At 42.5% G+C, this 117,655-nt stretch overlaps 1 protein-coding gene across 15 annotated transcripts; it reads right to left on the reverse strand.

Annotated features, from left to right (window-relative positions):
• Positions 1-3,915: 3,915 nt before the first annotated feature.
• Positions 3,916-100,836, reverse strand: NFYC (nuclear transcription factor Y subunit gamma). Of its 15 annotated transcripts, none has more exons than XM_072609911.1 (12): positions 97,761-97,964; positions 68,825-68,995; positions 66,974-67,034; positions 41,885-41,997; positions 27,762-27,833; positions 25,497-25,610; positions 23,042-23,137; positions 16,803-16,979; positions 11,992-12,150; positions 8,107-8,214; positions 6,006-6,065; positions 3,916-4,775 (listed from the first exon to the last, which is right to left on the reverse strand). In XM_072609911.1, the coding sequence occupies exons 4-12, from the start codon at positions 41,987-41,989 to the stop codon at positions 4,656-4,658; spliced, it is 1,011 nt and encodes a 336-aa protein (XP_072466012.1). In that variant the 5' UTR covers positions 41,990-41,997; positions 66,974-67,034; positions 68,825-68,995; positions 97,761-97,964; the 3' UTR covers positions 3,916-4,655. The 15 variants fall into 15 exon arrangements, with proteins under 15 accessions (XP_072466012.1, XP_072466015.1, XP_072466013.1 ...); XM_072609914.1 differs by lacking the exon at positions 97,761-97,964 and adding an exon at positions 72,291-72,401; XM_072609912.1 differs by lacking the exon at positions 97,761-97,964 and adding an exon at positions 71,240-71,370.
• Positions 100,837-117,655: the final 16,819 nt, after the last annotated feature.

Below are 117,655 nucleotides of genomic sequence, written 5' to 3' on the forward strand. Positions count from 1 at the left end.
ACATGCTAGTGACACAAAAGACCATCACAAGTAGTAAATAAGATTTAGTAAACCCTTTTATGTAGGGGAGAGAGAAATCAGTGATACTCTACAGAGCTGAATATGCCGGAAAATACACAGAGTGAATGAGTTCTTTCCTTGGGAGAGAAACGCCTTGGCTCAACCAAGAGAAAAGCTCCAGTCTCATCCAAGTGTCTAGGAGGGGAGCAGCTAGATGGTGCAGTGGATAGAATACTGACCCTGGAATCAGGACACCTGAGTTCAAATGTGAGCCAGGGCAAGTCACTTAATTCTGATTGGCTTTAAAAAAAAAAGTATCCAGGAGGCAAGCTGGAAATCAGGAACATGTTGAGTGGGCAGCTTTCCCCTACATGTCTACTTTCCAATATGTCCTCCACATGGAAGAATTATTACTTTTCCAACTTGGCCCTAAAAGGCACAATTAGGATCACAGGGGTCATAGATCTTGAGCTAGAAAGGATCTCACCTGTAGTCACATTCCCTTATTTCACAGATGGGGAAACTGAGACAATGGAAGAGGGAGCAAGAGGTACATAGTAAGTACCTAAAGTTAGGATTTGAACTCAGGTCTTGCTTCTTTCTCAATTCCTTATGCTGTGCTGCCTCCCACTGGGTGCAAGTTACAAAATTCGATGAACTGGAGTCGTCCCTAAGCAGAATGCGTTGCTTTGGGGAGGTATAGTGAAATCCCTGCTCACTTGGAGGCCTTTGAATCTCTCCTCTTCGGTTTACTACCTGTGTTACCCTGTGCAAATCATTTCACCTGTCTGCCTCAGTTTCCTCATTGGTAAAATAAGAATCCTAATATACACAGTAGTATACTGACCACCCAGGGTTGTTGCGATATTTGTAAATCACTTAGCACTGTGCTCATAGGTACTGTTCTAGGGGAGAAGAGTGAGTCGTCTGATGTGGCTGGAGGGTACAACATAACTGGATGTAACAGAGAAGCAGATAGGAAAGATAGAGTGGGACCAGCCTTGAGTAACAAGCTAGGGTTTGAAGCTTATCCTGTTTTTCCCGAGCATCTTCCCATCATGCAGCTCTACAGCCTCTAGCCATCACCTTAGACTCAATGCTGGGTCCCCTAGTTCTGATAAGAGTTTTTACCTTATCTTGCCAGGTCCTAGCTAAGCAATTTAGTAAGTACTTAAATTCTTTCTCTTTTTTCCTCCTCTCTTTCTTCTGCCTTCTTTCCTTCCTTCTTCCCTTTCCACCTATTTCTCTCCCTCCATATAAAAAATGAAAGCCATTGAAGATTTCTGAACTAGAGAGTGATATGGTTAGATGTGTGCATGAGGAAGATTACTAGATAATGGAAGATGGATTGATGAGAGATGGGTGATTACAGTTAACAATAGCTATTTCTATAAAGTTCTAAGGTTTAAAAACCATTCTCCTTCCAACAGTCGTAGAGGGAGACTATTGGGTCAATTTTACTTGTCCAGAAGCACATGGCTCATGTCACAGTCTAAATTTGAATTCAGGTCTTCTGGGTCCAGGTTCAGCCTCCTTTCCACTGTATCACATTGGAGCTGAGACTTGTGCCTTGTGCAAACCTCATCATGCCCAGGGCAAGCAGCACAAAGACTTTCAAACTGACTTAATATTTTTATTGACATCGCTTTTTCATCGCTACCCTCCTCCTCAATATAGCAAATCATTCCTTGTTAACAAGGAATAAACAGTTCAGCAAGGCTAACAAACACATCAACTGAATCTGATGATATGTAGTGTTCCACACCCGTAGTCTCCCACCTTTGCCAAGGAGTGGGTTATTTTCTAAACTGGTCTTGGGACTCACTTGGCTCATTATGTGCATATCATTCAGGGCTTTTAAAAAGATTTTCTTTACCTTCCTGTTGTCATTGTGCAAAACTAAGCTGGGCTCCAGACTCTCTCTCACCTTAAGGACCCAAGCTCTTGATAGATAAATTGTAACCACTCCTAGTTCAACCAAGAACTATGGTTCCGCAGCCCCTTCCTGCAGCTTCCCAACATCCTTCCTACCCGTGGCTTCTTCCTCTTGCTCTAGAGACAGTAATCAAAGCAACTGTACCCACTGGGGTAAGGATGACTTGTTGCCCGTCAATTCCTCCAAATCCTCCATCTACCACTTTACGTGTGTCTTCCCCTAAAAGAAGAGAATTTTCTCAAGAGCAGGAATTACAGTCTAGAAGGAACCTTCTGGCTCGGAATTCCGTCATCTTAAGATTCTGTAGCCTTCACCCCTTATATCCAACTTTCATTTAACAGATGAAGAAACTGAGTACCAGGGAGGGGAAATCATTTGCCCAGTAATACAGGTGGTTAACAGCTGGGATTTGAACCAAGGGATAGTTGGAGGCTGGTGATACCATTAACAGACACAAGGAAGCTTGGAGGAATGGCAGATTTGCTAACTTCCATTTTATAAGACTTGATTTTTCAAAATGATTTCCTAGAAAAACCTAGTGTACACCACATACATGCACATGTACACATATGAACATACAAATATACCATATATGAAGGGGGAGTTGGCCAAGCTCACCCAGTCTAACAGTTGGGACTCAGGTTTCATGGGCTCCAAGACCAGTATTGTTACAATAGACCATACTCAGAAACTGCCCAGGTGATGTCTAGTCAGCAGTTTCTCTGAAGCAGGGATGAGAGCTTCTCTCGTTTCCTGCAGCGAGCACAGGATTGGGTGCACAGGAGACGATGGTTAAAACTTACGAATTGGTGGGAAAGCTACCCCTCAGGCTGCGAAGAGATCATAGGCAGAGGGAAGGACAAAATGACTCTTTTCTATAAAAAGCCCTGACAAGTCCAGGACACATATCGGGGTAATCCTTGTTCAAGGAGAGGCCTTCTGTGAGGTTGGCCTCACTGTGGTTGAGGCAGCCCTACCCTTTCCCCAGCCAAAGAGGATCTCTGCTGAATAACGGCTCTCAGCTCCTACTCCCAAGGCTTGCCTTCTCTATGCCTAGCAGAGCCTCCAGTGCCCACTTCCACCTGCTGAGGATGCTTCTCCCACAAAGCTCTTCCTGCTCTCTTGCTCACAGGGAGCTATCTGTCCTCTGGGTGGCCAGCACCCTTCACCAGCCCTCCTCAAATCTGAAGCAGTCTCATTTTGTCTTTCCTTCATTTCACTAAAGTTCCTTAGGAAGGTCTGTTGAAGTCCACGTCCTGGTCCCTGACACAGTGCTTTGTGGTATAGAGGGACTCTAGATTCATGGAGGAGGGAAGAAGTCTCCTGAGCATTTTGATGAGCTGTTTTCAAGAAACCCATGCTTGTGAGAGTAAGGCAAACTGAGGGGAAAGGATTATTTGGATGAACATTTTATTATTACTAAAATTAGAATAAAAATTAAAAGAAAAATCTATTAGAGGGGTGGCTTCTGCTTTGCACAAAGACCACTCAATCTAGAAGAGTCCTCTTCCCATTTTCCACATGAATAAACTGAGGCCCAAAGAGTAGAAAGGACTTCGTTCAAGGTCACATTTTATTAAGTGGAACAATCAGGACTAGAAGCCAGGTATTCCAAATGCACAACCCATGGCGCTAGAATTTCTACTACATTCTACCACCTCACTTCAATGAAAATTCAACAATATGAGTGGGCCTGGGTTTGTCCACAGGAACCCCTCAAGTGATGAAAGGCCCCAGCTCAGCTCTAGCTGTCCAGAGAACAGGATTAGGAGGCCTCAGCAAGGTATCCCTATGACAAGTGGATTCTGATTGTTCTGCCCTGGTTCAAACCAAATCTGCAGCAGGACCATCCCCAAGTGCTTCTTCTCTCACTGGATGAAAGTCCTCAAATCACTTCCCTCCCTCCCCAAGTGCCACCAGCTCTGTGAATGCCTTGTCAGCACCTCCACCCTCCCCATCCCAGAAACCCAGACTCCAAGTTCTCTAAAAAGGAGCTTTATTCATTGCATTTCAATTCATGCAGCTTGAAGTCCATGCAGCGGAGGAGACGAGCACAATTATTAATTTGCTTCTTGAGGAGAAAAAATGGGGGATGGGCAGGTGGAGGGAGGAAGCGAAGGGGGAAGACCCCGTTTCCCTGGGACAGAGGGGTTCCAGAGGAAACGAGACACTGAGCCTGGAGGCAAGTTCATCTTTGAACACCATGATGTTTCTGCAGTTTCCAGAGGCAAATGCTTTGCTCTGGACAGAGGCAGGAGAGAACTGACCACCCAACCACCCAGTGACCTAGGGGAGTGAGTGCATTTGCCACAGGTGGCCAGTAAGGTTAAGGCAGCTGTTGTGAGAACTACTCCCACACCTGGAGAGCTGCTCTTGGGAAGAAGGGCATGAGGAAGGCAGACTTGCAGCCATACCTCAAGAAAATGCTATAAATACGTTATCGTCGAATATTTCCCATTTCAATAGCATTGGACATACAGCTCAACATACTGAAATATTGATTCCTTTAAAAAACAAAAAACAAAGACAAGAAGAAAATGAAAAAATATTGCATCTTTCAGTTGGCGATTTCCTAGCCCTCAGCATGGGCTGTGTGCACCAGTGTCTTTGCCCTTGGGAGGCGCAGGGGTGGTGGGACACTTAAACCAGGCCACAGTGGCAGAAATGGAGTCTGTATGGCCCTGTGCACTGGCTGTGCCGGGCGAGGCCCCAGTGGGGTTCAGTCACCCGTCACTTGAGGGGTCTGCCCATCAGACGCCTGGTTAGCCGACTGAATGAACATGGGTTGTGCAAGGTCCTGGCCTGCTGGCATGGTGACCTGCTGGATCTGGTACAGCTGCTGCAGGGAAGGGAAGGAAAGCAAAGATCCCAGAGGGATGTCAGTATAGGTCAGAAGACCTATCCCCAGAATGCCACCCTCTCCCTTCCCACCTTAGAGCTTGGTGTCCTGCACTCAACAGGTCACACCTGAGCCAAATGCCCCGGGGCAGACTCCTTGTGGATGACTTAGAGCTTGGTCTCCCTCTGTGCCCCTCAAGAGCAGGGTTAAAGCCCAGAAGGCAAAGCACAGGAGCACTGTGCCCTTGGTCCTAATGAAGAGGCAGAGCCATAAGCCAACAGAAGCCCCACTGTACACACTGCTTTGTGCAGACCCTTCTTCCCTTCTCCTCCACCCTTCCAAGTCCAAATGCAGGACCCACCACAGGCCCTTGGAGAAGGCACAGGGGCAGGAAATGTGGACAAGGGAAGATGCTAGTTCCCAGAGTCAAGAGACTCGGCTTCAGATCCTTAACTATGTGACCATGTGCAAGTCACCTCAACTTCCTGAGTCTCGGTTCTCATCCATAAAATGTGAGTAACAATCCCTGTAGCCCCTCCTAGGGCTGGTTGTGACAAAAATGCTTTGGAAACCTCAAAGCACTTAAGAAATGGGACGGACCTGTGAGCACCTCGCTTTGAACAGTTCCTCCAATAATAGAAGCCATCAATGCCCGCTATGCTGTGTAACTCCTGCTCACCTCTGCCTTTGTCTTTGACTCCTTGAGGACAGCTGAAAAAGGCCACTCTAGCTTTGCCCCTTTTGTCTCCCCAGAACGGAGAAGAGGGGTTGGTCCTGCAGCAGAAACCTAGCGGAAACCCAGCCTAAGGACAGCCCAAGCTTGTCTGGGGCAGGCCACATTACATCACTTTGGGGTTCAAAAAGCATGACCTAGGCATTTCAAACACTCCAGGCTCCTCTGAGGCTCAGGAAAGCCTGTGCTTGGAGGGTCTGGACTCTGCTCTAGGACAGAAAGGCAAGGTTCTCCTTTCCCTTTTCAGGGTCTCAATTTCCTCCCCTCAATAATGAGATAATGGGACCAGGTTATCTCTTAAGTCCTGCCAGCTATTATTCTGATGTGTGTCCTGTTCTTAAAGATCATCTGGGAACATTCTCCTTGTTTTAGCAATCTCCATTCCCCAGGCAGCCCTGAAGCAGCCTGTCCAGACTGATGGCTGCCTACCAAGGAACCTCTCTCTTTCATGCCACCCGCCCCCCTACCTCATCCCCTCTCGGAGAACCAAGACTTACCTGTCCATCTGTGAACTGGCTAAACTGCTGCTGTCCTTGCTGGACCTCTGTCTGTGTAATCTGTGGGAAATAAAAAAGGTGTGTGTGTGTGTGCAAGTAAGTTGCAGGCACAGACAGTTATGTGAGCCTTCCAATGGCCCACCCCCAACCTCAGACTCTAGGGGGTTGTCTTATTACACAAGGTCACATTACACAAGTACCACCCTAGGGTGGGCCTTCCCATGGATCATCCCTGCATCCCCCTCCCACAACCCACTATGGCCTGAACAAACTGATGGGATGGTGGAGGACATGACTTTCACAGGGGGTGGGCTCAATGCTGGAGATGGTAGGGGACTAGCTCTTATGGCTGTGGGAAGGACTGCAAAAAAGGAAGCTGGGGAAGGGGACAGTGATGCTTCCTTCATTAGAGGGTGGCTAACACAGACAGAGTCACTTTTCTCTCTCTCTCTTATTCCAGGGTAGGGCTGGCCTTGGCTGGGAGACCAAACAGCAAACTGAGAGTTGCTCTTTTCCCACAAGGGTCGGAAGAAGGCAGGAAGGATGGCATGGAGGTGAGGGCGTACACATATAAGCCACTCCCCTGCCCTCACCTATGGGCTAACATTACTAAATCAGTTTGTGGGTTTAAGAGAAACAATCTGTGAACAGAACTGAAAAGCCAGTTTATTGACCTGAGTAGCCTCCTATGCTTATCTGAGATGCTGTGACAAGGGAAGAGTGGTTCTACTCCATGAGGAGGCATGTGATGTCCCATGACTGGTATGAAGGGGAGAAGGTCCCATACTCATTAGCTGTAGACATGCCATGTCCACTTTCTGAACCTTGGCCTCTCTATTTGTAAATGAAAAAGTGGGACCAGAAGATGCTTAAAGTCCCTTCCACCTCTGGTGTTCTATGACCATAAGAAAATATAATTTGCCTTTAATGTCTGTAAAGCATTGGCACTGCCCAGGATTCTATAGGGGACTTGGATGGGTCAGTGTAGTGTTGAATGGTCCAGCACCTCCTAGCCTTTGCTACAGCCCACATGTACACATGTATGTTCGCTCTCTGCCTACACACACACACACACACACACACACACACACACGAGACTTCCCAGAACACAATGCCAGCTCTCTCAGGGAGGCTAGAGGCTCAAACAGAAGCAGGACCAGGCATCTGAAATGAGTCTGAATTCAGGAAATTGGGAGAATATGATAGAAAGTTAAGCTGGGGCCCTTTAAATAAGGGCAGCTCAGAACCTGGAAGCTTCATTTTTGGCTCCTTCCTTACATTTCCCCAAATGAGATCTTTGGAGACCTGCTCTAGAAACCTAAGCCTGTCACCACTGTCAATAGATGCATCACCAAAGATGCAATTGTACCAGACAGGTCTAGTTCTTAAACGATCGCTGCTTTTTTTGGGTTCAAGGGAAAAGGATCCATTAACAATGTCCCCTTTCTCCCTCAAGCAATGGGCCCACATCCCATGGCAGCCACCTTCCTTCATCGTCACAACCCATGAAAGCCATGTCCTTTCACACCCTTGCTCCTCTCTTGCCCCAAGTGATAAACCGAAAGTCAATAGAAGCCACCACCCTTCATTCCCCTGATTCTCTCCCCAGTCATAACAGGGTTCCTGTGACTCCATGAACATGTGGCTTAGAAATCTCAAAACAAAGTACAAGAGAAAAGGAGAACAGGTTTCCCGGTGGAGGGGTATCTGCCTACCGTAAGGAAAAAAACCAAGTAGGAAGATTCAATGTGAGCAGACTTGCTGATAGAAGATTCTGGGACTGAGCTGCTAGGGCAGCCTGGCACAACTCTGCCAACCTGGGGCATGGACTCACGTCACTGGTTTGTGTCTCTCAAGCATCCCAGCGATCCTCCCTCTTTGCATTTTGTAACCCTTCAAGAATCCTCCAGACACAACGCTTTATATCTCTGACTCTACAGCTCCTGATGTTCCATGAGTTCTAGGATGCCCACGCTAACAACTACCAAAGTGGGGGCTATGAGCAGGCTGGGCTCTCTGGATCCTGAGCCTGAGTCATTCCAGTGGGAAGGAGGGTCTCCCCCCAGGAGCCCCTCTGGCCTCCAGTGGCATCAGTACCAACCTGCTGTGCACTAGCCGCCAGAGTCTGGATCTGTCCCTGAACAACCTGGGTGCCTGATACAGGCTGGGCTAAGCGGATATACTGCAGCTGGCCAGCGTTTAACTGCACCTAGATGGGGCAGACAGACAAACAAACAAACAGAGACCTTGGTTAACCTAAAACATGTTAAGGTGATTATTTCCATAACTAGAGCCAAAGAAAACTCAGCCCAGGAACACAGACAGTCTTTTCCTGGGCAGAGCTGTCAAAAGTAGGTAAAAGAACAGTGACTGGGCAAGGTGGGGAGGGTTTCACTGACTTTGGAAAAAATAAAATGGGCCCAGCACAATTGCTATTCTTAACGAAACTAGAGAATCTCTTAAGTTGCCAGAAACATTGCACTAGCTGGTTACTCTTTCCAGAGCTGAAGACCTACGACCGACCTACCACCACCACCACCACCACTACCACCACCAGCTTGAGTCCAGTAGCTTTTTCTCCTCCTCTCCTTTTCCTTTCTGCGCCAGTTCAAAGAGGCTACTTGTTGTCAGGGAGGAGAAGGCAGGCTGAGGGTGGGGGCTGACTGATCTGATGCTGTGAAGAGCTCCAATGTCTGCCAGGGACCCAATCAAAGATGGCCATCGCCCTGCTCAGTAACCTTAGTGCTAACTAAACCCACATCTCTCCAGGCAGAAAGTGGGTACTGTGGGCCGCCACCACCACCCCAGAGAGACAGGGGTAACAGCAGCTGAAGGAGATGGCTTTTAGGGACCCCAGACCTTCCAGGTTTGCCTAGGTCTATGCTGCAAATGCCAGCATTGTGGGGTGGTCGGGGTAGGGGTGAACATAAAAAAAAGAACTGGCTTTCACAGAACATTCATACTGGTCTGGGTAATCAAAGCTTTGAAAAATACTCAGGACTCACACATGCACATGATTCAGTTTTAGATGATAAAATAATAACTGTGTGTAGCAATGAGACCTTAGCTAAACCTCTTAATGCTACAGTGAACCACGAAAGCATTATTCCCCATGGGCTGCTAAAGAATGGGAGGCCAGAGAGGGGAGAGTGAGGGAACAGACCCGGAGGCCCCACTCCCCAACTCTTACTTGAAGTTAGTCCTATAGCTCTATAAATATTCACCTACAAATACAAATGAGTGCACCCAGTAAAAGAAACACACAAAATAAACCAGGCCATTTTAGAAACACAAACTGCTGGGTTTCTGGTTTATATTAGGTTTGCTTGCACTCCTGGGCTCTCCGCTCACCTGCGCAGGGGAGGTTCCTAAGGATGTTATGTAAGAGCCTTCTACACTGTGGTGCAGCTTTCCTAAATTCCCTACAGGATCAAACTCCCCTGTAGGGAATGTCACTTTTCCAAATGTCTCCACATAACGCTGAGTTTCAGCAAGAAAAGTGCTGATGCGACACTGTGCTCTGTCCTCTGTGGGGTTAAATAAATAAGTAGCTCTCTCCCAACAAAGTTGAGGCTGTGAGACCCAGACAAGGGAGAGAAGGGGAAGAAGCAACAAAGCTGGGAAGGAGGGCAGAGCGAAAGGCTACTTATTGGAGACTTTGGATCTGCACAGCTCTTTTAAATCCTCCATGGACCCACTAGTCTTCATTCATTTGGTCCAAATTGCAGATAGAACTAGACAGTGGCCACAAAGAGTCACTGTGCCCAACGGCAGGAAACCTCAGGGGTAAAGGAGGAGGAGAGGCTTTCTGTGGGGCAGCAGCTTGACTGGGCTAAAATCCTAGTCCAAATCTCAGCATGCTAGTATGACTATGTAATGTTTTCTGCAGTCTTGGGGAAAGTGGGAGGAGGCTTAGCAAACCTCATCTGCTGCAACACAGCTGGTTGGGGTGCTGTCCCAGGCTCTGGATGAATGGTCACACAACAAGGGATGAAAAGCCAATTAGAAAAGATGGATATGGTCTTTGTTTGAAAGTCTTGACACAGAGCTGGGAAGACAGCCAGACAGACCTCCAAAGGGGAGGAGGAGACTTTTGAAGAAATGGGAAGGAGAGAGCAGAAAAATATATGAGCTGACTTAAAGGATCTAAAGACTGCCATGGGGGGGAAGGACTTCTGTGACAGAAATGGGAGTAATGAGTGTGGAGTGTCAGGATTATTGTGATAAGAAGAAGACGTTTTAAGACCATTAAAGCTATCAAAGTGGAATGGGTTTCTGACCTCACTGACGGTCCTCAAGTAGATGGAATGACTCCTTGCTGGGGGATACTTAAGTCAGTCAAGTCAACAGACATTTATTAAGCGCCTACAATGTGCCAAACACTAGGCTAAGTGCTCCTAAAGAAGGAAACTAGATGCCCTGTTTCTTTCAGCTCTGAAATTCTGAGATTCATGATAAATGTGATCTTAGAAACTACTGGTATAATCAAGTTCCAAGTGCCAACTTTGGAGGGAATCTCCAAGTTTCTCCTTGATTTCTCTTTTGAAGGATGGTGTTAGCGAAGCCACTGGTCCAAACCACCTCATCTCCACAAAAAGCAGGTTCCAGTTCTTCAGGATCCCTTGCCTATATCTCCTTCAGGGCAAGGTCTCCTTTAACTTCTCCAAAACTAAGCAATCCTCTTGATTCTACAAGAGGGAGGGCTCTCCTTCCTGCACTTTCCATGCCATTTCTGTGGCAGTGTCTCAGTGACCCCTACAGGCTTACTCAAACAGGCTTTGAAGGACTTCTCTGACACCACAGCCTGAAGGGCCCAAGTCTCCAAGTCTTTGAAGGGCTGTCATAGGAAAGAATGAGACTGGTTCTGCTTCACCCAGAGTAGGATTAGCAGCAATGGAGAGAAAGTGGCAGAGATGCCTATTTCTAGAGTTGTACAACAGAGGGATGGGCTGCCTTGGGAGATGCAAGTCCCCCCCATGAATAAGGGTTTTTTGGTGGAGGATGGTGACCACTCAGATCAATGCCTTCTGAGACCTGTTTCAATCCAGCAGCTCATCCTCCATGAGAGATCTCTCTCTCTCTCTATGGGGGTTATGCCACTTTGGGGCCAGAGTTACTGCAAAGGTTCCAATTGCTAACATCCCCATTTGCATGTGGTTGTCATTGTGTGTGTCCAGGATAGGACTGAAAGTGATGTCATCTGCATGCAGAGAGAAGGCTGCCCATTCACTCAGAATCCAGAGGCTCATCATGGTCCTCTTCTGTTCTCTCCCTTTCCCCACCTTCCCTTAACTGTCATCAATCTCTGTACCCTCAGACGATCACGAGGAACCAGAAAGGTCTGGATAACAGAATGTAAATGGGTTGAAATGAGTTACATTTTCTCCTGGAGGTGCAAGGAATAGAAGGGCCCCTACAGGTCACTTGCTACATATGAGGGATGCCTTTAGTAGTAAAGTGACCAAGTGACCAACTGTTAAGTCACAGGATAACCCAGGAGATGGAGAGGGGTGGGAGGAGAGAAAAAGGGAGAGAGAAGGGAGAGAGTTGGGAAGGAAAAAGTGTGAAAGATGGGCAGAAGAGAGGGGAGACAAAGAAAAGAATAATAATAGAAAGAAAGAGAACAAGGAGAGTAGGGAGAAAGGACAGGGGGAGGACAGGAGGAAAGGAAAAGAGCAGAGAGAGGACAAATCAAAAAGCCAATCCTCCTCAGAAATAAGATACTCATGGCACAAGGGGAAAAAAAAATCAGTCCACACTGAAGGAATGGATCAGTTAAATGAAAGCCAAAAATACACTTTACTGCGGGCTCCACAGGGAACTGACTCATGAATATGCAACCAGTGTATTTCTGGCCTTCCACAGACACCTCTTCCTAACCCATCTAGAGGACTAATGCAAAGGGCTGGCTGTGTGACCTCGGGCCATAGGCTGGATGTCTCCCCAGCTTGGTGGCTGGAAAGCTAGTCCTCTCAAAAGCTCTTACCGGAATTTGCTGGATTTCCCCCGTGTTGGTGATGATCTGTTGCATCACCTGCATGGTCTGTCCTGTGCTGCTCGGTGCCTGCTGCGTCTGGCCCTGGGGCTGGGCCTGGACGATCTGTACCTGCTGGCCTTCTCCAACCTGCATCGTCACTGGGGTGGTCTGGTGGTAAAGGACAGAAAAGTGGCTGAATTGGGGGAGACCAGCTAGACGGCCTAAAGACTATGAACAATAGCAGGAAAGACTCTCGTTGCTCAACTGCATTTCTCCTAGCTGGTGTATTTGCCAGTAAGGGTGAAAAATGAGGAGTCAAAGCCAAAAGAGGATGGTTAACCTGACTTGTGGGTCAATCCCAGGGCTTCTGAACCCCAGAGAAAATCAACTCTCTCCAGCCACCTTGGAGCTATAGCTAGCCTGTGCTGCTCCTCTCCAGGCCAGGCTAAACCTTGTAGGAGCACACAACAGGCAATCTAACATGAAACCAATGGACCAAAAGCCAGAAGATGCCGGATCTAGCCCATGGCTCTGCCCCCTTCAAAGCTGAGCAATCATAGGAAAGGCTCTGGGATTTAGTTGCCCCACCTGTAAAAAGAGATACCTGCTTGAAGGCAGAGAAGATGACCTCCTAGATCTATTCTAGGTCTCAAACACAGGATTCTAAGAAAGTCATTTTAGTCTCTAAATGGATCTTGTCCTCCAAGCATTTACTGCCTTTCCTGCCCCAGCTCGGTACCACCAGGGCAAAATGCAAGGGAAGTCACAGATGCCACTGGACACGTAAGACCTGGGCAAAGTAAAGAAAGGGAGCAAAACTTAAAAAGTGCCTTTAAATTCAAGGCATCAGCCAATATTTACTGAGCAGAGGTGATGATAAAGAGAAATGAACAGCAATCTTTGAGCCATAAAGGTCTACGTAAATGTCTGCTGCTACTATCACTATGTGCAGAGCCCTAGTCGCACAAGGTTTTCCTCTGTTCTTTCATACGCAGGTAGCCAAATCACATCAGGACCCACCTATGCCCGGGGATGAGGGGGAGCTACTGAGGCTGTGTAAACTCTCATCCCTGGTGCAAACACTGGACATGGGAAGAATCTATATAGCATTTGTTGAATGAGCCAACGGCAGGGCAGGGGAAGTCAGCTGATTTAGCTTGCTGAGCTCTGATGTCTTTAAGTTAAGTCCCCTCCTATCTCTGGGTCAAGGCTTTCTTCTCTATAAAACTAGGAGAATGGACTGAACACTCTCTTGGGCCCATTTAGCTCTGACAATTTCAGATTCTATGAATGCATGAACAACTTCATCCAAGAGGGTGAAAAAGTTGCTTTGGCTTGGAAAAAGATTCCAAATCTCACCCTTCACTAAGTGTTTCTAGCTTGGACATGTGGTAGAAGGCAAGAGGACAGCAGATCCCTGACCAGCACCTCCCATTTGGATCTTCATGGGAAAGCTGATGACATAAGACACGAACAGGAATTGAACAGGAAAGAGCTTAAGAAGAACTTTTTCCTCCTCTGCAAAATGAGGGAGAAGAAATAATGACTTCTAAAGCCCCTTTCAGCTCAAAGAATCTTTGCTCTTACTAAACAAGTGTTCAAGAATTTCTGATTTGGATTCACTCAAACAGGGTGCTAACTAACTTGATACAAACAGAAGATGTTGGATTTAAAATTCGCAGGAACCCTAGAAACCACGATCCCCTCCTTTTACAGATAAAGAAACTACAGTGGGCGAAGTTACCTGACTTACTCAAAGTGACCCAGGGCACTGTCCCCTGTACCATGCTGGCTTTCATGAAGTATTAGGAATCCTCAGATGAACAGATGTGCTGTGTTGGATGCCACACCCCACTACTGCCCTTGTTCCGGAGAGAGGGCATAGATTCATAAGGCCATAAGGTGTAAGAAGGATTTTGATATGTGGGTCCATAATATTATTAATGGAAACTTAAGGTGTTATGATGTCAAAACATAATCCAGGGTAACCACATTAAGATGATGATGATCATGATGACGATGACAACAACAACATAGTTTTTTAAAGTATTAACACGTTGGGAGGCAGCACAGTTTAGTGCACAGAGAACAAGCTTAGGAGACAGGATGACTAGGGGGTTCCAGTCCTGGAGACTCTGGGAGAGTGATTCAGTCAACACTAATTGTTCTAATTCTAGTGGCAGAGGGGGGAATCTATCTCCATTGGTAGGGGGACTTTCTTTATCAGGAATTCCCTCCACCAATACCATCACAAACCCAAAAGGTCCTTCACTCCTTCTGTAGGTCATTGCTAACCTTCTCCCTGGAGGGCTGTTAAGTCCTTTAATCAACCACTCAGAAACGGGAGAAGAGAAGGGAAATTCTAGATCTTGCAAAGATGAAATCAAGAGCTCTCCAGGGATAGGGAAAATTCATTGTGATCATTTTCCATTAGATAAAATAGTTTTCAATTTTACTGTAGGAAAACTGGATTTGTTTCATTGAAATTTTAGGGTGGTAGATGCGGTGTGGTGAGAAGGTCATTGTTCTTGGAGAGCCAAGTTCAAACCTGGTCTGTGGTGCCAACTTGTCATATGACCCTGGAAAAGTCATTCAGCTTCCCTGAGACTGTAAGGTGCATGGGATATATGTTAATGGGAGTTAAAAGATTTTAGTAGCCCTTTAACAAGCCCCAAGTGGAGCCTGTTGGGGGAGGAACCTGTTTAAGGGAAAGTTTGCATATGAGGAGGTTTGCTTACTCGAAGGCTTTCCTACCTTTTGTTAATTAGGCACTGAAATAGGAGGGTTGTGATATGAGGTTTTGCTCTGGGGCTCAATCATGACAAGAATGTTCATGTGATATGACCAGATGAGACTCTGGGCAGCCTCTAAGGAGCCCCCACCCCTTTGATAACCCAAATGTTGGTGCTTCTCTCTCTGGTAACGATGTACGTATGGGATGATCAGACAGTTGGATCTGTCTGTTGACGTGTGATGTGTTGCTTATGATCAAACAGTTATAAGCCCTGTGGGCTGGTCTTTATTTCTCTACTTGTATTTTCTCTGTTGGGAGATTGTTAAATCCTCAAAAGCTGCTTTTCTTTTAGAAAAGCAGATCCAAGAACTTATGCCAGAAGGCCATCCTGGATATGCTAGTGTACTTGCCTTTCGAGAGACTCAGTTTCAACCTATATAAAACAGATAAGAAACTCATACAACTTACATCATAAAACTGTTATAGGAAAGTACTTTGGAAACTTTAAAATTCTACATAATATAGGTTAATTATGATTTGCCTTTAATTCTACAATACATTTATTTTGCTCATTAAGAAGACCTACAGTTAAACTTCCACAATTCCAGAGGTGCTCAAGTTTTGGGGGTGGAGTAGAAATAGCACCAAGAGAGGCTGGGGAGGGACATTTGACTGCCCTCTTGGCCTCAGCAGCCAATAAACTAAGCCACTTAGCCAGAGGGGGTAGAGTCCCAGGTGAGCTGTTGACCACTCACTGCCTCGCTGTTATCAGAGATGGTTTCTCCAGAAGCCTTGGGAGATATTTCTAAATCATTGTGGGAAAACAAGGTCTCATGTAAATTCTGCTACTACGAATTAATATGTAGAATGTGCTGCTGCCTGCGTAAACTGGCTACTGAGAAAGCTCCTTGGGATGACTATCCAATCACGATCAACCTTTAGAAGACCCTTAAAAATTATTTTTGGGAAAAGATGGAGGTAAGTGTGACTCCAACCACTGCAGAGTCTCAAGTATTAGAAATGAGGCTTTCTAGGATAAAAAGGATCAGGGATTAAAATGGATAAATCCAGAACCAACATTTAGATCCCATGCCCCAGGAAACCCCTTCCGCCAGCAAGGAGAGTCTACCTTCTGGGAACAGAGGCAGTTTTCTCTACCACCTCTCACCACCCCTTAGGATGCCAGGCACCAGCTGCTTGACACCAGTGGGGTTGGACAATGGAGGGAAGCTGGCAGTGGGGATCATTCCTTTAAAGGGTCTGAGTTTCAGTTCTGGAATGAAAGCTCCCAGAGAGCAAGTCTGGTCCCTATTTAACTTTTTCTACACAGTCAGCACAGCTCTCTGAGTAAACTGATTCCTTCATTTGTCAGATGGAAAAATGGAGGCTCCCCAGGCAGGGAGTGAGTGGCCAAGCTGGGAATGGAACTCATCAGGAGGACTCATCTTCTGCTCTTGTCCGGTCCTCTTTGGAGCACTACGCCCAATTCTGGACACCACAGTAGGAGGGCCACTAGATAAACTGGAGCTAATTCAGAGGGCTCCAGATGGTAAGGCAGCAGGGCAATCCCATAATAATGATCAGCTGAAAGAACTGCAGATTTTAACCTGAAGGAGGAGAGGGGAGCAGGCAGGGGGTGGGAACAAGCCATGGAACATGACTGTTGTTTTCAAGTATTTGAAAGGTTATCTCATGGAAGATGGGTCAGACTGGCTCTGCTTGGCCCCAGAAAGCAGAACCAGAAATAATGGGTGGAAAAGGCCGGGAGGCCCGTTTTGGCTCTGCACAAGAAAACTTCCTATCAGAACTAAAACTGGCTGCCTCAGGAGGCGATGGCTTTGCCAGCTCTGGGTGACCACGGGGATTCTAAGAGGGGATTCCTGTTCAGCAATGAGCTGGACTAAATGCCCTCTGAGGGTCTCTTCGGCACTTGAGATTCAGTGTTTTCTGTGACTGTCTTTTATATCTGGGCAACCAATTTTCCCTCTCTATTTCTGCCCCTCTCCCCCTACAACATAATAACTGATGACTTGTAGGGCCAGGGAAAAGGGTTTCTGGATGGCATAAACTCGACTGGCTCACTGACCTGGCCCTGTTGAGGCTGCGCAATGATGATCTGTCCTGACTGGATGGTGGTGGTGGAGGTGGTGGTCTGCTGGCCAGTCTGCTGGCCCTGGACCTGGACAGCTGCCGTGGGCTGCTGGGCCAGTGTGAAGTAGTACTGGACAGGCTCCGCAGGAGTCACAGACTGGCGAACCTCCTCCTGTGGGGTGGAAGCAGACCCAGGTAAGAGGGAAAAAGGACACAGTCAGCAAACAGCGATTGTAAGAGCCAGAGCAGCAGCCGCCACCTCAGTGAATTTCCACTTTCCCCAACGGCTCCACACATTCCCCTGCCTAATGCTGATCTCTCCATATCTAAAGCCAAGGGAGAGTGGAATTCCAAGAGCCTGGCTATGTTAAATCAAACTAAAAATAACTGATTTCAAAGGCCCCACAAAATATCCAGCCAAATTTCTGAAGTACAGCATAATCACCCATTTCACGATGAGTTGCAAATAATTACTGCAGCTAAACCCCATGCACCAGGAGGACTTGTCAGTAAGCATTCTCCAGGCCTGTTACCTGATCGAGGTGCTAACTGGAAGGTGCTAATGAAGCACTATGACCCTGAGGCCTCACCCTTTTCTCCCACATCACCCCCATCCAAAGCAGTGTTGACTCAATCTGGGACAGCAAAAACGGCAAAGAGTCCCACTCATCTGGTGGAATTCAGCAATCCACTGCTCCAGTGTCATCATCATATGGCCATTTTGGTTTCACAAGTCCAGGGTCAAGCCCGTGGTAGTCTGCTCTCTGGAGCTACTTTTTCCATTCTAGGAAATCACAACCCATATTTCTTTCCAGATTCCAGCAGAGGGGCTTGCAAAAGCAGGCACTTAATAATGTTTACTAAATTGACTGTAGTGAACCATGAAAGCACTGCCCAGGGACCTGCTGAACAGCTTTCCTTCCAGCCAGGGATTGACCCACCCTTGCTGGGGTGCAGCACCTCTGGTCAGGCCCTTCTCCCCCTCCCACAGGGAGAGCTGTCTTCTCACGAAGTTCACCTGGGGTTCTCCATGGCAGAAGGAGTAAACAGCCCTCTCCCAGCCACCTTGAGCTCACAGCTGAGAGTGTAGGATGTTTACACACACTACAGCATGGTTGTCTCCAGAAGAGTCCAGGGCCACCCTTGTCACTGAGAAAACAAAAGGCAGCCCAGAGCCCACCACCACCATTTCTGGGAAGGTGGGACAGTGTGCTGGACCCTATAAGAACAACAATCAAAGCTTCACACAGATATAGAAACCAAAAAGTTATTACCTGAAATCTGTTAAATAAAGATATTAATTCATTAGCTTATTCGAGCCCAGGAATTCTTAACCTGGGGTCTGCGATTTAAGAAAAAATTGTGATAACTATATCTCAAATTAATTGGTTCCCTTTGTAATCCTATGCATTTTATTTTATTCATTTAAAAACATCATTCTGAGAAGGGGTCCGTAGGCTTCACCAGACTGCTACAACGACAAAAAAAGATTAAGAGTCCCTGTTCTAGATTAACGGGCACTGCAATAAAAAAAATCATGTTTCCTGACCTTCTTCAAGGTAGAAGAGAGATTTCTAATCTGCTGCCCAGTCCCCATCTCCCACCCCTCCCTAAGCATTTCACTATGTAATGGAGGGGGTTCACTGGGATCACAACCGTGATACCAATGAGGTGCAAGTTCCAACAACCCAGAAGGTTCAAGGCCTCAGAGACCATCAAGTCCAACCCAACTCCTTCGTTGTCCAGGGTAGAAACGGAGGCCCAGAGAAACAAAGTGATTTGCCCAAGGTCATGCAAGGTGTAAAGGAACAGAGGTGGGTCACCTATGGGCAAACCCTGTGCTGTTTCTGCTGACCCATGCTGCTTCTTAGACCAATCTGGAAAGCTATGGGAAATCCTGCCTCCAAAGAACTGATACAGAGCTGGAGGCCAACATTGTAGGATGAAGCACATGCCTGCAAGCATGTTTTAACTGGTGGTCTTCGTCACATAAGGGGATGCAATGGTGAGGAGCCATGCTGGTAAAGGACAGTACAGTTATAAATGAGAAAAGCTTTGTATATCTCTCAGCAATGGACTAGGTGCCTGCTACCCTCCAACTATCAAAATGAATGTCTGTTTCAAGGTAGGCCACAAACCTTCTGACCCTGACATGATGGCCTGGTTATTAATATGTGATCCCCAAGCTGTCCCCTCTCCTCTCTTTATGGCTGGCTTTCCCAACAAGGGCATACTGGAACATCTGAAGCTGGGGGAAGATGGTAGTGTTTTCTGATGGAAAGGGGAGCTCTGTCATGCTTTGCCTTTCATATGTCTGAGGTGATCTGGCAACAAAGTCTGTTGCAGCTTCAGGAACACTGAAGGGGATAGGCCCCAAATCCCAGAGCAGGTTGTTCCCTCCTGCACTGGGAGGTGCCCCAACAGCTGAAGGATTGCAACAATCTTGATCCCAAAGTGAACCAAAGGAAACCAACTTTCTGCCTTCATAAAGCAGGCTTTCGAGGTTAATGTATCACAGTGCTCCAGGCAGAAACAACTTTAAACCTGAACCTGTTTAAACTGGGACACAGGGAGAGAGGCCTGCAGTCTTTTATTTCCATTCTGTAGCCTCTGTTGCCAAAGCAACATAATAGTGACACCTCTGGCCCCTTCTCCCCAGAATAATAGACATTAACCTGTCAGCCGGGCCTGTGTGGTGGCAGAGATAAAATACCAAGTCTTGCCTTGGCCAAAAGACAGCCATGTGATCTGTATATTTTTGCTGAGCTGCTGAAACAGGCTTCATGTATCTTTTCTACCAAGAAAAACATAGTACACTCTATCACTGATCACTAAAAATGTATTACATGCCTTATTTTGGGGTACTGTGAGGGAGATGGAGCTGTGCCAAAGAGGCTTCTATATCCTTCCACACCCTGTTCTCCCTCTGAATGCTCTCATCACCACTGGGCAAATGCGCCACCAACCAATATGAAAGCAAATATGATCCTTTCAAATGACAAAACCCCAAAAAGCCCATCCAACTCTTTCTATTATCAGCAGCTTATGGGTCTTGCCTCCTCTGATGTGGCAGTGCCCAAAGCAGCAAGCAGAGAAGGAGCTTGTCCAAGCTGCCAGTGCTCACTTTCATGATGCAGGATAACCCAGATGGTATAACAGGATAAGGAGGATGAGACTGCCATCAGTTTAAGACATAGCCCTTACCTGAAATTATTTTAGGACCTGGGCCAAGTTGTTGTGAAGTATCAGAAATGAGAACACATGATTCTTGAGAAGTTCCTTTCTGCTGAAAAGACTTGGAACATGGTGAGGGGGGAAAATGCCAGAGTGAATGAATGTGTCTGGTTTAGAAGACTATAGATAATGGGATGAAGAAACTGCTCCCCAGAAATCACTGCCTGGAAGAACAGGGATTTCAGTAGACATCCTCCAACTCAACTTTAAATATGGGCCAGATAAAAGATCACAGGCCAGGGAACTTGTTTTCCCTAGACTTCCCTTCGTGAATCCCCAAAAGCCAAGAGGCCCCAATGGAGGCCTGTCCGCCAGCAGCCTCGTGCCACAGCCCAAGCAGGAGCAGTCTGTGGCCAGCTCCTGGACTGCTGAGGAGAGCAAACTGCTGCCTCTTTCAGAAAGAGAGATTTGGAGAGTTGGCTGTTTTAAAGAAGCTCAAGAGGTGCCAGCCTATTTGGAACAAGGGAGAGCTTCATGCCCACAGAGGATTAAAAGTGCTATCTTGGAATTTCAGGCCAGCTTTCAGCAATCTCAACCCTTCAAAGGCCAGACAGCAGCTGTCCTGAATGGGAAGTCAATCAACTGCTCCACTAGCTACAAAGCGCTAGAGTTGAGCAGGATAAGCTGTTCCAGCTTCATGCGCTCTAAAAAGAACCTGAGCCAGGGCTTCTCCAAGGCCTTCGATCTTGGGCGGAGGCACTGACTGCAGCTTGGAAGCAGACAAAAATATGAAGACATGACCCCTGAAGAGATCTAAGGAATAGTCTGCTAGCCCCAACAAGAGTAAGGAGGATCATGGGAACAGAAGTCCTTACAACCTCACTGTAAAAGGAAGCGTTTATTATATAAAGGGGTGAAAAAATTCTAACAGCAAAATCTGTTTGTGGTTTCCTTTGCTCAGGATGGGAAAGCTGGACGGACTTCTTCCTACAGGCTGTTCACCTACTGTAGCTATCCCTGGGAGTAGGGCCAGAGAAGTCCGTGCCCGTGCCCCTGCAAGCAGTGCTGCTTCCCACCCTACTTGTGGCCGGGATGCCTGTGGCAGCCTGCCGCTGTAAACATCCGACTGAAAGCTCCTCCAAGCACCTTACAGCTTCCAGTCAAGGATGTTTACAGCGGCACAGACTGCCCAGAGAGAGCTGGGACACAGCAGTGCTGCTCTGGGAGGGTAACAGAGCCCCTTCAGTTCCAATGATGTGGCGCATCAGAGCCAGAAGGGTTCTGCACGCCACCTCTCCCAACTCATACCTTCCCAGGGCCTGCTATTCTCACTAACCGAGACAGACGGGAAGAGTGCACAGATTCAGTGTGACTGTGGCCAGAAATCATTGACCATCATGCCACTCAGTACAAACACTTAACATTTTACATTAAAAATACAGGAAGAACCAAGGCTTAGACCCATAGTCAAGGGGTCTTGGAGTTTGCCTGACTCAAGCCCTCTCCTTTTACAGATGAGAAGAATGAGTCTTCAAGAGGAAGGGGAAGAAAACTGCCCAAGGTCACAGAGCAAGTGAAGTGTTGGCAACAAGCCTAGAACTTGGATCCTCTTTACACCACGTTTCTTTCCACTATCCATCACATTTACAGCCTAAAAGGATCTTAAGAGGTCAACCAGTCCAACCCTCCTCATTTTACTGAGGGAGGAATTGAGGCCAGAGAGAGTGATGATTTACCCAAAATCACAGAGACAGGATTTGAACCCATATCCTAAGACTCTGAATCTACCACTTTCTATCGCACCATGCTGTCTCCTGCTGTCTTTCTGTACATTTCAACCTAAGTCTCTAAAACCAAAGGGAAGAGAGTATCTTTCCAGTTATGCTGAGGAATAATTTGTAAGTGATGCATGATGCTTGTCCTTTGGGTAAAAGTGAGAAGCAGAGGAAGGAGTGGGGAGTGAAAGCAGGCCATTTGTCCTCCGATATTGTTTAGGGAACTAGCTCTTCCAGGGGTGAAAAACCAGATCCCATCTGTTTGCCACAAACATTGGTGCCTGCACTTGGGGAGGGTGGGTCAATAAACAAACCCCTTGGTGTAATCTTTGGAGCATATTCCCTCATCTGAAGGTCACTGTGTGGACAAGCTGTCCCCAGTAGCCAAGATGGAGGTCTGAGAAGGACCGTACTTGGAATCAGAAGGTCCAGGTCTAAGGTTGGGTGCTGCCAATCAGTAGTTCAGGGTTACAAAGGAGAGGTCGCTTCTGCCCTCTGGGCCTCACCTCCTCCATGTGGGTTTGACTAGATCTCTGAGGTTCTTGGAAGTTCTAACAGCTTCTGTATCTATCACTGAGAAGAAGTGGCATGGTCTTGGAAGTGGTGTTGTTTGGAAACCCTTAAGAAGGGTTTGAATCTTAGACTATGACACTTGCTAATTGTGTGACTCTAGGCAAGCCACTTAAATTCTCTGGGTCTTAGCTCCCTTATCTATAAAATGGGGATAATAATACTTTCAAACACTATCTTCTCACAAGGACTGTTGTAAGAAAAACATCTGTAAACCCTAGAGCACTACAGAAATCTGAGTTGTTGCTGTAAAACATGTGACTCTGGGCAAGTCACTTCATCTCTCTCTGTGCCTCAATTTTCTCATCTGTCAAATGGGGACCCTCATATTATTTGTCCTAGTTACCTCCTAGAATTGTTGTAAGAAAAGTGCTTTGCAAATTGTAAAATACAGAGCTAGCTGTTATAATGAGCTAGTGCCAGTAGCATTCTATTTATAAAATCTCCCACTCCCTCCCCAGGTTCTTCTGGTGGATTTCTCTTATTCCTCCCCTCCCCTCCCATTCTGTCCTGCAGTTACAAACCAGGCCCTGTACAAAGTAAGAACAGGCAGAAACTCCCAGGGTGGTTTTAGTTAAGGAAAAGAGAAGCAAAAATACAATTAGCTACATTGATCTTGGAAGGAAATAAACTTTTACTTGGTAAGAACATTCAAAATGCTTTGGACTCCCCTGCTCCCTGCCAGCAACGAGGACATGATTCTACTCCAGCTCACCTGACGCTTGGGAGGTTTTAGTTCATCTCTTGGAACAATATCGATGAGAAAGTCGAACTGGTCAAATTTTGTAATCGCCATGGCAATATCATTTCTCTGCAACAGAGTGGGGAGGGGGAAAAGAAAAAGAATGAAACACAGGCCTAAGAACAAACGGACTGACCTGCCTTATATACCCACAGCCAGTATTCTGGGAAAACAAGTGACTGGTGAGGGTACAATCCCAGGTTAAGATCTCATGCTTTTTCACAGGTGCACTCAGGATTTTTATGTGGTTCTGCTCTCTCTAACCTGTGAAGACTCAAAGTCACATGTGGTGGTGAGGTGGGGATGGAATCATATGGTGCACATGACACATACTTTATGACCAAGCAGTCCCTCAAATGGGTCATAAGCTGGCACGTTTTTTCAGGAACTAAAGAATGGCATATCCTAAAATACAAAAGCATGAAAACCCTTCTGCCAGAGCCACGATCCTATGGGAAACACACAAGAAGGGTCCAGTTCTCTCTGAAGTCTATATAAGTCAAAGCTTCCCAACCTGAGATTTCACAGGCAGAGAACTCCTTCATCAATGCAGAAGCCAACTTATCTAGAGCTCACATTTTCAGAGCACTGCCTGAGACTCAGAGAGATCACAGCAACTTTTTCAGGTTCAATAGCTAATAAATGTTCCAGGCAAAAACTAAGCTGAGATCCTACCTGGCTCGGAATCCAGCACTGTAACCACTAAACACCCTGCCCTTTTGTTTTCTATATACTATTCCTTAAAGAAAGATGACAATTTCATCCAACCTGGACAAAAATTCTTTAAATGTGCAGTGTGTGTTTCTGGTGAGTGCAATACCTAAGCCTGAGGTTGCTATAAGTGTTAGCAGTAGATTCTGAATGTGGGACTCAGGAGGTCATCAAATTGGAAGGTAGATTAAATCTCTGTCTGGCTGGAGACATGTTGTTAAGTGCCCATTTTCTGGGTATACTTATTAAAAAGCAAAACAAAATCCCAAACCTCATCTGACCCTAAGCTCAGCACTATAATGGTGTGGTGACTCTTCTAACAAGATGGGAGGGAATGGAAAATTTCTGGGTTTTTTTTTTCCTTCTCTTGATTGCGATGGCCCCAAGCCACTGAAATGCAAAACTCCAGTCCAGCATTCTTGCCAACAGCAAGTTTGATAAGATAGTAGAGTCTACTAAAATGTGGGCTACAAACTCTCTAAACCCAAAGCAGGACACATCAGACAGTGTTTACCAGGGTTCAAAAAGACAAAGGTGCTATGCTGTGTCACATCCTTGGTGATGCCAACTCCCTAAATATAATGTGGAGGGAAAAGGAAAAAGGGAGGTGCTGCTGAGAAAAGGCACTATCTCTACACATAGAACAAAATGTTATAGATCACTTGGAAAATGAAGGTGTTCTTGAATTAGTCTAACAATGGTTTAAATTGGGATGCCCACATCTAGACTGTAACTTTTTAAAAAGAAGCAGCACTAAGTTCTGGTGTTGATTGTTAGTTCCTGGGGATGAGAGGAAATAAGTCTTTACCCTTCCTAAAAAGGAAAATAGAATTTGCACCACAGGAAATCAGAGCCCCAACCAGAAACAGAGAATTCTACAGCATTTGAACTGGAATCTTTCCTGCCACACCCCTACAAGGGGTAGCCATCAAGCCTTCCTGTGAAGACTTAACTCAGGCAGTCAATTAACTCTTAACTGTTAGGAAGTTTTTCTTTACAACAATCAGGAATCTATCTTGCCACTTCTAGCTATGCCTTCTGAGGCCTATGTAAGCCTTCCTACACTTCGTTCTAGTTCACCCAGTCTTCCTTCCTCTGGACTAAGCATTCCCAGTCCCTCCAAACAGTCTTCCTGTGAGGGAGTCTCCAGTGCCCTCCCCACTCTGGATTTTTTCCAGTCTGACAACACTCTCAAGTGTTGGAGCTCCAGGTGGGGTCTGAGCAGGGTGGAACCCAGCAGGACGGTTATTCCTCTTGCTCTGGATACTATGCCTTTTTAAAATGCCGCCTAAGATCATCAGTTGTTCTGGCTCTGCAAACTTTCAAGTGCTATACAAATGTGAATTAGGTTTGGTAGTGCTGGCTGCCGTGTTGTGCCATCCACCCACATGGACCCTGGACAGTTCACCAGAACGCTGACTCCCCATGACTGGATAAGGATTCCTATTATCCTATGAGTTCTTATTTGGCCTGAAGGGCAAAAAGGGTAAGGTGCTGCAGTCATTACAGGGAGGCAAGCATGAGAAGGGGAAAAATTAACATTATTCCAAGAGAATTGACAGCACTACATTTTTCTCCCTGGGAAGAAGAAGAAGGCAACAGATGGATCTGAAGAAGAGACAAAGCCCTGCCTCTGGCCCAAAACCATAAAATTAAGCAAACCAGAGGAGGGAAGACACCAGATTGCTCCTGCTCTGGAGAAGCTGCTGTCAATTACCTGAAGAGTCCGTCGTTTGTTGTCTTCTGTGTGGATCCAGGCCCGTAATGTCAACTCAGTGATGAATATCTGGGCAGCCTTGGCGAAAAGCACAGGGGCTTCAGCACTTATCATCTGGAAGAGAAATTAGGGTTCTCTGCAGGTCTCACAGCTGTGACTACTAATGCTCCATTTATCTCCTCTCCTACCCCTAGAGAAGAAATTTAGGGCTTGGGGAGGAGAAGTAGAACCAGACAGAGGTGACTGGGAAGCAAACAGTGGAGGGATGAGTGTGAGAAGGTGACATTGTTGTCCTTTCTTTAAGAAATGAGTTAAAGAGGAGGTACCCAGAAAGAAGCATAGGCATGAATCAGAAGAACTGGGTTGGAGTTTTGGGTCAGCTCCTAATCAATCATTCACACTTCATCTTTCTGTGTCCATTTCCCTCTCTGTAAGAGGAGGATGAAGTCTTTGCCCTATATAAGGAAATGAGATAAAATGTGGAAAATGTGATAATAAAAATATTAATAGCAGTATTTTCTGTGATAGCAAAAAAAAAAAAAAAAGTGAGTCTCCTAGAAACCACAACCTAAAAGCAATGTCCTTTTAAAGGTAGGTCAGGAGTGTGATCTTCCTAGACAAATAGTGAGAATTAACATGCTGTCAATACTATAAAGCCTTCTAGAGCTCACAAGGTACGAAGTCCAGAACAAACCATGCCAAAATGGTACAAAAATTTTTATCCTAGCAGTGTGATCTCGAACAAATCAATTTCTCTAGCACTTAAGACTTCATGAAGGGATGAAGGGATTCCAGCCCTGACATTTTATGGATCTATGAAAAAAAATCACATCACATTATATTATATTACATTAAAAAAATGAAATGAAACAAAATAGGTGTTCATTTGGGACTGACTGAGCAAAACTGTAGTATAAGAATGTAATGTATTACCACTGGACTATAAGAAATCATGAATAAAGGAATACAGAGAAATTTGGGAACTTATATGAACTGATGTAGAATGAAAAAGCAGAATCAAGAGATCAGTATCACAGTGTCTATGACACTGCAAATAAAAAACAACTCGAATTAAACACAATGATCAATCTTGGTCCTAGAGGACAGAGGATGAAACACACACACATCCTTCTAGATAGGGTAGTGGAGGGCAACAGGTATGGAATATTACATACCCTGCCAGATGTGGTACCACTGTCAGTCAATTTTGCTCAACTGTTTTCTTTTTCTGTTACAAAGGATAGGGGGATATATTGGGAAATGCCTGTGTTGTAAAAAAACAATAATAACAATGAAAGGCAGCAATGAAACTTTATAAAATATTGTTAAAAAAAATGGGATGAAATAGCTAATAATATTCCTAAGACTTATCCTGAGATCCTATTGCTGCTACTGTGGAAAAAGGTTGCTGTCTAAAACAGGGTCACAAAGTTGTAGTGTGTGAAAGGTAAAAAGGGAACCAGAGATCATTTACTCCAACACTCTCATTTTACAGATGAGGAAACTGATGTCCAGAGACAGGTAAAAATATTTGAGGTTACATGGCTGATAAGGGGGGAAAGCCAGGCCCCTCAAACCTGGTTCTTTCCTCTGATGAAGTGCTCTGCCCACTACCTCCCTCCACCTCTGAAGGACAACTTAAGGTCAGGAAGGAGTCCTGGGAAAGCTATCTTCAGCTGCACCCAACTGCAGTGCATCTATTATTCCAAGTACACAGATCAGAAGATCCCATAAGGAGCTTGTAACGACCAATGATTGGTCATTTCAAGCCCAGATCCTTGGAGACGATAAACAGGTGATGCCAATCACACCCTCTTGGCTTGAAAGGAAATATTCAGACTTCAAATCCTGAGGGTCTCAGTGATCTTAGCAAGCTTCAAATACAAGTAACTCACCATCATCTTTTTAAGTGCACTTGTATGGGCCAGACTAGCCCTAGGCTAAACCATTCCAATCCAGGGACCATAACATTTCCATTTGTGAACTAGCAATGATACTAAGTGCAAGAAGAGGCCTTACAAGTCATCTAGGCCAAACCTTTCACTAAGTGAGGTCCAATGAGGTTAAAGAACCTGAGAGTGGAGTCAAGATAAGCCAGAGCCAAACTCACATTTTCTGACTGCAAACTGTACCAAGAAAAATATATCTGTGGCTGTTATTAATTAGATCTTGTACTCTGGGGAAAGGAACAATTCATCCCCTATGGGAAATGTTCAGGACCATGACTTTTAGCTTCACACTGTAAAATAAGTTACATAAGTTTACCTTCACATCTTCATCCAATTTCATGATCTTCTTTATACGAGCTAGTGGAAGTTCCTGCACACGAAAATCTTTCTGAAAACAAGCAGAAATAGATATATACTCACTATTATCAAAACTATGGGCATAGGAAGGTATCAGAAACATGTTCAAACTATTAGGGGGAGGGGAAGTGGATTATGGAGAAAAGGAATTAGAATAAAAAGAAATAACACATTAGTCTTTGGGATTTCACCCTGACCCCTCACCCTAAACCCTTGGAAATATATACATTTATCATGACAAATTTTTATCAGTCTCCTAATAAAAGTACTTAGTTGCATATGTGTGGAAGTGGTGAATTTTCTTCCCCTGTGCCATCCCAGGGATGTAGTTTTCTGTATTCTTCCCCTCAGACTCCCAGCTTTCAAAGACAGGGTACTTAACCAGATGGAGGTATCCATGGTACCACATTAACCCCTCTTTACAGCCATGAGCTTTGGGACAAGTGGGATGACATGGTTCTCATGTTGTTGCCCTTCAGCAATAGCCTGGTGGCTGTTTGGCCAGGTACAGGAGCTCCTGCTAATTTCTGCCTCAATCATCCCAAAACAAGCATCGAAGCAACCCTAACAGAAGCTCTCACCTCTTCAGCTTCCTGGCTGGGAAGCAGGGTCCACCTGTCAATCAGGAGGCTCTGTCAGTTAAGCTTCAGGTTAAACATGTCACCTGACACACCAAGCTAGTTTGGGCTTCTAGGCCAGGACATAAATGAATCCAAACACATTAAGTATCGGTAGGTGCAGATGCTATATAGCCAGTCTACCTGAAGTGTTCTTTAAGCACTGAAGTGTGAACTCTCCCCGCCCCAAGGCCTGCTTTGACCTCTCATCAACGTGTGCTGGTGAGCCTGGGTTCTTGAAGGCCCTACCAGGAAAGCGACCGCTCTGACAGGGCCTCCACTAAAGTCAGAAAAGTTTCAGGAACGTACCCATCAATGACAATGGGTCTGGGTTTTGAAGACCTACACAGCTAAGTAGAAGGAGCCTTAAGGCAAAGAGGGGACCACTAAGGGATAACGTGGGAAGAACTATAATAACTCATAAAAAAATGCCCCCTAGGGCAAAGAATGGGGGAGCTACTGATGCAGTCAATGACAGAACAACAGAGTAGGAAGGACAATGTACAGAACCATGTGCATAAACCATTGCAAAAGGCATATTGTGCTCTATGAAGAGGGCTCAGAGGGGGTGCTTGTGTGTGTCTGTGTGTATGAGCATGAGTCTGAGTGTGTATATAGGAGCCCACATTCTTGTGAGCAGGTTTTTTCTGACTAGCATCATTCAAATATTTAAAGTTATAAAATTAAAAAAAATTATCAACATATACACACATGCCTGATGACAGATACAATTCTAGAAATAAAAAAATCAATTGTGAATTTTAGAGCCACAAGGGAGAGAGCAGCAAGGCTACAGATTAGGGAATCTCAGCAGAATCCCCACAGAGGGTAGGTGTCAAATGATTGAGTCTATAAGTGGCTAAAAACGTGGCTCATTAAAGCACAACATGCTAGCCTGGGGATTCCTGTCACATGCCCATAATGCCGAAAACTCAGCATAATTAACAAGCACAGGTGTATATTTTCAAGCCTCTAAAAAATAGAATTTGGTTAAAAGAAAGACAGAGACACTCATATCCAATTTCATCAAAGAATGTCTAATAGCACCATACCAGAACCCCTGACGTCTGATTTCTCTGTATTCTATGTGACTCTGGTACCGGCATGATGTCTGATGATGACCCAGCCGGCAAAATGGAAACAGCAATTCACGTCTTTTCTGTTCTGAACTCATGCATTAACATTTTCCATGAAGACTTCCCTAACTAGTCCTCAAAATTTGTCAGACACATTCAAGTCTGGTTTTTGACAATCTGGCAGGGGAGATGGGGGAGAAGGGAACAAGAATTTATCTTGAAAATAAAGTGTAACTGGTCTTTCCACTTTTGCAGCATTCTCTGGTAATGCAGCAAAGTAATTTCACAAAGAAAACTGGAACTACCCATGAATATGGATGGACAGAAGTGCTACTCTAGAAAGGTTATTTCATCTGCCTCATGTGCTGTGGACAAACTTCTTAAACCCTAAAGCTTAGTCCCAGAAAGAGCCCTGGATTTGGAAACAAAGGACCTGAATTTGAATCCTGTCACTTCCTCAGTCACCTCCTCTAGGACTCAATTTATCTGCTGTAAAATGGGGGAGGTAGGGTTAGGGGGCAGGATGGACAGGATTAGACTAAGTGATCTTTAAGTTCATTTCCATCTCTAAAAACTGTAATGTTGTGTAATGCCTTATATCTCATTACTAATAGCAAGCCAAACCTAATTAATAAATAGAAAATATCATTTCATAATAGTGTTATTTTTCCACTAAATTCAATGTACTTCAGAGATAATGAATCAATTTCCTGAATTAAATTAGGGAGTAGGGCAAGGGAGGGGGGAGAGGGCGTATCAATGAAAAAATTACTATTAATCCCATTTTACATCTGGGCAAACTGAAGCGAAAAGGCAGAAGGATTTTACTCTAAGTAAGGGACTCCTCAACTTTTTAAAAAGAAAAAGCTATTTTATCCTTTCCCCAAATCTGGAGATCACTAAATTATTCCAGAATCTTTGCAGTGACTGAGAAGAGGTCATGTTCTTTCCTTGCATCACCAACTGGTCTGGGTACCTCAGAGGCCTTGTGACTAAGAAAGAAACCATAGAAGCCATCTAGTCCTATGTTAGTGGAAAATGGTCCACGAATAGGAAAAGGATTTACCCATAGTCACACAATTAGGTAAGTAGCACAGGGAGGAGTGCTAGGCTTGGAGTTGACAACCCTTAGTTTGAACCCCCACCTGTGGGACCTGCTAGTCATGTGACATGGGTGAGTCCTTTATGTCCCTGAACCTATTTCTTCATTTATAAAATGAGGTAATACAGGACTAGTTATTTCACAAGGCTTCAGTAAAGGCTGTTGAAAATCTCAGAATGTTAAATAAACATTAGTTGTTATTAATGAGAGAATGAGGAATAAAACACAGGTTCCTGAACTTCTGGCCCTTTGCCACACTGGCTAACTCTCTACTTCTGCAAACTTTCCCCTCTTTACACTGCATATGATACCAAATGTTTTCTTCAATGTGTTGAGCGCCTTTGTTGAATTTAAAAAAGTTCTGTTAAAAGGGCTCCATCTCTGGGAGAAGAGTATATGAGAAACCCAGGTGATAGAAAAACAAAATATCAATAAAAATCTATTGTTAAAGAAGGTATAATGATACATAATTATGGTCCTGGAGACTAAATAAAACACACTTCCTAACCCTTGGTAAAAAGACAGAAGACTACAAACATGGACTGCTGCTCACACTGTCAGACTTTGCTGTTGGTACATACCGTCATTCTGTTGGCAGCTTTTGCTCAACTGAAAGGGACCTCAAAGGTTATCTAGTCCAACTTCCTCATTTTACAGATGAGAAAAATGAGTCCCAGAGATGTTAAATGACTTGCCCAAAGTCATCTCAACAGAACCGAAATTTAAACCCAAGTCCTCTGATTCTAAATCCTGCACTCAACAGAAAGAGAAATTCCATTTAAAATAACTGGAGACAATGTAAAATACCTGGAAGTCTGCATGCCAAGCCAAATCCAGGAAGTATATGAACACAATTACAAAACACTTTTCACAAATAAAGTCAGATCTAAACAAGTGAAAATATATCAACTGCTTATCAGTAGGCCGAGACAACAGAATAACAATGACAATTATACCTAAATTAATTTATTTATTCAGGCCATACCAGAATACCAAAAATTATTTATAGAACTAAAAAAAACATTAACAAATTCATCTGGAAGAACAAAAGGTCAAGAATATCAACAGAATCAAAGGAAAAATGTGAAGGAAGGTGGCTTAGCAGTACTAGATCTCAAACTGTATTAAAAAGCACCACAATCATCAAAACAGTCTGCTAAGAAACAGAACGGTGGATCAGTGGAATAGAAAGTAACCTAGCGTTTCAAGCTTCTGGGACAAAAACTGCTAGGAAAACTGGAAAACAGTATGGTAGAAACTAGATATAAACCAACGCCTTACACTGTATACCAAGAGAAGGCCAAAACGGGTACACGATTTACACACAAAGGGTGATACCATAAGCAAATTAGGAAAGCACAGAATAGTCTACCGGTCAGATCTATGGATAATGGAAGAAAATAGGAACAAACAAGATATAGAGGCATTACAAAATGTAAAATGGATCACTTTTTATTATATTAAATTAAAAAGGTTTTACACAAACAAAACCAAAGTAAATAAAATTTAAAGCAGAAAACAGGAAATTTTTACAGTAAGTAACTCTCATAAAGGCCTCATTTCTCAAATATATAGAGAACTGAGTCAAATTTGTAAGAACATAAGCCACATGAACAGGTATTTTTCCAAAGACGAAATCAAAGCAACCTACAGTCATGTGAAAAAATGCTCTAAATCACTATTGATGAGAGAAATGCAAATTAAAACAACTCTAAGGTACCAGCTCACAACTATGAGAATGGCTAATATGACAAAAAGGAAAATGTTAGATGTTGGCAGGGATGTGAAAAAACTGGGGACGCTAATGCACTGCTAGTAGAATTATGAACTGATTGGATCGTTCTGGAGAGCAATTTGGGACTATGCCAAAAGGACTATAAAAATGATGCACACTCTTTGAACCAGCAACATTACTACTAGCTCCCCCACACTAGTATCCCAAAGAGATAAAAAACAAAAAGGAAAAGTATCTATAGGTACAAAAATATTTATAGTGGTTCTTTTCTGGTGGCAAAGAACTGGAACTTGAGGCGATGCTCATCAACTGGGGAATGGCTAAATGAGCTGTATTATGACTGTGATGGGGATAAGCAAGATGGTTTCAGAAAAATCTGGTAAAACTTCCACGAACATCTGATGCAAAGTGAAATGAACAGAGCCAGGAGAATACTGAACACAGCAACAGCAACATTATAAAGATGTGGGTGACTTATTCTCAGCAATATAATGATCCAAAATAATTCTGAAGGACTTAGGATGGAAAATGCTATCCATCCCCATAGAAAGAACTGATGGAGTCTGAATGCAGACTGAAGCAAACTTTTTAAAACTATCTTTATTTTTCTTGTGGTTTGGGGGGGGGGGGGTGTCTATAATTTTTTTTCACAACATAACTGATGTGGAATTTTTTTGCATGACTACACTTGTATAACTATATCAAACTGTTTGCCTTTTCAATGAGCAGAGAGGGAAAGGAGCAGAAGTTGGAAACTCAAAATAAAAAAAAATGGTAAACATTTTTGTTTACAAGTAATTGAGAAAAAATAAAATTAAATGTGAAAAAAATCCTGCACTCTTTTCAGTGTTCAGTGTGTTGGAACTGGGGGTGGAGGGAAGGAGAATACTGGGAAATGATTGTAGCACAAAAAAAACAAAAGACACCAGCAAAACCTTAAAAACAAGAGTTTATGGTTAAATCCTGAAATGCAGGGACTCCTAACTTAGGCCAAAGTATCAATCCATGATGTTTCAAAAGTCTTAGGTAATCAATCTACCCCCCAATCTCTGTGACCATGGTCTATAAAGCCCAAAACTATTACAACACTGTACTACCCTATCTCTGATCCAAGCTCAGAGAAGATCAGGGCTTCTTCTTCTTTATCTATTGATGGCATCTAAAAGCTCTAACATTAGTTTTCAAGAAAGAAAAATTGCCAGCAAAGTGGGAGGGAAGGGGGGGCACAGAGTGAAGAAAGGGTTAATTCTCCCTTATCTGACCAACCCCTCAAAATAGCTGCCATGGCACTCCTGAGATGCAAAACTGCCGAGTCTCACCAAGTGAATACATGACACTACCTCTGGATGAAACCAAATGGGAGCTGTGAGCCAAAGAAAAGTCAATTAGTCCCAGTTGTGCTCAAGTACCTCTGAAGTATCAAACTGTGATGAGACTCAGTAGGCTTCTCTTCAAGAGCTCCCTACTCCAACACTGTTACCCATTCTCTCCAGAGGCTGAGGATTCACAATTCTAAGATGAGGAAGGAAGGGCTTGGACTACAGAGAAGTTTTGGTAACTGGCCCTCCTGCCTGTTATTCCAGCAACAGTATGGCAATCTGGCTGAATATCAGAAGTGTCACTATCATGGAGAAGGTGAGTAACTTAGCATATCGATTAGGGGGGGGGGGGGGGGAGGGAGAGGGAGAGGGAGAGAGGGAGGGAGAGGAGAGAGAGAGAGAGAGAGAGAGAGAGAGAGAGAGAGAGAGAGAGAGAGAGAGAGAGAGAGAGAGAGAGAGAGAGAGACTGACTGACTGCAAGAGAATAAGATCTTGAAATGTTTTCTTTCTGAAACTCAGCTTTTAGCAGCAATCACCAGAGGGCAAAGCTAGCCTTTTTTTCTCTACTATCTCCCAGGAGGTGCAGGAAGCTGAATGTTCAATTCCAAAAAGAGGTCCCTTGACTATTCTTCTCAGTAACCAAGCAGGAACACAGCATCTTACCTCTGGACAATCTTTGTGTGCTGTGGCTTTTAACTAATTTCCACTCAAATGAGAAGCCATCTGGATTTAAAGACAATTGCAAAGCTGTTAGGAGGAAAGTGAAAGTGATGGCCAAGCTGGGACTAAGGCTGAATCTCTTCTGTGGGGCACTCTGCACCTAGTGACCGGAACCAGCATTTCCTGTTGTTCATTTGGAAGAAGAAATGTCATTAACTGCAGTTCTCTGGTTTTAGAAAGAAAGGCCGAGGTCAAAGGCAGATATGCACAGAGATGCAGCAGAAGAGCAACAAACTTGGCAGTAGTAGGCCTGGGTCTGAACCCCAACTCTGCTCCTTATTAGCTATATGATCTTAGGAAAGGTAGTATCTCCCTGGGCCTCAGTTCCTGAATCTATAAAATTGTATAGTTTAGACTAACTGATCTCTACAGTCAGTCAATAAGCATTTATTAAGCACTTATTATGTGTCCAGCATTGTGCTAAGTACTGGGGATGTAAAGAGGAGTAGAAGACAGTCCCTGGTCTCTGAGACCTCACATTCTAATGGAAGAGACAAGCTATCTAGATAGGATGAGGTGGAGAATGCCAGCAGAGGGAAGGTACCAGCATTAATGGGGTTTGGGAAAGGCTTCCTATAGAAAGTGGGACTTTAGCTATGACTTGAAGCTAGGGAAGCCAAGAAGCAGAAGTGAAGAGGGAGAGAATCCCAATCATGGAGGGGCATCCAGAGAAAAAGTCTGGATTCTGGACACATAGGCTCTTTCCTGTTCTAAAGATCGATCTTCCTATGATTCTAATCTACTTTTCCTCTAAGCCTCTTTCCTCATCTATAAAATGAGGATAGTGATCTCTGTGCTCCCTGTTTCACAGGGCTGTGACAAGATAAGCACTTTGTAAGCCTAAAGCACACAAGAAGAGGAATTTTATCATCTCTCAGAAGTCAGAGACTCCAGCAGCCACATAGTTTAACTTGTACCTGATTAAGAATTCCCCATCACTGATCCAAAAAGTGGTCAGCCAGCCTTTACTTGAAAATGCCTAGAGGGGAAAGTGAGTGATCTCTGGGGTAGCCCCTTCCACTTTTACAAAAGTACCTCTTTATAACTTCTACCCACTGCTACTTCTGCCCTCTGGGGCCAAACAGAACACGTCTAGTTCTTCCTCCATGAAACAGCCCTTAAATACTACACAAATCCTCTCTTCTCCATGCTCACCATGCCCATTTCCTTCAATCCCCCCCCTCACTTGGCATAATCTCAAGGGCCCTTCACCGTTCTCAGAGCCCTCTGAATACTCTCTTGATTGCCAACGTTCTCTGCCTATCTCATGTGGCACCTGACCAGAGCGCAGTACAGTATTGCTGCCTCCTTCCAAGGACTAGATAGGAAACCTTTATTTATGCAGCCAAAGATCCTGTCAGCTCTTTTCAATCTTACCACACTGTTAACTTGTGCAAAGTCTGAGGCTCACTATCATTCCGTTATTTTTCAGATGAAATGCTAGTCATCCCCCCCACTTTGTACTTAAAAAACTGATTTCCTGAACCCAGATGTGAAGCTTTAATCCCTTATTCATTAATTAATCCCTACTGAATTTCATCTCATTACATGTGGCCAATGCTTGTCTCTCTAGGTTCTGACTCAGACATTCTACGTTAGCCATCCACCCTAGAAGATCTCATCTCTACTTTTCCCCAAGCCATTAGACTATATCAAACAACAAACAGCCAAGAGCACAGCCCCACACTGGAGATGAAATCACTGTGCTCAAAGTGTGACCCAAGGGTCTCGGAGGGTCAAGAAGACCAAACAATTTTCATAAGAATACTAAGATATCATTTACCTTTCTCACAAGTGTACAGTGGATTTGACTGCACACATGAAGACTGAATTAACAGCTCAGTCTGCAGAATGGTACTTCTGACTTACAAATGGACGAAGCTGGAGGCATGGTGGGACTTGATGTTGTGCTTGTATTCTTCTCAAGTCACCACCAACTAATTATCGTAAAAGATCTTTTATGTGAATGCTTGGCAACAAAAAGAAGCAGTACTAAACCATTCAAAATATTGAATAACTTTTTTGACTCTCCTGAGTTATCCTGGGACAACTACACTGACATTTGCATTGATAGCGTGAGTGGATCTGTTGGTGTCTGAGCACAAATCAAAGCTATGGCACCAAACTGTACTAGTAGTCACTGTATTCTTTACCGCCACCCACCTGAAGCAAAAAAAATGCCAGGTTCACTCAAGAATGTCCTTGATGAAGCAATAAAAATTATCAATTGTATTGAATTCTAACCCTTGAATAGATGTCTTTTAATATCCTATGTGGCAAAATGTAAAGTATGCACTTGTGAGCATACCAAGGTATGAAGGCAGTCTTGAGGACAAAATATGTGAGTGATTTGAGCTATGAGTGGAACTGGCCACTTTTTTCACTGAACACCACTTTTACTTGAGAGAATGGCTGACTAACATCATTATTCATACTTAGGTACTTGGCAGACATTTTCTTGAAAATGAATGAAGTGAGCCTGTCACCTGAAGAAAAACAACTGACAGTTTTTGTTGCAAATAATAAAATTAGAGCTTTCAAGTAAAAATTAGAATTGTGGAAAACTTGTATCAACCATTGCAAGCTTGAAGGCTTCCAAATACTGAAAGACTTTTCGGATGAGAAAGGCAATATTAAATAATGTCAACATTTGGAAGAATCGTAAAACTCGACGAATCAATGTTTTCCAAATGATGTTACAAAATCATGCATGGATTAAAAAATCCATTCAAAGTGTATGACTGACCAATGGATTTTAATGTGACAAACAGAGCAGGAAAAGCTAATTGATGTAGTTTCAGATGGCACAATGCAACTATATTGAAGGTCCTACCACATGTCAAGTTTTGGGGTAATATCAAAGAATAGTCATAATAATTTCAAAAAGCTATTAAAATAATTCTCCCTTTCCCAACTATTCATCTGTGTGAAGCCAGATTTTCTTCATATATTTCAACTAAAATATATATTGTAAGAAACTGCATGAAGAAGCAGGTATGAGAATCCAGCAGTCTTCTATGAAGCCAAACACTCGAAAGATTTACCCAAGTGTGTGAAACACAGTCAGTCACGCTTCTTCACTATATTTTTGTTGGTTTGGAAACTAGCTTTCATAAACTATTATTTATGATAACATGTAATGGGTTTATTATTATTTACATGAAGAAATATTTTAAAATCTATCAGTTTTCATTCTAATGCTATCATTAGACAGCTAAAACCCACGTAACAAAAGCTCTTGGGGTCATTCCTCAAAAGTATAAAGGGTTCCTCAGATCAAAACCACTGAGAACCACTATTGTTTTTGATATAGGCAAAGAGATAGTTCTCATTTGGAGAAACAACTTCAGACATGACCTTTCTGGACTGAAAATGTGGCACAGTGAGGTTTCATGTCAAGGGCTTAGAAATGCAACAGAGACTGGGGTGAAAAATAAGAATGTGTCTTAAGGATAGGGTCTTTTTCAAAGGGAAATTTCAGTCACTTTTCAATAAATTAATGTTCAAATGTTATCTCTTTTTCCTGCTGTCATCCTCCCCAACAAAACAGGATGCCTCAAAGTAGTCTTAACCTCTCTGTAACATACCATTTCAATCCTATGTCAACAATGAAATCTGTTTTGTCAGCAAATAAGTTTGCAAAAGTAAACAAAGTATGACACAATCAAAACTTGACAGAAGGCAGAGAAGAAAGCAAAGGTCTGCGCTTGAACACTCCTCTGGTCACTTTCCTATTCCTGAATGTCAATGTATCTAACATCAGGGTCTGAGCACAACTCTGCACCAAGAATGGAGGGGGCTCTGGCCTGAAAATTTTCACACTTGATAGTCTCCAGCAACAACAAGGAACTTTGAGAGTGACTCACAAACCCAAAGGTATTTTTATAGTTTGTTGGGAGCACAATACCAAAGAAAACTGACTAACCCACTTTTTTCACTTTAGTTTCTTTTCTATTTCAGCTGCAGGTAGTTAGGGAAGATGAGGGGTATATCACAAAACACAGTGGACTTGAAACCTGAAGCCCTGAGGGACTTTAGTTGAGTCTACCTGAACATAGAAGTAAATCTGTTAAAATGGGATCATGTTGAAAGGAAGAAAAATTACAGGAATAAGCTAAAAAATACTCATTTTGGGGAATATATTTTATGTAGATTTTGAGGGAAAATGTGAAATTCAATATTCAACATGGAATATTTTCTTCAATAAAATCTTTTTCACAAGTTTCACAAAAAGTCCACAACATCATAGATAGAGAGTAGGAAGGGACATCATCTAGTCCCACACCTTTGTTTTACAGATTAAATAACTGAGACCCAAAGCTAAGGGAATAAAACTGTTTTCTACTATTTGCTCTATCTTACTGGTTATTTGTGCCTATACACTTCAATACTTCAAGTATCTATAGTTTTCTTGTTATGAGTATTCCCTTTATTGAGACAGATTTGCCAATTAGTGTTATGATCTTCTTAAGTTACTCTGGGTGAAAAAATTCATCCCCCAGAGAGTTGGAACACTAATTCATTGTTGGTGGAGCTGTGAGCTGATCCAACAGTTCCGGAGAGCAGTTTGGAACTACGGTCAAAGGGCTACAAAAATGTGCTTACCCTTTGACCCAGCTATATTGCTTCTGGGACTGTATCCCAAAGAGATAAAAGAAATGGAAAAGGGTCTCACATGTACAAAAATATTTATAGCAGCTCTCTTTGTGGTGGCCAAAAACTGGAAATCAAGAGGATGCCCATCAATTGGGGAATGGCTGAACAAATTATATGAATGTAATGGAATACTATTGTGCTATAAGAAATGATGAACAGGAAGACTTCAGAGAGACCTGGAAGGACTTTTATGAACTGATGCTGAGCGAAAGGAGCAGAACCAGGAGAACTTTGTACACAGCAACAACCACAGTGTGCATGGAATTTTTCTGATAGGCTTAGTACTTCATTGCAGTGCAAGGACTTAAAAAATTCCCAATGAACTCTTGAGGCAAAACACCTTCCACATCCAGAGAAAGAACTATGGAACTGGATCGCAGAGAAGCAGATCATTTTCTTTTGCATTATGTTTTGTTCTGTTTTATGGTTTCTCCCATGCATTTTAATTATTCTATGCAACATGACTAAGGTGAAAATATATTTAATAGGAATGTATGAGTAGAACCTATATTAGATTGTACACCATCTCAGGGAGGGAGTGGGGAGAGAGATGGGAGGGAGAGAGATGGGAAGGAGAGGGAGGGAGGGAAAAAAAATCTAAGATATATGGAAGTGATTTGCAGAACACTGAAAACAAATAAAATAATTTAAAAAAAAAAAAAAACAAGAAAAAAAATTCATCCCCCAGTGGCTGCCATCTTTCTGGTAATGAGCCTTTCTGAACTTTGTTAGGCTGACTCCTAGACAGTAGGATTAGGCATCTCTTACTGGGCTAGAAGCTTTTCTGACTGGAGAGAGCCAGCTAGAGCTCATACCCTGTTGGTACAGCTTCTGAAAACTCAGGGTAACCTGAGGTTCCTTAGGACCTTCAGTACAGGCAAATCCTGTTTCTTACAGAGAAACAGAGTTGCAGGCTCAAAAACCTGAGACAGAGAGAGAGGTCAACTCCTCTTAACCGCCCAATCTTTTTCACCAAGTGAAGAAACACAGCTTGGGGTTAAGAAATAAGCCCTCTAAAAATCTAAGGCACAATTATCATTACAAAAGAAGCCAGAATCCTTTAGTTAAATCTGTGATGGATCTGGCTACGATCACTGTGGAGACCTCCCTCTCACATAACTGGCCTCCTCAGGCTAGAGTGGCCATGAGGATAAGATGATCTAAGCAAGAGGGATAAAGGCAATACCACAAATACCACTATCTTCCACTGCTTATGGAGCTCTCTACAACTTACAGGGGTTTTCCTGCACATGCTCTCAATGGGTCTTCAGTGCGTCCAGGAAAGACTAAACAATATGGCTGAGCAAAGAGTAATCATAGTTGCAGGAGAGAAAGAAGGCCAAAACCAGCACTTATACATGCCTCTGCCCTTGTCTGAGATCCAGGTATTATTACCTTTTTTTTATACAAGAGGAAACTAGTGCTCAGGTGTAAAGATACTTGCCCCAGTTCCCACAACTGGTAAAGTTTAGATGATAAGCACCTAGCATGTATACAGCACCTACTATGTGCCAGCACTGTGCTAAGTGCTTTACCAGTATTACCTCATCTGACCCTCACAATAACCCTGAGGGGTAGATGGCTATTATTTTCCCCATTTCACAGTTGAAGAAACTGAGGTTAAACAGGTCAGATGACTTACCCAAGTTCACACAGTCAGTCAGTGTCTACAGCTAGATTAGAACCAGGTCTTCCTAACCAGGACGTAGGCCCAAAATCTCTGCCCTGCCAAGCCAGTAATCTTCCCACAACATTCACTGTGATGCCTCTTGAGTCATGTGACTCCACAAACTGCTCTTTTCCATCTTTTCCTCTCAGTTCTGTGAAACTTAACTTCCTCATATGTAAAACAGAGATAAAAATATTTGTAGTATCTTACCTGACAGGGGGGTTATTGTGAAGAAGGTTTTGCTACTTTAAATAGCTTATTTAATTTAATTAACTTCTACCTAAAAAGGTTAGAGATGAAGATGGTTTTTTGGTTTGTTTTTTTTCTAATCTTGTGCTGTATTCTGGAAACAAATTTGAAATTAAAAATACAAGATGCCTTTCCAGGCTACTTCTACACACATTTTTAGCACTTTTATCACAGGATCTTAGCTGGAAGAAGCTCAGAAGCTGTGTTTAGGCCTCAGGAATCCCTTCCACAGTGCTCCCTAACTCCCACATGACAGCAGCCAGCGATAGGAAGCCCACTATGTCAAATCAGTTGGTTCTATTTTAGAACCAAACCATGAGTTAAGAAGCTTTTCTTTACGTCAAGCCGAAATCAACCTTCTTGCAACTTCTATGCGTTTTTCCTAGTTCTGCCCAACAGAACATATCTAATCCCTCCCCCATGATGCAGCACTTCAAATTTTAAAAAGCAGAGATCAGGTCTCTTCTCTAAATCTTCTTTCCCTCCAGGCTTAAATATCTCCAGTTCCTCCCGACAATTTTCATACAGCAGGAAGACACCACCACCATCCTGAACAATCTCTTCTAGACCCATTTAGGTTATCAGTCAATTCCTAAAACATAGTGCTCAAACTCAGCAAAATGTTCCAGAGAGGCTCTGCTTAAGACAGAGCAGTATGGCCCTATCACTTGGGCTTTTCTGGATCCTGCATCTATAAAAACACAGTAAAAATTATATCAGCTTTCCGTCATTGCTATGTTATACTGCTGACATATATAAGTCCACTAAGATCTCTCCCAGTCTTTTTTATGTGAATTGCTACCCCATCCTTTACCTATACAATATTGTTGTTACTGTTAAGTCCAAGTAATGGATTTTGTCTTTACTATATTTCATCATACTGGAGTTTGTCTGGCTTTCAAACCTGCAGATGCGAACAAGGTTGTTCATCTTCCTTACCACTGTCAGATTTCGGATTTCTTCCATGACACGAGGCCAAAAGGACTGTAGGCTCTGCTGAGCATCACTGCTGCTGGTACTGCCAAATCCTCCATCAGTGGACATCCTGGTAACTGTGGAATAAACATACATCCAAAATATTACAAGGAGAGAGGTACAGCAAAGATCAAGCCGTTTAGAGATAATTTAAAATCCCAATTCACCTCTTTCTTTGTGAAATTTTAATCTATTAACTCATATGTTCAGTTGAAAACATGTGTGGAGGAAGCAAGGCTTCCAGACCAGATAAACCCTGTAACATGGAGAATAGCAAGGTCTGCTCTTCTCTCCCATCTGTATTACAGTAACTACCAAGGAACTCAACCTGAAATAGCTTCCACTAAAGAACTCTAGGGGACCTCAAACTGAGCAACTGTGGTCTCACAGAATTATTTGTTTCCAGGACATTGGAGTTTCAATCTAGATTCCTCTTAACTTCTCTATGCCTCAATTTCCTCATGCATAAAAAGGATATTAATACTAGTATAATTTACTTTATAGGACTGTGCTGAAGGTCAAATGAAAATCTGTAAAGCATCTTGTAAGTCACAAGGTATCATGTAAATGCCAGATAGAATTACACCCCACCTCCAGAAAAAAAAAACCAAAACAATTTTAATATCAATTTGGGGTCTTTAGTTTCTAGTCTACAAGGAAAAGATCCCATTGAAAATTTACCCCAATGTTATCCACCTTCCTGAGGAAATCTGTGCTTTTCCCATACCAGGCCATAGAATCCAGAGAACCAAAGATAGTTTATTAGACATTCTCTAGTCAAAACCAACTGCAATAAAAATCATACCCAAGAGCCTTAAAAGGAGGGCTCAAATCTCATCAATTGTTTGAAGACCTTATCATGATCTCTGTGTTTAGGAATATTGTTTTTTAAGGCATGGGGTGATTCTCATGGTTTTACCAAAAGGATCTAAGAGCTAACATTAGAAAGTGGGTATGAAGTTACTAACCTATAACCACTTTCCAGTTCCTTCCCAACCTGAATCTTGCTGTGTGGCACTAAGCCAACACCAACAACTGAGGTATCAGAATCCCAAAGCAGCTCAAGGTTTAGATCACCAAGAAACAATAGGGAATTGTGGCAGCAGAAGACCAAAGACACCGTTCTAGGCAACTGCTTTTGTGTAGAAGAGGGAAAAGTGAACAAGAGGCCAAGGATTAGCTACATTCTGTACACGACTATCAAGTTTTGCAATATTAAAGAGATAAGTGAATAGCCCCAGGTGGCTTAAATGCTTACCTGGCAAATGCTTACTTATATGGCAAAAAAATAGCTTAATTAAACATAAAGGAAAGAGAAATTCAAGTTATTAACCTAAGAATTCCTGTATTTGGGAATCATTTGGAAAGGTTTCACACCACTGACAGGCTTCATCAAGGTAAGTAGGAATTGCTTCAATGGGATTGGGGGTGGGGGGGTGTTCTTGTGCTTGTGTGGTGTTGAATATGTATATACAACAGGATGCTACATGACCAAACTTGTTATTCTCTAGGCCCAGAAGTGCTAGTACAGATGCTGAGTGGATTCCTTCTCTTTGGGGAAGGGGAGGGGGAAATGGGGGGAAATTGGGGGAAGCAAAGCAGGGATCAAAGCCAGGACTAAATAAGGACAATTACCAACCATCCATGTAATTGCCCACGGTCATCCTAGGAATGCTATGAAGAGGAGGAGTGATGGGTTTTGATTTTAAATTCCTCAAAGAATTTTTTTTTACTTACCCAAAGTTCAGGACTAGGGAAGGAGAAAGTGTCCAATACTTAAAAGAATTTCATAACAGGCATAATGACATTAGTGTGTGGTGATGTAATGGGAAAAGACAATGAGCCAATTGCTGGTGTTAAAGGTAAAGGAGTAATTAGTTTGTTGAGACTGTTGAGAGAAACCCACCTGGGGGGAAGTAAATGAGGCTGGCCCTAAAGGTACCACCAGAGGGCAGTATTCTAACCTACCTTTAGAAACAGTTGATTTACAAAATCCCAGTTGGCAAAGTCCTCAAAGGTCACAGGCATAAAGACAGGTTGGATCTTAAGAGATCACCTGGTTCAAAACCCCTCATTTTATAAAGGAAGAAGCTGAAACTCAAAAAAGGCAGGTAGGTAGTACAATGGATACAGGGTTGGGCCTGGAGTCAGGAAAACCTAAGTTCAAATATACCCTCAAGCACTCTGTGTAACTCTGGGCAAGTCACTTAACCTCTGTCTTCCTCAATTTCCTCAACTATAAAATGAGGACAGTAAAAGCAGCTATGTCTTGAGTTGTTGTGAGGTTCAAATGAGATATCTGTAAAATGCTTAGCACAGTATTTGGCACATGGTAGGTACTTCATAAGTAGCTATTTTCTTCCTTCCTAAAGAAATGTCTAAAGTATGCCATTAGGCAAGTAGCATGTTTGGGTTCTGAACCCAGGTTCTCTGACAATCTAGAGTTCTTTCATCTAGTCCAACCCTTGCCTGAAACGTGAATTCCTGATATAATATTCCCTGACTACTGATCATCTTCTCTCTCCTTGAACACTATTAATCGCCTAACCCAAAAGGAAGTGGCCGGCCAAGGTCCCAAACGGCATGTTTCATTTATCGTTTACACTGTTTAAATATCACCCCAAACTGGACTGGATTTCAAAGAACTCTTGGTGACTGGCCAATGCTACCCAATTTCTCCTCAGCAACCTCCTAAGAGATGGCAAAACTGACTAGTTGTTGGGGGGGGAGAGTCAACATTCTGCCCAGTAAGAAACAAAATACTCGGGGCGGAGCCAAGATGGCGGAGTAGAAAGACACACATACGCTAGCTCCGAACCCGCAGCCCATAAAATATCTGTAAAAAAGAACTCCAAACAAATTCTGGAGCAGCAGAAGCGACAGAACAACAGAGCGCATGAGATTTCTGTTCCAGACAGCCTGAAAACCTCTTGCAAAAGGTCCTTCCCGCTGCGGACCTGACCAGAGCCCAGTCCCTTGGCTGTAGGGCGCCTAGAGGAGCAGATCCGAGCAGGCTTCAGGGAAGTAATCTCCAGCGGCCACGCAGGTCCCTCCACCCACAGGTGACAAGGGTCAGTGAGAGGGTCTCTTTGGTGGGTCGAGAGGGGAGTGGGGTGTCCCCATAACTCAGGCCCCTTCGGGAGGCAGCAGCAGACCTGGCCTGGACCCATTGTTGAAGGTCTCTGCATAAACCCCCTGAGGGAACTGAGTCTTGTGAGGCGGTCCTGCCCCCACCTGAGCACCTGAACTTAATCTCACACTGAATAGCAGCCCTGCCCCACCCCCCAAAGCCCTGAGGCTGGGAATCAGCATTTGAATCTCAGACCCCAAGCTCTGGCTGGGAGGATCCGGAGGTGAAGTGGGTGTGAAGAGAATATTCAGAAGTCAAGTCACTGGCTGGGAAAATGCCCAGAAAAGGGAAAAAAAATAAGACTACAGAAGGTTACTTTCTTGGTGAACAGGTATTTCCTCCCTTTCTTTCTGATGAGAAAGAACAATGCTTACCATCAGGGAAAAACACAGAAATCAAGGCTTCTGTATCCCAGCCCACTCAATGGGCTCAGGCCATGGAAGAACTCAAAAAGGATTTTGAAAATTAAGTTAGAGAGGTGGAGGAAAAACTGGGAAGACAAATGAGAGACATGCAAGCAAAGCATGAAAAACAAGTAAACACCCTGCTAAAGGAGACCCAAAAAAATGCTGAAGAAAATAACACCTTGAAAAATAGGCTAACTCAATTGGCAAAAGAGGTTCAAAAAGCCAACGAGGAGAAGAATGCTTTCAAAAGCAGAATTAGCCAAATGGAAAAGGAGATTCAAAAGCTCACTGAAGAAAACAGTTCTTCCAAAATTAGAATGGAACAAATGGAGGCTAATGACTTTTTGAGAAACCAAGAAATCACAAAACAAAACCAAAAGAATGAAAAAATGGAAGATAATGTGAAATATCTCATTGGAAAAACAACTGACCTGGAAAATAGATCCAGGAGTGACAATTTAGAAATTATGGGACTACCTGAAAGCCATGATCAAAAAAAGAGCCTAGACATCATCTTTCATGAAATTACCAAGGAAAACTGCCCTGAGATTCTAGAACCAGAGGGCAAAATAAGTATTCAAGGAATCCACAGATCACCTCCTGAAAGAGATCCAAAAAGAGAAATTCCTAGGAACACTGTGGCCAAATTCCAGAGTTCCCAGGTCAAGGAGAAAATATTGCAAGCAGCTAGAAAGAAACAATTCAAGTATTGTGGAAATACAATCAGGATAACACAAGATCTAGCAGCTTCTACATTAAGGGATCGAAGGGCATGGAATAGGATATTCCAGAAGTCAAAGGAACTAGGACTAAAACCAAGAATCACCTACCCAGCAAAACTGAATATAATACTTCAGAGGAAAAATTGGTCTTTCAATGAAATAGAGGACTTTCAAGCATTCTTGATGAAAAGACCAGAGCTGAAAAGAAAATTTGACTTTCAAACACAAGAATCAAGAGAAGCATGAAAAGGTAAAGAGCAAAGAGAAGTCATCAGGGACTTACTAAAGTTGAACTGTTTACATTCCTACATGGAAAGACAATATTTGTAACTCTTGAAACTATTCAGTATCTGGGTACTGGGTGGGATTACACACACACACATGCACACGCACACACACATAGAGACAGAGTGCACAGAGTGAATTGAAGAGGATGGGATCATATCTTAAAAAAATGAAATCAAGCAGTGAGAGAGAAATATATTGGGAGGAGAAAGGGAGAAATGGAATGGGGCAAATTATCTCTCATAAAAGAGGCAAGCAAAAGACTCATTAGTGGAGGGATAAAGAGGGGAGGTGAGAGAAAAATATGAAGCTTACTCTTATCACATTCCACTAAAGGAAGGAATAAAATGCACACTCATTTTGGTATGAAAACCTATCTTACCATACAGGAAAGTGGGGGATAAGGGGATAAGCAGGGTGGGTGGGGGATGATGAAAGGGAGGGCATGCGGAGGAGGGAGCAATTTGAGGTCGACACTCATGGGGAGGGACAGGATCAAAAAAGAGAACAGAAGTAATGGGAGACAGGATAGGATGGAGGGAAATATAGTTAGTCTGATACAACACGACTATTATGGAAGTCATTTGCAAAACTACACAGATTTGGCCTATATTGAATTGCTTGCCTTCCAAAGGGAAGGGGTGAGGAGGGAGGGAGGAAAAGAAGTTGGAACTCAAAGTTTTAGGAACAACTGTCAAGTACTGTTCTTGCCACTAGGAAATAAGAAATACAGGTAAAGGGGTACAGAAAGTTATTTGGCCCTACAGGACAAAAGAGAAGATGGAGACAAGGACAGAGAGGGATGATAGAAGAGAGAGCGGATTGGTGATAGGGGCAATTAGAATGCTTGGTGTTTTGGGGTGGGGGGAGGGGACAAAAGAGGAGAAAATTTGGAACCCAAAATTTTGTGAAAATGAATGTTAAAAGTTAAATTAATTAATTAATTGATTTGGAAGAAAAAAAAAACCCTTAAAAAAAATTTAAAAAAAAAAAGAAAGAAACAAAATCCTCCTCTAGGAGGAAGCAGTGCCAAAGACCTTTCTCGTCGGGGGTGCCTCTCATCCACACAGGTGGAAGATGCACCACTGAAGCGGCATCAACAAAGCTTGCTGATAATGTCTCAGATTAATGACTTGAACCAAACCTGAATTTCAGCTTTGGGCCTCTAACCCAAAGACAGGGAAGATGAAGCACCAATTCATTTTATGAGAAGCCAGTAGTAAAGTCAGGAAGATGGTCCCGCTCTTGTGCTTTCCATCCCACAATTCAACGCATTGACTAAGTGTCTATTGTGTGCAAAGGACAGAAAACAGAAGAAAAGAAACAGACCTGAGAGGAGCTTACAACAACTGAGACACAAGTAAGCACAAGGCAGATGGCAAAAGGAGAGGAGGAGAATCAGCAAAAATGTCCCAGGACAATTTGGGGAGAGATCTCTTTCACCTAAGGGGACTGAGGGAAGGTCTGGGGATACCTGACCTGAGCCTACACCGATTCAGATTTTGGAAAGATAAATCCAACAGCAGTAGCGTCTACCAAAGCCTGCCCAGATCTCTACTTCAGTCCATGGATATAAAACATAGGCCACAACAGTTTCCAACAACCTTCCAACTATGCTATCCTTTAGTAAGATGCTAGTAAGAGAGTTTGGCTGGCCCTCTAGCCAATGTGATCTGACAAAGGCACCAATACATTCAAGTGCTCTGACACACACTGCTGGTACTGTCTGGCCAGCTGCTACACAGGACACTGCTTTAACTCCTTCGGTTTCTGCCATGTTTGCCATGAATGTGTTGGGAGGGGTCTGACAAGCATAAAAACATTTGTGAGGGGGAGTCTCAGGGTCTATGAATGGCTCTAAAATGGCTGGTTCAGAGTCACATACTGCTGCAAAATGGGTCACACAGGAGGCCAAAGGTACCAAATCTTTCTGGAAATAGGAAAGCATGACAGAGCTTTAAAAAAAGACACTTTCACTTGAGTGAGAAATCTGCCTTGGGAAACCACATGTTTCTTGGGGAAGGAAGAAAAAGTCAAAGACATCCTTTAAGTTTTGTGGAGGCAGCCTGGAAGAGTGGAGAGAACACCAACATGTATGTTAGGAGAGCATAGGTCCAAGGCCCAGCTTGGAAGTTCATTAGGAATTAGTTACCGAGAGATCTCGTCACCTTCCAGAGATGCAGTATCCTCACGTATCAAACAGAAATAATGTTCAAGCTGCCTACTTCACAGGGTTATCACTAAAGAAAAAGCCTCATGAACCTCAAAGCTTTTTAGCATCTGTATTTTACTTCTTAGGAGTTTCCACCTACTCTAAATGGCTAAATAAATCATGGTTCATGAATGTAATGAAATATTATTGTGCCATAACAGATGATGAAATGAACAGTTTCAGAGGAAAATGGGGAAGAATTCTATCATCAGATGCCAAGTGAAATGAGCAGAAGTAGGAGAGCACAACGAGAACACAACAAAAAACAATTTTGAAAGATTTTAGAACTCTGATCATTGCAATGACAAACCCCAATTCCAGAGAACTGAAGATGAAACACACCACTTACCTCCTGACACAGAGATGATGGATTAAAAATATAGGGTAAGATATACATTTTTGGAAATGACCAATCTATGGCTTTGTTTTGCCGGACAATGCATACTTGTTATAACAGGGTTTTTTTTTCTTTTCTTTTTTAGAGGAGGAAGGAGGAAGGGAGAGATGATAATAATGGTTAGTATATACAGAGCTTTACAAATATTATCTCATTTGATTCTTATAGCAATTCAGGAAAGGAGAGGCTATTATTATACTCATTTTACACAGGAGAAAACTGAGAAAGGCAGAGGTGTGTGACTTGCCCCAGGTCACACATCTAAATAAGTGTCTGAGGCTGAATTTGAACTCAAGTCTGCTTGCCTCCGGGTCCACCATTTTATCTACTGTGCCACCTAACTACCTAATAAATGCTTGTTAAAAAAAAAAAATTTCATCTACAAAACTCTCAAAATATTTAGCAACTTCAGAAAGAAAAAGGCATAAAAAAAGGAAAGAAAAATATCTTTCTACTAAGTTCAGAAAAGAACTTGGTGTAGTAGAAGGAGAAAACATGGGCTCCCATTTTTTCTCTGATGCATTCTGATTATAGGCCACAGCCGAGTCACTTAACCCATTTTAGTACCCTAGGCACCTCCCTAAGATTAAGGTGCAAAGCAGGTGTCAACATACATTAGTAGAAGGAGTTTGTTATACCAATGAAAGATCCTTAAAAGGAAAAAAAGGTTAGAACACTGTATTTTTGGAGTATTCTTCCCAAAGGCTAACAGGCAGCAGCCCAGCAGTCTCTGGCTTGAGTGCCAGACTTGGGTTCAAGTACTGTTCCTGCCTCACACACTTACTTTCCAAAGCTAGAAAGGTGACAGATCTAACATAGAGATCCCCAAGAGGCAAAAGTGCCAAGGGAGTGAGTGGAATGATCTCGTAGAGACAGGGCCTGAAATATGCCTATTTTTGGTGAAAGAGGAGAGGAAAAAATACTCAGAGCTGTCCCTGGGCCTTTACTCAGGAACAATGACTCCGGGTAGAGCAAACTTCCTTCCACCAGTGCTGGATTCCCTCCTGAAGCAGCAACACCACTAGCACTCACTACTAAGCCCATAAGTATGATGAAGACCCAGATTTTTATTCCTGTAAGGCAGGTTAGCAGAGTGGAATGGGCACTGGATTTGGATTTAAGGATATGGTTCAAATTCCAAGTCTATTAGCACCTGGGTCACTGTGAAAGTCCCATCCACTCTCTGACCTCCACTACATTCTCTATAATTGTAATAACTACTACTACTACTACTTCTCATACTTAGAGAGAGCTTCATGGATTAACAAGTACTTTTCTCACTCTAACCCTTTGACATTGTAGTACAAATGTCACAATTGCCATTTTACATGAATTAACTTGATGGTCAAAGACGTTATTGAGGGACTTGCCCAGAGTCATACAGTCACTACGTGTCTGAGCCAGATCTTCTGACTCTACTACCCTCCATGGTCTCTGCAGAATGAGGAAGGGCACTAGGTGATCTTTATGATCTCGTTCACATATAAATCCTCTGATCATACTTGACAATCCCTTTACAGGAAGATGTGAAGAACAAAAATGACAGAGAAACAGAGCTCTTGACATGGGATGATTTAAACAGTTCAAAAAAAAAAAAGACAAAAACCCCACAAAGGGAAGGAGATCTGGCTGTCAATAATTCAGCCAGTTAACACTTGTTCAAATTAGAGGAGACAGTGAACTGTGTCATTTCTAAAACACATCAGCAGCAAAATCTTCCATTTTTTAAAGATTCCCCTGGAAACCTCTGAAGCTCTTGCTCTTGACAGGTACCAGGCTCATCAAATCTTCCTTAACACTGACATGCCCAGATACTGAAAAGATGTAACAGACATCATCAAGCATTAGGAATACAAAAGAATATAGGATGTGATTACATATTACCTTGTTTCTATACACTAAACCTTCAGGCCCTAGCCGTAATCCTTTGTGCCAAGGTCTTTTATAGCAAGTACAGGCCCAAAATGAGTTTTATAAAAACAAACAAACAAACAAAAAAAAAAAAAAACAAGGGGAAGGTTGTGATGAGAAAATGACTTTTTTTGGACAGGAAGGCCATCAGCCTGGCCCACCTCCCCAAAGGGCTGAGACAGAAGAGTTAGAAGGGCTAAATGCAAAATGCAGACCTCTGAAGACCTGCTGAAACTAAGTGAGTGTCTAACCAAAAGCCTATGTTAGTGCACCCTTTTAAAAAAACTTTTCACTTTCCATTGCCTGCTGCATCAAGGAAGCCAATAAAAATAAGGTGCCAGTTACATAGTACTCCATATACTCTGTGATTTGTACAGGAACATAATTATTATAAAAATGGTTAAATTAAAATTTTTATGATGCTCTATTCTTTGAAATGAGTCACTTGCTGCTTGCTCCATGGCTCAGAGAGGATGGTTCCCACCCATGTCCCTGTTCTATCATATGTGAACAATTTTTACATTTTCAAAAAGCTGGCTTAGATCTGCCTCCCTTGATCCCCCACCACCTACCAACCCACACACCCCCTTTATCTATATCAGAGCACCAAGCCTAAGATGAATCCAAAATTCTCAGAACCACAGTAACTGTTCAAGGTAAGGAAGACAGACTGCTCCTTACTGAAAAGTACTGCTGAGATCTAAAACAATGTGTAACCTGGGCGTGTGGGCTTGACTTCCCTGACCTCTGAGTTTCATAGCTGTTTCCACCCTGAGCTCCAGAGTCAAGAGACCTCTCATTGGAAAAATGAGGAGCCTGAAATCCAGAAAAATAATGGACTTGCCCAGGATCACCCAGCTTCACAGATGCAGAACCTGCCCCCAGATCTGAGTGTTCTGACTGTAAGCCCAGGGTGTCCCACCAGATTACCTCAAAGCTGTCAGGCCTTTCTGACCCCCCTGCAAGGGTCCAGTCTCCCTCTGAGCTCATTTCTACTCTCTTTACCAAATGATATCTTGGTTCTGTCATCCTGTAATGGCACAGAGATTCTTTTTCTCCTTCCTTTTTTGGATGATTCTTCAATGATCTTTATTTGTTTCACTTCCTTTCGAAGGAAACACCACAAATACATTATATTCAATCAAAAGTAGAGATTCCTGGAATCTCAGTTCAAATCACAGCTCTGCCACCACTTAAGCTGCATGTTGATCTTGGCCCAGACACCAAGGGCCTTAGTTTCCTTATCTGTAAAATAAGGATTTTAGGGAATTAGGTGATCAATAAGATCCCTTTCCACCTCTAAATACTATGATCCTATAATCTTCTGAACTCTCAAATCCTAGGATCTCATGATGTAGTCCATCCCTCAGAGATGCACAAATCTTCACTAACCTTAACCACCATCTCCTTATCAAAGAGAATAAAAAGTACACCTTTTTGTTGGAAAAGTGCTCCAACAAGAAAGATTAGTATGCCATAAGATACTGCTGTCTGGCATACTAGATCCTGTGCTGAAGGCTTACATAATAGAGTAGACTAATCATCAGGAAGGAGAGGAACAGAAAGGAAGGGTAGTGGATAGAGGTGAGATGGGAGAGAAAGAAAAAGTTAAGGTGCCACAGCTAAGCTCTATGATGCCACCACCTTAGATACTACTTTCCAGACAGTTTACAGAAAACAAAAGGCCCAACCCATGCCACTACAAGTACCACTTTTTGCACCTATGCCCATGGAAATCCTTCTTGTCCTTTAGGATTCAGTTCTAATGCTATCTCCTCCATGAGGCAGCCTCTATTATCTCCTGTTAGGATCTATCTTTCCTTTTCCTTTTTTCTCAGACCTCATAGGTCACTTCTGTGCTTCTCTTGCCCTACTTTGTAGTGGCTGTTTGCATGTCTTATCCCCCTACCATGAGGGCAGGAACTACGCCCTTAGGGACAGACTTGAACGAACAATGGACTTGGTGCAGAACACCTCTGTTCATATCCTCACTCCTGTCAATTACTAGCTATGTGTCCTTGGGTCAGGCAGCAGTGAACAGAGCCCCTGACTGGAGTCAGAGGACTTAACTTTTGAATCATAGCTCCACCATTAACCAGCAACGTAATCTTGAGCAAGTCAGTTCCTGTGAATGGGCCTCCATTTTCTTCACCCAAATAGGGAAGGAGGTGGACTGGCTGACCTGCAAGGTCACCTTTCAACCCTTAGGCCCTACAGTTGCTGAGATCTGGCAAAATAAGAGACAATAACCCTTCTACAGCCCACTTCACAGGGCTGCTGGGAAAAAAGCTTTTTGTCAAACTTAACATGCTTTATACAGGTGGGTTATTATTGACAATAAAAAGAGATAATAATGTATGTGAAAGTGTGTCAATGTAAAGCATTACAAAATTTAAAAATATTACCTTTATAAGAATAGCAGCACCGCCAGTGACCATCTCTGGCAATTTGAAAAGCACTTGACTGACAATGACCCTGTGAGGTAGGGGAGGGAACTATGATAATCTCCTTCTTACAGTTAGGCAAACCAAAGCTTATCCAAGTAAATATAAGTAAGTAAATGTCAGAGATGGGACTGAAGCAACAAGTCCAGGGGACATTCGATGCATCAAACTTTCTCTCTCCCCACTCTGCCCCAGTCAGATTACATCCACTTGGCACCTGCCCCTAGACAATGAGGATCTCGGTCAGACACTTAGGATAAACGAGTTTGGGAAAGGAACTATTTGTCCTAGGCTAATTTTTCCAAAACAAAGCCAAGACTGGATTTGGTATTTTCAGACTCTTTGCAGATATTAAATTCTAAGTATAGATTCAAATCTGATTTCTGGAACTTACCAAACATCCCTTGGCCTTCCCTAGGAGCTTTATTAACATAGGCCAAAGGAGATGGGGCGATCTAGCAGGGAAAGATGATTCCCGTGCGCTCTAAGACACAAGGATTGAATGCCTAGGAAAAAGCAAAGTAATGTGATAAAAAAAAGAGGGAAGGGGGGGCACCAGGGAAATAAACACGGTAGCCCAGTGAGCTTTTAATTAAACATGGTTAAGATTTCTGCTGAACCAAGCAAGAGAATGCTAGGCTTATCGCCAGACACTTTATTACTTTCGCAAACCACTATATGGCAAAGAACAACCTCCCTACCCTTTCTGAGAACCTATTAGGGCGTCTGTGTAACTTAGCTCTATTGGAGACCAGTTCCTCAGCCACTGATCAATGCCACTTGTTCTATATGAGAGTATACCTAGCTCCAATCCTAAGGGCTAAGCTGGGAACCTGCTTTTCAATCTGCCTTATGGGAAACCATTCCTAAGGTCTGAAAAGTGCTTCCCTAAAGACCAAGAGCCTGAGCTTGCAGTCCACTGCTCTGTTTAGGACTGGCTCACCAGGGCATATAAAATTTCAAACTGACAACAGACCCACCTTTACAAGAAAAACAGATGCCTAAGCATCAGATACATTCTACTTACTATCCTCAACACCACCATCTTTGGGCTGTTAGCCAAACCATACCATTGTGATCAAGCTGGCAAAAATAAATACACCACAACTAGCAGAACTAATGAATCCGGAGTAGGTCAACTGGGAAGGAGGGAGGAAAAATGGCTTGTAGAAGGCCCATGTTCTTTGAAAGAGTATAATCACCATGCCAAGTACTATCAGTTCAAGTATAAACATACCGGCCAATAAGATACTGCCAAAAATTGGCCAAGAAGGGAATCCAGACCCTAAAACAGGGCTCTGGAAACTTTCTGGGGAACCAGAGGGCACAGTGGGTTCATTTAAACCTTATACAGAGGCAGTGCTACCACTTTTGGAGAGGCCAGAACCTATGCTTTAAAGGGAACAATAAAGTGTCTGGCCATAAAGTTGAGTCACACCATTCCTCCTGCAACTCTTTTCACACTTAGTAGGCCTGGGAAGCCAAAGATGCACAGAATACCTTTGTGTAGTACAGCAGAATCTGAATTCCTATCCCCACCCAGTCACTGAGAAGAGGCAACTGAAAGAAAAGGGAGAACAGGCAGAGAAGCCCAAATGAAGAACTTATTTAAGAACCTTGCCCAAAGGTGTTTGCCTGCTCTGAAAAACTAGTCATTATTCAAGGGACAACCAACCCTCACTTTGCATCTTCTACATAGAAGCAGCGTCCTGAAGCTAGAAAAGTATCTCAGAGAGACACTGGGCACGTCAGCCTGAAATCTAAAAGTGTGGCAGTATGATTTGGTTCCTGAAGACAGGGATTAGTCACATCTCTAATCTCTACTATAGATGTACCTTCTCTTCCTCCTTCCTATCATTCCCTTCTCATGCTACCCCCCATCCCACCCTTTTCTTCCTTCTATTACTGCTTTAAGTCACTGGAGAGAGGAGGCACAATGTGGTGGAAAGATCACTGGATTTGGATTTAAAAGACCTGGGTCATCTGAAAACTCTCCCAGATTTGGTCACAATCTCTCTTTCCCAATTTCTTTCCTATTATGCCCCTTCACTCACAAAAGGTTACAGCCAAAATGGATTGCTATTTGTTCTTTGAACTTTGCATCCCATTTCCTATCTATCTCTTATACCTGCAGTGGACATCCCCTGTCCCTTGCCACCGCTCACTCTCCTGATCAATTATTTACCTCTCTTCCACTTCGAATTTCACTGCCCAGGAGTGGGGAATTGCAGCCTTAAGGCCACATGTGGCCCTCTCGGTCCTCAAGTGTGACCCTCTGATTGAATGTAGTAAGCTGAGGTCTACTCCTGACCTTGACTTACTTACATGTGTCTGTGTATAGGCTGCCTCAAAAGCCTCAGTGCCACATTAAGGTTTAATAGCTTGAAACTGCACTGAAACTTTTGGGACACCCTGCATTGTTATTTCCCTTACAAAGATAGGCTCCATGAGGGCAGTGACTATTTGGATCCTCAGTGCCTTGTACAGTGCTTTTCATAACAGAACAGAACTATGTCCTAGCTCTATGACCTGAGCAAGTCACCTAACCTTTATGGGCCTCAGTTTTTTCATCTGTAAAGTGAGGGATTGTACTCCATTTTCTCTAACATTCTTGGGAACCATGAACTGCTCTCCCTCAATGTGTTTAAATGTACAGTGAAGAGAATAGTTATACTAATATATATTATCTAATTCACAGGGTTGTTTTGAAGGAAGTTCTTCACAAACATCCAAGTCCTACAGACATGGCAGACAGTGGCATATGTCTTGCTAGTGGGCCTGTAAAACTAAGGGTCAGAAGCCTGGAGTCTTGAGTGTCCTAGGGTGGTCTTCTGACTAGACTACAACCTTCTGGGCAACCTTTGGCTGACCACTGCACTTCTCTGAGACTAAGTCTCCATATCTATATACTGTGGGGGGTGCTGTTCTACCTTGGTCACAGAGTTATTATAAAGGGAAAGGGTGTGTGTGTGAACAACAGCACTACTACAGATAAAAGGTGCTCAAAGATATGAAACCCTGACCTGACTCTAAATTCCAAGCAGGCAGGGAAACTGGCTCATTCTCAAAGATTATGTGCTGGCTTTCTGATTTCATGAAGGATTAGTAAAATTAACAGAGTGAGATTATGTTATGCAACAACATTTCAAAATAGTATGGGACAAATCCTCATCACTGTGCCTCACAGCTCCTCTTCACTTGGCAAGGTAGACAACAAGCATTTAAGTACTTCCAATAGGCCAGGTCCTGGGCCAAGCACTGGGAAGACACCAAGAAAGGTAATAACAGGGTCCTAGTCCTAAAGGAGCTCACAACATCCTAGGGGAAGACACTGAGGTCTTTGATCTCAATTTTCATGTGCAAGTCAACACTGGTAACATAATGCAGCCCACTGCCTGCTGTCACCCACCAATAGTACCTACCAGGTCTCCTGCGGTTCTTGTGAGACAACAGTATTCTATAATAAAGACAATTAATAGCTTATATGTATCTCATGCTTGTTTCTATACATCATATAAGCAGGTTCAAAAGAAAAGTACTTCATAGCCTGACAACAAGGGTTGAATGGTGGAATTTTGATGTGAAGAACATATGGTTTTGACAGGAAACAGTTTCAGATTACTAAAAAATCTTATTATTTCTCCAAAGAAAACAGAGAATGTTGTTTAGCATGAGACACAGAGCAGAGGAACAAGATAAAGGGATAGGAAGGGATTTTCTTTGAAGTCATTCTATACCATTCCCCTGGAAGGAGCCTCACAGGTGATCCAACCAGCTTCTCTCCATCTCAGATGTCAATAACTAATGAAAATAAGGGGAGTGGGGGCAGGGAGAGGACTGCATCCCAGGGCTACAGGCATGGAAATATGGTATTAGAACATGAATGGGTTTCCCCTGGATTATAAACAGAAAATTATTTTTGCATTACTTTAATCTGTCATACCTAGAACCAACAAAGGAATTTAAAATAAGTGGTGTAGGAGATACTAGGCAGAAGTACCTAGGACACAAATCACAAGAAAATGGGATGCTACAGTGACCATCAGGAACTACTCAGTTGTCTCTCAAGATCACCAGAGACATAATATTTGAAACATATTTGTGAAGGCAGCTGTAGTGTAGTGGAAAGAACTGGACGTGTGGCCAGGAGACCTGTTCAAATCCCTAGTTCTGTCACTTATCCACTGAAGAAGATGACCTTTAAGGTACCCTGCAGCCGCAGTTTCCTTATGTTTCAAATGGGGAATAATAACCCCAGACCCATATCCCAAGGATCGCTGAGAATCAAATGAGCTAATTGGTGTAGAAATGTACGCATTACTCCCTCTGACACCTTGCTATTCAATGACATTAGGAACTGTGGACTCTTTGCTATATGAAAGAATGTGATGGGAGGCAGAGTCCAGAGACAGTGGCCTCAAGAGAGATTACAAAAAGGAATTCCAGTTTGGGGCTCACTCAGAGATTTAAAGAACTCAAACTGCTCAGACAGGGGACAGGGTACCAACCTGAAAGAATTTTCCTGATTATTCGTTTGCAATGTGTGACCAAAATTTCTTGAGCTATGTGTTACAAGGCTTGCTTCAGCTAGCAAACATGTTAGCTGACTCATCTACTTCATTGCACATGGACTCTCTAACCAGAAGCGCTCAAACATTTGGAGATGTTTTTTCCTACCAAGTATCTATTTCCTTCACCTATATACCTGTTCTCCTTTCCATTTTCCTACCTACACTGCTCCTATTTTTCTCTGTTACTACTGTCCTGCTCCCACTCATCCCTCTGTTACCTACTCTATCAATCTCTCAGCGCTTTTGACCACGTCTGGATTGTTCTCCCACAACACTTCTGCCAGCTGAAATTCCTCCTTTCTCTTATCAAGATGAGCAAAGACAACATTCCTATCTTTGTGGAGTTAAACAGCACAAATACAAATAACTGGAATACGTGACACTCCATTCTTAGGGCCACAGAGGTGCTAACAAAGTCTTCTATAAGGCTCCCCACCACCCCTAACCATCACAAAGCTCTGTCTATACTCCTTCCACATCAAGGATCTATACAGTTCAGCAGCAATCTTCTTGAGTTTCTATACCTAAAAAAAAAAGTCTCCTTTAGTGGTTCAACTTCTAAGAGGGTGGTTCTTAAATGAGACCCAGTCTACTATCAGACACAAACTTCTGAGATTGGTGAGACCTGGACCAAGCCTGTATTACACTAGCAGATTCTTCTAAAACCCATAGCCACCTCCCCACCACAATGAGGGGGGCCAGGAGGCACTGAGCATACTATATGCTCAATGAATTGAACTGAATTTTTTAATTTTACACTTCTTACAGTACTACTCTCATTGCACATTTATTAAGTCACCTATTTTCTCCTCCATCCCAGGCCCAAGGACTACTGCCAGTCTTCTCCTGGTGTCTGTAGGGTGTTCCTTTAGAACAATTAGCTCCCTGACATCCCTAGGCCACATTCTGAAGCACAAGTGTTTGAAATCTGTAGAGGGGGAAAGCCCTTGAAATTATAACTGTTTAATTTCTTTTCTCTTTATTTCCACCCCCACAACACGGCTAATGTGGAAATATATCTTGCATGACTTCATAAGTATAATGGGTAATTTATTTCTTGCCTTCTCAATGGAGAGGAGGGGATGAAGGGAGGGAATTTGGAACTGAAAATAAAAAAAGAAAATATAACTGCCTAGGTGTGTAGTAACATAAAAGTACTTATCATTCCTTTACAAGCTGCCACTGTCCAAATGCCCAACCCCCACTCCCATCCTCCACCTTACAGAACAAAATCACCAATCTAGCCTGATTTGATAGGGGATGCCATTTTAAAATGGAACATTCTGCCAGTTGGGTAAACTATTTAAAACTGCTGTGGTATTAAAATTTTGCTTTGCTAAAGGAAGGGTTCAGTTAAAAAACATGAACAGAGTAAGAAGGAAGTAAATATGAGTCTGGACTCTGCTAATTCACTGACAACCTGAAATTCCTGCCAAATTCTATCTATTTTGTTTCTAACAAAAACTTTTATTGTAAGAGAAGGGACTAGCCAAATCCCTCCACTGTGTAGGCTAACTCACAGAATCCTTAAATTCCTTAAAAGCTCAGCTTTAAGTGTCATCTTTCCTGAAACTTTCCTGATTCCCCCCTACTCCTCAAATCATATGAAGTGCTGTATTCCTTAAAAGAATATGAGCACCTTAGGGACTATTTCTTTTTCTCCCTTTATCTCCAACACCTGGTACAGTGCCTTACGCACAGCAAGGGTGAAATCAATGCCTGAACTAAACTGACCACTCCAAAAAAGCTTATTACATATAGATACTAGGCAGTAAAAATGACAAATGACTCCATGATCTGGGAGTCAGAATCCACAGTTACATTAACAAAGGAGTTGGACAAGAGGATCTCTAAGGTTCCTTCTAATTATAACATTCTGTAATTTGTACATTTTATACTTTCTTCAGCATCTTTTCATCTCATTTGATCCTCACAACTGTGTAAAGCAGGAATTATTATTGTCATGTTCCAGATAAGGAAATAAATCCTTGGGAAGTTCTAGTTTCAACTGACTGTGTCCACCATGTGCGGATGGTGTGGAAGGAGCCAGGGACAGGACCAAAACCAAAGCCAGCTTTGCCCTAAAGAAGCTTACCTTCTACTTGCTCCAAATCACAACCGAGTGCTCAGGCAAGAACAGTCTCCTAATCAAGTAGGTATTCTTCCCCTGGGGCACTAGGTGGCACAGTGGATAAAGCACAGGCCCTGGAGTCAGGAAGACTCTTCCTGAGTTCAAATCTGGTCCCAAGACACTTATTAGCTGTGTGACCCTGGACAAGTCACTCAATTCTGTTTGCCTCGGTTTCCTCATCTATCAAATGAGCTGGAGAAGCAAATGGCAAACCACTCCAGCATCTTCACCAAGAAAATCCCAAATGGGATCCTCACAAGAGTCAGACATGATTGAACACAACTGAACATTCTTCCCCCATACCTGTGCTGCTTTCTACTAAAAGACAAATCTGTTTTCAGATGAATGGAACCTAAAAATAAGAGCTTGCAAGTTCTTGCTCAGCCTGGAACACAAATCAAAGCAGCTTTTGAACTTCAGCTCTGTAAAAGGAAGGATTTGGACTATGTGATCACTAAGGTCCAATCTAACTTGTTCAAGTACTATGCACAAGTGTTGGATTTTCCTGATTATCCAGTTGGCAAAATTCCTTAGATATCTTAAGATTTTCTGATCATGTTATGTTTCTTACAGATTTCAAATGGGCACAAGCTGGAGTGAGAAAGCTGAAATTTCTCCAACTTGCTGCAGGAAGTACAGTGCTGGGGAAAGAACATTGGACTCAAGATTCCAAAGACCAAGATGCCCTCTGACTGTACCATGGACTGTGTGATTGCTAGATATGTGATATTAGGCCAATCAATGTGCTTCTCTGGGCCTCACAGATCAAGGGAGGAGGCTGGATGATCACTAAAGTGGTTTACAATCTGTGACCCCTAATGTTTATGTCTCAGCACACAGACTGGACTCTATGATGTTCATTAATGCAAACTGAAGCTGCCAATAACGGAGATGGGAAAGGTCTAGCACTATCATATTCACTCCCTGGAGGGCCTAGAAAGGAGAAGCAACACTTATCTTTTCATAGGGGGCTCCAAAGAAAGCCCTTAGCTCAGCCTAGCTGTCTTGTCAAAAGATGTTTCCATAGCTGCAAACTATGGGAAGGATCATTTGGCTAAATTTCTCACAATTAACTGAAATCAGAGCCACTGGCATACTGTAATGGTCGTGACACTGCTATGAAGTGGAGTGGAAAGTGAACAGGACTTCAGATTCAGGCGGTCAGCATGTAAATCCTTACTTGGACACTAATCAGCTGCATGCCCTTAGAAAATCACTTCACCATGCTAAGCCTCAGTTTCTTTTATCTGTAAAACAGGGATAAAAATATGATCTCACAGGTTGTTGTGAGAACAGTATTTTCAAAACCTTAAAAGTGCTATAAAAATCTGTTTTCTAAAACACAGGGCTAACCAGGCTGCTCCTCTCCTCAAAAAGCTTCAGAAGTTCCTGATCACCTCAAGGATCAACAACAGACTTGTCTGTTGGGCATTTAAAGCCCTTCAAAATCTGGTTCCAGCCTATCTTTCCAGTGATCTCACTCCACAAAATCTACTTTTCAGCCCAAATGTCTTACCTGAGGTTCCCTGTACACAATGTTCCCTATCTTCCACTTTCCTGTCTTTGCATGGGCTGATCACCCCACCCCAACTGTTAGTGCTCTCCATCCCCCCCAAAATATTACTTCATCTATACTTTGTCTAGGTTTTGTGCTGACCTATCTTCTTCCACAATTTCCCTCTCCTTGCCCTAAACAGAATGTGAGCTTCTTGAGGGCAGGGACCATTTTTGTATCTTCATCACAGGACAGCACTTAAATGCTCACTGAAGGAATGCATATGAAATAGCTGCAATTGTTGTCTTAAATCCAAGAACCAAAATACAAGAACAACAGAAAGATGCATGGTGGGAGCAAGTCAACTACAATACATTATCAAAAATGACTTGTGTGTGAAATGTAGCTCAAAAGGTATCACACCAGTCACTCACAAAATTGAAAGAAACAGAGGAAGACCTTTGGGTCACTGGAGAGATAAGGAGTGGCAGAAAGGCTGTAAGAAACCACAGAGGGGTAAGAGTAACCACACCAATGAAACTGACAATACACTTAACACAAGCTAGATGACTTTCCAAGATGTAGCCACTATGTCAGTCAGACTACCTATCTCATCAGAGGGCTGCAAGGCAGCTGAAAAAAAATACAGGCCTTGTGGGCTCTGGTACTATGGCTAGGAAATGTACTTGCAATGGAAGAGCTGCAGCAAAGCCCACTGTTACATAGGTCTAGCTAACAATCCATGAGGCCAAAGGCTAGAATGCAGTGGGGAGGTGCCATATGCAGAATAAGGAGAAAGACTCCAACTACCAAGACCTGTAACTGGGGAACCTAAATGATCACTTAGTCCAATATATTCACTTTACAGATAAAGAAATGGGGACCAAGCATGTATTAAACACCTAATGTGTGACAGGCCCTGTAATGAATACTTTACAAATATCATCTTGTTTCAGTTTCACAATAACCCTGGAAAGTAGGTGCTATTATTAATCTCACTTTACAGCTGAGGAAATTCAGGTGGACAGAAGTGAAGTGACTTGCTCAACATTCACACACCAAGTGAGAGTCTGAGGCCACATATGAACTCAGGTCTTCCTGACGCCAGACCTAGTGGACTAGACACTACAGAGTATGTGGGACAAAGGGAACTAAAATCCACGTCCCCTGGCTCCCATTACCATTCTGTGCAACACACTGCACTGATCTGCTGAGGAGTTCTGGGCAAAGCCCTTTTCCTCTGAGTCTTGGTTTCCCCAAGTTCAAGAGGAAGCGTACAGACTAGATTACACAGTCCCCAATGTGCCTTCCAATTCCTTTTCTATTTGACTTTTCTGAGAGAAGAAAGGAATTCATCTCTCTAAGGCATGACTCTGACAAAGCTAGGGACTGTGTTTCTCATATTGGTTAACCAACCTTTTCTGAGTTTTCTCATTAGTGTGCATTTCCCATTAGCTAAGAGGAAGAAGTGGTCACACAGACTTGGTCACTGCAATCAGATAACCTGGCTTGAAGCTGACCATCACTGTCCCTATCATCAGCCTGCTGTTGTCCTTATTTTAGATTTTATGTTGAGGATAATTACAAAATGCTTAGCCTAGAAATTAATATTATGAGCACTATGTTCTATTCTGAATCTAAATATAGCCTTTCATATTGAAAGCCCTGCTAAATCCCCATCCAGCTCCCAGTAATTTACTATCTGTGTGTACCTGCCACTCTTCAGTGTTCGCCTGTTTGTGGGGTTGTAAATTACTTGCTGAGGATTTGTGGTAAAATTACCGCCTGTGGTCTGTTTTAGGTGCTTTTATGTGCAATGCTATTGTTTGGGGCTTTGCAAGACTAACCTGGGTTGTGCCAGCCCCAACTCAGCTCAGGAGGAATTCAAAGCAAGCAAGCCCAACAGCCTGGGCCTTTGTAAGTTAAGAGATATGTATAGAGAAACTTCTCGAACTCTAAACTCAGGGAAATGCTATCTCACATCTCCATTGGAATGAAACTTGGAAGGCTTTGGTTGCAAAGGAGCACCATGAGACTGGGATGTAACTGAAGCCCAAGACTCAGAACCATCCTTCTCTGCATTAAGCCCATCAATGGCCAAATTCAGTAACAGCTCAAAGTTTAGACCTAGTTATCACAACTCTAGCTATCGGTGAAAACTGTCTTCTTAATCTGGGTATTTCAGGATTGAGAATGGTTTCCTCCTGTATTATTTAGGTAACTGTGTCTATAGAGACATGACCAGAGAAAGTTGTTACTGCCAAGAAAAAAAGGAATCCAATGGATCTCTAAAGTCCTTTCCATCTCTGATAGTCTAGTATGTCCTATGATTTCTTCTAGTCCTGACATTCTATAATCCCATGATCTTTGCTCTGGTCATTTTAGTCTCCTTTCTTCCTTTGAACCAAGCAGTACAAGGTCACAGGCTAAGTTACACTGTTTAAAAAAGTTAAACATTTACCAAGCTTTTTCTTTTAGCTCCCATTTACACTGGAGGGGGCCTCCCTCCACTCCTTCCCCTTCTGACCTCCCCTTTCCAAAGGCACAGAGCCATAACAGCATTTTTAGCAAACTCTTTTCATTTAAAAAAAATACATTCCACTGAGCACCACAGAAGTCAAGCTGGACTTTGAGGAGAGAAACATGAGTAACAAGAAGATATAAGAACATGTAATACCAGTGGGAACTGACCAAATGAGTAAATTTTATCTAACAGAAATACTATGAAAGTTCTAAAGATTAGAGATCCCACTCAGTGGAAAACTGAAATAACTGACCGCAAAACAAACTGAATTTCTAGGAACTGTGGACATACCACTAACTTCTCAACAACCTCTATTGGATACAGGCATTTACAATGATTACATACTGTACAGAGCTCAAAGGAGCATTATAGACCATCTGGTTGTGGAATCTCAGAAATCATCTACTCCAACCTATGTCCAAGGCCTCTCTGCAAAACAAATCCAAGGTAGGATCACAGGTTCTAGATGAAGAAAGGGTGTCTGTCCCTCATTTTCCACCTGAGGAAAACTGAGGCTCTTTTGTGACTTGCTTAAGACATAAGTAGTGAAGTCAGGATTTTGATCTAGGTCCTCTCAATTCCAAACCCAAGGCTCTTTCCACTAGGGAAATTCAAGAGGGCTTTGTCTTGATTGACACTTGGCTCTCTCTCCCTCTCCCCCTAAATAAATCTCCATTTTTTTCATCAAAGGGTAAATTGAGAAATTATAATGTGCTTATTGCCTCATCATATTAGTCTATAAAGAATTTATTGTTTTAAGGAGGGACTATGCAAACTAACTTCCCTGACAACTGTGTCTTGACTCCCATACAGGTGCACTGAATACCTATTTTCTACTTCCTTCTAATGGGGTTGGGGTGGGGAGGAAGGATGTCCACTCTCTGGGCTGTCTCAGCCAGGTGGCCACCATTAATCTCCAGGCCGATTCTCAGCTATTAGAGGAAGAAATGACTAAGACCCAGGATATTCTCTTCTAACTGGGGAGCAAGGGGAGTTATGCTATTGTAACAGGATTTTTACAACAATCACAATTATATTTATGTAGCACTTTTTATCCATCATTACATAACATCCTCACAACGGCTCTGTGAAGCAGATAATGCAAGTATTTTCACCTCCATATTACAGAATTAGAAACTGAGGCAGGACTTAAGTCCTGCAGAAGAACCAGGATTGAAGTTGAGGTCTCCTGATTCCAACACCTCAGTTCCCACACCTCATCTCTTTCTCACCACCTCCACCTCACATTTCTCTAGGGATCTAACACTGACAAAGACTTTTCCTTAAAATATGACCATAAGCAGTTCCAGTACTACTACCCCCATGTTATGGAGGAGACTGAGGCTAAGAAAGGGAATGCCACATATCGCCCAGTTGGTAGATGCCAGAAGCCAAAAACATCTCCCAAATACAAGTCCAGCCCTTTCTCCACCATTCCAGGATGCCTCCTAACGGGCAAGCTAACAACGAGATGATAGAGCTTTATGATTCTAACAACAAGATGATAGAGCTTTATGATTCTAACAATGAGATGATAGAGCTTTATGATTCTAATAAACACATTCTTGCTGTTAGGACCTTTCAGGTGACTACACTCTCCATCTGTTAATGTGTGGTATGAGAGGTTAGAAGGCAACACTGTTCAACTATACTCAAAAAAAACCAAAACTGGTTAGGGTCAGGGTGAAGAATCAAAAACAGCCCAGATGAAGAAAGAAGGCTTAGGTAGCCGTTGTTGTCCTCAGTATGTGGCCAACCCACGAAGCCTTTAGGAACCATCCCCAGTTTCCTTATTTGTAAAATGATCACATTCCTTATACCACCTACCTCACAGGCTATAAGAAAAACACTTGGAAAATTTTGACATAACACAGGTATATATTATATGTTATAGAAATTATTATTATTACTATTCCAATGTAGAAACTGATGAAATGAAATACAACAAATCTACACCATTATCTTGGAGTCAAAACTCCCAGGCTGCCTGTCACTCATAAACCCTGAAATAGTGAAGAAGTCATTTGCCTTTTTCAAATCCGATTTCTCATATGCAAAATAAGAATAGTAATACCTACAATACTGTCCACCCCACAAGGCTGCTGGGAGGATTTAATGGGAATATCAGTAAAGCATTCCATAAAACTTCAAGTAGAGCGAAGCATCACATTGGGAGTCTGGTTTAAATCCTGGCTTGTATAAACTCGAGCAAATTCCTTTCCCAATGTAGGTGGGCCTCCAGCTGCCTCCTCTGTAAAGTGAGGGGGCTTAAATCCCAAATGCTACAGAAATGTTAGCTATCATCATTGGTTGTAGATGATAAGCATCACAACTGGAGGCAAACCTGTATAGTCAGTCAGCCAGTCAATCAGCATTTATTAAGTACCTACTATGTGCCTGCCAGGCCCTGTGCTAAGTGCTGGAAATATAATGAAAGACAAAGGGCAGTCCCTGCTCTCAAGGAGCTCACAGTCTAACAGGGGAGACAACATGCAAATAGCTATGCATGGACAAGACAAATGTGAAATATTCCACAGAGAGAGGCGCTAGAATGAAGATGGATTGGAAAAGAATCCTGAAGGCCTAGATTGTCAGCCCAGCTCTAGATATCAACAACCAGCTAGCTTCAGGACCTTGGGCCAGTTACTTCCTCTCTGTGGGCCTCGAGTCTCTTCTTCGGGCAAGTGAAGAGCTGCATTAGATGCTGCTGATGGTCCCTTTGCAGGGCTGCCTAACTTGACAGGCGGGGCAGGGCTGGAGCAAGAGTGCTGGATTTATACTTGTCAGCAGAGACCTGGCTTCCAGTCCTGGCTCTGACACTTACTTGTGTGACCTTGGGGAAGTCACTTAATCTCTCTGAGCCTCAGCGTCCTCAGCTCCCCCATCTGTAAAACAGAGATGACATAAGACTTGTAGTGTGTATCTCGGGGATTATTGTGAGGAAGCACTTTCTCAAGGTGAGGTTTATAAAAATGATTTACTCCTGAATCTGTACCAACATCACTACCGGAGACAATAAGGAAGCTCTTGTGTTGGGTCGTTTGGGTGCTTTAACTCACTCTCAGGATGGGTGAGGGTAAACAGCAACTGTATTCTCCCAACAGCAGGAGCAAAGCCCAAATACCAGAATGTTTTCAAAGAGAACTAGACTCCCTCCTATCTTGTTTTAGAAGACTTCATGACTGTTCTTTCGAAGCTACTACATTCCATTTCACCCAAAGGGTTTTCATTCAAAGAGAGGCCCATGCAAGTCTCACCAAGACTTATGCAGCCCAAGAACACTTCTTTCCAGCCAAGGAAAGGAGGCATCTGAGCTGACCAGGCTTTATAGGAACTGGCCTAATAGGACAGGGAAGTGAAACACATCATAAATCACCCTCCCACCCCTGAAAACAAATAGCAAAAATCATTTTTAAAACTAAATCCATCGATTTTCATTATATTATCATGATTTTATGGTTTTATGAAATGAGAAATTTGGAAGAATACTCAGAACCTAAAGAGAAACCAACTTTAAAAGGCTCATTTTCCCATTAACTAAAGAAACAACAGCTACTGTATCTTAAGCTTGGTACTTGGCTCAGCTCAGCTCATAACTACAATGACTGAAATGAAGGAAACAAAGAGGTTCAAAGTTTACATTCAAAATTGGTCTGAATATAAAAAACATGACTTCTACCTAAAAATGTAGTACCTTCAATCACTGAAGTATGAGGGTCACAAGGAAAATCTGTCATTGAAAACCTCAACAAAACACTTACCCTATTTCTGTGGTGCTTAAAGGTTTATAAAGTTCTTTCTTCATAACCACCCTGTGAAAAATGCCTACCTTACAGAGGAGGAAACTGAGGTTTTATCATACACCTAACCAAGATCAAACAACATTGAACCCTATCCCTTCTATTCATAGGATCATCAGATTTAGAGTTGGAAGGTCCTTAGAGAGCATTTGGTAGAACCCTCTTCTGAAAAAAGAAAAGACTGAGGTCCAGAGAGGAGAAGAAACCTTACCAAGGTGCCCTGAGCAGGAACTTAAGTTGCAAAGCCAATGAGGGACAAACTTAGGGAGACTGTCCTCTGACTCCAAACTCTTTCTACTACACTACACTGGCTTCACTTTTATCAAGGGCAGATCAGTATGGAATTGAGTCCTGGTTCAAGGGGAAACTGCTTAAACAGTATGTAGTCTTTGCAAACACAAATTAAAAGGATGAGGAAACATCTGTATAAACAGGAGTGAAAAATATATTGTCTTTGCTCTCTTTCCAGTGGTAAAGTGTAGGAATTGGTTTAAAAAAAAAGAGAGACCCCAATTCTAGTAAACTTTTTAAAAAGAATTCAAATACAACCAATTTTTTCCTCGCTTCCTTGGGAGAGATGCCTGGATCTAGTCACACCTACTGTAGTTAAGTTTTTAACCTCCAGTAACTACGATATGCCTGGCACAGCCAGAGACAGAATCACACAACAAATTCCTCCATCAATCCAGAGTAGTTTCAACTACTTTGGAGGCCTCCTCTCTACTTCTGCAAGCTCTAGTTCCTTGTGAGGTTAACTGTATGTCTCTTTTAAACAGTTTCTATCAAATATAATGGGAAGGATTTCCAGTGACCACAAGGCCCAAATTCTAACTAGTTTTCCCCACAAGACTTATTGAATGTCTTTTGGTGCTTACCCAAAGTTTTGGCCCCCGTAGGCTGCTCTGTCTAGGCCTCTCCGATGTCCCCTCCTTCACCTTCGCCTTCCCTGTACAGTTCTGGACTTCTGCTGGACGGAGTTAAACAGACCCCACAACTCCAAGGCTGTCGTGCTTTCCAGTTAACAACACACTTGCCAGAATCCACAACTGGTTTAAAAATCATAAATACAATTTGGAGTAGCAGGTAACATGTGGATCAGAAAAAAAAAAAAAAAGAAAAAATTAACTTTCAGGTCCTCCTTGGTAAAATCTAATCATTTCCAAGTGCCAACTTAATTTCCCAGAATGACCATTTTCTGAAGTGAAGTTTAAGCATTCCAACTCCCTAAAAGAAGTTTTATAAACAAAACTATTCTGAACTCTTGAAATACCATTCAGGGTCAAAACCTCTACAGATTAAGAAGAATGAATCTATGGTTAGGCAGTTCACTCAAATATCACAACACAGTTTTAGACTTTCTTTTTAATGGGGACAGGGAGAGAGGAGTGAGGAGAGACTGAAGGCATAATGATTGTCTGACTTGCAATTCTAATTTGGATCTATAATCTATTCCCACTGACCATTCCAACCAAACATCCCAAGTCCCCTCCATCTCTTTTCATCTGATTCAGCTTTTCAATCCAAAGCTGTATAAACAAACTTTGTCCTTCATGCTTTAAACTCCAGCAGCAGTATTTCAAGGTCACTCTTACTAACGTCTGAGGCCTGCTTCCAGCAACTTTGATGGCACTGCTGTTCCAACCACAAATGCCCCAAATCCAAACCCAGGTCTTTACTTAGCTAAGTCCTGGACACCAAGGAGGGGGAATGCCCCCACCAGCCCCTGACAATGGCACAGGCCTATTCCCTTCTTCTCTCCTGGGGCTGTCCTTGCTGGTGTTCAGCTTCTTGTAAAGCCTGCTCTACTGCAGGCATGTTCCAGTGACCTTCATTCCTTATTTGCAAATAAGAAAACAAAGGACTGCTTATATGTATCAAGTATTTTGTGAATGCTGATACAAAGGATGGAAGATTTCATTATCCACAAGAACTAGCTGGTGAGATTTAACAACTTGCATGGGTTTCACGCCCCCTCACAAGCAAAGATTATCAGCATCTGCAAGGACAAGAGACTGAACTGCCTAGACTCAACTTTCTAAGTTACCAGAAAAATTATAGAATCTAGTTTGTACCATATAAAGAACCTGTCCGGAAATGTGTAGAATTGGGGGGTGGGGAGGGGGAAAGAAATGTATCAAATTCAGTTACTTCAGATACAGCAGAGAAAGTGTATGCGTCTAGGTGTCAATGTGTGTAAAATAGGAAATACTGTCACTCAGATTTACTAATGTCTATAAGAACTATAAGAATTAGGGACAGGTGGGTTAAAACAAAGTTATGGAAAAATTTCCCTTGGTGAACTCAAGGCCTTCAACATGACACCCTACGGCGTAAGTGGAAACCAGATTTTTTTTTTCCTCCAAATTCAGAACAGCCCCTTCCCAGTCTGAAAACGTAAAGGCTTGGAGAGCTCCAGGACACCTCACTTCTGGCAAAAACCTTCTTTGGAGAGTCCGGGCTATTCCATGGTATACGTAAAGATTCCTCATACCGGAACAAAGGAACATTATTTGAAAAATAGTTCAGCTAATTCTCGAGCCTGGTTTGCCCAAGGCACAGAGTTAAGTGTTTGGCTGCTGTTTGCTGGGGAAATGATTAACCTTTCTTCAGAGGCCAGCTCTTCTCCACGCGGAGCTAAGCAAAGCAATTTCTAAAAAATTAAAAAGCCATCCCCACCCCATCCCCCCACCCCCCTGAAGGGCATGCAGGAGCTCCACGGCGGAGCCAGGGGCTGGAGGTGCGCCGGGAAGTATGCACGGAATGCAAGGGGCCATTTTCTGAAACAGTGCAACTTGTCTACACTCGGCGAGGCCAGAACAGTTTCGATCATCTGAACGGAAAACAAAGAAGGAAACTTACCGGGAACTGCATTAATTTTACATGGAGCTATTTATATCTCTCCTCGGACAGGGAGAAATTAAGTCACTGCCAGCCCTCCCCCCAAGGACGGAGGAAACAAAAGGCGCAGAAGATGCCGAGCAGGAGCCGGGAAGGTCCAGTCCGGGGCGAGGGCGAACCACGGCCCCCCCACCAAACTACTCGCCATTTTTCTTTGTCTTTCAGCTGACCCCTGCCTCAGTGAAAAACTCCGAGGCGGCCTCCGCCGGAGCCCTGCAGCCTCCTTCCACTTTAACAGGCAGAGCATTCAATCTAGCCTGCTATTTGACACCGAGCCTCGCCTCCGGCCGCCTCATTGGCCGCGCCGCCCTCTCGGCGACAGCCGCGCCGCCGCCATTGGCTCCTGCGCGTCAGCAGGGCCCTCCTCCGGACACTTCCTGTTTTAAAGTTACCTTGAGAAGCAGAGCAGGGGTCAGCGGCGGGGGCTGTGGCCGAGCGGCCTCCGACGGCGCCGCGGGGCGGCCATGCAAGCCGCCCGGCACCGGCGCCGCAACCCCGGGCGCGGCCCCGAGGGGCGACACAGGCCGCGGCAGGGCTTCTCTAGTAATTATACGGAGGGGTGGGGACCTCACCCAGCCCGGGCGCAGCTCATTGGTCGTAAGAGTTCCATTAAAGAAATGGAAGATAATTTCGCTGCCTCTGATTGGCTGCCAAAGACGTCCGTTGGACAGCGTTAGAGTCTCCTCGGGTAGTTTCTACAAGAGGCCAGCAGGCTCACGTCGGAAAGTTACTGTGGGAACTACGCTCGCAGTTTTAAGGAGAGGCAGGAGGCAAACTCTGGGGAGAGCCCCCGCAGAAGCACCGGGCCGCCTCCGGGCCGCCGCCTGACCGACCGGCCACCGGGATGCCCAGAGTGGCTCCACGAAGACCAGCTGCGATTCCCGAAACTTCGCATCTGCAGTCAATAAGGAACCGAGACAAATGAGACCCCACCACCCAATCCTCTTACCGATTAAGTGGCTCATATAAAAACCCTAAACGGGTTAACTCATTTGTCAGAGGTACGAACCAATTTACAAAGCAGGACACTGTTGCCAACAAAAGGTCTTCAGTCTTCTGAGTAATCAAAACAAATTAAAATAAACCAAAATAACCACGATACTAATCCACATTCATCATATTGGCAGTAATAATTAAAAGTGACAAAATTCATTGGGGGAAAGTTGTAAAGAAACACACACACGGAGCTCTAGTAGAATTGCAAAATGATTCAATTTTTGGAGGGCGATTTGGTGGTACACAAGATTCATAAAAATAATCATATTCTGGCCCAATAACGAAATCAGTGGGAATACAGCCTAACCACAATGTTATAAAGGGAAAAAAGCTGTTGAAAACAGGCACATCCAACATTATTTGTAATCATAAAGCTATAAACAACCTAAATGGCCAACAGCTGAACAAACAGCTTAATAAACTGGGATATCAAAATCACACCTGTACCTGAGAGAGAATTCCAGATAGAAGAAAAATACTCAAGAGGTCGTCCCACTTTTACGTCAAGTTCTCCAGTACCGGGAACGTGCACACACTGCAGGAGATTTCTTTAGAACCAACCTAAATCTAGCTCTTTGCAAAGTCCACCCCACTGCTCCGTCTGAGGTCAAGCAATTGAATCCAACAGACTTAGATGCCAGAATACACAGAAAGGAAACAGTTCTGAGCCTCAAAGAGCATGCATTCTACAGGCTAAGGAAATACAAAATGTACCAGAACTATTCTGGTAATGGTGAAGAGCTGAAGAGGCTAAGGGAGTGTCTCTGAAGGGAGCTAGGAATCCCACAAGGGAGATGTGAAAAAAAAAATCAACGGGAACAAACATCCTTGGCAAAGGAGGCTGACGGCATGTTAAGTCTAATCCCTAGAAGACAAGGATCACAATCGCCCCAAATCTGCTTTCCAGGTTAAATATTTCTAGTTCCAGTCTTTGCAACCTTCCAGCCCCTTTTCCAACTCAACTGCCCTCCTCTGGGCAGAGTCTAACTTCTCCGTGTGCTTCTGTGTGGTCTCATCAGGACAAAGAACAGTTCAACTGTGTGCCATTAAACAGGATGGCTACAAGGACCATAAAGAAATGTGGATTTATATGAATATGAAAAGAAAACAGAACAAAGGCAGTCTGCACACTATGATTATATAAAAGGAAAAATATACACACAAACAGAGATGGACGAAGGCCAGAGAGACAGAGAGAGTAACTAATAAGCTTATACAGACAGTCATAGACATTCATTTTTAAGTGTAAACAATTATAAAGAAATGTATTGATTGGTTTTGGTCTTGCTTTAAAGTGCAAATACAAATTATGGTGGCCTTAAGACATCACCCTTACACCAACAAGAACGGCAAAAATATTTTTTAAAAATAAAAAGGTCCAAAGGTGGTGGACCATGAGGAAACAGACAGGAATCCACTGTTGGTAGGACCACAAGGTTGTGTAAATATTTTGGATACCAATACAGCAGTATATACTAGGAGTCACAAACCTTTGACTCAGCAATTCCATTGCTAAGATTATCCCCAAAACATAGTGTAAAAGGAAAAAAACAACCTTTCTGTTAAAAAATATTCAAAGTTGCTCTATTTGTTACAATAAATAATTGGAAACTATATCTAATGACTGAATTATGATGCATTAATATAATCATGTCCAAACTACAACTATGGAACATGAAGAAATATGAAAAGACCTATATGAAGTAAACAAGAGTAAAATCAGCAGAACCAAAACTATATAGAGACTGAGTACAACTATATTTAAAATGAAAAAAAAGTTAAGAAAACAGAAAAAGGTCTAGAATTTTAGGATAGGTTTATTAGAGAGTCACAAAACAAAAAATATCTTATTTGTTAGTTGTAAATTCTTTGAGTTTTGCCCTGATAAATGTGAGTGTGTGTAAGAATTTGTTTTTTTGTTAAGTTATTAAACGTATGAGCAGCTGAGTGGCGCAGTGGATAGAAGGTTAGGTCTGAAATCAGAAGGACTCCTCTTCCGGAGCTCATATCTGGCCTCAGGTACTGTGACTCTGGGCAAGCTATCTAACCCCATTTGCCTCAGTGTCCTCATCTGTAAAATGAGCTGGAGAAGGAAATGACCAACCATTCCAGTACTTTTGCCAAGAAAAGCCCAAATGAAGTCACAGGGTCATACACGACTGAACATTAAGTTTATAAATTTTTTTAAAAGTTACATATATGCATAATCTTTTTTAAGTATTTGCTTTACAACTATGAAAGACAACACAACCATGACAAAGGCCTTTGTATACTCTGAAATATTACCACAAAACTATCAGTGTAGGAATGCTGAAATAATAATATGGTATAATGGGGAAAGACACTGGGTTTATTTGGAGTCAAAAGACCTGGATTTGAGTCCTGGCTTCATCAATTCTGAGCTACAAGATACTGGCAAACTCCTTTACCTTACTAAGCTTCACCATCGGCATCTGTAAAATATTGACTGTAATGTACAATATGGATTGAATTAGGTGATATATAAGATCTTCTCTAGTTTGATCATTCCACGATTCCTTGTAGGAAGGCCAAAGAAGGAAGACAATACAAGGGAAAGAGGGCTTCAATAACTGACAACACTGTTTTAAGTCCACAGAACAGAACTAAAATCAGATAAATGCACTATGAAAAGTACATTATATTCTGATGGAATACACACACACACACACACACACACACACACATAAAAGAGGGTAATATAAAATGTTATTGATTAGTTCTTAAGAAAGCCTACTTAAGACTTTGATTCCCCTTCTTTTCTCCCCAAACTTGCAAATGTAAACAGCAAGACTGGTTTTGAGAAATGATTTGATATACTTCTCTGGCTGCTTTGGGTGTTCTGAAACTCAGTGAATTGGGCAGCGTTCTGGAGATGAGATGTGTTTACCCATTTCATATATAGTCCCATGCAGTCTATAACTGCTCAAGCTTTAAGAGCTGTAAGTAATATAGTTGGCATCTGGGTGATGCCTCAGAATGGTTAAAGTCAAGATGTCTAAATTAAACAAAAACCTCTTTCAGCTATACATAATTCCACTAATGCTTCTACAGAACCTTGACATCCCTATAATAACAGAGGCCATTAATAGCTCCCCAAGCTGCCTCCAATCAAACTGTAAGTGGAATGTCCTAAGAGTAAAAATGACTGCAGTTGTTTGACCATCCCAGTGGTGGTAGGTAAAAGGAGAAGTGCAAATTACATTTGTTATTCACTTGGCTGAAAAAGACCAGATCCCTCGAAAATTCCCTCATTTGTCCTCAGAAAATGCCATCCTTCCTCTCTTAAGAGATTAAGGCAGCTACTAAAAACAAAGGCCAGCTGATGTAGCTGGTCATTTCACCAACTACTACTCTTTTGGGCTATTTCCCTCCCTAGCCCCCTCCCCCCAAAAAAACTTTTAACACAAAGAAAACCAAATTCTTAGTCAACAGTCTTACTATGTTATTAAACATGGAATATAATACTACTTTCTGTAAGGAATGAAGAGATGGCTTCAGAAAAACCCAGGAAGACTCTATGAACTGATGTAAAGTGAAGTGAGTGAGCTTATATTACCAGGAGAACCATTTATGTGCTACCATCAACATCGTAAAAACAAGCAATTTTGAAGACTTAAGAATTCTCATCAATGAAATGGTCCATAATGATTCCAGAGAACAGATGATGAAGAATGTTCTTCACCTAACAGAGATGATGAACCAATACACACAATGAGACATATTACTGGGCATGGTCAATATTTGTTTTGCCTGACTCTACTTATTTCTTATAAGGGTTTTGTTTTTCTTTTTTTCCCTCTCTGTAGGGAGATGGAAAGGAGAAAAATGAAAATAATAATGGAAAATCATTTATTTTTTAAAATGTTCATAAGCAAAGTGAAAAATAGACCTTCCATGGGCCTTAACAGCAAAAAAAAACAAAAAAAGAAAGAAAGAAAGAAAAGTAGACAGGTCAGAATAAAGTATTCCTCAAATATAGTAGGATGATATCACTGTAAACTTTAAAGAATCATTCAAATCATATAAATGAGATTTTTCTATCTTTTTCTTTTTTTTAGAAGTGTGATATATTGGAAAGAGTACTAGTTTTGGAGTAAGTTGAAGTCAAGATGCCTAAATTGGGCATCTTGGGTTCCACTCCAACTGGGTTCCAATCCAACACTGATCAGCTGTGGGAACTTAGGAAGCTACCTCATCTACAAAATGGAGGTAATATTAGGCTTATTGTGAAGAAAGTACTTGGTTAATCTCAAAATTTCTATAAAAATTTGAATTGTTATGGTGAAAGGATTGAAAACCATGTCACATAAGCTGAAGTAATGAGGGTTATTTAGACTGAAAAAGAGAAGGCCTAGAGGGGACATGATCATAGTCTTTAAATATATGACAGCAAGGGGAAGGGAATATTTATTAAGCACCTACTATGTGCTAGGCACTATGCTTAGCACATCACAAATATTATCTCATTTGACCCCCACAACAACCCTGTGAGGTGGGTGCTATTACTGTTCCTATTTTACAGTTGAGGAAACTGAGACAGAGGTTAAGTGACTTACCTAGGGTTACACAGTCTAGAAATGTCTTGGGGCTGCATTTGTACTCAGGTTTTCCTGACTCCAAGCCCACTACACCACCAAGATTTATTACAGACCTAAGTGACATGCACAATTTGAGGCACTTGGGATATAAATACAAAAAAATGAAACAGTCTATGCCCAATATGTGAAGGTCTGTCATACAGCAAAAAGGACTTGTTCTCCATGACTGTAGAGTACAGAATGAGGACCTGTAAGTGGACATCACACTGAGGCAGATATTTTTACTCCACATAAAGAACCTAACAAGGAAAGACAATATAACACAGACTGCCTTTTAAGAGGCAGTGTGACAGGCATCCTGTTGCTAGGTGTTCAAGCAGAGGTTAGGTGACCAAGTGGTGGGGCTGTTGAAAAAAGGATCCTTCTAGGACTGTATCCCCAAGAGATCATAAAAATGGGAACAGATCCTACATGTACAAAAATATTTATAGCAGCACTCTTTGTAGTTGCCAAAAACTGGAAATCAAGGGGATGCCCATCAATTGGGGAATGGCTGAATAAATTATGGTATATGAAGGCAATGGAATACTAAGAAATGATGATTAGGAAGACTTCAGAGAGGCCTGGAAAGACTTATATGATCCGATGCTAAGCGAAAGGAGCAGAACCAGGATTAGTTTGTGCATAGCAACGACCACAGTATGTGAGAGTTTTTTCTGGTAGACCTGGATCTTCATAGCAATGCAAGGACATAAAGAAAAAAAAAATTCCCAATGGTCTTCTAAAGCAAAATGCCTTCCACATTCAGAGAAAGAACTATGGAATTCAATCACAAAATGTAGCAGATCATTTTGAGTGTGAGCATGAGTGTGTGTGTGTGTGTGTGTGTGTGTGTGTGTGTGTGTGTGTGTGTATTATGTTTTGGTTTGTTATATGATTTCTTCCTTTTATTTTAGTTCTTCTACATAGCATGACTATAGTGAAAATGTATTCAATAGGAATGTATGTGTAGATCCTATATAGAATTTTATGTCATCCTGGGGAGGGAGGGGGAGGTGGGGGGGAGGTAGAGGGGGAAAAAAATCTAAGTTTTATGGTAGTGATTGTAGAACATTAAAAATAAATAAAATGAATATATTAAAAAAAATAAGAAAAAAGGATCCTTGTATAGGGTGAGGAGCAAGCCAGTTCACCTCTCAGGCTCCTTCCCATTGTGAAGAGGCTATGTTCTTTTTCACTGTGCCTGTTCTTTGGAATTTTGCAACATTTACTTTGAATTGTTTTGTAGTTCTTGTGGTCACTATGCTGTAGTTTAAGAAGAGGTATGAGAAAAAAATCTTTGCCTTATTCCTTTGCAGAAGTAGGAGGCTATGGGTATGAAACGTCATGTATTTTCAGCCTTTGTCAGTGTATTGATCAGTTTTGCTAATTTTTTCCTCTTCTTCCTCTTTTTGTTTAAAAAAATATAAATATTTGTTGTACGAGATTGGCTCTCTGGGAAGGGAAGAATTAGGAGAAATGGAGGCAATGTAAAAACAAAAGACATCAACAAAATTTTTTTTTAAAAAAGTATGATTCTAAGATACCTTGTCAACAACTTTATAAAAATAAAAAGTAGCAAGAAAAGTAATTAATAACGGCTAAAATAGGAACTACTTACATCAAAGAAGTGGTAATAATAATAATAATTGTAGCCAGCATTTATATAGCACTTTAAAGATTGTGAAGTACTTAACAAAAATTATCTCATCATCACAACTTTATAGGAGATTGGTACTATTATCATCCCAGAAGGAGGTTAAGTAACTGTGCCAGGGTCAAAGAATAAAGAAATGGTCTTATCGAATTTTGATCAAATACACTCTCACTGGTCTGAGTTTTGGTATTCGTGATGATAACAGGATGGGAATTTTAAAAGGACCCTCAGTAACAGTACTGAGATAGCTGTACTGAAGTGAAGAAATTCCTAGACCTGTACTAACCGGGGTTTCGATTCTGCCCCTTCTTAGCTGTAAAATCACTTCACTTTTGTGAACCTCATTTTTCTGGATCCCTGCTTATCCTGTCTCATAGGGTACTTACAAGGATCAAATGGGACAAATTCAATTTAACCAATACTTAGGAAGCGCCTGCTATGTGCAATGCCCTGTGCTAGGCACTAGGATTACAAAGACAAGAATCAAACAGCATCTGACATCATGGATCTTATATTCTACTCACTGAAAGTTAAGTACACAAGTAAATACATTCAAAGTAATTTCTAACAGGAGAAAATATTAACTAGGGTGCAGGGGAGAAAAAGTGTCTTGAAAGGCCTTACTTACATACACATAGGCTCCTGGAAGCACCCAAAGTGTGTTTTAGAGAAAGCTAAAAAAATACCTCTCTTGAGGTATGTAAAGCACTTTGCAAACTGCAAAGCACTAGTTGGATCTTTCCACACTAAATGAGTATCATTAAAAACTGGACTTAGTTATTGCTTCCTCCAAACCCCTTCTCCCCCTTCCCACAGAATCTGGAGTGTCAGCATGTGAATCATAGATCTGGAGAGGATCTCAGAGGGTACCTAGCCCAACCCCCTCATTTTACAGATAAGGAAACTGAGGCTCTGAGAGATACAGCGATTTGCTGCAGATCACCCAGGGCATACGCCCAAGTAGTGGGGTCTAAGGCTAGGAGGTCCTCTGACTCTAAAGTCAGGCTCATCCCACTGTCCCCAGGCCACTTCTACATATTAGACTAGTCAGCACTCCAAATGCCTACTGGACATCCTCCACCTGAGCCTGAAACTCAAAAATTCCAAAATAAAACATCATTTCTACCTGCCCCCCCCCCCCACTTCATTCTGTTTACAGCATTTCAGTCCGTGACATTCAATCTCCCCAATTTGAAGCCCAAATCTATCTATTCCTTTCTACAATAATCAAGCCACTCTTCCTAATGGACAGATATGACCATGCTTTTGGCTTTATAATACTTCTAAGTTCCTCCCTAACACCTCAGAGCTTCTTTTGCTTCCTAGGCCAAACCACTCCACCTTCCACACACCACGCTGCTGCCAAACGCACACACACACCTTGTACTTTTGTGCCTCTGCTGCTCACAGTCACAGAGTCCTCTTTCTCCTTTTCCCAGGGAATGTTTAACCATGGTTTAAAAATCCAACTGAAATACTGTCCCAGGCAGTCTTCTCTGATTCCACTCCCCAGATTCATGACCTCTTCCTCCTCTGACCTCACAAAGCCCTGTTTTGCAGCTTTCCAAAGGATTTATTTTTTATCATCAGTTAACTGCGCATGCTTCCTACAACCACTAAGTTTCTCAACTGCTAGGACTTGTCTAAACCTTTTTGTTTCCCTGTTTACTCTGCATACAAGTGCTTCATCAAACAAGAAACATTAAGTGCTCACTGTGTGCCAGCCCCTGTGCTCCTAAGCACCAGGGACACCAACAGAGGCAAAAAAACAGTCCCTGCCCTCAAGGAGCTCACAAGCTAATAGGGGAGACAGTAAGCAAACAAATATGTACAAAGCAAGCTATGTACAGGATAAATGGGAAACAATTAACAGAAGGAAAACACTCCAAGTAAGTAGGGTTGGTGATTCCTACAGGAGGTGGGATTTCAGTTAGGACTCAGAAGAAGCCAGAAAGACTGGTAGGAGAAGGTTTGGTTAGAAAGGGTTTTGAATGCCAAGAAGAGCAATAGGAAGTCTCTGGAGTTTATTGAGTAAGAGGGGATGGGGAGGAGTGACATGATCAGACCTACACTTTAGGAAAATCCTTTGGGTGGCTGAACAGAAAATGGTTTGGAATGCAGCAGACTCAGGCAGGCAGACCCACCAGCAGGTTACTGTGAGAGTCCAGGTGTGAAGGGATGAGGACCTGGACCAGAGTGGTGGCAAAGCTAAAGGAGAGAAGGGGGCACATCTGAGAGATGTGGCAAAGAAATAGATTGGATATTGAGGGAGATGGGAGATAGTGAAGAATCCAGGAGGACTCATAAGTTATGAGCCTGAGTAACTAGAAGGATGGTATTTCCCTCTCTCTAATCTGGAAGGTAGGAGGGAGAGAGGGTTTATGAGGAAAGATAATGTGTTCAGTTTTGGACATGTATAATTTAAGATGTCTACTGGGCATCCAGTTTGCAATGTCTGAAAGGCATTTGGAGATCTGAGAATGGAGGTCAGCAGAGAGGTTGGGGGTGGGATGGGTTGCTCTGAGAATCATCAGCATAGAGATGGTAATTAAAGCCAAGAGAAGCAGACCCAGGACAGAACTGTGAGGTTAGAGGGCATGATCTATAGGAGGATCCAGCCAAGGAGATGGAAAAGGAACAGTTAGGTAGAAGAATGAGGAGAGGGTGGTGTCCTGAAAACTTAGAGAAGAGTGTATCAAAGAGAGAGGAGAGAGGTCAAGGACAATGAGGACTGAGAAAGGCCATGGGATTTGGCCATGAAGTAACTTGTTAGAGAGCAGTTTCAGTGGAGCAATAATGGGAAGTCAGATTATAAGAGGTTAAGGAGAGAGTAAGAGGACAAAAAGTGGAAGCACTTCTCATAGATGTCCCTTTGAGAAGTTTACCTACAAAGGGCCAAAGAGATAAAATAAAGGACCACAGTTACTGGTGAATCAAGGAAGGGTTTTTTTTTTTTTCAGAACAGGGAGACATGAGCATGCATGTTTGTAGGCAGAAGGGAATGAGCCAATGAGAAAAGACTGAAAATAAGGCAGAAGGGAATGAGCCAATGAGAAGGAAGAGATTGAAAATAAGTGAAAGAGTGGAGATGACAGAAGGGGCAGTCTATTGGAGGAGACAGGATGCAATGGGATCGCTTGAACAAGTAGAAGGCTTAGCTTTGGTAAGGAGTAAGGCCACTTCATTATAAGAGACAGGGGTAAAAGAAGGAGAGAGTGGCAGAAGCCACCTGTGGAACAGAATAGGAGATGAGGAAGACGATAGAAGAGTTCACAGTGAATTATTTCTATTTTTCCAGTAAAATGTGAGGCAGAGCTCTCAACTGAGAAAGTAGAGAGAGGTTTGAGCAGGGATAAATAGGTATGGTCAAGGAGAATGGAAGAGTGAGTCAATGAGGGAGATACAAGAGGCCTGCCTAGCAGCAATGAGGGACCAGCTGGGGTTGTATAACATAAATCTGTAGTGGACCCAGTCAGAATGGCTGTGTGAATTTTTCCACCTTCAGCAAGTAGCATGTGTGGAGGATCAAAGGTGAGTGGTGGGAGTGATCCAAGGCTGAGGCTTAGGATGTAATCAGAAATATGATAAGGTATAATCACCACATAAGGACACTGGAGGAGGGCAATGTGGAGTTGAATTGGTTCATCAAGGGGCCAAGAATGGGAGAAGAGGAGAGAGCTTAGTAGTGTAGGGGAGATGAACTGAGGGGTCAAGGTACTGGAAGTTATGGTGCAAAGAGTGGGGTTTTCTAAGGGAAGGCAGAGGGAAATATGAAAAGTCAATAGATTATGGTCAGAGAAGGGGATTTTTTTTTTTTTTTAAACAGAGATAGTTCAACTGTGGGTGACAGCAAGATCAAAATTACGACCCATTTTTGTGTGTATATTTTTTAAAATAATGTTTTATATTATTAAATTGAACTGAGTTGTTTAATCTTCTGATTTGGAGCCCCTTCCTATTGTTTGTCTGAAAATATGGAGGGTGTCCTTCCACATCTCTCAGATCCAGCAAAGGTCTGGAAACCCAAAAAAAACAGAGGGAAGGTATCCTATTCAGCCCTCACCACATTCTTCAGCAGTGATTGCAGACTTCAATTCTCCTTGTCCACAGGCATTAGAGAGGAGTTAAAAACAATTGCTCATATACTACCCAAAACTTTCCAAAGTAGACCTGAACTCCTTCCCCACTCCCCACCCTCTGCAAGCAGCCTTTCCTGATCTCCTTTAATGCTCTCAGTTGATTCTCTCCAATTAATTCCATATATTCTGTATATGGTTGTCTGTATATTGTTTTTTCCATTAGACTGTAAGCTCCTTGAGAGCAGGTCTCTGCATCCCCAGTGCTTAGCACAGGACCTGGCACATAGGAAGTACTTCAATGCTTGTTGACTGACTCACTATTGGTTTCTCTCCACTGACCTGACTCTCCCTGATATGGACCATATGAATCCATTAAGGGATCTCAGCAATTCCAACTGGCTTCTATCTTCAAGCACCCCTCCTTTTCCCTCCTGGAAATGCCCTTGGATCAACATGGCATTCAAGGGTCAGAACAAATCTCAAAACACCTCATCTGCTACAGGTGCTTTCGAAAAAGATGCATCTTTCCCAGTCCCTCTTTTGTTTGGAAAACACAACCTGAACATTTGTTACCTGTTGGAGTCTTTGCGTGTATATATATGTCTACATTTACAGAACTGGGGGAAAAGCCTACTTTTGAAGACACTAGAGAAATCTTAGACCTGGATTCATGCCTGGTCTCTTCTGAGTCCTATGTGACCTTGAACAAGTCACTTAACCTCTAAGCCTCAGTTTCCTCATCAATGAAATGGGTAATAATGACCATAGCACCTACCTCACAGGATTGTAGTAATGCTCAAATGAGATAATGAGGTAAATAGTTTGGCAAACTTTAAAACCATATATAAATGCCATCTTTTACTATCATTTTCATCTTCATCATGTATAAGCCTATCTGTTGCTGAACAGATGCTGAACTGTACTGATTGTGGGAACTTCATCACTGGGGGGTAGGGTAGTTCCCTTTACCAATGAAATCACAGCTCTGATCCAAAAAATAAGTCATCTTCCCATGGCCACTAGGCTGCACTTATACAGGCTATGTATAGTCTTACATGACTCTCAATGAATGGATGATACAAGAGACTAACGGGTTTCCCTTTGGCAACCATGACTTGGTATACAGGTTATTACAATCCTAGCTACAGAAGATTATCTTGGGCATTAAAATCTCTTATAGTTTAAAACTGAATGAAGACTTTGGGGACATCCTGTGTATGTGGCAGAGCTATGACCATAGAGCAAAATAGCTGATTTAACCATAGACTATGGTATGCTGTCACCTTCAAAACTGTTTGTTGTTGGGCTGTTTGGGCTGGACCATGGTTTTATCACTACTGCAGATTTAAAACTGTGTCACCTTAGGGAGTTAGCCAAATCACCAAAAAGGTTGGGTGCTTGCTCATGGTCATACAAGAGATAATGTTTCTGACTCCCAGGCCAGACCTCTACCCAACTCAGCCCCTTCAAGACAGTTTGTAGGCACACCTATGTGGTGCAGTGAATATGGCACTGCCTCTGGAATGAGGAGGACCTGAGTTCAAATCCGGCCTCAGACACTCGACACTTACTAGCTATGTAAGTGCGCAAGTCACTTAACTCCAATTACCTTGCCTTTCCCCTTCCAAAAAAAAAAAAAAAAAAGCCTGTAGCACTCTACAGGCATGACACTCTCAGGAAAAGATGGCCCTCTCCATTGTTTCACATGGTTTGTTATTAGTACAGTATAAGCAGACCCCACCGCAACATAGGTAAAGCTGGTCAGTGGAGCTTGAAAGACAAATCCCAAATTTCCTTTGCAGATCCCTTCCTAATTGCCCAGCATCTGAACAGACAAGGAGAGAAGTGCCCTGACCTGATCTACCAGGTAGGAAACACTCAGTTTCTGAGGCCCATTGGGGGAAATTGTGAGGAGTCAGTATTACCATTATAAAAAGCATACACTTTCAGGTCTCTAAAGGATCCGATGTGAACTTTGATATAGTCTGAATTTTGGTCACCGTGAATGGAAACCCTCAACCAAACTGTAGGTATTCCTATGCAAATATGTGCTTTCTGCTCTGTTAAAAAAAAAAAATCAGTGTTTTCATGAGATGGTTTGTCATTAGGTCTTTGGGGATTGATGACTACACAATTATTCCAATACTATCAATACCTAGAACTCTGAACTCCCTTTCTTGGAATTGTCTTTTAGCTACAATTCATGTGCCACATCAATTTTTCTTTTTTTAATTTAGAACAGGATTTTCCACCTTGATCCACCACCTAATTTACCAGACTTGTGGTCCTTTCAAAAAAATCAAACTTATGCTACTGAGAAGATCCAAGAAAAAGTACCCTAGATTCTAAAGGTAATTCCAGAAGTGAGGAAAGTACCCCCAGACTCTGAAGGCCGCTTCAGAAGTGAAAAAGGAACCCAGCGTCTGAAGGCAGTTTCTGAAGTGGAGACACTCCCAAATTTTTTTGTGCAGCAACAGCATAGCTGAAGTTATAGTGGGGAAAAAAGCCCTGCATCTGCGGGTAGCTCCAACACTTTGGAGTTGTAACTATGGGGCAGTAGCTTTACTTCTCTGAACCTTAGTTTCCTCATCTGTAAAACAGAGATCATAATACTTGAACTACCTGCCTCACGAGAACATGGTGGGAAAGCATTTTTAAAACCTTAGAGTACTATACAAATGTAAGCTACTGCTCCTGCTCTTAGTAAAAATACAGTCTCCCAAAGTGACTACTTTGAAAGGGATATTAATTTACATGTAGAAACCTATAATGTTTTAAAAATAAAGTCAATCACACTGTTCCAAAGAGCTGTTTTTACAAGGATCATAATACAATGCCAGATACTCACTTGTCATTATATTTATTAACCTTTATATTGTACTTCAAGAGATCTGATCCTTACAAATACCGTGAGGTGAGTGGGAGTACTGTAATTATTATTATTTCCCCCATTTTACAAATGAGGACACTGAGGCTCATAGAAGGTCATACGTTTAGCAAGGATAAAGCACTAGGAATTGAACTAGGGTTTTCTGATGCAAAAATCCAATGCTCCTTCCAGGTACAAGACAAAAATAAACCCAAGGAGTAGCTTTAGGGGTGGGGATAGGGGTGTGAAGGGATGTTCATTTCTGAGCCAATTTCCAAATTTAAGAAAAACCAAGTAAAGACAATGTACATGTACATCCTGACAGTCTCTCAGTATTATAGGAGCGGTTTTCTATGCAGAATTTTGTTTTTATTCTAATTCAAATATTTATCAAGCATCTACTCTGTACAATCTACTGTGCCAGGTGCTAGAAGGGCTACAAAGCTCAATCAGACATGAGTCTGACTGCCTTCAAGGAGTGAATGAGGAAAGAGGCCTTTGAGAGCATATTATCTGAAAGGGAGAGGCAAAGTAAAAGTATTTATTACATACATATATAGGGATTATATATATGTATGTATGTATATATGGGCCTCTGTATGTGTATCTACATACATATACACATATGTGTGTATTTCTACAATTAGAATACAGTTGATGGATAACAGAATTTTAAGTCCTATAATTTATTACTAATGAAATGAGTAAGTTTAAATGCCATCATAAATGGCAATCTTTTGTCTATCCAGTAACTACCAATCAAAAAAAAGGTTTTGTCTCTTACAAGGCCGGAGTCTTTATTTGTTTGAAAAGAACCCTGCCCTTTGGCTACATGTTAAAACAACAATTAACCATACAAAAAGTTTAAAAATTCAGAGAAAACTCTAGTATGAAGAGATCTGCAACACTGCCTTACTTCCTTTTTGAAATGCTGTACAATGTCCACTGGAAGGACAAGAGATGGCATACTGATTGAGCCCTGGACTAAGATACAATCACCTCATTACACAAAGATCACTGAACAAACTGACAGCTGAGGAAGGCAAGGATAACAGTAATTAAGGGAAATTTCAGGAACTATCAACCTAGAATGGAGCTGGACCAACAACAATGTAAACTACCCCACATCCCAGAATCATCTCCTATATGAAATCCTGTCTCTTATCACTACTTTGGAGCAACGCTAAAGCTATTAATATCCCATATTCATGAATATGTGGTCAAGAACAGAACAATTCTTTAATCTAAATTATAAGGAAATAATGTGAGATTTAAATAGACAGCACTCACTGAAGTTCAAGGGAAGTCTTTACATACACCTAAATATGGACTTGACTCCTACCTAGATCTGTAACACCGAGAAAGAAAACATTCAAATAGAAGAGGACTCTACACCAACCCTCTAAACCTTGATGACACATGAGCTCTTCTAGGTTCTTAGGTGCAGTCTTCTGACTGATTCCAAGTTTTAAAGAACAAATACTTTTATTAAGGGACTGTTCTGTGCAGTTTGATTTCAGTCAAAGGGCAGCAATGGAGGACCTAGACAGCCATATGTGGCCTTGAAGCCGCAGGTTCCCCAGCCCTGCTCTAAACCACAGAGCTTAGATAGTCAAGTCACGTTAAGGAGCATGGATATGTAGCCCCATTGCCTAAAAGAAATCAAGCTTCTGTTAAATATATCTGTCCTAAGACAAGAACTTTATTAAAAGCTCAAAAACGTAGCCTACACAACTAGGCCAAAGACAAGTCCCAACACAGATGTGAGTAAGTATGGGAATGAGGCAGATTTTTAAAGCTAGAGAAAATGCTGACAGAGGGAGGAATTTTTACCCAAAAGGTCTAGGACTTGTTTTCTTCTGAGCTGACAGACCAACAAATAAAACAGCACAGATTTCATTTTGTGGACACAGCACAGGAACAATGTATGTTTTGCTGAGGCTTGAACAGTCACAATTTTCTCAGAAAATGTTCTTGGGGGTTTAGTTTTATTCTTATGTGAACCACTTTGGATCTAAAGTCAGAAGACCTGGGCCTCAGTTTCTTATCTGTAAAATAAGAAAGTCAGACAAAATGATTCTAAGGTTCCTTCTAGCTTTAAATCCACCACCCTATGATCTCATGATCAGAACAGAGCATGTAAAAAAGACTTGGCATATACAGAAACAATCAGGAAATACAAAGACAAGTCTAGAGCAATGGTTCTCAAATGTCTTGGTCTCAGGTCTCCTTTACATTCTTAAAAATTATTGAAGATCCCAAAGAGCTTCTATTAATGTGAATTATATGTATATTGAATATCTGCTATATTAGAAATTAAAACAGATAAAAATTTTAAAATACTTAACTATTAATTCATAAACCTATCATCTATAATGATAATAGTATCATTATAGATGATCAATAGTATCAATAGATATTATAGTAATAGTATCAATAGATCATCTACTAATATAAAAATCTTTATGAACAATAACTATTGTTAAAAATAAAAAATAGGAAAGTAGCACTGTCTTACATATTTTTGGGAAAATCTCTTTAATGTGTAGTTTTACAGGAGACAACTGGATTCTCATCAGCTTCTACATTCAATCTGTTACTATCTGTTGATTTGTGAAGAACATGAAGAAAATCTGGCCTCACACAGACATATACTTGGAAAAGGGAAAATTAATTTCAGAGGCAAGTAACATCTTAGCATTATGAAAATAGGTTTGACCTCGAGGACACCCTGAAAAAGTCTTGAGGACTCCCAAGGGTCTGCAGACCACACTTTGAGAACTGTTGGTCTGGAAGCATACAACATACCATTATGTCATGCCAGCCCCGCAAAAATCCAATAAATTAAGAGGTTATTTGCTCCATCATTATTACAGTGAAATCTTATCATATAACAATTATATAGGAAAACTAAACAATTATGAAAGATCTTATGCCAAGGTGATCTTGAATTGGCTGTCAAAATAAGTCAGACTAAGGCTAAGACTCTATCTCTCACCATTTCATCCAATATTTTAAATCTAGTTCCTTCCTGGATACACTCTATATAAAGAGATGGTGTTGAGCAAGTGTTCCATGTCAGTGTAGAGAAACAGTGAAATGACCTTGCAGCCTCCCTAACTTGTCATATGAAAAACTATAAACAAAAGGAAAAAGAAATATGTCTGGTTATCAGATAACTCAAAACCACAAGAAACAGGACTGAGCCTGAGGATGGAATGAACTTCAGAGAGGTCACTGCAGTCCCAGCTCAGCAAGCAGCTTTAAGCCTTGCCTTTTCAATCAGTTGCTTCTTCTTGTTGTCCTACAGTAGTCCTTAGTTTCACTTTCTTTATTGGGCAGTGGCAGGGAGCGGTGACAATGGATTACAGGACTTCAGACGTATTGGGACTTAATTGACCCACATTTGATGAATGGAATAATAACCCTAATTCTGTATCTCTTGGCTGTATCCTTATCAACAGCATATAGTATCACTAATTATCACCCTTATTTTATGGAGGATGAAACCAAGTTTTAGAGTAAGTGATTTGTCCAAGGTCACAGAGCTATTAAGTGCTGGAATTAGGAGATGAAACTTGGTGTAGTGACACTTTTGCACACTGCCTGCCTTGGCATATTTATGTTTCCTGCTTCCAAGTCCACAGGTAAGTTCCCAGGGCACACCTTTTGACCACCATTTCTCCATAAAATAGGGACAGGACAGCTAGGTGACACAGTGGGTACATTCCAAGTCCTGAGTCAGAAAGAAACCTTCCCGAGTTCAAATCTGGCCTCAGACACTTCCTAGTTGTGTGGCCCTGGGCAACTCACTTCACCCTGTTTGCCTTGGTTTCCTTGTCTGTAAAATGAGCTGGACAAGGAAATGGCAAACCACTCCAATACCTTTCCCAAGAAAACGCCAAATGGGGTCACAAAGAGTTGGACACAATTGAAACTGACTAAACGAAAATAGGGACAAGGAAACCTATATCCCTCTTTGAAGATGCATTAGTCTATTTCAGGGTTCTTAGCCTTTTTTTCTGTCATGGACTTTTTTGGCAAAGGTTTCTGATGAAGCCTATAGACCCCTTTCCTAAATAATGTTTTTAAATGCATAAAATATACAGAATTACAAAGGAAATTAATTATACTGAAATACTTATCAAAATATTTTTTAAAATAAGTTTTAGAACCCCTGGTCTACATCTAAACAGCAAATGTTTGATAAGTGAATGTGCTTTGTAGAGAACCATTTCGGGATAATTTAGGTAAATCTGGCCCCCTGACTCAAAGGAATTTTGAGTCTAGGGCTGACATAATAGACTAAACATAATTATGATGTATAATATTACATACTAAGTGCATTTAGAGAGACAACAATTAACAATTACAATGTGAGGTAGTAAAGGGAATTACCAAGAGACTTAGGATTATGCAAATAAAATGCCTATGAACACAACTGAGAAAAATATTTCAGTTATTTTCTCATGTTGTTCACAGGAGTTCTCGTCTACTTGAAAAACATAAAGTTGGAGGTTCAAAGATAAGTTTCAATATACATACAACTACACTGTTCCTAACCACCCCCAAAGAAAATAAGCTCCTCAAGGCAGTCAGGGACTGCTTAACTTCTATCCAGGTATCACCAGTGCACCTGGCTGGGACACTTGGCACATTGACAGAGGAGTTCATCCTTTTCTCCAAGGAGGAATTTCCTTGCCTGCAGAGTGACATCCCTTTAACTAACAAATAAAAATAAAAATCTGTTATGTACTTCTTAAAGATCATTTCATTTAAGACTTCCATTTCAGCTTTATAATTTACAAAGCACATTTCACAACAGTTCTACAATGTTAAACAAGCACGGTGTTATTTCCATTTTACAGAGAAGACCTCACAGAAATAAAGTGACTTGCTCACTGCTACACAACCAGTGTTGGAGTTGGAATTTGAATCCAGGTCTTCTGACTTCTACTATAAAAAAGGGAATTCAATTCAGCAGCTTCTTTTTGAGCATCTATTCTGAGCAGAACAGAGCTAACTTGGGAGTTAAGAAAGGATGGAGAATTTTCCTTACCTTTAGGAGGTTTAGACTGCAGACTACAATAGTAGAAGTTCACAGTGTTATCTCTCAGAGTTCACTCTGACTTGTCATCTTCACTTCCCAGGCCTGTCCAGTCTGCTTTGCCAGTTCTGTTCATGTTCACCCTTCCTCTATCTCTACAGTCCCCAGGTCTCAATTTAGGTCCTTTGCTGCTTCCTGCCTAGACAATGGTAACCACCTCTCCATCCTCAGGCTCTCCTGATGGGCTGTTCTTTTTCAAAATGTTTATCCTATCCACTCCCTGCTCAAAGACAAATCATTAGACTATAAGTTTTAGCCCAACACCCCAAACCTCCCATCTCAGCTGTCCTTTCCAAAGCTATCCAACACATATACATACTGTCCCCTCCATCAGACACCAACATTCAAACTCTCTTCTGCTGACTTAAGTGTGGTAGAGAGGACACTGGAAGAGAAACAGAAGATCTGGATTTGAGGCCGATCTGTGTCCTTGCCTAACCAAAGAGCATACAACATGTGACCTGCAGGAGAAACCCAGAGTCTGTACTTGCCAGAGCATGAAAAGGGAGTCCCTTGACCCTCCTTCAGTTCTCCCGGCTGCCCTTTTATTTCTGCTTTTTCCCTTTTCTGAGCACAAGTCAGAGTCTAGAAAGTTCTTGAGAACAAGTGCTCCCATGCCTTGTGGATTAGACCTTAGAGAAGTCTGAGTCCCAAAGCTCCCAAGGGATGAAAAATCCCTGAACTCCAAGAGTCAGGTATTGGTGTCTTATGGTTTCTGCAACTGTGGCAGGGGAGAAAAAAAAGTCTTCAATGACTAGAGGATCACCCTACAATTGAAGAGCCAAATGTTACTGTTTTATTCCAGCAATGCAAGTCTGAGATGAATAAGGAGCATCTGTTCTTTCTGAGTCTTATTAACACAAAAGGTCCCACCATTAAAGTTTCCTTACCATTTTCTGTACCAAAAGAATGCAACTTGATTGCTGGGTATTGGGCCTGTGCTCCTAATGCTCCCTGATTCCATCTTTTGTTTCAGAAGCCACCTTCTCCAAGAAGTCTTCCTAGATTAACTTTGCTCCACACTGTTCACTGCTCTCACCCATTTCAAATGACTGCATTCCCTTACCTGGGTATTTCCCAGTAAAATGTAAGTTTGAGGGGCTTACCATTTCTTCTTTTTTTCCCCTCTACTAGAGTACTTCACATAGAGCAAATACTTAATAAATGTGGAACTGATGAATAACTCCTTCATTTTATGACTTAGCATTTTCACAGGCAGCTCCTGATCACAGGAGTGATCACACTACTGAAGCTATCTATTTACACACAGGGTGTCTCAAGCCTTGAGAGCTTAAACTGCACTAATACTTTTCAGATACCCTATGTTTGTTTTGTCTCCCACGTTTCTCATTCAGTCCCTGGTTCCACTGTGCTTTAGGATTTTACAAAGCATTTTTTTCACAACTCTATAGGACAGAGCCAGTATTGCCACCCCCAATTTATAAAAATCACGAGAGCCTAAGTGACCAAGTGATAGTGGTCACTGATTCAGACCAGTCCCAGGTTTCTTCCATCCTAGTGTTTCCTTCCACTTTACTTCCTGGCATTCTGCAGTGTCCTATACACAGAAGGCATGGATGGAATGTTTGTTTCAAGAATAAATACTATTAAAAGTGCTGCCTCTAGCCTTGCACAGAGAAGGCACTTAAGAATGTTTGTTGGACTGAGTTCAATATTAGCTCAAAGGCAAACCCAACCTGGTCATGAAAATGAAGAAGCTGGTTATTCTTTAACCAGTCAAAAATGCCCTTGGGAGGGCCTAAAGGCAATCACTTCAGCCTCTCTAGCAACATGATACAAGTAAGGCTGAGCAAGATTGGTGCTAACTCTGTCAGTCAGTCATGTTAAAAACAGTACATGAGGCTCTCTAGTGCTGTGCAGCTTACCACGTACTTGACATTCATTATCTTATGTGAGGTAGGACAGCTCAAGGATTATTACTCCTGAGGAAATGAAGATTAGAGAGGATAACTTGTCCCAAACCCAGATTTTCTAAGTCTTTTTTTCCCCATAACTCAAAAAAAAAAAAAATAGAGTTTTCTGAACTAATTCTTAGACTACATCTTCAAAAGGGTTAGGTATTCCTCAATGCAGAGGCTCCCTCACCAAGCCCTTCAAAGACAGGATTCATAAACTGCTATGGCCCAAAAAAACCCAATACATGAAGGTCAGTGTTCTGGTGGTAAGCCCCTCAAAACTTAACTAAGCTGATTTTCACACAAGAAACACACTTCCTCCAAGCTTATACCTGAAAAGTTGTTAAGACAGGCCAAAGCCAACTCTGATGACCTAAACTGTGAGAAGTCAGTATCACTTCTAGACCTGGTGAGGCATTGGATGGCATTCATGAAGACTGAAATACACTCACATAGATCACAGAATGCTTGTTTACTTATTTATTAAAAATACTATATGCTTATGTAAGTGATAAAAAAATCTATAAAAATACAATGAAAAGTACAGAAAGAAAAAAGATGTTACCTCAAGAGCCCCCACCAGCCTGCTTCCCATTAACAATCAGATAGTAACTTAATTTTAATCAAGACATTTACTATGATATGGTAAGAACAGTTGGTACAAAGCAAGAATGCTCAAGTTTAAATGGACTTTAATCATCTTCTAGTCTAATCCTCCTCACTCCAGTACATTTTAAAGATGAGAAATTTAAGGCCTAGAGAAAGCTGATAACTTGCCCCATCACACAGCTGGTAAGACACAGAGCTAAGATTCAAAAACAGTTCTGACTCCAAGTCTAGTACTCTTTCCACTATTCAAAAAAGGAAGCTGAGACTCAGGTTAAATCACTTGCCCAAAAGTAACAAGCAGCAGAAATAGTGCCATTTCTGGCAAATCCAGCCTCCAAACCCAGTGCTCTTTCCAGACAGAATATGGAATATAGAAATAGAAATCATAATATTTTTCACATTTAAAGATCATATTACTGATTTCATATAGAGAATGACTAAATTCAGTGCAAATCCTATGATCTTACCAACAGTGAGCAAATGTGTACCCTCATAGCCTTCGCTTTCCTTAGGTCTAGCCAGACTTGTGACTTCATTGCTTTTGAGAACTCCTGATGAGAAAACTCTAAAATGAGGACGGTAACGGTTCTGCAACTTACAGTCTTATAAAATTAGCAGCCTTGAGCATTGAAAGTAACTTGCCCAGGATCATACAGCCAGTATGTGTCAGAGGTAGCTCTTAAACCAAATTTTTTCCATTCCAAAGCCAGGTTTCTAGCTTAGTTTATAAAACTAGTTATAAATTTCATCTTACACATGGATGCAATATTATCACTTGAATACTACAAATCTCACCTGGGCATCATGTCTTCTTTAGGATTGAGATTTCTCCAATTCTATAAAAGGCCTTCTAAACCAACCAAAATATGACAGTATGTTTTCCATTCACTTATTGAAAAAGTTACCTAATAGATGCATCCACTTCATCACTTACTATCTTAACTGCTTGCTTCTATTCCACCCACAATTTTGCTAAAACTCTCTCAAAGATCAAACAACTGTTTTCAATCCTTATCCTTTGTGATACATCTGCATCTTCTGACCCTGATGACCAGTAGCCTTCTTCCTCTAACTTCAGAGATATTAAACTCTCTTGATTCTTTATCTACTTTTATAATGATTATCTTTTTGTCTAATTCTTCATCTTCTTCCTGACCCCAAAATTGGGTGTTTCTTAAGTTTTTCCTTGGTATTCTTCTCTTTCTATGATTTTCTCCCTTAATAATCTTCCCCCTCAATGCCTTGAACTGTTAATTCTTTACAAGTAACTACCAAACCTTTTTCTAATCCTGAATTCTCTTCTACTGCCTACAGGATGATTTAATACAACAACTGAACCTGGGTGTCCACAAAACCTGGGTTCTAATCTTGCATAGATACTTACTAGCTGGGTGACCCTGGTTAACCTTTCTGAACCAGGTTTCCTGATCTTTAAAACTGAGGGTTAGCTTTGATGACCTCTGAGGTCCAGCTAGAACTCAAACACAGTATGTCTAGAACCAAATTCATTCTTTCTCTCTCCATAAACCTGTTCCTCTTCTTGAATTTACTATTTTTTTTTAAGTAGCATCACCACTGACCTCTAAACTTCCCAAGTCTAAAACTCTGGTATTCTCTAACTTTTCCCAAATCCTAATAATATCATCTCATCAGCACATTTTACACCTGTCTCCTGGTATTTCTTTCCTACTTCTCCATTAGAAATTCTTTTTTTCACCCCTTTGGGGATCAGTCACAACAGAAGTCACTTATACAACAGACTTGCTCTGTCCCTTCCAATCCAAAGTCTTCTTTACTAACAGATTTAGTTGGGTCACTCCTCTTAGAGAAAGTGTTCAGTGATGGTTCTTTTTTTGGGGGGGAAAGGGGGCTGGGAGAGAAGGGAATTTACTTGTCATTTCATTAGTGTAGGGAGCTTTCAGTATTGAAACTCCTGCCAACAAAGATCAGTCTGGGATTCAGAATCTTAAGAAAGTTGTCTAGAGTACTGAGAGGCTAAGTGATTTGTCCAGAACACAGAGCCATCATCAGAGGTGACATGTGAACCTATTTCTTCCCAAATACAAGGTCAGCCCTCTATCCACTTTTCCACACTACTTTAATGAAAACAATGTTTATACAGCACTTTTATACAGCACTTACTATGTGCCTGGCCCTGTGCTAAGAGCTTACAATTATTACTTTATTTTACCTTCAAAACAACACTGACAGGCTTTTGTTGTTATTCTCATTTTACCTCTGAGGAAACTGAAGCAGAGATTAAGCGACTTGCCAAAGATGTACAATATCTAGGGCCATATTTGAACTCTGGTCTCCCTAACTCTAAGCCCAGCAATCTAGCCACTGTGCCACCTAGCTGCCTTAATCCACATTTATCTGTGTACTTATACAAGTACAGGGTATCCCAAAAAGTGTTAGAGCAATTTTAAGCTTTTGTACTCAGAAATGATTTGCCCAGGATTGCACAATGGATATGGACCAGAACTCAGGTCTTCTTACTTCAAAACAAATGCTTTTTCATCATACTTTGCCTTCCTATGAGATATTCCCAACTGTCTACTCTGGCTAAATTTCAAACTCCTTTGCTGGGGATTCCAGGCCCTCCCAAATGTCCCAGACCTCTCCTGGGACACTAAGTCACAGTCAACCAGGCAGCCTGGATCAATCCTCTGCCCTTAGAATTATACCCACGGTGCTACAGCCAGTTCAGACCAGCTCACAAAACCGTAAGAGCCAGCTTATACGAGCATCTGTTGATTTCCTATACTTAGGAAAGTGATAAAAAAAAATGTTAATAATGCAGGTTAAACTTAAAAGTGTGTCATGAACATTTTTTTTTTCTGTAGTGCCAGTTGTTAAGCATTTACCAGCTCATCCCTAAACCCTATATTTTCCCAATCCCCCATCCTTTTTATTATCTATGCCTAGGAGATCCCCTTTTACTTACTAAATTCTTTCCCATTCTTTGGAACCCCAATCAAATGCATCAATTCCTACTCTTTATCCTCAATTTCACGGAGCATTCTTGTGTGCATCTTTCCCTGAATACTTATCAACTAAGATCTATCATGTACTTATCTACCTTTCACACACGCCCTAGCATTTCTCTTCCTAAAAGCAGCAGAGTATACATTAAGCCCTTAATCACTGCTTTCCAAATTTATAAATTCTAATTATGTTCAACTCTAAAATGCATTCATATAGAGAGTACTTAAATATGAATTAAAATCCACATGCAAACATGAAACAGACTCAGGTCTGTAAAATCTTACTGGGGCTCCAGTTTCCATCCCCTCTTCTTTCCCAAACTCCAGATGCACTCATGGGCACTAACCCAAAGACGGAAACCTCATCTGAAAATGGACTAAGAACACAGGTGTTTATAACCACACTGCAGGTAAAAAGCATCACCCAATAAACGCTGTCCCTCCAGAAACCCCAGAGTTGGGTGCAAATGTGTTTTGACCTGTCCCTGTGGCTTAGGATGACATCGACCTGAGCCAGCATGATTTAGGGCAGTTGGAATGTGACCCCTGCTCCATGGTTTTTTAAAACTTTGGACTGGAAGAAAAGTAGAGTCATATTTCATTATGACATATGAACCAGAAACCGCTGTCAAATCTTGTTATGTAAGGAAGAGAAGTTATGTGTTATGTTATTTTCGTTCCTAAGGCTATATGAAAAAAGAAGGAAAAACTCAAGACTGTCCAAAAGAAAAACAAAAGAGCTGGTGCTGTGCCCTCCTCGGAGCTTGGGCTTCAGTTATTTCAGGATAAGAGAAAGAGTAGGGATGGCTTTCCAAGGTGCACCTTCCCCACAGTCGGGGTTGCGCAGGCATTCATCCCACAGCAGGCATATTCCCTATGCTGCACCCCAAAAATGAACCCTCTTGTCCTGCAGAGGTACATTCGGGGCAAGTAAAATCTCCCTTCCGCCTCTTAGCCTGGCAAGCGTTCTTTTCCCTGTAAGATCCAGTACCACTCCCTGTGATGCACACCGGACCAAGTATCTAAGGACCACTTTGTCCTGGGGGACAAAAGGCTATTTTTCCTTTACTATTTCCCTACCTGAGCTTAACACTCTTTTCCCAGACCTAGTAATGCCCCTAAATGTACCCTAGCCCCAGTGTCCCTCCTCCTGTCCCCCTCTTACTGGCCATCATCCCCTCCTAAGGCCACTCACCCTGTACCACACCCTCAGACCGAGCGGATGGGAGGGAAGTGGAAGGGAACGAGCACTTATTGACCTCCTACTATATGCCAGGAACAGCGCCAAGCGTTTACAAAGGTGCCAACAACTTCGAGCCAGGTAGGTGAGGCAGCTGCGGGTTCGGGACCCGGGCTCACACAGTAACTGAACTCAGGTGGTCCTGACCCCCGGCCCAGCATTCTACACGCTGCCCCACGGCACCCCTCTGCCCGGCCACGCGCCAGCACCAAGCACTCCCCAACTTCCCGAACCGACCCGGCGCCCTCCTGCACCGTGAGCCGAGGTGGGCGCTCCCCCCATGACACCCCCGGCCCGGCCCCCTTCCCGACCCCACCCCAGACGGCCTCCTTCGCGCCTGCGCCGTGGGCCCCTCTCCCCGCTCTCGGCCAGCCCCAAGCCAAGGAGGCTGGAAGAGCGAACTCGAACCCCGAGTCTCCACCACTTCCCCAAAGCCCCCTCCCCCTCCAGTCCGGAGCCGTCGCGACCAATAAGGCTCCAGGTCCGCGGCCTCCTCCGCGCCGACCAATCACGATCGAGGCCCCCCCTTCCTCCCCCGCCGCCGCCGCCGCCGCCGCCGGCCCCTCCGCCAATGGGAGAGGGCCCGCGGGCCGGCGAAAGGCGCGCGGACACCGCGAGCGCAGGCGGCGGCGCCCCGCGAGGACATAACATGGCGGCGCGGCGCGGGGTAGCGGGACGGGGCCGGACCGAACCACCGCGTGCCGCGGGGCGGGGGGAGGGGGAAACGGGACGGCCCGGAGCTGAGAGGCCAGGTTAGGAAGCCAAGGGGCCCTGCGGCGGCCCCCCTTCCCTTCAGGCCTGTCCCCTGGCCGCCTTCACACCCAGCCCTCCCGCCGCCGCTCCCCCTTTACTTACCCGCCGCACTGCTGGCTGCTCGGAAAGAGGGCTGGGACTACTGCCGTGTCTCGGCGCCGTGGAGGAGCCCGGCTCGGGGCCGGAGGGGTGGGGGGGTGTGTATGAGTGACGGAGAAGGGAGAGAGCGCGGAGCGGGGGCACAAACAAGATGGCGGCCGCGCCGTTCGTACCGTCTCCCCCCTCGGCCCCCCCCAACTTTCCCCCTTTTCCCCCCTCCTCCCCCCCGCCTTTGGCGCCTTGGTTGCAGGCAGGGCGTAGTGCGCAGAAGCGGGCTGTCTCAAGTCTCGCGAGATGCGGGAAGAGTGCAGAGGTCTGGGACAGCGGGCGGGGCAAGATGGAGCTCTTGTGGCTCCGCCCCTCTCTGGTGAAGTCATGGGGCGGGGCCTGGGAGGAAGTTTCTCTCCTGGGATCCAAGGCGTTTGAGCCAGTCTGCTCACCTGCTTTTACTGGGAAGAAAACTAAGACCCGGACTGGAAATCCTAAACCATTGAAATGGGAAGGGGCTGAGGCCATCTGAGGAAGTGCCCACCCTGGAGTGTGCCAAGACCTGCTCGGAATCACACAGCTATCCTGTAATTAGTTATAACCCTTACAGCTGGAAGAGATGGACGTACCTTCAGTGTTTAATTAGACATCATTCAATCCAACCCGCTTGATTATAATTAATTATATTATTTGAATTAATTATCCTCATTTTACTAGCTCTATAGCACCTTCCAAGTTAACTCGTTTGATCCTCGGAACAACCTGGTGAGGGAGGTGTTGTTAGTAATAATTGTATCTTAATACAATATATCAAGTATGTTAATCATTGTTATCCTACTTTACGGATGAAGAAATAGGTTAAGATTAATCTTAACTGAATCACTAGAGGTCCCAATACCACTCAATCCAAATCCTAGTAGCTGCTGTCTACAGACCTCCAGGATACTCCCTTTACCCTTTTCAGTGAGTTCATTTACCTGGATCATCATCTATCCACCCCAATCAGGCAACCACTAAACTTTTATTTATTAAATGCCCATTGAGTCCCAAGTACTGTGCTAAGCACTAGAGATAAGGAAAGGGGCAATTGATACTTCCTACCCTCCAGGAGCTCGAAATCTAATGCGGAAGGCAACATACCAAGAAGCTATATACAGGACAAATGGGAAATAATTTACAGAGGTAAAAGGAGTATTGTGAGAGATAGCAAAGGTTAAGTTTCTACAGTAAGTTATTGATGAAGTCATTGAGAATAAGTTAGATAATAAGAAGGCCAGCAGACTGAAAGTGAAAAGGCTTCCTGTAGAAAGTGGGATTTTAGCTGGAATTTGAAGGAAGCCATGGAAGCCAGTAGGTGAAGGTGAGAGAAAGCATTCCAGGCAAGGGCAACAGCCCAAGAAAATGTCTGGAATTAAGAAACCCTTGTATCTTCATGCAACAGCAAGAAGGGCCAGTGTCACTGAATGGAAGAGCATGTGGCAAGGAGCAGAATAGAAGAAGACTAGGAAAATGGCTGGGGTGGGGGAAGAGAGAGGCCTAGATAACAAGAGGCCTTGAATGCCAGACAGGACTTGGTATGGGATTCCCAATTCACTACTTCATTCTAGGAACTTAATACACGTGTTGATAATTCCTCAAGCACCCTTACCTCCCAGTTCCTCAACCTACTCACTTCCATGACTTTTCACCTCACCTTAGCCCCATACAAATTTGGTCATACCCCTGATCCTGCCCACCCACAACTCTTGATCACTCCCAAAAGTACCACCTCCATGTTTACAGTATGAAATTCTTTTATCTGATCGTAGTCTATTGGCTTTCCACTCCTCCCCCTGCTTTTGTCCACACCATTGCCTCTAATCACTTGACCCCTTAGTTCTCCTACAGTACTAGCCACTCTCCTTTTCCCTAGTTTGACCCCTGTGTTGCCCTCTTCTCTTGACTCTTTTGTCTTCTCATATCACCAATCTTGTCCTGCTAAGCTTCAGCCTTAGATGACTCATGCAGCCTTTCTGAGTTCACTAATTGGCCTTCACTGCTGGCAGGCAATCCTCTTATACCCCCCAAATTAACTCACCACAGTAATTCTTCCAAACTTTTACGTTCCTCCTCAAATCTCCCATGGTTTCCCCTCCCCTGACCCTTTCAACTGAGAGCCTTGCTCATATTTTACAGGAAAAAAAAAGGTGATTCATTAAGTGCTCCCTTTTCTCCCCTCCTCCTCTTATATCACTCAGATGCCTTCTATAACTAGGTTCCCCCCCATTTCATTTGAAAAAGTGGCCTTTCTCCTTGCCAAAGCTAACCTCTCTCCATGCGCAAGTGATCTCATTTTATCCCATCTCCTCCAGTAAATTGTCCCCTCTATCATCCCCACTCTCATGTATCTTTATTCTTTTCCTCTATGCTGGCTAATTCCCTTCTGTCCACAGACATGCCCATATCTTTTCTATGCTCAAAAAGCTTTCACTTGGCCCATCCATCCCTGCTGTTATCCCATAGCTCTCCTCTTGTGGCTAAACTTGAGGCTATGTATGATAGGTGCCTCCACTTCCTCTCCTCTCACTCTCTTAGTGACTTCCACCCTCATCATTAAACCAAACTACTTTCTCCAACATTATCAATGATCTCTTAATTTCCTCATCCTAAGGTCTTATCTCCTCCTGACCTCATGCTAACCACCACTCCCTTCTTGCTTGGCTGCTGCTGTTATTTCGTCACTTCAGTTGTGTCCAACTCTCCATGACTTCATTTGGGGTTTTCTTGCCAGAGATACTGGAGTGGTTGGCCATTTCCTTCTCCAGTTTATTTTACAGATAAGGAAACTGAGGCAAACAAGGTGAAGTGACTTGCCCTAGGTCACACAGCTAGTAAGTATCTGAGGCCAGATTTGACTCAGGAATATGAATCTTACTGATTTCAGGTCCAGCACTCTATACACTGTGCCACCTAGCTCTTCTTTCTGGGTTTTTGGATATATCACTTTCTCCTTGTCTTCCTACCTGTCTGACCATTCCTCAGGCTCCTTTGCTGTATCTTCATCCAGGTCATTCCTGCTAACTGTGGGTGTCCCACAGGGCTCTGTGCTGTGCCGTCTTCTCTTTTCCCGCTATCACTTAGTGACATCATCAGTTCCCATGGTTTCAATTATCATCTCTGCTGATGAGTCTCAAATCTATTTATTCAGCACTAACCTCTCTGCTGACCTCCAGTCTTGCATCTCTGTCTGTTAGACATGTTGAACTGGATGTCCTATAGATATCTTAAAGTCAACATGTCCAAAACTGTCCTCATCTTTCTCCCCAAACTTTCTCCCCTTCCAAATTTCCCTATTACTGTTGAAGGTACCACAATCCTCCCAATTCCCCAAGCTCAAAACCTAGGTGTCATCCTTGACTTTTACTGTCTCTCAACTCCCATATCTAAACTGTTGCCAAGATCTGTAAACTTTACCTTTGCAACATCCCCCTTCTCTCCTCTGATACTGCCACCACCATGGTATGGCACAGGTCCTCATCTCCTTACACCTGGACTTTTGCACTGGTCTATCTGCCTGCCACAAGTCTCCCCGTCTCCAACTTTCCGGTCTTACACCTTACACTGTCCACAATCCCCACATACTTTCTGATCCAGTGACACTGGCCTCCTGGCAATGCCACAAACAAGACCCTCCATCTCTCAGCTTTGAGCATTTTCACTGGCTGTCCCCCTGGTCTGAAACACTTCCTCCTCATCCCCTTTAAGTCCCAGCTTAAATCCCACCTTCTACAAGAAGCCTTTCCCAGTCCCCCTTATTTTGAGCACCTATCCTCTATGGATTATCTTCCAATTTATCCTCTCTATATCTTGTTTGTACATGGTTGTTGGCATGTTGTCTCTCCCATTAGCCTGTGAGCTCCTCCAGGGCAGGGACTGCTTTTTGTCTTTTTCTGTATTCCCAGATGCAGCCTGGTACATAGTAGACACTTGATAAATGCATATTGATTAACTGACTGACGGAAAATGGTAGAGCACACAGTTTATCTTTTGGTTATCCTTCATTCTTGCTCTGTGATCAGCCCTTTTTTTTTTCTGATCATACATTTCTTTTGCAACTTTCTTTATTCTCCACAATTCCTTGTTTGTAATGTGCTGCACCCTACTTATGCCCACTCTTCCCCATCCACTGAGCTTTAGATAACACTCATTTTCCATTCTTCAGACTAGTGTTCCATATAGCATCACTTGAGGAATATTGATGTTTAAATTATAGAATGGATTTTGTTTCCAGAAGAAGTTTGTAGTCATTAAAAGAACATTGCAATTTCCCAAAGAAAATCAAGCCTGTTCTCATGTTCAGCTCTGGAGTCAGAGATTGTTGCCTCTCTGAAAGACCTTTGCTAATGGAGGAGCTCTGTATGTTGTCATCTGTATATCCTAGGCAGTAGGCATTCTTTATCTCACTAGATATTTTCCTGTATATATTGAAGAGTCAGCCTTGTAAGTGGATTTAATTTCAAAGACTCTACAGAGTTCTTAAGATTTAAAAAAAAAAAATCATCTAGCAGCCCTCACCTAGGTCATCTTTCCTTGATTTAGAATTCTGGTTGGATATTGTCTTCTCTACCTCTTTCAGTCAGTTGCATGATAGTAAAAAGTGTGGCCTACTTTGGAATATGACTTGTGAAAGCCTGCCTTTTCTAAGCACCCTCATCAAGGATGCCTTTAATCTGGGTTGTGCTGGAGTCAATTCCAGTAGCACATCATCCAGTTGCTAAATTTCCTGTGTGAGTCTTTACACCTTGGAAATCAGCAAATGCCACAAACCAGGACTCAATTTGTTCTTTTGTTGATTGTAAACTTAAGAAAGTGATGGAGAAAATGTTAATAATGCAAACGAAATTTAAAAGTGTGTCATAAGTACATTTTTTTTCCAGAGGGTCAGTTGTTAAACAGTACCAATATACTACTGCCCTCAAAGTATGTGTAGATTCTCATAAAAATTTCATATGAATAGGAAAGTAGGCATATGGGCCAGTACTTATTATCTTCTCTCAGTTGTCCCCTATTTTTTGTAATAACAAGGTCCAGAATTTTTTTTCTATATCTTCTCCCTCAGATAACTTGAGAACTGAGCTCCTCAGAACTCTCAAAATTGTCTTGCCTTCAGCACATTCTTCTTCTGTAAATATGTGGTTTAGTTCAACTGCTTACAAATAAAACTTTTACAGATCTTTTCCATCTTTCTTCTATTGTTGTCCTTCCAATTTCATCCTTAAATACCCCTGAAATGACTGCTTAATTAGGTCTCTAAATAAGCTTTCCTCAGAAGTTCTTATCTTTCCACAGATTTCTGTTTTATGACATGATGCTACTCATAATTTTCCACAATCCTCAGTAAGATTTTATAAAGAAGTTTATATTCTTAACCAATGTTGCCCTTGGCTGACATATCCCTCTGCTTGTCAAGGAGCTCAAACATTTGCTGACTAAGTCCCCTCATCCTCTGCTGTTTTGCTTCATTCTCAGAGAATGAGATGGTCCTTATATTTGCTGACTCCAACCCCTCCACTTGGGCCCTTGGTTCCATACCTTTCCATTCCTTCAGGAACTTATCCCTGCAATCTTTCTCTCTGATTTTCATCTCTTTTACTGGCTCCTTTCCTGCTACCTATAAACATGCTCAAAGATCTCCATCATCTAAAAATAGCTCTTCATTTTATCCTACCATCCCTTCAACCAATTGATCAATGTTTCTAATTTTTTAACCACTAAATTCCTAGAAAAAAAGCATCTGTGCTCATTGATTCCAGTCTCTCACCTCCCACACACTTCTCAACCCTTTACAGTCTAACTTCTGTTTCCACTACTTGCATGAAAATGCTCTTTAATTAAAAAAATTTATGAACTTAACAAACACCAAATAAAATGAGCATTTCCATATACATTTTCCATCAGTTAATAAGCCTGCCATGTGCTCGGCACTGTGCTAAACTCTGGGGATATAAAGAAAGGCAAAAAACAGCCCCTGCCCTCAAGGAACTCAGTCTAATTGTAGATGGGAGGGAATTGAACATGAAAATGTAGGGCTTGCTTTTCCATTTAAGTATAATAAAACCAACATGTCACTTTATCCTATCAATTGTCTATAATGCTGTCATTACTATTCTCATACCTTTTTCTTCTTATTATTCTTCATACCTCTTTACCTTTGTGCAACATTGCAGAGAGCACACCCTCCTGAATCTTTTCCTGTCACTGGGTTTTTGTGACATTGCTTCATCATGACTCTTCTCACAGGTTAATCCAATCCTCAGTCTCCTTTGTAGGTTTATCATTCACATTTTCTTCTTTCTAATCTCTGTGTAGCCTGAGGCTTTGACCTGGGCTCTCTCCTCTCCTTTCTTTATACTCTCCCTCTTGCTGATCTCACAAGCTTCCATGGATTCAACTATCTTCTCGATGTAGAGGACTCCCACATCAATGTAGCCCACACTCATCCCTTTCCTGAGCTCCAGTTCTGTGTCTTGAATCACTTGCTTGATATCTCAACTGGGATATTCCCTAGCATCTCAAACTTGACATGTTCAAAACAGGACTCATCTCTACCTCTTAACCCTCTCCTCTTTTATTTCCTTATTTCTGTTGAGGATACTACCATTCTTCCAGTTACCGAGGTTCGAAACTCCTTTTTCCTCAATCCCTCATATATGATCTATTGGCAAATCTCTATTCCACTTTCTCAAAATCTCTCCTCTCCATCCTTACCTCCTCACTCACATGGCAACTGCCCTCTCCAATGAGGCCTCATCAGCTCTTTGCTGGTCTATCACAAAGGCCTCCCAATTCCCCTTTTTGTATTTGCAGCTGCCAAATCCATATTCCTAAAGCATAAATTCACCCATATCACTACTCTGGATAAGAACTTTCACCAACTTCCTATTGTCCTTTGTATAAAATACAAACTTCTCCAGCATTTTAAGCCCTTCACTATCCAGGTCCAACTTACCTGACCAAGCTGATTATACATCACTGCACCTCACACACTCTTAAGTTCCAATCAAATCGGTCTGTTTGCTGTTACCCACAGGTGACATTACATCTCCTGCCTCCCAGACTTTGTAAAGGCTCTCCCCCGTGCTTAGAATATTCTCCCTTCTCACTTCTGCCTCTTGGAACCACTGGCTCCCTTTAAGATTGGTAAAATACTCCCTCCTCAAAGAAACCTTTTCTGATTCCCTCATTTAGTGCTCCCTTCCATCACTGTGTATTTATTTTGTATATTTCCTGCATTTCCTTGCATGCCAATATATTATATCTCCTAGGAGAAGTTATGTCCCTTCCTTGAGGTCAGGGGCTTTTTTGTCTTTGTATCCCTAGCATTACTAACACAATACCTGGCATATTAATTAAAGACAGACTTTAAGCTTGTTTGATTTCTTCATCATGACGGTTGATATATGTCAGGTAAATTTATTTCCAAAATTGTTATAATCAGTGTTGATATAATTTCTTTCATCCATTTCCCATTTTTTGACATTGGTAACTTGTTTGTATGTCAGGTTGTTTTCATTCCTTCCTATACCTTTTTCTCATTTTTGTTATTTCTCCTAGTTTTATATTAATTTTCATCTTTGCCCTAACAAGTCTATGGACTGACCATGCATAGACAACTTGATTCGGAAATGACTCCACATCAATTGTGAGCAATTTTACATATGCTAAAAATGTCAGTTTCATTTTTTGTAATTCAATTTGCAGCTTACCATGTCCAATGCCTCCTAATTCTTTTTTTCAAAGGAAATTTTCATGATCTATAGGCATGAAGCTTCCATCTTCTTTCATTTGGCCTCTCTCATTCCTTATACCTGAGCCATATTTTCCAACCTAATCTTTGCCATCTAGAATATAATAGAAGATTAGTATGCTATAAGAAATAACAAATATAAGAAATTCAAAGAAACATAGGAAGATTTGTATGAAGTGATGCGGAGTGAAGAAATCAGAAACAAAAAAATAATATACACAATAGCTGCAGTAAAAAAAAACAATAAAAGATAGCTGAACTCAGAAAAATTTCAATGAATGTCTTTGGTTCCAAAGAACAGAGAACATAATATATACCCCTCCTCTCAGCACAGAGGTAAAAGATTAAAATATGCCACATATTGTTGGATTTGTTTATTTTGTTGGGTGCTTATGCTTAACTATTTTCCTTTATTATAAAGGAAGTTTTGGTGAGGGAGAGGAGTGCAAATAAATGGCTATAATGATTGTTAAAAAGAATCAATTTCAAAACTGGAAGGAAAAATATGCCAAGTTTTTAAAAAGAAAAAAAAGAGCCTTGGATTTGGACTGAGGAAAACCTGGCTTTGAATCCCACCTCTGATACTTACCATCTGGGTGATGACTAAGAGCAAATTATTTAACCTTTCTGGGCCGTATCTGTAAAATGGGAAAAATACCTTCCTCACAGGGTAATTAAGAAACTCAAAGGAAACAGCACAGGTTCAGGCATTTGTGAGCACTATATTATTATTCTTTTACCCACAGTAGAACCAGAAAAAGTAAATAACTGCTTATATTTATGCAATACCCTCTTCAAAACGGCTCTATGAAAGAGGCAGGACAGAGACTATTAGGAGACTAAGGCATGAATGCAGTTAACTATATAGTACGTAATAAAGCGAAACACTGTATGAGTCCAGGGGGAAGAGATAATAACCCTTACCCTGTCTCCCTTGGGGCTGTTATAAGACTCCAGTGAGATAATGGATTGCAAATACTCTATAACCTTTAAAGTATTAGTCAGATATGAAGGTGGTTTTTTTAATTATTTGTCGTCTGCTTCCTATCACCCTGGAAGGAATATTCTGGTTTTTAATTCTTTAGGGTGTGCCAAAATACTTTTACCTCCTTTAATGATGTGTGTGTGTGTGTGTGTGTGTGTGTGTCTGTGTGTGTGTATTTTAAAAGTCATGCTACTCATTGTTGCCCTCATTTCCTGTTTTCTTTTGAAACTGAGGCTGCTCCTCTTGCCCAAACTGGAAGGATAGTGGCCAGTCACTGGCCAGTTCCAGAGCTGATCAGAAGTACAGAAGTTTTAACCTGCTCTCTCTCCACCCTGTGTCAGTTCTACCCTTCTTAGGCAGCCCAATGGCTCCCCACCATGGGGGCTTGCCAGACTTAGAGCTAACCCTTGGGTTTAGCTTTAGTCCTACAGTTAAGAACTCCTAAATTCCAGCAACCTGCCAGCCTTGACCTTCCTAATATGAGGGATCATAACAATCTGTCACCATGCCTGATCATTTGTGGTTTTCAAAGGAAATTCATGTCTTATCTCACTTTATCCTCAAAGTAGTGAGAAAGACTAAGGATTCAAAGCAGGGGGTGGGGTGGGGGGGTGGAAGTTACCTACTACACTAGATTTGAACATAGGCTTCTTGACTGCCATGCCCAGAGCCTAATGCTAATTTTGCTCTAACAAAACACAGGTGCTCCATCAGCCACTACCACACCATCCATACATGGTGTTACATACATGGTGTTACATACACGGTTACAGGAAATGAAGTTTTGAATGATGTGAATAAGTTCACTTACCTTGATAGTGTACTTTCCAGGGATGTACACGTTGACAATGAGGTTGATACATGCATTGCCAGAGCTAGCTCAGTGTTTGGGAGGCTCCAAAGAAAAGTTTTGGGAGGGAAGAGGTATTAGACTGACTACCAGACTGAAGGTCTATGGAGCCATTGTGTTGACCTCATTGTTGTATGCCTATGAAACATAGACAATCTACCAGCGCCATGCCAGGAAACTGAATCACTTCCATTTGAACTGTCTTAGGAAGACTGTGAAGATCACCTGGCAGGATAAGGTGCCAGACACCGAGGTCCTACTCAAACTAAAATGCCAAGCATTCAAACTATACTTCAGAGAGCATAACTCCAATGGGCTGGCCACATTCAAATGTAAAAAGTACACTTGCCAAAAAGACTATGTTATGGAGAACTCAGACAGGGCAAGCATTCACATGGTGGTCAGAAGAAGTGATACAAGGACACACTCAAGCTCTCAAGAACTTTGGAATTAATTGTTTTACATGGGATGTGACATGCCCACATCAGAGAAGGTGCTGTGCTCTATGAGCAAAGCAGAATTGAAACAGCTCAAAGGAAACTCAGGATGAGCAAGTTTAGAGTAACCGCCCCAAATGTGCACATGGCCTATTTGTGCCCAACCTGAGCTCATATTGGTCTGATCAGCCACAGTCACATACATTGAAACCTGACAAAACTAGAGATGTCATTTTTGGTCCTCTTCGAGAACAAAGTACAACAGCCAATTCATCTTTCTCTGGAGGTGAAAATCATTGTCCTTCACAAGTCCTTCATAGTTGATTTTAATATTCACATTACTCAGAATAGATTAGTTCTTTACATTTACTCTTCAAACAACATTGCTCTTATCATATACTACATTCACTCGCTCTTCATTACTTCATGCAAATCTTTCCAGGTTCTTCTAAAAATCAATCTGCTTGTCATTTCTTACAGCACAGTAGTGTTACCAAATGTCTTTTTAAAAAAATGTATTTCTGTCCCCCAGGATAGTGTCTGGCACATAGCAGGTGCTTCATAAATGTTTACTGACTGTCTATGACTTTTGGATTAAGTCACACTTCTTCTACTGTCTGTAAGCTAATGTATCAACCCCTGGAGGAGTTAGTTGGAGAGAGATGACCCATGAAACAATTAAGTAACAATCAATAGTCAATGAGGGAATCTGATGAAGGAGCTGCTGGATTTTGTAAAGAGGTGGATTTCTTATTATTGCATTTGGAGGAAAATGAGTTTTCTAAGTGGGGAGGAAGGAGGGAGCATCACCCTGAGTTGAGATAGGTACAAGGATGGCTTTTTCTGGGGGAAACTGACCTGATTGGGGACACATAAAGGCAGCATGTGAGAAGATCCCTTGACCAGGAAGTAGGAGACCTGGTTCCTACACAGGTTTAAAAGAAATCAACTGCAAAAGTATAATAGGAGAGATGTGATTGGACAACAGTTCCTGTGGCAAAGATCCTGGGAGTGAGGGGTGAGATGTGTCTTAGTGTATCCCAAGATCAATATGGGTCAACATTGTGACATGGCAACTGCTAAACAGCTACTTTCATCTTAAGCATGCATGGAAGTATTGAAGTCAGAATGGAAGAAACAAACATCTTGTTGTCCTCTACCATGACCAGACCCCATCTGGAGAATCATGTTCAGGCTTTGGCATCATGTTGTAGGAAGAACGTTGACAAGCCTGTAGATGGTGAGGGGATTGGAGACAATACCAGCCAAGGAGAAGTTGAAGGAACTGGAGGTGTTAAGCCTGGCTTATTGTTAGCAACTTGGTAAAGTGGAAAGAGCATTGGATTTGGAGTTAAAGGAATTGGATTAAAATCCTATCTCCAGTCCCTACATGACCTTGGCAAAGTGATTTCATGTATTTAATTTCAGTTTTGTCATTTGTAAAATGAGGGAGAACAGATGCCTTCTAAGGTCCCATCAACTCCATAAGACTAAGTATGTGAAAGACTGTTACATGGAACAAGGATTTAGACTTAGCAGAACTAGCACCAATGAGAGGATGTGAAAAAAAAGAGAGAGAGAGAGAGATCTGGAAGTTTTCATGGACTCCAAGCACAATATGAGGTAATAGGATGATATAGCAGTCAAAAAAACTAGGGCAATACTGGACCATATGAAAAGGACCATGGCTTTCTGGTCCTGCTGCATTCTGCATTAGTCAATCCCCCTGTGGGACGTTGTGCTCCATCCACCCAAAAGTGAAATGGGTTGGTTCAGGATGTTCTGGGGTCACCCTGTTTTGTGAAATGGGTTGGTTCAGGATGTTCTGGGGTCACCCTGTTTTGAAGACTCCAAGCACAATCTGGGTAACTACTTGTTGGGTGTGTTGAAATAGGAATTCTTTTTCTGGTCATGGGTTGGAGTAAATAACCACTGAGGTCTCTTCGTTTATTTCAGTTCAATGAAAGGAACAACTTCCTAAAAAATCAAAACTATCTGAAAGTAGAATGGGATCCCTAAGTCTGTGAGTCTCCAAGTGACTGGATGACCACTTGTCAGAGATGTCATAGTACTCCTCTCTCTTAGGTCCCTTCCAGCTGTGGCCTTCCATACTTCTAATTGAGACATTGCTGCTAACTAGCAAGGTGATCTTGAGCAAGTCATTCAATAATTTTTTTTTTTAGGCAATCAGGGTTAAGTGACTTGCCTGGGTCGAAACTAGCAAGTATCTGAGGTCGAATTTGAACTCAGGTTCTCTATCCAACTAGCTGCGCCGAATCACTTAATTGCAATCAGGGTTCATCAAGGGTCAACTATGTCCAAGGTCCCTGGCTAGACTAGGAAAGGAGCCAAGATGAATAAAATGTGGTCTCTGTCCTCATAAGACATATTTGTCTAACAGAAGAGGGAATGTGCAGACAGATACATGTAGCAGTAATGTGGATTAGAACATAGGTGAGGAATAAATGAAATACTCTCATTTTTTAAAGTTGGGAAGCTCCCTTCAAACTTAGGGGAACTATCAAGGAAAACTTCTAGAGGAAGTATCTCCCAAGCTAGACATCAAAGCAAGAGAAGGATTTCAATGGGCTGGGAAAGGACTGGGCGTGTGAATTCCAGGTATAAGGAGCTGTGTAAACAAAGGCAGAGAGGGGGCAGTTGCACATGTGAGGGAGGAGGTAAAATGCTCAGGGAGGTGAGTCATAAGGTTTGTCAGGAGCACAGAATCCATAGAGAGGGGAAGAGGAAAGAAAACAATTAAAGTCTGATCAGAGAGGATAGAAATAGGAAGTCCGGGCCATAGACAATTCCTGAACAGCGGAGTCATGATGAGAACTAGACATTTGGAAGCTGAGTGTGGACAGTCAACAGCAACAATGGTAGTATCCTTTACACAACACTTTAAACCAGGGGAAGCACTTTACAAATATTTCATCAGATGGTATATAGTAGATTAATAAATACTTATTCCCTTTCCCTTCTTTCCCTTTATCCTTGCAGCAACCCTGGCAGCTAGGTACTATTATTATCTCCATTCTACAGATGAAGAAACCAAGGTGGACAGAGGTTAAGGGACTTACCCAGGGTCACACAGCTAGTAAGTGTGTCCAGAACAAAAACTGAACTCAGATATTCCTGACTCCAGATCCACTGGCTGTTTCTTGGAATGGGGCAGCTAGGTGGCACAGTGGCTAAAGTGCTAGGAGTGGGGAGCTGGGAGAGGGGGGAACCACGAGGACCTGAGTTCAAATTTAGTCTGTACAAATCACTTAATCCTGTTTGCCTCAGCTTCCCCATCTGTAAAATAAGCTGGAGAGGGAAACGGCAAACCACTCCATTATCTTTGCCAAGAAAACCCCAAATGGGGTCACAGAGAGTAGAACACAACTGAACTGCTTGGAATGTCCTTGCTGCATGAGGTGTTCCCACCAGCTCTGACAGCTTTCCCTCTACACCCTCCTGACTGAGCCTTCAGAATACAGTCTCTTTTCGAGGTGCACTTATAGTTGATTTTTCAGGTCTCCTACCAAGTGACCAGTCTTTTCTCCTTTCTACTTTGTCACCCTCAGCACCCCATCCCTCCTCCAACTGTCCTTCCTCCCTTTTCCTCATTACTACCCAGAGGCAGCATGGTATAGGAGAAGGGTGGAGAATCTTCAGCCTCCAGATCACACGTAGCCTTCTAGGTCCTCAAGTTCAGCCCTTTGACTGAATCCAATGTCACCTGGAGGCTGCAGGCTCCCCATCCCTGGAATAAGAGGAAAAGCTCCTAGGAGGGACTCCATAGACGTGTTCTAATCCCAGCTCCACTACCACTTTGCTACATCTCCTTAGCCAACACAGCTATCTTCTTCAGGCCTCTCCATTTCCCCATAAGTAAAGCTCAAATACATAATAAGATTGTTGGCCTACGGGTGGAGGAAGGGGATTTCATACATACTTCCTACTTAACAAGTTACCAAATCTGTACTTTCAAACTCACCTTTAGAAAACCCTCTTTGAGTTAAGAATCCTTTCCTTTCTAGTCTATAACTGACCAACAAATAACAGTGATAGGCTTCAAAATTAAAGCAATGCATCTGTGTTGTCTTTTTGTCTAGAAAATAGCCTTCCAAAGATCACCCTTCCTATGCTCTCTTTCCCTAAAGTTCATCTTATACAGGCTACCAGATTCATCATCCTAAAGCAGAGCTCTGATCATGTTACACTCCTGCTCCAAACCTTTCAGTGGCAAGAATGACAAAACATGGGAACAGACACTGTTGGGGGAGTTATAGAAAGATGATCACACAAATGTCCATCCACAGTGTAGAGCTGTGAATTAGTATAATCATCCTATAAAGCTAATTGGAATTATGCAAAAAAAGTGACCACAGAGGCTATTATCTTTTGACTGAGAGAGCCTTCTGCTAGGTATAATACTCCAAGGAGGTCAAGAACAAAAAAAATATTTCGAGTAGCCCTTTTTCTGGCAGCAAAGAAATGAAAATAAAGTTGATTCCTGTCAATTTGGGAAATACCTAATCAAATTGTGGTATATAAATTTAATGGAATACCGCTGTGCCTTGAGAGCTGACGTGGAAAGTTAAGAGAAGCATGGAAAGACTTAGATAAATTGATTTAAGTGAAGTTAGCAAATCCAGGAAAGTTTTACACGATGACTACAACAATGTAAATGGGAGGAAAAAACAATTGAAACTCAATATCATGAAATTGTAATTATAATTAATTTAACCTTCAATAAGAGATATGAGGAGGCACATCCCTCCAGCTCTTTTGCAGAAGAGGGAGACTATGAGTGTGGGACGCGGAATATAACATCAGTTTTTTTGATATCTTGGCTAATTTTGTGGGCTTTTTTATCTTTATACTTTTCTGCATACTTTATTATTATTTGTTTCTTTAATAGTATTTTTTCATTACATGTAAAAATAGTTTTCAACATTCATTTTTGTAAAATTTTGAGTTCCAAATTTTTCTCCCTTCTCTCCCCCTCCTCAAGACAGCTTGGAATCTAATATAGGTTATACATGTACAATCATGTTAAACACATTTCCCCATTAGTCATGTTGTGAAAGAAGAATCAGAAGGGAAAACAACAAGTAAGAAAAAAACAAAAAAATGAAAATAGTATGCATACTTTACTATAAGACAGAACTTTCTTGGAGAGATGGAGGAATCCTACAATCTGCCCTACAAAGACTACCTGATTCATCTTCCTAACACAGGCAGGATTTGAACTCAGGTCTTATTAACTTCAATTCCAGCCCTCTATCCATTGAAACATCTAGTTGTCTAGCCACACATACATTATTTCATTTGGTCTTCTCAACCCCCTCGTAAGAGGGGGTACTAGATGAGGACACTGACACCCAGAAAAGTTATGACTTGCCCATAGATAGTAAGTGTCCTCTGCCCTGGCATTCATCTGGAATGTTCTGTACAGTTCTGAGTGCCATATGTTAGGGAGGTCATTGATAAGTTGCAAGGCATCCACAGGAGGGTGAATCAGGATGGACAAAACTGATCATGTTACACCCCTGCTTAAAACCTACTTTGGAAAATGTAGGTAATATAAAAACAAAAAAAAAACAATAAAAATTTATTTTTAAAATGGTTTGATGACTCCTCATTACCTACAAGACAAAGTTAGATTGCTCAAAGTCACATTCCAGAGCCTCTCCAAATCTGGTGCCATCCTATCTATCCAGCTGTCTGTCCCACAGCTCGCTTCTCTCTTTCCTGTACCTCAGCCAAACTGAATAATGCTGTTTCCCCAAATGTACCGTTCACCTTCCATTTCTCTGTCTTTGATCCTGGAATGTTTTCCCCTCCCTCTCCAACCAGGTGCTTCTGCCAACTCTGATACTCTCCACCCCCTCTGACCTGAGTACCCAGAATGCAGCTCTTGGGACTTCCTCTGCTTGCAGAACTCTTAAGCGGTGTTTCAAAAGGTTGGATCCAAGATATCTGGTCCATGGGCAAGCCCATATTGGAAGTCTGTCCAACTTGGTAAGACCTGCCAGAACTTGTGTTCCATGAGCAGAGTGCTCAGGAACCCTTGCACACCATGGTGAGACACTGGAAAAGGATGTCAGTGGAGGAAATGTGAGCTATTGATAGCATTGCTACTACTGCTGTCCTCCTTTGGCTACTCTCAGAAGTCCAAGGGGACCAGCAGCACCCTCACTGAATGGAGCACTCACCCTCCTCCAGTCTTGGGTTGCAGACCTCCAATGAGGTACGCTCCCACTATGTCTGGAACCTTTTACTTGGGGATTGTTCAGAAGCTTTTCCTGACATCAAGCCTAAATTGACCTTTTTGCAGCTTCTACCAGCTGCTTCTGGGTCTGTCTTCTGGGGCAAAACAGGCAAAACCCATTTTTACATGAAGGTCTGTCAAGTATTTGAATATAGCTAACAAGTCACCCCAGAATCTTCTCTTCTCCTGCCTAAATAACCCCAGGATCCACATATCCTGATGGCCAGAACTTTGCCCATTCTGATTCACCCTCCTGTGAATGTCTTACAATTTATCAATGTCCTCCCTAAAATATGGCTCTCAGAACTGTACAGAACACTCTAGATGAATGCCAGGGCAGAGGACACTTACTATCTATGGGCAGGTCCTAACTCTTGTGGGTGTTAGTTTCCTCGTCTAGTACCTCTCTTACAAGAGGCTTGAGAAGACCAAATGAAATGATAAATGTGTGGCTAGACAGCTAGGTGGTTCAATGAGTAGAGGGCTGGAATTGAAGTCAACAAGACCTGGGTTCAAATTCTACCTCACACACTTAACTACATATGTAACCCCAGGCAAGTCACTTAAATGCCCTGTGCCTCAGTTTCCTCATCTGAAAAATGGGGCTAGCAACAATACCTATCTCCCAGGGTGGTTTTGAGGATCAAATAAAATAGTGATTGCTTCGCAAACTTTGAAGTACTCTATAAATGTCAGCTATTATTAACATGATGACTAAAAGGCAACATGGCTTAGTAAATAGAGCCCTGGTCTTAGAGCCAGGAAGCCCCGGGTTCAAGCCCTGCTTCTGATATATAGTAGCTGAGTGACCAAGAGCAAGTCAATTAACTCCTCAGAAAAGAAATACATTGCAAATGAGTTATGGATCTGCATTGGTGTGAAAGTTAAATCACCAGGTATATAAATAGACATATACACACATGAACATATGTAATATTTATTTGACACATATTCTTAGTTTATAAAGAAGCTGAGCCTTGAGAGTTAAGTGACTTGTCCAAGGTCCTCCAGTGAGTTAGTGATAGAGATAGCAAGATACAAACTTAGAAGGTCTCAAACCTAAGTGGCTTTTTGTAGAGCTCTTTTCAACAATCTCTCCGGAAGGGAGTTGCCAAGCTAAACATCCCATATATAGTAAATGATCTTGGAGACTTAGGTTCTAGACCCTTGTTCAGCCATTGGCTCAGTATATGAATCATGGCTTCAATTTCTCCAAATCTAAAAAAAAAAAAAAAGCCCAGGACTGGAGGGGAACAACCCTTGCCCTGCCCTTCCCTTCATCCCAGGGTCATTGTGAAATCAAATGATCCAATAAATATGAAAGTGCTTTGGAAAGTGCAAAATGAGGCTTGTATGCTGCAAGATGCCACTTACTAGCCTGAGGAAACTGAGAACAGGGTCCTGGCAGCCATTCAGAATGCTGGAAGGCAGGAAGTCTTAATAGCTAGGAAGGGAATGGGCTCTATTCTAACAGCTCAGGGTGGGATGGATCAGATCCTGAAACCTGAGTCTTCAAACAGGCTCCCAGAAAGTCTTAAATCAATACAGCTGGCATAGAACCAGCAGTAAGGCAGAGCAAGAGAGAGACCAGCTCTTCTCCAAGGTGCCCTATCTCTTCTCAGTTTCAAGAAGGGGTAGAACCAAGGGGATTAGAAGTAGTTTAGCAGTAGCTTCTAGTTAAGAAACCCAAGGTCTAAGAGCAATTGGAGATGGGGAGTAAAAGGGTCAGGGAGGTGCAATCGTCTACTGGTAGCCTCTGCTATCTTGGAGGAGGATTCTGCCTTCCTCTCCTACCCAGAAATATATACTCTGCTGCAGGATAACTCTGCATGACTCTGCATGTCAAGCCATCTGACTGCTTAAAGCATGTATTACCATGAAGAAACATCAGGGGCCATTGGAAAGATAAGATAAGAAAATCAGGAAGGAGACTTCAGTTTAATCCTGATTGCCACTAACTGGTGGTCACTGGGTGACCTTGGGTAAATTCTTTCGCTTGTCTGGGCCTTAGTTTCCTCATTATTAAAATGGAGAAGAACAGTACCTACCTTACCTCAAAAGACTATTTTAAGGAACAAAGAACAAAGCCCTGTCCTCAGTCTCCTTAAGCTAATAAGCAAAGGCCTATAGTATGCTTGTCTAACTTTGTATTTTTCAAAGGAGTTGACATTTAAGAATTTGGTTTCTAAGAATGGATAGGAATCCAGCAGGGTGATAAAGGGAGAGCATTTCTGGGAGAAGAAACAAAGTGATCAAAGACCCAGAATTTGGGAGAGTACAGATCTCGGACAATGGAAGATGAGTAGGCCAATTGGGCTGGACCCCAGAGGGCTATACATACTAAACAAAAGAATTTGGATTGTAACTCAGGAAGTAAAGGGGATCTACTAAAGGGAGTGCCAAGAGTCAGGTTTTAAGAAGATTCATCTGGGAGCATCCCTGTACAGACTGGATTGGACCTAGAGACTCCTACAGATGAAAATGTATTCCCCGGTTAGGTCTTTGGGGAACAGGAGCCCTAGAGCTAGGAAAAGCTGGTATGGGATTGTGGGGAAGGGAAATTAGGTCATCTGGTATAGAAGAGAGAAAGGAGACAAGTCAGAGTCTCTGCTAGGACACATTTGGAAAAAGCAGTGGCCTTCCTTGAGGCTCAGTTTCTTCATCTGTAAAATCAGAATAATCATACAAACACTGCTATCTGTTAATGTGGCTAGAAAGCCCGTAGAGTCTCTGCCTGGCTTTCTTCAAGTCTCAGTTAAAACCCCACCTTTTACAAGGAGCCATATCCAATTAGCACTTTCTTTCGGAGATAACGTCCAGTTTATTCTGTCTATATATTGCTTGTACAGAGTTGTTGCCATGGTGTCACCTCCATCAGAATGTAAACCCCGTGTGGACAGGAATTGGGTTTTTTTTGTTGTTGTTTTTGCCTTTCTTTGTATCCCCGGCACTTGACGCACTGAGATGTTTAATAAATGCTTGTTGATAAGTTATTAATGTTATTATCAGGTCCTTTAACTGAGAACAGTCTTTGGGGGGCCACCATATGAAAAGGAAATTCGAGGGGCACACCTTTTCAGGTGAGGCTTGGGAAGTGGTGTCCGCCTCTAGGTGAGGGTCAGATCCAGGTCTGGTTGGAGCTAGGAACGGATGGAAGGAAGGAGAAAGATCCTTAGTGGGAGCCCGAGGCCTACGATTCCCGTGCCTTCCGCGGTGGGGCAGCAGAAGGCAAGGCCAGAACAACACCTGCCAGCTCCCCTGCCCACGAGGTGCCAGGAAGGCTTCTGAACTCGGAGGGCCGCGGCACAGCTGGGGCACCTCTCCAGTTAATAGCCAACTAGAGAAGGAGACGATGTCTCCCGCCAGGCATTTGCTAGCCCGGGGCCACGGTGGGAGAGCGACCGGGGACACCAGGCTGAGCTGTTCAATGAGCCCAGACTGAGGGCATCATTGCCAGTGGGAGGATTAAAGCATCCTCCGGGGGGCACGGGGGGCAAAGCCCTAGGAGGGGAGCCACAATCACCGATCAAGGGGCAAAGTCTGGGCTTGGGCCCACGTCTGGTTCCAAGGCGTTCGTTTCTCTATCGATA

The sequence above is a fragment of the Notamacropus eugenii genome, chromosome 5 (genome assembly GCF_028372415.1).
Source record: "Notamacropus eugenii isolate mMacEug1 chromosome 5, mMacEug1.pri_v2, whole genome shotgun sequence".
NCBI classification, from domain to species: domain Eukaryota; kingdom Metazoa; phylum Chordata; class Mammalia; order Diprotodontia; family Macropodidae; genus Notamacropus; species Notamacropus eugenii.

What these genes read in the sequence shown, in the direction of transcription:
- NFYC (XM_072609910.1), bottom strand. Translation starts at nt 41,989, where the DNA reads ATGTCCACTGATGGAGGATTTGGCAGTACCAGCAGCAGTGATGCTCAG. An exon ending in AAATCCGAAATCTGACAGTG is followed by an intron (nt 27,834 to 41,884) that starts GTAAGGAAGATG and finishes GCTTGTTTTCAG; the next exon opens with AAAGATTTTCGTGTGCAGGA. An exon ending in AATTGGATGAAGATGTGAAG is followed by an intron (nt 25,611 to 27,761) that starts GTAAACTTATGT and finishes TTTCTCTTCCAG; the next exon opens with ATGATAAGTGCTGAAGCCCC.